This window comes from Monodelphis domestica, chromosome 4, assembly GCF_027887165.1.
Source record: "Monodelphis domestica isolate mMonDom1 chromosome 4, mMonDom1.pri, whole genome shotgun sequence".
NCBI lineage: Eukaryota > Metazoa > Chordata > Mammalia > Didelphimorphia > Didelphidae > Monodelphis > Monodelphis domestica.
In genome coordinates, this window is record NC_077230.1 from 280,159,399 (window position 1) to 280,303,577 (window position 144,179).

The window sequence follows — 144,179 nt, forward strand, 5'->3', positions numbered from 1 at the left end:
TGCTGTATAATTTTCCTTACCTCTCCAGTTTCTTGCTTTCCTTCTAATTTTGGCTGCATTGATTTTGTTTGTGCAAAATCTTTTCAGTTTCAAATTAAGTCGAACTAGTTGAAACTTTTTAAACTTCCCATTTTACTTCCTGTGATCCTCTCTTTTTCTTATTTGGTCATAAATTCTTCTCTTATCCCTAGATCTGATAAGAAATTGCTTCCATGCTCCCCTAATTTGCTTATGGTATCACCCTTTATTGTTTAAATCACTTATCCATTTTAATCGTATTTTGGGGCAGAATGTAAGATATTGGTCTATGCCTAGTTTCGGTCAAATTTCTTTCCAGCTTTCCCAGAAATTTTTTACAAATTCTTATTCTCAAAGCTTGGATCTTTGAGTTTATCAAATATAGATTATTTTGATCATTTACTGCTTTGTATTAAGTACTTAATCTCTTCCATTGATCCACTAATCTATTTCTTAGCCAGTACCAGATTATTATAGTTTGAAATATGGTATTGTGAGTAATGGATGAAGTTTTTTGTTCTTCTGTGGTTGTTTGGAGGGACAAGTGCTGAGTGTTTCTTACTCTGCTATCTTGGCAATCAGAAGTCAACTAATCATAAACTGTATTTGTGGAAGGAATTTCCTTACAATAATGAAATCATGGGTCTTTTGAGTTATTGAAGCATTCCTTAACAAATAATCATTTTATATTCTATGTGGATAGAGTAGTATAGTGGCATTAAGCTCAAATAGAATCTGGAGACCACCAATCCAGAGATAAGGATCCCTGTTGATCACATATTGACTTAGTTTTAAAAAGTACTATGTTTTATTGTATTTTTATTTATTTTGTTAAACACTTCCTGACTATCTTTTAATTAGGTCCAGCTGCATTAAGGAGTTTTATTGGCCATAGACCAGCCTAGGAGATGGATAATTAGGGAGGGGGGTGGGAACAAGTGAGGTTAACTTAAAGAAAAAGTTTTGGGGAATAGTACCAGGCTCCAGATCTTCTTCTCCTGCCACCCAATAGTGAAACCTAGCCATTTCTGACTTGTAAGGGAAAAACCTCATGCTTACATTTACTGGTGTAAAAGAGGTCAAAATGTAAATTAAATGAATATGCATGAAAAGTGCTGCATGTGGAGGAGTCATAATGATGAACACTTTTATAAGAGATTAACATTAGGTACAATTTAGCTATAGAATATCTTGATCATTAGAATCACTTTGACTTCCCAAATATCCCAAATAGCTTGGATATTAATTCAAAGAGAAATTATGTCATGAAAGAAAAAAAAATCCAAGGGTGAATGCTTTGCCAGTTCCCCATGGAGAAGATTGAGAACACAATTTTTTTTTTTGTTTTTTGTGTGTGCTGTATGGACTGTTTGCTGCCTGGTCTGAGGAATAAATTACATGAGCCGGGTAAAATGCTAATGCTGAGTGTATTGATACTATTTAGTTTATTTCTAATATTCTGATTAGTTTTTATATGATATTCTTTACAAGTGAGTTATGGAATCCCACAGTTAGGGAAATAATAAAGGCGAAGAGTCAGGAATATGGAGGTTAAAGCCCTTAGATGTGATTGGATAATGCATGTATATACACCCTACACCAATGACACAGGACAATACCAATAAGAAAGGGGAAAGAGCCAGCCAGACCTTTAAGAGCTAGAGAGAGCTTGTTAGTTACCCTTATATCACTTTCTGGAGTTTGGTAGTGTGCATGGCAGGTGGGATGAGAATTTGCTATCTTTTGGTTCTGACTCTTGAATAGGGCTGAGCAATGATCACAGTGCTGCTCATCTACTACATAAACATCATGAAAATTCCCAAGATTTCTTTTTTATTTGTGGTCACCTCTTATAAGAAAGATGACAAGCATTATCATTGAATATAAGGACTTCCTAGAAATCTCTTGTCAGAAATGGGCATAGCAGCTACTTCTATTATCATGATTATGATGCTCTCCAATGCTATCACTTGGGCCCCAGAAAGGTCTTATGGGAATATATTCAAATAAATATCAAAAGGAGAGTATATTTCATTTTTTATGGTATCTAGTAAGGGATATTCCTTTATTCCACAAAGGGAGACAAATTGTATTCTTTGCAAATGTTTGTTGTTCAGTTATTTCAGGAATGTTCAATTCCTTGTTGACCCCATTTAGGGTTTTCTTGGCAGATACTGGAATGCTTGCCATTTCCTTTTCCAGCTCATTTTGAAGATGAGGAAACAGATGAACAAAGTTAAATGACTTGCCTAGGGTCACATGGTAATTGTCTGAGGCTAAATTTGAACTAGGGTCTTCCTGACTCCAGGCACAGGATTCTATCCACTATGCCACCTAACTGCTCATCTTCACAAATTATCACCATTTTTGTTATTGATTTCAAGCTGAGGTTCAGAGAGGAGAGACCTACACCAAACTGAAGTTGTAGGAAATCTCTAGCCTCTTTAGGATGAGGTGTTAGTGGAAAACATTCTAGACATGAGTTCTAAGATATGTTTTTTGGGTTCACTGATGTGGCTAGGTCTTCTAGGATTCAATTTTAAAAGTGTTTGGTGGTTCTTATTAATTAACATGCTAGTTCATATTTGCATGCAATTTTAATTCTTCCTATTGGTCAAGTGTTCATCCCACAAGGTTCAAAAGAGCTCAATTGACTGTTGCACTAAGTGTACAGATTATTTTTCACCAGAGAGAGATAATCTTAGAATTCAAGAAGGGGACAGGTCCTAATGTACATATGAGCTACATGGGGCTGGGTTCTATAAGCAAGAGTTAGTGACCTATATAACACTCCTTATACACATCAAACTTTTGTCTACAATTCATATGAGATGGCCAAAGGGCAATTGAATTGCTCACACATTTTCTGAGAAAAGGATGAGGATATCTAGGAGCTGGGTTCTCTCCAAACATTAAAAACAATTTTTATTTTTAGCATCCCAAACACATCAGGGGCCACCTTGACTTAGAACTGATCAGAAATAGAAGCTGATTCACCTTTCAACTGCATACAACTCTTACCAATTGATTTCAATGGAAAGGTCATTTATTATACTTTGGTAATCTGGGAGTTGCTTGATTTCATAGCTGCACTGGAGATCTGGCAGCATCTCCTGGAGGTAGCAATATACCTTGTCAAAGTATTAATTCATCAGAAGCTGGTTTACTTGAAAGAGCTGGATTTTTTCAAGTTGTCATGCAACAAATGGACATTGTTATTTTTGTTGTTTTCCACCTCTGGGCAACTCATGTTGTTTGGATGAAATATATTCTCACTGAGGCCAAACCATTGTCACTATAAAATATGATATCTATGGCAAAAAAGACAGAGGTGGTGCTCCAGGTTATGTGTAGTGGGGATTAGTAAGTAGGAAAGTTCTTGGCTACAGTTCTTTTTTGAATAAGTTTTTAATGGAACCAAATTTTAGATAGGAAGTGTTGCAAGGAACGTCATGATGTGACTTTAGCCAAACATGCAGGAAAAGTGAGGACCAATCATTTAATCCAGCTGTGCTACTGGTTCAACATTTTTTTTATTAGTTATTTGGATGACTTCCCATCTCTTGCCATAGAAGTGTTAGAATACAGGTGTAGAGTCATTTATAAACATGCCAATGGGTTGATTTATTTTGCTTCATTATACTCATTGGTAACAAGAAAAGGCTTATTTTTTTGGGGGGGTGTATGTGTTTATGTGGTGGGTATCAGAATTAATGGGTAATGAACACGATGCAAAAAAATAAGAAGAGCATCAATGAAAGGTTAAAAAATACAAAGAAGAAAGCGAGAGTAACAATTTTGTTCCTCTTGGGTTGAATGTAACATATACTTTAATATACACTTTAAAAGATACCTAAGTTAATAATTTCATATATAATCCTCTTTTCTATTGAAATATTTATTTGGATTGATGTTTGTTAATCTTATAATAAAAATATAAATTTAAAAATAATTACTTAGATTCAGTTATAAATAATATGATTATTAAATTTGTACATGACTAAAGCTAGGAGGCATATGTGATCCATTAGATCTGATCCATTAGATGACAGAATTGAGATCCAAAAGGATTTAAACTGACTAGAATGATGACCTTACTTTAAAAAGATGAAATTGAATACAGATAGGCATAAATTAGTCCATGCTCAGCTATACTCAGGTTGATAGTTGAGGAAATTATCTGTTTGAATATATAACTTGCAAGCTAGCATTCATGTTTTTTTTTAACTCTTGCCTTCTACCTTAGAAATCAATACTAAATAAGGATTCCAAGGTAGATGATACACACATATTTTTGCCAGAGCAAATCAGATGACCATGAATTGAAAGCAAGGACATGTAAGTAGAAAAAACAGATAAAAATAGGAATTTGAATTTTGTATTAAACATTCTTAAGCCTATTAATGGGCAACTGCTGCTTCTTCATAGGTTCCCTTAGGAGTTTTCATCTATGTTCTAGTTTACTACTCTGTCTCCCAATTCTGTGTGGAGGAGGTTACATCATCCGTCACTTATCTGCCAAAGCTGCCAAAGAACTCATCACAGCTCTAGGGAATGCTGACATTCTGTAAATGGAAATTGAATGATCCCTGAAATCTATTATAGATCTTGAAGAGGGCTGTTTCTCCCTATGGAAATGACTATGAAAATACATTCTGAGATTCCTTCTAGTTCTAATATTTATTCTTGTAAGGGTTTATTATAATATATCCAGTGGTATAGTGGTCAATATTTAACACTAACAACTGACGGGTAAAAAAAGTACAAATGATACACTAAAGTTTAATCTGCGTTATAAAATTTTCTCTATTATTTTCTTAAGTCTAGACAACCAACAAAACAATAAACCAAGCCCTATTTGTAGCATTTGCTAATTTTTGAAGTATAAATGCTCACACTGAAAATTTAACAATCGGTTTTCACAAGCCAGTTTGAGCTGACTCCAGCACACCCTTGAATATTTCCCATGGACCATGGAGAATACCCTTTGTTCCATTGCTAACTTCTGGGAAGATATCACTCAATACTAATGGATGTATTTTTTTGGGATGACATAGCAAACCTTGGTTGGACTCCTGGTACCCTCTCCTTTTCCCCTACCACCACATAGGTCTCTTTCTGTCTGCCCAGTGAGACCAGAACTCTTCAAGCCTCCCTAGAGGAATGAGGAAGGGCTGGTGCCATCCCCTCTTCCAGCAGAAATGGGAAACTGCCCACATATGGCAGTCAGCACATGCTCTGAATTTATGTGTGGTTCATACTAGATTTTGTTAATTTCTTGAATATAGATAACTGAACCATAATCCTAAAATGGAAATTTATAACCTTGTAACTGAGATGTTGGAAGTTTCTGGGTCCACAGTCATTTTGTTCACTGTACTTCAAGGAGAGTGCCTGACAATGACTAGAGCATTTCTTAGAAAAAATGACCACTGGTAGAAGGATGGACTTAACTCCTGGCCTGACTTGCCAGAAGAATTAGACCTGGATGGAATTACTTATAGAATATGGAGCTGAGATTAGGGTGAAATGTCAATTCAGTAGTCTACCAAATTTCTTAATTTTAATGTTTTAGGCTTCAGCTTCTCTGAATAGTATAATAGTAGTTATTGAGTTATGAAATATGCTGCTTGTTTAAGGTTTCTGCCCAGTTGATTAAGTCTTCTGTATTTTTAGCATTTTTTGAATGGAAATAATAGCTATCCTATGACTGATTTATATAATAATATGTATGTAATATGTAATAATTAATTAATGACAATTAATTAATTAATAACATGTAATATAAAGATCCCAGTCATGAAACCAAGCAGAGTTTTAAGTAATTCTCTCTAGGGCTTCAATGTAGGGATGTGCAAAGTCAAAATTTTTAAGGAAAAAAAAAACCTGAGCCTCTTCTATGGAATTAATTCCCTAGGATTCTTCCCTAGGACTGAAGTTGATTCCAGAGTCATGCATTGAGAATTGACATGGGCTCCTTAGTATTGGGAAATGGGTAGGGAGAGGATAAATGCCCCAGCCTTTCAGGATTCAACAATGGTTCTCATTCTTACACAAACATTTTATGAAAATGAGGATATTTGGCTACATAATCTCTAAACTTTCTTCCAGATTTTATTTGAGCAATCTCAAAAAGGAGTAGCTGATTTTCACAACTAATCTGGCAATCCAGGCTGAAAACAGCACAAGTGATTTTTGATATGTTTAAAAACTGACAGTGTTGTGGTATATCGAGACTATCACTTAAGGACAAGAATAGAAAACTGTGTTAGTGCAAATGGCATTTGATTTGAAGTTGGAAAAACAGGATTTGAATTTCATCTTTGCTTTTTATTGCCTGCAACCTTTGGCTAGTAATTTAACCTTTCTAGGAATCAATTTCTTATCTACAAGATGAAAGGGTTGGATTATATAATTTCCAAGATACCTCCTAGCTCTAACATTTTTTTGAGCCTAAGCTATAGCATATTCCTAGTAATGTAGTCATTTTGCCAGTAGAGGGTGACATGATGCCATGGCTTTGGAACAGGAAAGACATTCCATCCATTGGAGGGCAGCGACAGCCACATGGATCTGGCACAATCCAGGCAAGCTGAAGCTAAATCTTTTCTCCTATTCTTTTTTCAAGGGTACCTCAAATATAAAATGGGCTGAGATGTGAAACTTTGATGACTTGATATTTGTGAAGATATTGAAAACTGAAAAACTCTTCTCGATGTTAGCTCTAGTCCACATTCTCCAGCATTATCAGTTCAATTGACTGCTCTATAAAACTCCCATTGACTTTTAAGAGAATATGGAGGCTGGCTATATATAGAGGCTGATCTACTAACCAAAGCTCCATGACACATACCATTTAAGAGAGATAACTGAGGTTTCTTGAAGAGCTATATTTGCATCCTTAAAGCTGAAATCATCAACATCACCAAGTGGTATTTATTACATATTTACTTAAATCTAAATAAAGAGAAATTGCAAATAAAGTACCAAACACTAGTTTTGTAACTTTACTTACTGTTTTTAAGAAAAGAGGGCACTCAGAATTGAGGCATTATCAGTCATTAAATTCAGTCTTTTTTTTTTAAAGGAGAACAAAATCTTGTGGCTGCACATTAGAATATTTTCTTTAGGGTCAATGATTTGAGACTTTCTTGTGGGTTTTTCCAAACAGTACCACAAAAGCCACTCTACTAGAGCAATATTGGCAATGGTGATAAATAATTGGATGGACACCTTATAGAAATGAATAGCAAAGTAAGAACAATTCAGCCACATCTAGAGAAGTATATGCCTTACCACAATCCCTTCATCCTATCCTCTATTCAATATGCAATTATTTTGGTCAATTAACCCCATTCTATCTTAGTTCCACTTCAGGCTCCCCTTGCTGGCTCCTAAGGAAGTTTAAATGTGCTTTCTAGCTAAAACCTGCTTTTACTATTCCTCCTTTAGGTAAAATGAATATTCTCTCTTCTTCTCTAGGTCCTGGATAAGCTATAGGTGAAGAGCCTCTGGCTCTCTATGATTCTACTGTCAGCTGGCACTCAGTTTCCTCAAAAATCAAACCCTTCCAACTTTAACTATTCTTCCTCTTTCCTGGAAAACTTGGATTTTGATATATTCTTAGATGGGACCCAGAAAAATTTAGTTTTCTAGAGGATACAGAGTTGTACTTCATTTATCAGTTCACAATTTGCCCTTAACAATTAAGCTATCCTCATTTAATGAACCAAGGTTGACAAAAGGCAGCTAGTTGATGCAGTGGATAAAATGTTGGGCCTCCAATCTGAAAGATTTGAATTCAGAGTCTGCCTCAGACATTTAACTATATGACCCTGGATTTAACCTCTCCAAGTCTCAGGTTCTTCATCTGTAAAATGGGGATAATTACACCTATTGCATCATGGTATTCTAAGGATCATTGGAATGCAAAGTACTTTGCAAACTTTAAATTGCTCTATTAATATATTATTATTATCAGTACTGTTATGTAAAATATCGAGCATTGAGGCATCTGTAGCACCGGAGTGGGGGTGATTAGGACAATATTTAATAGAAAACGTGAATCATTCATCGGAAACAATAATGGCTTATAACCTTCAGCTGCTGCTTTCACTTTAAACCTATGCTCAGAAAACAAAGACAACAACAACAAAATGTAAGCACCAGGAGGCTATTTGGGGTTAATACTGCCCAGAACTGAAATGGAAACTCTCTCTTCTTCCAGTTCTCTGGTTCAGAAAAGCAAAAGCCTGTGTTGGTTTCCAGCTCTCTAAACAAAACTGATCTATTAAAGAAAAAATACCAACAAACTTTCAAAATAGAATTTCTGGTTCATACATGAGAATGTTAATGAGGTAATGAAAATGGGGTAATGGGACAAGACCGTTGGGCTAGGATTTTCAGGGTTTCAGAACTCCTCCCTGGGCATTAATTTCTCCCTAGGCAATACTCAATCTCGTGTTGCCTGAGTAAGTGAGTTGATGCTCACATTGGATGCTGTTGGAAAGAATGCTCTATTTGGAGTCAGTGTTTGGGTTTGAATCTCAGGTCTGCCACATACTATGTGACTTTGGAAAAGCCAGTTGGGTCTCACTTTTTTTATCTGTGAAACAAAGGCATGTATTATATAATCTCTAAGCTCTCTTTCAGTTCTAAAACATCTCAAGATAATTATGTCCACTGAAGGTATTAATAAGAATAAAAAAATACCCTCTAGAAATAGGAAAAGCTACCGTCCCAATTTGATCATGGGTGTGTCTCCCCTTCTGCAAAGGCTATGTTCCTGAAAAGACCCATATAAATGGGGTTTGGTTACACAGAAAAGCCAACAAATTCTCTCAGGAGAGTGTTAATTGGTTACTGATGGTGCTGCTATTTACTATTGTTTTTCAGCCTTTATGGAGTACTGTCATTGGGTTGGGCTTGACGTTGGCTGGCATGGCCTTTGGCTGCTTAGTGTTTCCAAGTCTGCATCCAACAAACACATGGTTATTCTTGGGACACAGATATTCCATCATCACCCCCCTCGCATTCTGGATCTAAGAAGCAACTGAGCACTTTCCAAATGTTAAACTGTTAAATTACACAGCCTTCTTTAGGAGTTTTGCCCTGTTTCTGGTTTCAGAAGAGGGTAAACTAACTCCCCAGGAGGCATCCACATTCTCAGTGTGCCAGCACAGCCAGTTGAAAAGTGAAAGATGGAATCAACAAGTTGTTTTGTCTACACAATGAATCTGATTAATTTTTAATTTTTTTTTTCTTAAACTAAGTCGGCTAAATTTGTTATTGTGCTGACTGAGATGACCAGATGTTTTGGCAGCTTAAATAAATTTGACCCAAGAGACTAAATAATTGGTCGGAGTTATAGTGTCAGGATAGAATTGGCCCTAGAATTGACGATCCTCTGCTTTGTGTTGTTTTAACCGGCCATCTAAAAGTGCAAGCCCTCAGGATTGCTGAGATACTCTAAACTTTGTGCTGGCCTTTCACTTAATTGATTTTTAAAGCCTTGGTAAATCTTAGCATCTGTGTATCTTATGAATATATTCTTAGAAATCTATAAAAGGCTTTCCTTAGGCTTCATGAAGTGAGAAAAGGCAATAATTATGTGGAGAGCAGAAGGAATTATCTGGAAGCATAGGCTATGGCAGAATGATTACTAGATTTATAATCATGAAGCCTGGTATTCGAATCCCAGCTCTGTTATTTAGAATCTGAAACTTGGAGCTAGAAGGGGCCTTAAAGATCTTATAGTTTAGCCCCTTCATTTTATAGATGTGGTCAATGAGACCCAAATAGATTAAGTGATCCCCCAAGGTCACACAAGTACTAAGTGGCAGTTAGGATTCAAATCCAAGTTCTTTGATTCCAAATTTAGCACTTTCCACTGTACTAAACTCTGATTAGTCACTTAATGTCCCAGGCTTCAATTTTCTCATTTGAAAATGAGGATCTCTAAAGTACAACTCATCTCTAAAGTCTGAGAATTATTTAAACCAAAAACACATTTGATTTATTTATCTATTTTAAGTGAGAGCGTTTAGGACTTGAGAATTCCTTTGATTATCTGGGACTTTGAGTATATAGAAATAGCCATAATCTCTGTTCATGGTGCAATAACATATATACCAATGTTTATTTTTCTCTGTCACCGATTTAAATGATGCACAGAATTCTCAGAAAGATTAGGACTATATAAGAAACACACTTCAACTGATGGTTTAATATTATACAAGAGAAAGTAGTCTATTCTTTTTCTTTAAAGAAATTCTTATTTTTGTTGGCTACTTTTAACTTCACATTGTATTCATTTGTGAATATATCCTTCCCTATCCTCTACCCAATACGCCTGCTTTTTGAGGTATACCAATGCCAAGATATATAAAAATTGATGTTTCTTTGAAAAAAGCTGCAGTGTGTGTGTGTGTGTGTGTGTGTGTGTGTGTGTGTGTGTGTGTGTGTGTGTGTACCCATGCTTACTTCTAGGATTCTGGGAAAATGACAAAAGAGAAGTGAAGGATGACTACATGCTCCAACTTGAGTAAGAGAAACATGTGGAATGACTTGTTTCCTTCCTAGTACTTTCATTCGTTGAAATGAATTGATTGAGACTTGACGACCACAGAGATGTAGCAGCCAGTGTCAATTCAGTATTAGTGGATTGTATCTATTTGGATAAGATAACCTCTCCCAGAAGCTATTCCTTTTCTCTCCACTTCCCACATTCAAGGCCTTGCTCAGAGGAAGAGACTGATTAACTGCTCTTCTCCAATACCCCAAGCAGGACATCCTCATCCTATTTCCTGAAGTCAGATGAATCTTTGTTGTCCTTTCATTGTGATGATTGGTTCCAGTCCCATCCCACCTTCTCCAATGCGTTTTCTGTTAGCTCCCTCAATTTTTGGGGTTATTTTTCTTCCTCTTATATATATATATATATACATATATATATATATATATATATAACTTCTTTTTGCATACTAGTCTTGGCAATGTGATCATTTAGAGAGTGCTTAAGGTGGTGGTGGTGGGAGGGTAAAGACAGTCTGAAATGAACAGAATAGAATCCCTCAGGCACAGTTTGGGCAACAGCCTCTGGGGCTAATGATTCCAGGGAAAGGATGAATTGCCCCAATTCTGCCCCAGTATCTACCACATTTTAAAGTGGCCCATGATGATAAATGGGAGAGGTAAATAGGGACCAGAGAGAGTATTATAATTTAACCTACATTCACCTCAGATGAAATATGAAGTCAATATTATAAGCAAGAATAAAAAAGAAAAGCAGGAGGGAGATTGCAATGCATAGCTTCCCTGGAGTTCCTCTACTTTTGGCACTTGACCTCCATTTGTTTAAAAGTAGAACACTTTGGCTTCATTACAGCTGTAACAGAGATAAAAAGGTAGTTCAACAAAACTAGCTAACATTTCAACCAGATCTGAAAGTATTTGCAGTATTCAACCCTCATAATCCCTGAGGAAGATGCCCTGCTTGGTCATTATAATTATATAGCATTCAGATTTTATTTATTGTTATTTTCATGTACATTGTTGTTTTCACTGTGAATGCTGGTTTTCCAGTATTGTTGTTTTCACTGTGAATGCTGGTTTTCCAGTTCTACTTATATCATTCTGTATCAACTCATGTGTCTTCCCATGCTTACTCGAATTCTTCATGCTCTTTATTCTTTATGGTGCAGTACTATTCAATTAAAAAGTGATGCAACTTTTTTATATTTCTATACTTTGTCTCCAGTTTTTGTTAGGATGAAAAGTGCTGTTGTGAATATATCAAGGTACATGAGTCTTGTTCTGATTTTGACTTCCTTATTCAGCACTGGGTTGCTGAGTTAATGGACATTGTGGTTATTTTTAAAACCTCCATTTGCTTCATTTTCTTTGTCTGTAAAATGGGGATAATATTAACAACCCTTGCAGGGTTGTTGTGAGTAAATGTACAGTGCTTGGCACGTAGTAGTTGCTTTATAAATAGTAGTTGCTGTTGTTATTGTTTTAGTGCAATTGAGGAGTAGCCAAAAAGGACCCAATCCTTAGCACTGGTAGAGAGGATGTATGCTTCTATCTAATCCAACCACCTGAAAACTTTGGGGAGCCAGTTTCTATATGTGGGTGATTAAGGGGTCTAGTACTTTGCAATGATAAAAAGTCTCCTAAGACGATGGAGCCAGAAGACATAATGATTCAGGGGTTGCTTAAATAGAATTCACTGTGCTGACCTGCCCATTTCTCAGTGTCTTTCTTTTGTATCCATGATAAGACAGGACTACTTTGAGATGGCTAAGAGAGTTGGGATATCAATCATGTCTTCCAGTAGTCCAGTGGTGTGTGACAACATGGCTGCCTCTATTTCTTTGTGATTATTCATTCCTAATATCAGACCAATGTATGTCCTAGGTTGACTTGTCTAGCATCAACCTTGTGAGTTTAGGAGATTCAGGGGTTCCAACAGTAACTAGCATTCCTAGCAGAGCCAATTGGAAGCAGTAGCAGAAGCTACACATTATTGGGATGTAACCGAGCAGCAACCTTGGGATGGACGTGTCCAGGCCTTGTAGACATTGCAGGATGGTGGCTTTTCCTAGTAATATCAGGGCCAAAAAGGAACCAACACATTAGCATGGTGACAATGGAAATCTTACCCACTCTTGGCACCATCGTAGAAGGGAATGAGAAAGAGAAAATACCTCTGGTCAAGGAAAGAAGAGGCCTGGCTCAGCAGCTCAGAAGCAGCCTGGTCTAGTAATGATTGACCAGTATGGCAGAGAGTTACATCTAAGGGGAACTTCACAAAGACTCCAAGAAATGAGAAAAAACTTTTAGAACCATGAGTTAACAGATATCCTTTGGTTATACATGCCTTCTATGGGCTTCACTGCCATTATATTTCAAATTTAAGTCCAATAATTCTAGGAATGTTGAGTGTACAAGGAGAGAATATGCTCCGTATTTGGAAGATATGTTTTGTAACAGCTCTTTAAAAAAAATTTTTTTTTCAGAAAATCCCTTTCCTAAAAAATATGAAACCAATGATTTAATTGATAATGGAGAGCCCAGTGAAGGAGGTTTGAGCTACGTAATATTATAAATGCCAACCCACTCGAAGCCTGAGGGGAGTGATAATAGTCAGATGACATCTTGAGACTTAATCCATTGGTCCCAGTAAGAGTTATGAGGAATCTTATAGTAGTTGTTACCTTAGCATAATTCCAAAGTGCTATTCAGAAGGGTTAGACTGATTCATATCACTACTAAAAGAATAATATAAGGGGACAGGTGGGTGGCTTAGTGGATTGAGAGCCAGGCTTAGAGACGGGAGGTCCTAGGTTCAAATCTAGCCTCAGACACTTCCCAGCTGTGTGACTCTGGGAAAATCACTTGACCCCCATTGCCTAGCCCTTACCACTCTTCTGCCTTGGAGCCAATACCCAATATCAACTCCAAGATGGAAGGTAAAAATAGAGAGGTCAGCAAACCACTGTCCAAGTAGACTGTACAAAAACTGGTGAAAGTCCATATTTGACTTGGAGGTCTTAGTTTGCTGATATCTATCTTTCCATATCCTTTTCAGCATTTATTATCTCCTACTTTTATTATCTTTGAAAATTTGAGTGGTAAAACCTGAGTTATTTTGATTTGTATTTTACTTGGTAGTAATTTGAAGCAAACTTTTCTATGTTGTAAATGGTTTGTTATTTTTAGAACTATTTCTTATAATCTTTTACTCCTTATGTAGTGTAGAATGAATGTTGGTCTTATATATTTATGTTAATTCCTCTTATGCCTCAGGTATCAGATTTATATGAGATCTTTGATACAAAGAACTTCCCCAATCAATGGTTTTCCTTCCTATACTAGCTACATTAATTTCCCTATAAAACTATATATGTATATAGATGTAATTGGTGGGGGCTCAAAAGCTATAATATTACATATATTTGTATAAAGTAAAAATTATATATTTTATCTTTTGTGATCTCTACTCTTTGTTTGGTTGATAAATCTTACCCTAGCCACCTAACCTCATTTCATTCTCCCCTCCCATTTTAAAATAGCTGGACCTTTCTCTACAGATTGGATATACTTTTTGGTCTTATTATGGTAATATGGCAGAGATGGGCAACCTCTTGGAGATGGAGTGCCACACTCTGCCCCTACCCCCAGATCAAGTGCTGTGCCCTTGCTCCCCCCATCACATTATGTGCCCTTTCCCCCCACTGAGTGCTGGGCTCACACTGCTTTCTCCCCCTTACTGGACCCAGGGGAGGGAGGAAGCACTCCCATTGGACTTGTGGGCAGGGGTCAGGTGATACAGTCAGGCTTGGGGAGAGGGAGGGGCAAGGGGCACAAACACTCTACTCTGTTCCCCTTTAGTTATGTGAGGTATGATCCCCTCAAACCTATCTCCTCTCCAAAGTGGAAATTTGAGGGGTCCTTGAAAATTTCAAAGTACACCCTCTTTAGCCACTATTCAAGAAGCCATTTCAAATACAATGCTTTGCTGAGAGAGAAAGAGAGAAAAGGGCGGCCAGGAAAAAAAAAGCAAAAAAAAAAAAAGCCCCAGCTTAAAACCCCTCATTTATAGGAAAATATAACCCTCAGGCTAAATGATATCATCCTTACACATTCACTCCATCACGGTCCAACTTTCCTGAAGTGGGTATCCTCCAAATGAACCTTTTTTAGCAAATGGTGAAGGGTTGAAGTCAGGTTTTAATCATGATGCAGGACTGATTGGAAGATCACTATCTCTGACAAGCCACTATTTTTCCCACAAGCAAGGGACACCTTTTAATGCAAATTGAACAGACTAAAGTGGCCAAGGGTTGCCTAAGAAAGAAACTGAGTAAGGGGACTATACAACAGGGAAGAGGCTATTAGCCTATCCTCAGGTTCATAAAACTTATTCCTAAATGACTAGACTATAGTTTTGAACATTTTAAAAATACAAACTCAAAAGACACATCCCCAAATCCCAAAGGCATTGTATAGTAAAGACATTGGCTGCTTCTGATGGTAGAGACATAAATTGTTTCTGCCTCACTCAGGCCTAAAATAATTAAGAGGCCATTGTCTTCTGAATGGAAAGGGGGCAATTTCATCCTTGAAGAGACAAAGTCTTGAAGAGTCCTGCTTACTGACTCCTACTGGGGAGAGGGGGAGTGTAACAGCCCAGCTGTACCTTCCTCAGGCTTTCTAGTGAGGAACTCTAGCAAACTCTGTGCTGCAGGGATGGGTGCACTGGGTCCTTGGGGCACTGGGTTCTTGGCATACGTGCCCACAGAGAGGTCTATGTGTGCCATCTTTGCCACACATGCCATAGGATTGCCATCCTGGGTGTATGGTATAAAGTGTAAGTCTAAACCTAATTTTCTGACACACTGTTTTTGTTTTCCCAACATATTTTATTAGATAAATAATTTCTTTCCTAGGTAATTTATATTATAGGATTTATTGACTATTGAGCTATTGAGTTTAATTGTTCTGATTTTTTTCTGATCCATTCTGCTCATCTATTCTTCTATTTATTTTTAGCCAATATCAAATAGTTTTTATGATGACTGATTTATAAGATGAGGAAGGAGAGGAATAAACAATTACATAATGCCAACTATGTGCCAGGCACCATGCTAAATGCTTTTATTAATACTATCTCCTTTATCCTCCCAACAACCCTGTGAGATAGGTGCTATTATGACTGTTATTTTATGGCTGAAGAAATTGAGGCAGACAAAGGCTAAGTGACTTGCTCAGAGTCACAAATGTAGTAAATATCTGAGGACAGAGTTGAACTTAGGTCTTCCTGCCTCCAGATCTGACATTCTATATTCTGTGCTATCAGTTGCCAGATTTTAATTTGAGATCTAGAAGTGCTATTACTGATGTCCAAATATCCTTTTTTTAAAAAATGGATTTTATTTATAGCTTTTGTTTTTGCATCATCTGGACTTGTTCCTATATCCTTGATTTTTTCCTTCACAAAGAACTTTGCCTTACAACAAAGAATTTAAAGGAAAAGAGAAAAAAGTTCAGCAAAGCCAATGAAAAAATAAAAAATTTTTGATTCTCTATGCAATGTTTAACAATCACCCAGTCCCAGTCACTGCAAAGGAGTAGGAAAGAGGTGTCTCCTCACATATTTTAGTATCAAACTTTTTTTTTTAACAATTTTACTTCATTCAGTAGTGATTATTTTGTGGTTGTTCTTTCCATTGGGTATATTGTTTTCCTCACTCTGCTGGTTTAATTTTGCTTCAGTTCATTTAGTCTTTAATTGTTTCTGTGTGTCCATCATATTTCCATAAGCGAAGTTATGTTCAATTATAGCCAAATACCACAATTTGTTTTGTCCTTCTTCAAGCCTATTTCTTTTCAGCAAACATATTTGAATTACCTTTTCTGAGTAAATCAAAATATCAAGCACTGTGACATGAGGCTGTATACTCTCATGTGAAGAGATTACTCTTGTCTATATCTAAGACCAAAAGATGGAAATAAGAAAAACTAACATTGATTTGTGACAACTCAGGCAGAATGCCTGAAAGGTAAGCCTCTTTTTTTATTTCTTGAGATGTAGTGACACTTCTTTAGTCCATTTTACAGACAAGGTCTTACAATTGATCTTTTTTTCTTCCCTTTCCCCCCTTTCCTTATTCTTCAATCATTATTGAAAAAAATTTGTATTTCAAATATGTATTAGCTCCTGTTCATGTTTAGGGCAGCTAAATGGTAGAGTGGATAAAGTGCTGGTTGGTCCTGCAGTTAGGAAGATTCATCTTCTTGGGCTCAAATCCAGCTTCAGATACTTGCTATGTGACCCTGGGCAAGTTATTTAACCCTCCTCGCCTCAGTTTCCTCACCTGGAAAATGGTCTAGAGAAGGAATGGCAAAACACTCCAGTATCTTTGTCAAGAAAATACCAAATACCAAATGAAGTCACAAAAATTCAGATACAACTGAAACAACTGAGTAACAACAAACAACAACATGGTCCACACTTTCTTTCTTGCAGAATGCTTATTTGGTGAAGGTTGAACCCATTGCCTTGAAAGGATTATAGATTTAGTCTATCAATCACTCAACTGCTGGTTAATATGAGCATTTATTAAGCATTAACTATGTGCAAGGCACACACACACATGCGTGTGTGTGGAGAGAGAGAGAGAAAGAGAGAGAGAGAGAGAGGTAATCTGAAATGGGAAGGCACCAGCAGCTGGAGATATGGAAGGGGCCTCCTCCAGAAGTTGAGATTTGATCTGAGTCTTGAAGAAAGCCAGAGAAAAGACGAGGAAGAGGTGAGGGACGCAGCATTCCAAGTATGAGGGACAGCTGAGAGAAAGACAGCAAATAGGCTGATGTGGCTAGATTATTTGAACAGGAAGGGAGCTTTCAAGAGAACTACTGTATTTGATAATTATTCTGCTCTATTAACATAGATCTAATAATACCAAGGAATTTCTTCAATCATAGAAAGTTCCTTGTATGAATGGTTTTTCTTTCATGTACTCAATAGGTGAACTAGCTCCACGAGTCTTCCCATGTGCCATCTAAGATAGAGTCTACATTCTTGTCATTGACAGTACCTTGATGTTAATGATCTTTCATTATCTTAAAAAGCTGCCTTACAGCACAACTAACCTAGCCTGTTGCTAGGGAGGACTCTGAAGACAAGTCTCCTAAACTGAGCTTCAAACCAAACTCTGATACTGGACTTGAGAACTCTGGTGGAATGGTTATTATTATTATTAACAATAATAATAATGATAATAATACAAGGGAGATTTTGGGCAACACATAGAAGATACAGATGATCCTATATAAGTATTTTCACCAGCACACATTGTTTACAGCACACATTGGAAAAATTATACACAAAGCAGTTCCCTCTAAGCTAATTTAGGTGCTATGCTAGACATACAGATGTGCTAAGTCTATAGCATTAAGTGGAAATTAGGGATGACCTGAAGACTTTGTCATTTCATAGAATCATAAAATCATAGCATTTTAAAAGTAGGAGGGACCTTAGAGATTTCGTTCAAATCTATTTTACATATGAATGATATGAAAACCAGGGGATTTACCTAGTTAATTAACAGGTTAAAAGGTAACCTTTTAAAGAGATTTTTAATTACAATTAATATATAACTCTAATATATTTAATATATAACAAGTTATCCTTCCTGAATGCTTTGGGCATAATTTTAAACTTAGGACTTCCTGATTCTGGACCCTGTGTTCTATCACTGCAGTACCAGCTGACAAATCATCATATAATTTTGGTCTATAAGTGCTTTTACCTCTGTCCAATTTTTCCTTTTTAAAAAAATTCTCTTTTTCTGAAGAATACCTCATTGATGTTCTAAACCTCCGTAGATTTGTTGGTTTGAAGTATTGAATGTTGAAAAGACTGAATTCCATGTAAGATCACACTTATATAGCAAGAAAGGACATTAGAGGCAATCTAGTCAAGCCATCCTGTCTTATAGCTTAAAAAATTGTAACTCAGTGCAGTGAAATAACATGCCCAGGGTCATACATGTAAGCACATTCAAACCCATCTCCTTTCACTCCAAATATAGCATTCTTTTTTTAACCAATAAACTTCCCCCCTATGGAGCCACATGACTTCGTATGACATTTTTCGAAATACTGTCTTATTTTATAATGGGTCTAACTAATCAAGAGCTACATGTTTTCAAATCTTAAAGCAAAGGATCCCTACTAAAATTTCAGGCCTTTCACCTTGACATGACTAGACCCTGAATTCTTATAAAACAAACAAAAACTTTCTTAGCAGAATGCAGATTCTAGAAAGCAGGAGAGGCTTCACACACCAGCCATCCTGCACTTTCTGACTGTTGCCTGAGACTCAGCGCTGGAAGGTTGGCAGGCAACTTGTTAATTTTCTTTTTGACCAGAGGAACTTGAGAAGGCATGGAGGGAGTTGGCATCTACGTTAGAAATGGGGGTACTTACGTTGAAAAAATTACATGTCTTTCAAATTATTGAAGATGCTGCAAACAACTTTAAAATTCATGCACAACCCTGAAGCTAGTGTTCCCTCTTCTGTTTTGCAACAGAATGAAACTGACTCACCCACCATATGAAATCAGGCAACAACAATGTTACTCTCTATCTCCCCACCCCATATTCACACAATAGCCTGGCTAAGTCGTGAGTTGCCACATTTTATGACCCCAGTTCTACAGGTGGGGAAAGAATGCAGAGCAATTATGTGATTTGAGCTAGAAGCTGATAAGAGAATGCTACAGCTTGAAGATTTAATTTTTTTAAAAATCTGTTTCTCTAGAGGATGCAGAATGTCTAACATATTTGAAAATGTGGGTGATTGAATTGTCATTTATTTAATCCAATGACTGGTGGTGTGAATGAAAACATGATCTTTTTCTCCCATCTTTTCAATTCAGTGCTTTATTCTCTAGGGAGATGCTTTGAGAAAGAATAGAATAAATACCTATCCAAAGATAGGTATCAGTTTAGATCTGGGAAAGAATTTAGAAATCATCTAATAGCCCTCTTTTATAGATGAAACAAAATTCTATAGAACAGAAGTGACTTGCCCCAAAACAAAAAGTCAGAGCCAGGGCTGAAACGCTGGGGCTTTGCTTCCAAATTAGGCATTTTTTATACTTCAACTGGAGGACATAATCAGTGGCTCTCAATTGTGTAAATTGTATTTCTGCCTTCTCAAAAAAACAAAACAAAACAAACAAAAAAACTAAAGTCACCACAGGTTGTGAAAACAGCAGTAATTTTTCTTTTTGTTTGTGTATATAAATACACTTTTTATCACTAAAAATAGGTCAACTTCTCCTCCCCTTTGATCAACTTTTGGTTATAGGTTGTAATAGAAAAACTCAGAAGCTAGAGCAGTTTGGCATGTTCTCTCTTTTCCAAGGACTAATTCCTTGCTAGTCTTTTTACTTTAGTCTGTTAAGGAAAGCAAAAGCAAATGTCTAATGAATGCAAATTAGCAAAAAATATTTTTCTACAACTAGAGATGTACTTCAGTTTTCTTTACTTGTAAGTGGTTGGGTTATTTATTTATTTAACATTTGCACTGACCTTATCCTCTGTAAATACACTTCTAAAAGGATCTGGGTTTATAGATGAACACACAATTTGATGGTTCAATAAAGTATGTTTAAAATAAAAGTCTTTGGGAAGGTTAGATTGACTGAGTTATTTCTATGTCTTATTTCATTTCTCTCTCTATATATATTTAATTTTACATTTACAGTAACTATGCAGGATTCTCTAGCTGGCTTCAGAAGAAGGGAACGGGAATGCAAAGAACTTGTGTTCTTTAGTTTCCACTCTTCAAAATTTCTAGCTCTAGCATTTTGTAAATGTGTCCTTATCCCCTGTTTCCTTCTGTCTGGGCTTTGCCCCCTGCCCCCTGGCCCTGGCAAAAGCAAGTGTCATGTTGGGGAGCTCATCTCCTGATCTCCTTTTGGTGAGAGCTTGACAGAGATCTCACTGTGTCTTTATACGGATGTGCTCTGAAGCACCACCAGGGTACAGTCACCCGGGGCTGAGAAGTGTCTCTGTGGTTCCAACAGCTGTAAAAGGTTTGAGTCCCCTTGGCAGATGTTTGCTGTCGTGGCCACTTCATTAATGCTGGAAACAAAACCCCTGATTATACTCTACCAAAGCTCTCCTTGCATGATTGACAACTAGAGTGTGCTTCATGAGACAGAAACCTTATTACTGCTTAAAAAGAAGGGGAAAGGGATGTTGAAAAAGGAGAGGAGAAAGGTAAGAATAAGCTGTTCTTGCTGAGAAGACAAAAAGAGCTGGAAAAAGAGACACAAAAGCAAATCTAAAAATGAAAACAACTCAGTTCTACTTGGGAAAGGATGGTAATTTGAGCCCCACCTTATGAACTAGTGCCCTACCCCTTGATCAGAAGCCCAGGAACAGAATCAGAATTCTTCAAAGCCCAGCCTCCCTTCCTTGGCTACTTTAAAAGAAAGTTACCATTTTAGATTTTAGATAAAGCAATTTAGGGAATGGAGCAAAAATTGGTAAATATTGTTTTCCTGGGATTGGAGAGAGGTAAGAACAAAGAATAAATCAGGAAGAGTTTGGGGTAAGGTTGGAGAACAGCTTCTTCCTTGCCATATGTATTCTATCTTCTTTCCAACCCCATCTTACTCTCACCTCCCCCAACCCCCATAAAACACAGGCAGCAATCTACAGGGAGAATAAAATTTGAGCTACTGCCATGAAGAAGAAAAAAGGAAGAGAAAGGAGATAGGAGGAAGGAGAAGGGAAGACAATGTAAAGGAAAGAGGAGAAAGAAAAAAGAATGAGAGGATTAAAGAGAGGAGGGAATCAAGAGATGAGACAGGAGGTGGGCAGAGGAAGGAGAAAGGTAGAAAGAAGAGAAAGGAGGGAGAAGGGAGGAATAAAGGGAAGCAAAGAGGAAGGAAGAGGAAGAGAGGGGAGGATGAAGGGAAGAGAAGGAAAAGGAAATGTAAGAAGATAAAAGGGAGAAGAAAGACAAAAGCAAATACGAATAAAGGGGGAAATTGGATGAGAGAAAAGGAAGAGAAGAATCAGAAGAAAAGAGGAGGGAAGAGAAGAAAAAATGTGGAGAAAAGGAGGAAAGAAAAGAAAGAGGAAGACACTATTGAGAAAAAGAAAAGAAGAATGGAAAAAAAGAGATTAGGGCCCAGTGAGGAAATAAATGTGATAATGCTAGACTTCTTGGCAGATACCTCTTAGCTGGACAAAAGGTTGAAACTTTAATTTGTCCTGCCTGACACAATATGTCTAGAGACTAGGTCAGGTACTGGTTTGGACTCAAATTTTCTGTTATGTCCCCATATAGACCAAAGAAAAGACAGCAGAGAAACTTCTGGTCTGGATTTTTCTGAAGGCAAATAAAAACCCGATTGCCCGTGGGGCATACGTACAGTGAAAAGGGCAAAATGCATCTTTTTACCCCCATCCAGTCGTTCGCCTTACAGCTCTAGCCAAACACCGACTCGCTATCTAGGCCAGTGCTGTTTCAGAAATCGTAGTTTAGAACCGCTACTGCTAGCCCCAGGCAAACCTCGCGGTTCTTCACTTTTCTTTTAATTAAGAAACTCTAGTTTCTAGAGAGAGCCAAGTCCCAGGTTCCAAGTAGCAGGTGCCCTCGACCGAGGAACTAGATTAGAACAGTACCTTAAAATGGGAGGAAGGGTCGAGGTGGGGGGCAATTCAAGAAGCCTCACAACCTTTCCAGAAAAGGCAGTATATGAAGCGTTTTGTTTGAGTGTTGGCTCTGCAATGTGGTTGCTTCTACTTTGTGTTATTGAACAGAAGATGGGAAATACTTATTGCAAACACGGTACAAGAACAAAAGGAAGCATCTCACCCATCAAAATCCCACGGAATCAGGAGAGTTCATATTTTAAACGAACTGCTCAGTTTCCCCTTCCTTGTCTATTACTTGCTATTAATGTTTTAACTTTTAAAAAGTTATTGATTTGTCAGCTGTCCCTTTGTCTATCCACATAATGTTAGTTCATTCATTAATCAAACTATATTACTGCATTCATTCATCAGCCTCTTTTAGTGCTTGTCTATTAGTATATTAGTAAGGCTATAATAATGATTTGTCTATTAATTTAGCCGTCAGCCTGCTATTATTAGTCAATCTATACGTTTGTGCCTGCCCTGGTCGGCGATGCTTTGCTGCTACTCGAAGACTAAGAGTGGAAAGTAACTCTAAACTTTCCTCAACTTGGAGTAGGTGAATCGGGTATAGAGACTCTGATTTCTGTTTCCGACCCAGCATACTCGTCCTTGAAGGGGGACTGGGGTGAGAAAGGAAGAGGCGCTCGACCCCACTTTGGGTTAACGACTCCAGGAAGACAATTTAAGCTTCACCCCCCAAGCAAAGGCCACTAGAGATTTAGAGTGTGTATGTGCGTACGTGTGCGCGCGTAATAAAATCATGCAACACACAAGAAACAACCCCAAACAGATAAAACAAAGGGGTTTCAATTCTTAAATTTTTTAAGATAAAGGAAAAATAGACATTTTTTCTTAGCTCCGGAAAAACTTACTTTCACCAAAACAAAAGAAAATCCAATTTAAATAAGGCAATGGAAAAATATGTTCAGTGCAACCGTCTGCAACCGAAGCCTGGAGAAAATCCCCAGAAGCTAATTTGGGATAGTGCATCTCTATTATGATTAATTTTTATAGAGGCGAAAAATACGCTGTAATCTACATTGTTTTTGCTTAAAACAAACAAAACCCCCTTAAGAAATACAGTTTTCGTGTTTTCCATTTTCTACTACTTACGATAAAGGTTCGAGGAAGGGCATTTTCGGGTAGCGGGGAGGTAAGAGAAAAGGGAAACGTTTGAAAATCTTTGTAAGATGTTCCTACCCTATAAAAGCTCAAAAGCTCTCCCGCATGTTCCACGGATATTGCGCAGGGTGGTGACAGGGGAAGAGGGAGAGGAAAAGTTGAACAGTTCTTTGGGAAACTCCTCCCGTCGCACCAAGAGCGGACTGACTATCCAAACCACTCACCTTGAGAGTTCTAAATAGCGACTTCGTAAAATACAAATTTCGCAATCTCTAAGCTTAGCTCTTGGTTACCGGTTTCCCCCTCCCAACAACAAAAAAAAAAAAACTCCCGGAATCTCAAAGGGATACGAGGATTCCTTTTAGTGACTAGTAAAAACAAAGATATCCCTGGCCGCTCGCCTTTGGGGCTGGTTGTTATTGGAGTAGTAAAAATGGTCTTCCGTAGATAGGGGCGAAGTGTTCAGAAGTGCAGTGTTGGAGTTGGGGCATAGACTTGCTTCCTGGAGTTTTTCTTAAAGGTATTCCCCTTAAGGCTACTGAAGCGGGCGGACATAAGTACGGACACACATACAAATACACACGCACGCACGCACACACCCACACACCCCTCTGGAGTTTCTCCCAGGAGGGGGAGGAGAAGAGGAAAAAAAATTGAATATCTTAAAATAGAGAAACACTAGGAGAGGAAGAAAAATTGAGAAAGGCAGAGAAGGGAGGAGAGAAAGGGAGGGCGGAGAGAGACAGTGAGTGGCTCAGGGACGCACAGTCCCAGAGATAGGTGGGGGGTAATTAGCTCGCGTTTGTTAGCTCGCGTTTGTTGGCTGGCCCTCCCCACGCTGCTGCTCCGCGCAGCGACACAATGCAGCGGGGCCAAGCAATGCAGGAAGCGCGCAGTGATTGACAGCTGCGCTGTCCCAAAAAGGCTCCCGAGAAGATGCTTATCGGACGGTGTGTATAGGAGAGAGGGATAGCGCGCGGGCGCTGCACTGTTCCCCGCGGCGCGCACGGAGCCCGAGCGCAGCGGTGCGCTGTCTGTCCCCTTCGGGCCTCCCGAAGGAGGGGGGATTTGGCCCCACAGCCCCCGCCCCTCGCGCCCGGAAGACGCTCCCGCCGCACTCGCGGTACCGCTTGGCGCTTTGGGGAGCGGTGCTTCGGCCGGCTGGCCGCTCGCTCGACCGGGGCTCACCATGCATTGCCACGCCGAGTTGAGGCTGAGCTCTCCCGGCCAGCTCAAAGCAGCCAGGAGGCGCTACAAGACTTTCATGATCGACGAGATCCTCTCCAAGGAGACCTGCGATTACTTTGAGAAACTTTCCCTCTATTCTGTGTGCCCTTCACTCATCGTCCGACCCAAACCTCTGCATTCCTGTACTGGTAAGACCCCCTAGGATCTTTCCTTTTGTCAATCATATATGCTTTCTCTAGCAGAGTTGGACTGAGAGGGATCGGAGGAGAGTCTCTACTCTTCCCCTGCAAGGGGTCTAACTCTCCTATCTTGGTAAATTTGAGTGTAGGACTTGAACGGACTAGGAAATAAACCCAGTAATAAAACTGGTTGGAAATAATTCCAATATGTTACTTACCAGGGAATAGAATAGGTCCCTTTCACTACACCGGACATGAAGCAGAAGGGAACTGTGACTTCCTCACGCTCCGTGGGGGTTCAGACTGAAGACTGAAGACTGAAGACGGCTTCTCAAAGTAAATTCAGCTCCTAACATCACATCTTAGTCCCTGTGCCTCCTCACTGATTAGAATTTGAATTTATTCTCATTTTCATATAATTTGCCTAGCACTTTGCTTTTAATCTTAGGACCCTGTCAAATTGATCCCTGAGCTTGTGTATCCACCAAATCCTGAGTCCGCCGAACTAGTTTCAGAATGATTTTGTTGTGGAGAATTGCCTAAATTAGTTAGCTGATTGTGGAAAAGTCTCTGAGTGTGTTTGGATTTGTTTTTCCCATGACAAGCCGTTTTTAAAAAGTTCATATGTGATTTCCTTTTCCCCCAACAATTAAGACTGTGAGGTGGACTTTATATATATAATATATATATATGCATATGTATATACATATACACACACATGCAAATTTATGTAGTTTAACTTCAAAGAGATTTAAAGAAACCAGGACTAACTGAATTTCTAATAAATAATATTGCCTTGGCACAAAATGTCTTGGTGTGCTTGCAATCCATGCTATCGCTAAATACAGGTATCAAGTAGAAAATGGAATAGAACATACCTTGTTGATAATGCCATTTTTGTCGCTTATAAGCAAGAGATAAAAATCCCAACAATCCTCCAAACACAAGAAGGCATTTAGATGTTCTTTTGAGTCAATCAAAATATGCTACATTGTGAATTACATTGTTTACACAGGAAAAGTGAAGAGTGGAGTATTATTCAATGCATTTGACTCGCAACTCTGATTTTTCAGGCCCCCTGCTTACCTCTTTATATTTATGGCAAATCAGTTGTTAGCTCAATGGGATGATCAATGAAATATCTAATAAAAAGCATTGAACCTGTCAGAAAACAGTATATTACATGAGTTCAGATATAACATGACTACTACAGAATCATATCAGCATGCAACAAATCCATAAAATGGATGTTGGGCCTGTCCCCCATCAATGGAATCATAAGTAGCTGGTAGTATATTAAAATAAGAAAACAAATTACATCTAACTCCAGTTATCCACTAAAATGTATCAACTGTATATCTATCACTAGAGATTGACATTGGATGAGTTACATTTATTAGACTTGAGAGATTAACTCAGATGTCTTCGTTTCTTCCTAATTGGAAAAATTAGAAAGTTATTGAGGAAGGTGATAAATAAGGGTCCAGAAAAAAACCTGAGAAGAGGCTCCTATTTAAGTTAAGCTCTTTGATCAGATGAATTTTATGTTAAGTACAGTTTTGAATACGATTGGCATTTATTATACCAATACAAACTCATTTGGAAGAAAATAGAGGGGGGAAAGTTTCAATAACTACTTTAGAGTATATCAGGATAAGCATGTTTTAGTATATAGTATGTATGTAGAATATGTAGAAGGGGACCTTCCTGGAGAGTTGATAAGCCCCCATGCTCAATTGGACTAAGAAACTTTTCTGGGGATTTTGCTTATTTTGACTTGCTCCTCAATTTCTTCTTTTTTTTTCCCCTCTCTTGGCTTATGAAGGTTCTAGAGTTAAATTGTTTCTAATAATTTACGAGCACAAAAATTGGCAAGATTATAGAATAGCCCAGATGCACTATGTACCCCTGCCACTATGGCGATAAATAGCTTCAGAAAACTGTGATCATCAGTTTTTCAGGGCTAGGAAATTCCATCTCTTATTGAAACTTGTCTGGGATATTCCTTAGGGGAAATAAAATGACTACTGTGTCATTCTGTGAGTATTTGCAATGCATTTTAAGTGTATCTGACTCACATTTTGCTTTATCCTATGTTTTCATTAGTATAGTAACTTTACTTAGGAGAGGGGATTAAAGTTGCCCACAGTCACTGTCTTATTCCATCATTTCAGTCCTCTGGGGCATTAAGTTGTTCTTGGTTAAGGGTTGTGACTTCTCTTAAAAGAGATTTGTTTGATGGAAACTGGGGTCTGCCAAGGGAATTAAATTTATAACAACTGACTACAGTGGTCCACACTTTCAGATCCTAAGCCCTCAGTGGGTTTACAATTACAGTTAAAGCCTTCCCTGCATTAGATCATGGGAATCCAACTAATGACTGCTCAATAGTTTTGTAAATACCACATTTTCAAAGCATTTTTGTTGCCGTTAGCAGTTAGGATGTGCATCACAAATCTTAGGCGGAATGAGTGTAATCCCCTTTGATTGAAAGAGGCCACGATAAAGAACTGACAGCCGCACTGAAAAAATGATTTTGTTTTCCTGGAATATTTTGTAGATAAAGATATTTCACACTTTTGGTGGAACCAATGCACAAAGGAGCTCAGACGGACAACCTTATTGCTTGTCCAAATAAAAATTGAAGAACCATAGCAGCCACATAGGCTGGTAGCTGAAATAAGGAAACTTAAGATAAAACATATTTCTTTCTGGAGGCAATTTTTAAAACTTACTGCAGTAGATCAGTTGGAATGGAGCTGAAAGAGCTATTGTAATTAGGAAGCTCCCTTTAGTCAATCAAGCCAGTCTAGTAATTTCGACTCAGTCTAGTAATTTCGAGTTTCATCATCAAGTTGTGGTGCCACATATCCATAGACAGAAGGGATGCTATTCATGTAAACTAAGAAATGAAAATATGCTCATCAATCAGTTAATCACTGAACTGAATTTCTTAGGTTCTTTAAAATGGTCCTTAAACAGTTCCTTTTAGTTGCAGATGTGGTCTCCTAAATTCTTGGAATTCAGAAATGTTCATCCCTTTAACTTCTCTAGAAAACTGCTCTCAAGTTTGAAGTAGGAAAGCCTTAAATTGATTAAGTTAAACTCAAGAAAAGCAGAACACTGACATTTTCGAATGGGATTATTTCTCCCTCCAAACCTGGGTCACCCCAGAAGGGACAGATCAAACAGACACTTTTTTAAATTGGTGCATTTTCTTTTGCCATATTCATTATTCTGGTGGCTGGTAGAGTGGGACTATTTGAACTGTGATAGAACATTTGAGTTGGTGTTTTCTCATCGATTTCAATTTTGAATGCAGCATTCAGGACTGCTCATGAAGATTACAATATTGACAAGTGACAGGAAACCACAAAGCAAATTGGAATTTATGATGTCAAACGCTGCTTAAATGTAGGGAACTTGTTGACTTTTTTTTGGTTAATGGTAGTAGAGCAGTTAGAGGAAATTGTACCATTTAGGACTGTCTTCCATTCTAAACCTGTTCTCTTTCCTAACCTTTGTTCACTAAGTTCCAGAGGCCTGCAAAGGGGTTTCTTCTTGCTCTCCTCCTCAAATAGGACGTTTCCCTCTTCGATTAAGCATTTATTTTCTTTTCAAGACCTTTTCTGAAACACACTCCCTCCTTCAATTGATCTCATTTTTCTCAAATTTCATATAAGTGTAATAAAATTATTATCATATTATAAACTTGTCTACCATTTTAAGATGTGCAAAACACCTCATAGGTAATAGGTAAAATACATAGGTATTCAATTTGTTTTCTTCTTTGATCATGAGATATCATCAGCAGACTGTTTCTGGACTTTTCCCTTGAATTTATCACATTCAATTTTATATCAGTTACTTTTATATCCCAACCTTGCTGTCAGACACCCTAGTATTTAATAGTAAGCTCCTTAAGATAAAAAAAAAATATATTTTTTGTTATATCTATCTTTGCTTCCTCAACAAGTAGTACAATTATGATGCCTTGACACTTGGTGGGTGATTAATATACTCTTTTAATTGAATGAAATACAATTTCATTGCACTATAATTGTGATCTATTGAATATTATATTTATTGAAATACCTCTCTAGTTGGAATCATCCATAATTACACTTATGTAGTATTTTAACTATATTATCTCATGTTAATCATGCAACAATCCAGTGAGATAGGTACTATCAGTATTCTTAGATCCATTTTACAGTTGAGAAACTGACCCCTAGAGATGTTAGGGATGGTGGCATGGTGTAGTGGATAGAATGCTAGGCCTAGAGTCAGAAAAACTCATTTTCCTGAATTAAAATCTGACCTTAGACACTAGCTGTGTGATTCTGGGAAAGTCATTTAGCCCTGTTTGCCTTAGTTTCCTAATCTACAAAATAAGCTGGAGAAGGATTCAGCAAACCACTTCAATATCGTGCCAAGAAAATACCAAATGGGGTCACAAAAAATTGGACACACCTGGAAAACAAAGGACTGAAAAATAAGTTTATAGTGCAAATTACTTATTTATTCACATAAATTGACCTCCTCCCAAGTGATACTAAGGAAGTCTACATCTCCTCGTCTCTAAAGCTTTAGTTAGGATCTTGGCTAGATCTGGTTGTCAGCACTCTTGGCATCCCTGGCCCTCATTCCCCACCCTGACCCCTAACTCCCTTGTTCCTGGGTTGAGTCTGGGTGATTCTTTTAATGGTAGATAAGTATTATTTATTTTATTTCCCTGTGTGTTCAAAGATTCATCACTTGGGAGACAATGATGATATAGCCTTTTCACCCTACTTCTTCTGTTGTTAGCAGTGAAAACCTTTAGAGAAACTCAAAAGGGCCTTGTGCTTGTTTCAGAGATTTAACAGAGCATTCAGAGAAGTCACAGAAGTTCTGAAGTCAGTGACAATAAGGCTGTATTTCTCTTTTGTTATGGGCCAGGGAAACCTTCATTGCAAGTTCTAGGTCTGGGCAATGGAAAGGAAAAAGAACTTGAATCCTGACTGGCTTCCTCAAAAGGAAATGGGGTAGGGCAGTGAGAAATAGCCTTCCTGGACTGAAAAATCTCAGCTGCTGTAGCCCCTTGTATTGTTGGCACTCCCATACCACAGAAGCCACGATGAGTGACTTGGAACTGGGCAAATTCTCTTTCCACTGATCAGCTTTTGCGGGGGAGTAAAACGGGGGGAAGTTTGCAGTGTATGAGGAGGTGGTATGGTGGTGGGTTGGGGAATGTGCTCCCAGAATACCCCAAATTGGAATTTTAACTATATCTCTCCCCTAAAACATTGCTATCTCTGGTGCTTAGGACTACTTACTCTCCTTCGTGTTGCAGCATTATATCCCAGGCACTCCATGGGTCATACAGGCCTTTGTGGGCTGGCCTAGGGGAAACCTTACCCCATATGTAACACTTGATCCAGGAAAATTCCTTCCTGGTTTCAAACAACCTACTTATAAATCAACTTTGGATTCTCAATCCACTTGTAAGATTGGGAATTCAGATGTGTTCTCAATCCTTCATAAGGCTATTTTTTAAGTATTCCATCTAAAGTGACAAAGTTTATTATGCTCCCACCTCCTCCCCACTCTGCCCCACTTTCAACAACTAGGTTAGTACCTAAACATCTGGGAGAGTTTAGCCAAATATGAATTTTGGGGCAGAAGGGAGGTTAAAGATCATTTCTTCCAACTGTCTCAGACAGAAAACTATTTCTTAAGGTACCAAGGTAGTGCTTTTTTCTGGTGGGGAGGCAAGGTGGGAGGGTGGGAGCAAGTCTGTCATTTATCTTTGTGGAGAAATCCTATTGGGGAAACACCCAATGCTAATGCAGATCCACAACTAATTTCTAACTTAAAGTTTTAGAAAGTTGCTGGAGGCACTAAGAGATTAAGGGATGGTCACAGCTACTGTACAGCAGAGGCAAGAGTCAAACCCGTATCTTCTTGTCCCCAAGTCTGTCTGGCTTTATTGCCACTGAGTCTGTTATGTGGCTTCTCTCAGGGTTGTTTTGAAGATGCAGTGAAATGGTTTATGTACGGAGCTTCGCAAACCTCAAAATATAATACAAATAGGAGGTATTATTGTGGTGGCATTGTGGTGGTTGGTGGTTATAGTGAATTATCTCCTCTTATTTGTTTGCTAAGGGTCAAGGAATCAGAAAGATAGAGCCAACTGAGTTATACTCAAAACTCAGGGGTAATGGCAGGTAGATGGGAGTATAATAAGCCAAACTAAGTTACACCCTGGGGAGAGCCAGCCAACCAATTTAGTGGAGGATTTGAGGAAGGGTTATTTCATGTCATGGTAGTGAGAACATTTTATCCTCCTGTGGATCCAACAGGAATAAGCATGAGGAAAGAGTACATTCCTTAGTTTGGTTCTCGTGTGTATTTCTGTCTAAAAGAATATGCCCCACCTGGAATGTAAAATGAAATGAGATGCAGGAGTGGGTATCATCTTTGAGAGGGAAGGGACCTGTTACGCTCTCAACATGTTAGCTCTAGATTTTCCTGAAACCACAGCTTCTTTTGGATAACCAGGCACCAAACCCCTTCCATTGCCTGGGAACTTGAGAAATGGCCACTGGAATGTTAATGGAGAAATGTAAAACGGGGATTGGAAAATGATCATTATCAACGAGCAGTTGTATTTTGGCCAGGGGCAAATAGGCTTTTATCGTAATTACTCATGATTGCTGTTCCAGTTGCCATCCAAGGGTAAAGAAACACAGGGATAGAGAAGATATGTGTCTGGTCCAGGTCCTCCAAGGCCAAGGAACAAATCACAAAAAGAGTCAGGACTAGTTTTTTAAACTCTTACTTTCTGACAATATCAGTTCTAAGACAGGAGTAGCAAGGGCTAGGCAATTGCGATTTAAGTGACTTACTCAGCATCACACATCTAGGAAGTATCTGAGGTCAGATTTGAACCCAAGTCTGTCTCCAGGCTTGGCACTCTATTCACTGTTCTACCTAGTTGCCCCTGAGTTAGGACTATTGAAGAAGAGCCTATAGCACAGGAAACCTTTCTGTTACCTCATCTGTGGAATCCCTCTGCTTGAGTGACTCTAAAGGATTTTTTCATAGTCTCTTTTGTTTCAGTTCAACTGAGTTTTATTGATTGTCTGTCTTTCTCAGTTCTGATTCCCATCCCCAGCTCCCAAGGTTAAGCGGGAAATATTTCAGTTTACAAGCTTGAAACTACTCTCTAAATATCTAGAAGCCCGAAAGTCACTTGGTTCAATGAAAAGTTTATTCTAGTACATGTCCTATTTGCCAGCACTCATGTTGGCATAGTTTGCCACTTTATCCCAAATCCCTTCTATGTCTCTTTAGCTTATAGGTAGATTAGCTAGGGAAGCAGTGAGAACCTCTACAAGTCTATATTCTACTGGAATCACTGTAAACTCTTCTGTGGTAGTCTCTAGGGTCTACAAAAAGAACTAGGACAAGAAGACACTGATAATTTAATACCTAGTATGTACTATGTGGCATAAGCACTTCAAACTCTATCTCTGGGGTATGTCACCCACCAAGTAATCATGTTAACCTCATTAGTGTGAAATTGTATGTAATGCCCCTGAATGGGTGAATGTCCTTGACGTTTGTACCTCTCCCCTGGTGATTGAATTTCAGACACAGAGTTAAAAATATTTGCTAGGTCTGACAAATCACCCTCTTTTCCCTCTTCCTATCTGGACAGAGACTCAACAAAAAGTCTTGGGTTAATTGAAGGAATTAGTGAAAATAGTATCTGTCCAGAGAAATTAACTTGAAAGATATCAGCAAAAAAGAACAAATTTTCTTTCAAACTGAGGAAGCCTCTGAAATTCAGCCTGAGAGCCAATGCTACTTCAGAGTGGCTCTGGAGCAGCCAGAGTCTCAGCTTCAGAAATGCCTTCAGATGCAAACATGAAAGGCATAGACACAGGAAAGGAAACTTCTTTTTGTTTTACACAGAAACATTGCAGGCTCTTTAAGAGTGGGCTCTGTCCAGTGCCTAACACCCTTCACTCTTCTGGAATAGGATAAAACTTCAGTTAGGAACTTCCAAGAGCAAAGGGCCCATTGCTTCCCTTGAAATTGAAGGTGGAAGTGAAGGAACCCAATAGCAAAGGCCAGAGGCTCCCTTTGTCAAATTCCTCACGTTTTAACAAGCACAAGAGACTGCTTATAATTTCTCTTGTCCCCATTTGGTTCACCAGCCATAACAAATGCTCACCACAGGTGGGCTGCTGCTTCTGCTGTGTGCATCAGTGGGTGGAACTCTGTGGGGCTGGATGAGAAGAACAGAGCTGGCCAATGGTGTTTGGAAGAAATTAAACAGGTTCTAGGTCTTCACACACAACTCTACATTAGGCTGGGTTTTGGTGTAGAGTGGACTGTTGCCACTGCTGCATTTTAGAGTGGATTCATTTCACAGTAGGGTCCCTGAGACACAGTTCCCCTGAGTTACCTAAACTCCCTGGGCATCAGAGCTGGAGAAGGCAGTTTTATTCAGCAGAGGATTAGTGGACAAAGCCAGAGAGCACACAGAGTGCCCCTAAATTATGCTGGTGGAGTGACCAATTTCTCCTGGAAGCAAAATCATGTGGATTGAGAGAGGACTATGGGGGCAGCCAGTTTGGAGACTTTTAAAAGAATCACCGCCAGTTTTCAACCCTGCTTGGGATCTGACTCAATTCCAGTTCTCGGAGAGGTTTTAATGGGTCCTTTCTTCTCAGTATGGAATGCCAGGAAAGAAATCAGAATTTGTATAGCAGGGGAACCTGGTTACAGTTTCTGGTAGCATTCAGCAAGTAGTTCAATGAGTTAATATTAACCCTCTGGTTCCAAACTTACTGGCTATTATATTAAAAGTACCAACCACAGCAAACCCACAGGGTTTTATTTTTACAACTGCCTAATAACATTTAGGGGTGTGTGTGTGATGAAAGTCTTGTAAAATGCTCTAAATAAAAACATAATTAATTTTTCATTATAGAGCCTAATTAATCATCATTAAGGCCTTTTTATATCATAATTTAACTTCATGAAAATGGAAACTTGGCACACATTTAAGGAAGAAAGCAACACACCTAGATAGATATCAGGAACTGGACTAATTACATTTGGGCTGGGATTGAATCTTAAATGATTGTTGTTGTAAAAGAGGCAGAGATGACAGAAGGCCCAACTCTGTAATCACTTTGGAAAGTCTCTAGCTTCTTTTGTGCTGATTGAAATTGGATAAGGGGGTTAATTTTGAGCATTAGAGATGTACAAGTACATTTGAAGTGGGGCCTTGCCAATCAGAAATTGCACCTGGTGACATTGCTGTTTGACTGGTGCAAAGGGACAGCTATATATGCTTCCTGACTTCAGTGGTAGGGTTCATAAAGATGAACACAGCCTTCTTACATGGAAAGGTCAAGATGTGGCTTGAACCAAAGCCAACCTGAGCCTCTGAACACAAGTTTTAAAATGTTTGGAACCTAAGCACAGAAGGTTTTACCATGAACCCTTCCCCAAACTGTGGCTGGTGAGACAGGGAGCTGTAGTGCTGTGTCGTGCCCTGTTGCCCTGTAAGCATTATTTTTGATTCTACTCTGGGTTTATTTTGTGTGTTCACAAACCAGTAGCTCATGTGCGTATATTTTTTGGGGGGAGGGTGGGAGTAGGATAGGGTGTTCTTGTTGGCAATATATGGAGGGTTTGGGAGAAAAGATGCTGTTAGTAAAAAAAAAAGGTTCTCCCATTGTATCTCTAAATTGATTGCAGCCCGGATTAGGGGAACTTTTGGTCATTATAGCATATTAAAAAGAATCTCGGCTGCTTGGTTTAGCTCCTTTCTCTTCTTACTTTATTTTCATCATTCACAGGTCATTTATGACCAGTGGGAAAACACTGGAACACTCTTGTGCCTTTGTAATGCCATGAGGTCACAGGAGTGTTTCCATCTCAGGAAATACCTATTGGAAGTCTGATTGCTAATGTCAATTCACCATCCCTACCTTGCTCCCTACAATCCCTGTGACCATTTCACTTTATGACTGTTGTCTAATATGCCTAGTATAGAGAAAATAACCAAAAAAAGGTGGACAACTTATAGTCTGATTTAGAAACCTAACTTATTAGACACCATCTTATAAGATTGGCTTTACAAAGCTTCACCTCACAAGACAGAAAATTCTAATTTTGTTTCTTTCTCTCTCATCTTGGGGAAATAGCCCTGACCAATGGATGTCTAAGTATTATCTGAAGGTCCTTCACACCTGTTCAAAGGGTCCATAAAGTCAAAATTATTTTTATCATAAAAGTAAAACTTTTAAGTTTCTAATGTGGTAGATGATGTTAGATAGAAACCACAAAAACAAAAGCTCTTTAGGGAGTCCTCAATAACTTTTTTTTAGTTTTTAGTTTTTAAAACATTATTTTATTTGGTCATTTTCATACATTATTCATTGGAAACAAAGATCATTTTCTTTTCCTCCCCCCCTCCCCCTGCCACCCCTCCCCTAGCCGACATGGGATTTCTCTGGGTATCACATGTGTCCTTGCTCGGAACCCATTTCCTTGTTGTTGGTATTTGCATTAGGGTGCTGATTTAGAGTCTCTCCTCCATCATGTCCCCTCAACCTCTGTAGTCAAGAAGTTGCTTTTCCTCCTTGTTTTTACTCCCTCAATTTGTCCTCTGCTTGAGGATAGTTTTTTTTTTTTCCTCATAGATCCCTGCAGATTGTTCAGGGACGATGTAAAGCCATTAATGGAGAAGTCCATTACGTTTGATTGTACCACAATGTATCAGTCTCTGGGTACAACGTTCTCCTGGTTCTGTTCCTCTCACTCTGCATCACTTCCTGGGGGTTGTTCAGTCTTCATGGAATTCCTCTACTTTATTATTCCTTTTAGCACAATAGTATTCCATCACCATCATATACCACAATTTGTTCCACATTTCCCAATTGAAGGGCATCCCCTCATTTTCCAATTTTTGTCCACCACAAAGAGTGCAGCTATGAATATTCTTGTACAAGTCTTTTTCCTTATTATCTCTTTGGGGGTACAAACCCAGCAGTGCTATAACTGGATCAAAGGGCAGACAGTCTTTTATTGCCCTTTGGGCATAGTTCCAAATTGCCCTCCAGAATGGTTGGATCAATTCACAACTCTACCAGCAATGAATTAATGTCCCTACTTTGCCACATCCCCTCCAGCATTCATTACTTTCCTTTGCTGTCATGTTGGCCAATCTGCTAAGTGTGAGGTGATACCTCAGAGTTGTTTTGATTTGCATCTCTCTGATTATAAGAGATTTAGAACACCTTTTCATGTGTTTATTAATAGTTTTGATTTCTTTAACTGAGAATTACCTATTCATGTCCGTTGCCCATTTTTCAATTGGAGAATGGCTTGATTTTTTTGTACAACTGGTTTAGCTCTTTATAAATTTGAGTAATTAGACCTTTGTCAGAGGTTTTTGTTATGAAGATTGTTTCCCAATTTGTTGCTTCCCTTCTAATTCGGTTGCATTGGTTTTGTTTGTACAAAACCTTTTTAATTTGATGTAGTCAAAATTATTTATTTTACATTTTGTGACTCTTTCTAAGCCTTGCTTGGTTCTCAATAACTTTTAAGCGTATAAGGGATTGTGAGTTCAAAAAGTTTGAGAACCACAGCCCCAGAGATGGAGTCTTTTTCCTGTATCATAGTCCTTGATAGGGAAGCATTGACATTTAAGAAATGTTAATAGCACCTTACATCCCCCAACTTATCAAGCAGATAAATTGAGTCATGTTCTGAGGAAAAATAGTAAAAGTCTCTTCTTGAAACAAATCTATGACTTTGATCAGATCAGAGACTCTTTTTAGAGCCTCAATTTAAGGTATTTCAGTACTTCATTAGAGAACTGAGGTAAAATCTAAATACTGAGAGACTCCAGGTGTCAATGAATATCTTCATTTTATGGATGAGTTAATGGTTTTTCTTGGTCCTGCAGAAAACCACTTCTTGGCCCTTCAGTAAAAATCTGTCAACATATATTCTTTTGTTCACTTACAATTTGGGGAATATACACACACATACAGTACATAGAAATATGTTTTCTCATTGACCTCAGTAAAATCTTGGCTCCCTTACTCTGCCAATTCAGTAAATGATCTTTGCTCATCTCTGTGTTGGTTATCTCCTAACTGATGAGTTATAGTGTGTGAATTAATGCCATCTTTGAATTGAAAACCTAGAATAGGATTATTTTCTAGCCAGCTAGTCTTTCCATCAAAATACATAGTAATCCTGCCACTTGAGGACTTCATCTCTTTCTGATCATGTAAAAATTCAGTGAAGGTAAATGCACTCTTTGATTGCTTCATGTTTTAGCAAGTATTTGACAAAATATTGCCATATCCTAGCCTTGTCTTTGGCCCCTTGCCTTCCATCTTAGAATCAATACTGTGTATTGGTTCCAAGGCAGAAGAGGGGTAAGGTCCAGGCAATGGGGGTTAAGTGACTTGCCCAGGGTCACACCACTAAGAAGTGTCTGAGGCCAGATTTGAATTCAGGACCTCCTATCTCTGGGCCTGACTCTGAATCCACTGAGCCACCCAGCTGCCCCTGCTAGGTATTAATTTTTTAAAAAGTTTGTTTTTGTTTGAGAGAGGATTTTGATTAAGAATTGAATGGGGGGGGGGTAAGGATTTAAAGAAAAAATTGAATCAGCTAAAATTTTAATTAATGATTACATTGACATATAAAACTACAAAGTTATGTGTTTCTCCTCTGTTTAATGTTGATTTGATAATTAACTTAAAAACAAGTATAAAGTTAAGATGAAGATCAGCAATTATTAGTGAGAGAAAAGATGAATTGGTTCTTTGAGTCAGTGGCTAAGTTCATTCCTTTGGTGGAATCCTGATCTGTAGGATTTGTGTTCTGGTTTTACCAGTATGAATTGAAATCCATCCATATTGTCCTGTCCTGTGTGATTCTTTTCCTTGTCTTTTCATAAATCTTCCATGGAGGATCTACCCAACATGGTAAAGGTTTCCTTCCCAGTCTTTTAATATTTTGAGATAAAAGTACAAACTCCAGCTATACATGTTATTCCTTGCGTTTACTTCTTGAACAATGCATAGAGCAGGGTAGTTGTTGGTTGTAATAAATAACCTTTTCTAGTGCTTGGAGAACTGAAGGTAACTAGCAATGGATGAGTTCCACTACTCTATAGTGGTTTCACTTGATTGATGATGTGGCCCAAATAATTTTTTTTTCTTTTTCAAAGAAAATAAATCATATATGTTACAGCTGGAAGGGGTCTTACAAATCAAATTGGCACTATAGGTGATTAAAAAAAATCTTATCTTCTGTCTTAGTATCAATCAATATAAGTATTGGTTCTAAGGCAGAAGAGCTTTTAAGGGTTATGCAATTGGGGTTAAGTGATTTGTCTAGGGATATATAGCTAGAAAGTATCTGAGGTTAGATTTGAACTCAGGACTTCTTGTCTCTAGACCTGGCTGTCTATCCTCTCAGCTACCTAACTGTTCTGACAATATAGGTTTAAATATTTTTGGTAAAAGTTAAATATTGGTTTTGTAGAGGACTGCATTTTCTAGGTGAAGGTTTTGTACAAATTAAAATGAATTAAATGTCACTGAAATGTTCACAAAATCATTTTCTTTTGAGAAGAAAAAAATATTGAGCCATCATGTCTGATAATAGTATCCTGATTCATTTGTTCTCATTTCTTTATGTGAAAAGAATCAATACATTTGTTATCTTATTCCTTCGATATCATGGGAGTTGGCCCTCTTTTCCCCTTCCCCCCAGATATCTGGAAAATACAGTAACATTTTTTAACCCTCTCTTTGTCCCAGAGAACTCTGGGTTTTTCTTTCCCTCTTATGAAGTATTTACATGAAAAGAAATTGTATATATTTATTGTATTAAATATAAAATATGTTGATATTATATAATACTATATATTTTATGCATTTATGAGTTTTAAAACTTTTTCTGTGTCATCCTCTGGCCTTTGCATATCATCCATGGCTTCTGCAAAACATTCTCCCAAAATTCCTATTTAATTTCTTATGCTGACCAGAGATATAGTGAAACTTCAATGGGGAAAGCCTCAAGATGGAAGGGATATCTGTACTTGTTACCCTCCCCCCCACTAGAATTTAAGGTCATTGGGATTTCAGATATTCCATTCTTTGTATTTGTATCCCCAGCAGCTAGTATAGTGTTTGGTAGATAGTAAATGCTTAATAAGTGTTGGTTGATTACAGAACTGTCTTCAGAAGTACATAGAACCTTAGGCTTGAAGTCAGAACTGGATTTGATCCCATCTCTGATACTTTATAATAGTGTAACTACAGACAAATCACTTTTGCAGAGCCCATTTCCCTTATCTTTTAAATGTGTATAACAGTTGCACAACCTACCTCATGATACTGTTATGAGAAAAGTGTTTTGCTAACCTTAAAGAAATACAATAGCACCTCATTTTATGTGGATTCAGTATACTTGAGTTCATTCAGGGTATGCAGGATTGGCAATCAGAAAAAAAATCAGAAATATACATGAAATAAAAAATTGTAATTAATGTCCTAAATCTACACTCTTCCCAAGCAGGGGAAAGTCTAGCAGCAGGTGGCCCAATAGTGCTTATTTTTGTTCTGAGAATTGTTAGTGTGGATTGTTACATTGTTTTGCATCAAACATTTGGTCCTGAAAGAGTTTTTGACCTGGGTTCTTGCTTGTATCAAGTCATGTTCCCATCAGAGCAATGCTTCTCTTTGTTTCACTAGCTCTATTTAATTATTAATACTTGCCCCAAAGTAGCTCTGGTATAACTATTGGTGTAACTCTGATAAGCCTAACCAAAAAAGTTGTAAAGTGCCTAGGGATGTTTGTATAAGAAATACTTATCAAATAATGGTATAATGCATGGTTTTTAGCTTACTTGAAGGGTGTTGGAACATATTGGTTGCATAAAGCAAGGTTCTACTGTATACTAATATGAATTATTTTATTTCTTAGTTTTACTAAAACAAACAGTGTTCATAAAGACTATCTTTTCCACCTCCCTTATTTTACAGGTTTGAAAAGAAACTGAGACTCAGATAAGTTAAATTACTTGAGCTAGGTTAACCAGGTAAGAAAGAGCAGAGATCCATTACATCAAAATCAGTGCCTTTCTATTGGTTTTCCCTCAAACCTAGAACATCTCACTTCTGCCTCCTGGCTTTACTGCTTTTTTGAAAAATCAGCAAAATCTCACCTTCTGCCACTTTTCTTCATCCCTTTCATTACTAGTGTCTTTTCTCTGATATCACCTCCCACTTACACTCTGTGTATTTTTCTTTTTTAGTTATTTGAATGTCTCCACCCTTAGAATATGAACTTCTTGAGGGCAGGGACCCAAGGTTGTTGGTTGTTTTTTTTTTTTAACTTTTGTATCCCCAGTGCTTAGCACTTAATCCAGTGCCTGGCCCACAGACAACACTTGTGTTTGGTCATGATGATGACCAAGTTGCCCCCTCAAAAATAACAGAGAGCTCCAGACAATTATAATTAATATCGGGCTCTCTAAAACTAAAATCAAATTTGCCATGACCAAAAAGACTGATGGGTATGATTTAGTGCAACACTGTACTTCTGAGTATCAGGAACTTGCAGAACAGAACTATGGATTTGTCTGGGGCAGGGGGGGGGGGGCACCAAGATCTATGCTAGCTTTCAGCTTCATCTGCTTCTGTTGCACGTGCAGATGCAATCACTTGTCTCTTTATTGTCTCTGTATTACATTCCATTTCATATTATTTACAAATCTGTAACTGGGAACCCTGAAGAAAAAGTAGGTTCTGAAAACAGGTGATACTGATTTCTTCAACATGTGAAATGGATGCGGGAGTTTGATCTTTTCAGGTGGTTTGGTTAAAATTTCAACATTTTCCCTTTGAGAAAGATGGAGCTATATTCCACAAAGGTTTTAGATCTAGGTTCTGTCCTTTTTGTAAATGACCTCACAAAATAAGCAATAAAGTCACACAGAGGAGGTAATTCATTATTATGTTCCTGGGAGAAGCAGGGAGAAAGAGTCACGTAGTAAAGAGGATGGATTAGTATGCCCCCATAGTCTTCAGCTGCACTAACATTCTGCAAACTTTCCACTTTTTAAAAATCAACAACTTTCACATCTAGGTTGGTTTATTTAAAAACATTTTTTTAAACCCTTACCTTCCATCTTAGAATCAATACTGTGTATTGGTTCCAAGGCAGAAGAGTGGTAAGGGCTAGGCAAGGGGGGTTAAGTGACTTGCCCAAGGTCACAGAGCTAGGAAGTGTCTGAGGTCAGATTTGAACCCAGGGTCTCCTATCTCTGAGCTGACTCTCAATCCACTGAGCTACCCAGCTTCCCCCTTTATTTTTGTTTTTAAAGAAAGGAACAAAATCTATCTCATATTCCTGATTGAACTTTTATCCTAGAATACTACTAGGATGCCATTTAATTTCTATCATTATTCTTTACTTTCCCCTTTATTTTGCTAAAATTTTCTTATTACTAAAACTTTTTCCAGGAGCCAAAAGAAATGATCTTATTAATCAGTGGATTAAATTTTTTGCCCTGAAAATCATGGTAATAGTGTAGGCTTTGACTTTTCTTTCCTGTCTTGGAAGTCACTTTGGACTTCCTGCTTAGGGGACTGGAGTATGTTATAAGGAAGGAATATAATCTTGTTTTAGCTGCACAGATATTTACCTTTGACCATGAGGAGTCCTCTTAGAAACACAGCAAGCTTTTATTTTAGGGACCTGAATGGAGAGAACTGGGCATTGAGATCTTTGGAGAAAGAAGTGGAATCATTCTAAAGTCCAAACAAAGGGCAGGAGAAGAGGAGTGGGAATGGGCATGCTTCAAAAGGAGTTGAAAAGAATGCCAAACTGAGTAAATATAAAACCACTAATAGTTCTAGAGGAGGCCTACTAAGGAAGAGTGTTGTATAGGCTTTTCGACACAAGTCATCATATTTGGTGTGTTTGGCATGCTAAAGTTTCTTGGATGAACATTTATATATAATAGTACAGCATGTACAATAGCCATACTCTGGTAAAACCATCTTAGCAGACTGGCCAAACCAGATTGAGAGTAACCAATAGACCTCAAATCTGTTGATGAGTTAGGGGCATGTCTACCCCAGGCATGTGAAGACATCCCCTGGAGGAATGGGTGGATGCTGACAAAGGCCATGAATGCAGCTGAAGCTGGCAGTATGGAACACTTCTAGCTTGGTCATACATTGAAGATGCTGAGGTCATCCTCTGAATCCCAGGCTATTAACAGTCATCACGACTTTGGGTCTTGCTGTTGGACTTTGATGACTGGAAATGAGAGTGGGGCTGCTGATTTGCACGAATCTGCCTTTCTTAAAACCAATTTATGCAAGGATCAAGAGATCATTCCATGATGCCTCATTTGAAAATGAAGGATGAACAACAACTTTATACACACATGCAACATATGTGTGTATATATAATTTGCATGTGTATGTATGTGTATATATGACCAAATGTGGTGACTATGTCTAAGAGTATATACAACATTCTTCCCTAGTAGTCCCCTTTTCCTGTGCTAAGGAGAGGGAGGTAAGTTTCATTATCACTTCTCTGGGACCATTAGTGGTTTTTTATTTACTCAGTTTGGCATTCTTTTGAACTCTTTTTTTAAAGATAAGGGAACTGGTTTTAGGAGATGTGAAATGTGCCATCTGAACTGAGCCCACTCTTCTCCTCCCCTACCCCCGCTCTTGCTTTGGTGGTCCAAATGATTCCAGAAGCATCTTGGGAATCAAAATTTTCTTCTTTGTGTATAGAAAGAAAGAGAAAATGTGTTGTATATGCAAGAGGATGAATGTTGCTCCAAAGGTCTTTGTCTGGCTATCTTTGTCTAAATGAGTCTTTATGAGGTGAGCCCAAATGTTTGATGACCCAACACTAGCTATATTTCAGTTCCTCTGCACTGAAATCTGAGGCTTAGGCTATGTCTCCACAATACTTCATACTTTTGCTTAATAGAAATATAGCATCCAGAGTGAGAGAGGTATTAATATAGTTCACCTGGAGCATTCTGCCCAGTTTTGGGTACAACATTTTAAAGATATCTACAAATTGAAGATTATTCAGAACCACTTGACTAGAATAATAACAATCATTCTGTAGGATTCTTAGTTGAAGGAATTAAAGACTTGGGTTGCATATTGTTTCTGTCTTAAATATTTAGAAGGTTGCCTTTTGGAAGACTGATCAGACCAATTCTGCCTGGTTCAAAGGGGCAAAACTTAAGACCAATAGATGGAAATTATAAGGAGTAGATTTCATCTCAATGAAAGAACTTCCTAACAATTAGAGTTCTCCAAAGGTAGAATGTTGCCACCTGGAAAAAAATTGAACCTGTTGTCATTGTTGATACACAAATAGTGTCTAGATGAATGTTTTTCAGGTGTGGTATAAATGACATTCATACTTTATGTAGGCTTTGGATTAGAGGACCTCTAAGGTCCCTTCCAGTCTTGAGATTCTATGCCTCAAGCATATAATGGAAAATGTTATGGAATTGGATAAAGGACACCTGAGTTCAAATTGCACCTCAGACTTTAGTGGCCACATCACCCATAATGTTATTTAATTTTTTACAACTTCAGTTTCTCTATCCATAAAATGGAGAAAATAACACTGTCTACACTGCCTATCTAACTACTACACTGTTTTACTGTAGTGAAAGTGCTTTATAAACCTTTAAGTGTGAGTTATTGTTATAATAATATTTATTAATATAATAATTATTATTAATCTATTTAGTGAAAGAAATCAGTCAGGCAAGTTATGGAGCACCATATAAATTCTAGAACACTCATACTTGTAGTCCTAATAACTCACATTGACAGAGTACTTTTCAGTTTGCAAAGTCCTTTGAAGAATTATAATTCTGTTTTACAAATGAGGGAATTGAGTCCTAGATTGGTTTAAGTGACATGTCAAACTTTGTACATCTAATTAGTGGTAGAGCTAGGACTGGGACCCATATTTTCTGACTATAAGATGGTGATTTCTCTACTCTTCACCCAAGAGTATTACCAATTTGGGTAATGACATGATGCTATAATATGGATGATGGTGTTTAATAAACTCTTAAGTGAATGACCCAAAGGATTCAATATTATTTCATCATTAAATGTCATTTTTAATTTTATGCTTGCAAGTTTGATTTTGGCCTGATTGCTACCCCTTACTCTTCCAACCCCATCCCATAATGTTTCCTAATACATTGCCCAGTGCTTCAATATCTATTTCTTAGAAGCAATGGAGTTGGATGATAGGAGATTTGGCTGGAATGGAGTAGAGGAAGATGGGATTGGAAGCCAGGATGAGAATTTTTCTTTTTTTTTTTTTGATCATTGAGAGGAAAGAAGAAAATTCAATTGATAGCTCTCTTTCAGAATCAGGCAATGTGGAAATAGGTAACAGAAGAAAAGGCTGCAGTGTACTATGGGGCTTAATCCTTTTCCAAGACCTTGTTCTGTGGAGGAAGAGAGTTATGAAAGAAACCCCATTTAATAAGCTTTAAAATTGCACATCTTGGGACACCTATAATAAGCAGGTGGCAGGTCTGATGGATAACTCTATTTAAAAGGATAATGATGGATGATGGGATGTGAGGAAACGATTGCCTGAACCCAGATCTTTCACGGATTTTACAGTTATATCCAATTAAATACTGATATCTGAAGGAGTTAGTTAAATATACTATTTGTAAGTTTGCCCCATAAGGCGGAGATTTTCTTGCCCTTCAGATGTGCAAGGAATAGCTTACATGCTCAGCAAGAAAGGATAGCTGAAAAATTCTGATTCTCATCTGTTCACATTGCTTACTAATGTGTAATAAGACTTCATAGTTATTCCTATGGTGATCTCTCTCTTTTTTAAAATGTTTTGATGTGCTGGAGTTTTTTTTTTGTTTTTTTTAGTAGTTTTGTCACTTTCCAGTGACTCTTCCTTTGCTACCTAAGGACAGTCTCTTAAAACAAATAGGTACAATTAAACAAAACAAACCAGTACATTGATGATGTCTGAAAATGCGTGCCTTATTCTTTTCCCATCATCCACTACCTTGCTGATGGAAGGTAGAAGTCATGTGGCACCATTAATCCCCTGAAGTCACTAATAGGCATGTTTTGAGCCTTTGAATGTTTTCCTTTAAATTATTTTGGTCAGCATATAAATTAATGTATTGCTTACTTAGCTCTGCATAATTTCATATGCTTTCCTAAAAGATTATCAGAATCTTTTGAATTAGTCATTTCCTACATCCTAGGCATATTTCAGTTACATTCATGTACCAGTTTGTTAGGCAGTGCCACGATTGCTGGATTTATTCTTTTGGTCCAAGTCTTTGCTGCTATAAAAAGGGCTGCTAGATTGAAGTATTCCTTTACATTGTTCTTGTCTAATTAAGCCTTTTCAGCAAGAAGTGAGAAGTGTATAGATAGTAGTCAAGGAAGGAAGAGTAGAAGTGTCAAAACTGCCAGCAAAAAGTATTCTTTACCAGAGCTGGAGTCGAAGACCTCAACTTGATTGTCTGTGGCTCTGGGAGTCAGAAAATCTGAATTAGAGGAGTGGTGGGACAAGAAAAATGAAAAAAAGATATGGTTCCCTTTTAAGCTCACTCAGGAATTCAACCTCCAACCAAGGATACTTGAGAGATAAATGAAGGCTGATACATATATGATGAGAGGGGAAAGGGCGAATGAGCAAGTTACATGAGGAGTTTGGGAGGAAAAGACAATATATAGGTTAGCAAGAGACAGAGAACTTTGGGTGTCAGCACTTTTATTCCCTATTAGCAGAACAGAAGAGTTCTGAAAAACATGAGAATGGGCTATTTCTTTTTAGATATCTGTCCTGTGAGTACGTGCTTATTATCACAGGCATTCCTGGTAAGTGACAGCCACCAATGATGTCTGGTTAGGCAATGGCTTTGCTTAGAATGCATGCAGCTTAATTACCTTATATATTATTGATGCATTAAGAATTTCATCAGGCAGCTTCACAAAGGATCATTATGATTATAGTACAATAACATAATAATAGCAATGAGGCAGTAATTGTCTTTTATATGCTGCTCAGATAATCTTTGTATGGTACATATTGGATGGACTTGATCAATGGAGATAATATGGGGATGGGATGGTGGAGAAAAGGATAAAGGTTAGCAGAAGTTACTGTCTTCCTTTCCTAGTGGACCCTCCACTGACTCACTCTATGACCTTGATTAAGTCATTTTACCTTTTTTGGGATCTACCAGGGGTTTCTAGCATTGATTTATCTCTGGATGTTGGGAAAGGTTGATTGATTAATGAATGTTAATTTAATGGTTTTAAAATATAAAAGCATGAAATAAATGCAAAGTATGAATGGGAGGGCAGCTATGTGGTCCAAAGTGTATTCTACTTGCCTATTACCATGTTTTTGTAAGCAACTGGTTTGGTGGAAGCAGGGCTACTCAATTGCGAAATATAGCATGACTCTAAACCACAAGATATTTCATTCTAGGACACACAGGCTTGCTCCATTATAGTCCAGGGTTTGGTTGTCATCTTGTGACACACCTAAAACTCCTGATCGTGGGAGTCCATGAGGAATTTTCAGGGACTCTCAAAGCAAGAGCAGGTTCATGTTCCTTTTTTCTGAATCAAAGTCCTTTCTAGAAGCCATATGAATTTTTTAGAGTCAAGGGGTTGCAAAAATATGGAGAACTCAATTATTGACATGCCTTTTGGGGAAAGGGTTGTCCCTTTTGATGTTGCGACTTTCCTTCTTCCTTCCCCAGAGGAAGGGTGGGGTGGACAACTAATATAAAGGGGGAAGGCTCCAAATGAATGCCATTTTTCAATTTGGAGTCTGGATGATGGCTTGAGGTGCTCCTTGCTTTACCCTAACTGGTTTGCCCACCCCTAGAAATAAGAGAGTTGTGCAATCACATTGCCCTAGATCAGCCCATGCAGGCTTGTAGAGGTGGATGCAATCTTTCTTTGTTGTAAGGAAACATTCTGCTAGTGGGACATGTGTCCATATGTGACTTTCGAAACCTGCAGCATTCCTTGTCTCTCCAACCCTTGTTAACTAGTCATTCAGCAAAGATTGATGAGGATCTCTGCAGGTCCCCAAATCTCTCTTTATTAGGAAGCTGGGTTCCCAGGAATGTAATACATATTTAACAATCAGTGGAGCCCATTAAACTAGAGGATTTCTAAGGTTCTTTATAGCTCTAAATCTATGATCCTATAGACCTTAGATTCTTAATATGGGTTCATGAACTTGCTTTTTTTTAAACACTAGAAGGAATGGAATTTCAGAAGTACCTTGAAAGACTAAGTACCTCATTAGTTGACAAAGCGCATTTTGAAAAAATTGTAAGTTAAAAAAAAAAATAGAGATGGGGGCAGCTGGGTGGGTAGCTCAGTGGATTGAGAGCTAGACCTAGAGACGGGAGGTCCTAGGTTCAAATCTGGTTCAAATCTGGCACTTCCCAGCTCTGTGACCCTGGGCAAGTCACTTGACCCCCATTGCCTAGCCCTTATCACTCTTCTGCCTTGGAGCCAATACACAGTAATGACTCCAAGATGGCAGGTAAGGGTTAAAAAAAAATAGCGATAGTAGAATGAAAGTCTTTCTCTTAAAGTAAAACTATAATATTTTTACATCAAATGATATGCCTGGTCCTTTTAGTACTAACTATTTTAATAAAATTAATTTTCTTTGTAAAATTCTGCAAATTTTATTTTGCATTCACTTATTATGCATTTAAAACTATGAATCCGAGAAGGATTCCAGAACAAAAACAAAAGGTTAAGAACATTTTATAGACCATTAGGAAATCCTGCAATCTTGTTGATGGAGGATGGAGAGGAAGAGAAAACTTACAACAATTTGAGAGACAACATATAAAATGAATAACTTTTAGTTGTATAAAGAACAAATGCATTCAAAGATATCGCTTCATATATTCTCTGGTGTAATCTCTAGGAATTGATTTAAACTTCCATTTCTCTCCCTACTTGCCATGATAGAATGTGAAAAAGGGATAGAAGAAGATCCTGATTCTTCCACACTCAGCAGATGTTGTCATAAATGTCATATCTCAGTACTGTGCAGTTTTCTTTCGCTTATCTGCCAACCCAGCCAGTATGAGTACAATCAGAAATTGAGATGAGGTGGAGACATTATTATTGTTGTTCAGTTGTTTCAGTCATGTCCAACCCTTTGTGACCCCATTTAGGATTTTCTTGGCACAGATATTGCAGTAGTTTGCAATTTCCTTCTCCAGCTCATTTTATCGATGAGGAACTGAGGCAAAGTGGGCTAAGTGATTTGCCTACAGTCACATAGCTAGTAAGTGTCTGCGGCTAGATTTGAACTCAGGAACATGAGTCTTCCTGATTCCATATAACTGCCTGTAGGGTAAAGTTGTAGATGTATAAAAGAGGCAGTTTCACTAATTTCTTTTAAAATAGTTTAGTGATGTCTTAGTTTAGAGAGGGGGAGAGAGAGAGAAACAGAAAGAGAGAAAGAGACAGAGACAGGAGAGATCAGCAAACTAAACAAGTCTGGTGGTATGTGCAGAGTTCTATACTCTCAGTCTCTTACCTCTAAGAAGTTAAGGAAGGACATTTTCTTTTAAGGGTCAAACTTGGACATTGTAATTACATAGTGTTTGGGTTCATTTTGTTGTTATTCTTTTTGTTTACTTTTAGTTATTGTGCATCTTGTTTTCCTCAATCTATTTACTACATTTTGAATCAGATTGTATGTTGTCTAATGTTTCTTTCTGTTTTTCATATTTATTGTTTCATATGGCAGTATAATAGCTCAATATATTCATATAGGCATCATCATATTGTATAGTGGTTAGAGGGTTGGGACTATTTTCAACTTTACTCTTTCCTTGTTTCCTAGTCACACACATCCAGGAACCTCCCTCCACCCCCCACCATAAAAGTAGGGTAGATTATCCTTTAACTTCCATCTTGTAGAGAATTGGGAAGAATTTTTCTTTTCCCAGGAGAGCACTGGGCTCATCGTAGGGAGCTAGTAAACACTTCGTGATCTGTAAGGATGGATACCTTCCTTATTAGCTATGCAAGCTGTTATTGTCCAACAGATCAGAGCTGTTGCTCATCAATAGAGAGAGAATGGTGTTGGAATAATTTTTTAAAAAAATCTCTCCTTTCCTTCAAACAAGCTCAGGAATTTTTCCATAAGTTCAGCCCCAAGAAAGTCACCGTGCCAAGAACACAAAATGAGTTAATCACAGGAACCCAGATTCCCTCTCATCCAGCTCAGCACTTTTTTGATTAGACCTCACTGTCTTTAGTTCATAAGTGGAGCTTGTTTTAAAATTGATTTAAAATTGATCAAATTGATTTCAATGACTGTTTAAATCATTACTTAAGAAAACTTTTGTAATGTTTTTTCCTCAAATAAAAAGGCCATTGATACATTGATACATTGATACATCTCTTCACCACTTAAAGATACGTTTAAGCAGGCTCTACCTGTTAGGATTTATTTTGATATTTTTCTTGAATAACCCTGTGGCTATATCAGAAAACTGAATGATAGGTAAATTATATTCTAATATGCTAAAAATCTAATAAAATTAGCAATTCCTATTACTTAAAACTGGGTGGAAAAGAGAGAACTATGGTTTTCTTTAAAACAGAAATTAAACTGCCTTCTACAAATGAACATGAAAAACTTTAAAACATTAGAATATGTAGCAATTTCAGTTAGTTTTCATTTTTGTTTATTCATAGGCTGGAAAAAAACACAAGCTTTTATGCTTTTTCAATTTAGAGTAATTGTTGAAAAATTTAAAAATAAATAATCTAGAGGTGCTTCTAGGAATTCCCTTAAATTTCCCCTTCCTTATAGCTTATGGTTTGTTCTGCCCTATATTTGAAATTTTTAAAAATTATTTGTTTGTTTATTATGTTAAAATTGCCAAGTATCTCATCCCCTCCCTCCTCTCCAGCAGCATAGAAGGGATCACCTGACAAAAAACCCTGCCTATTTATTAAATAATCTCTTTGAAGAGGACTAGAATACGTTAAAAAAATTACCATACATAGTGATATCTCTGAAACTTAATGTATCTTAAGTTCGAACTACATTTTTTTTACAAAAAGTATTTTTAACAAAAAGCACCCTCAATTTTTCAAAAGGTGACTTAAAATGAAAATGTTTTCTCTATTCTGTACAGCACAGGGATCTAACTAGTCAGTGGGGGAAAGGGCTGTTAAAAATGTCATTTCCCTGAAGTTATCTGGGTAACATCCAAACTGTGCTGAGCCTAAACCCTTGGCAGTGTGCTCTCTTTGGGAGCCTTTATTTAGTTCACATGGGCTGGTTTCTGGCATTGACAATATTTGCATTGTATTACAACCCAGCTACTGCCAGTGGTGTTAGAAGACAAATTCAGAACTTGAAAGATCCTGCTGTAGTGCCAGCAAAGAATGGCCCAGACACTTCTCCCCCAGCGTCTTGTACACTGCTTGTCCACATCTTGTGGGGACGGGGGAGGGCTTTTCCATCTTAAGAAAACATTAGGAAATTTCAATGAGACCTTTTGAATTGGTTTATATCTGAGGGCAGCAGATTCCCCCATTTAATGAGAGGAAGAATTACTGACTCTGAGAATCTCCTTCTGACCTCTGCTATCACTCCCCTCCAGTGTCATCATCTCCCCATTCCTGAAGTAGCCATGATTAAATATGGAAAGGGTGGGGATTATCAATCTATCCTATCAACCTATCACAGGTACCTGTGAGTTCTTCTTTCCTCTTGTGCATTTCCAAAGGACATGTTTAGAATTTCTTCTTAGGGAGGCTGTTCAAAAGCTTCCAAAGGACTGATACCTATTTCTAGGCAGAAATGTACATACTCCAGTAAGTCCAAATGCTTAAGAAAAGGTATAGTGTAGTTTGGGTGTTGAATAGAATGCCAGTACATGAATATAGAGACATCTTAAAAGTATGAAAAGAGACTTCTTAGACTTTTGAAAGGAGTTGATGCCAGCAAATATTTTTTTTTCCTTTTAAACATTATTTTATTTGGTCATTTTCAAACATTATTCATTGGAAACAAAGATCATTTTCTTTTTCTCTCCCCCCCCCCCCCCCCCGCCACCCCTTCCATAGCCAACACATGATTCCTCTGGGTATCACATGTGTCCTTGATCTGAACCTATTTCCATGTTGTTGGTATTTGCATTGGGGTGTTCATTTAAAGTCTCTCCTCAGTCATTTCCCCTCAGCCCTTGTAGTCAAGCAATTGCCTTTCCTCCTTGTTTTTACTCCCACCATTTGTCCTCTGCTTGTGGATAGTGTTTTTTCTACTGATCCCTGCAGATTGTTCAGGGATATTGCATTGACACTAATGGAGAAATCCATTACGTTTGATTGTACCACAGTGTATCAGTCTCTGTGTACAATGTTCTCCTGGTTCTGCTCCTTTCGCTCTGCATCACTTCCTGGAGGTTATTCCAGTCTCCATGGAATTCCTCCACTTTATTATTTCTTTTTGCACAATAGTATTCCATCACTAACATATACCACCATTTGTTCAGCCATTCCCCAATTGAAGGGCATCCCCTCGTTTTCCAAGTTTTGGCCACCACAAAGAGTGCAGCTATGAATATTCTTGTACAAGTCTTTTTCCTTATTATATCTTTGGGGTACAAACCCAGCAGTGCTATAACTGGATCAAAGGGCAGACAGTCTTTTATCACCCTTTGGGCATAGTTCCAAATTGCCCTCCAGAATGGTTGGATCAATTCACAACTCCACCAGCAATGAGTTAATGTCCCAACTTTGCCACATCCCCTCCAGCATTCATTACTTTCCTTTGCTGTCATGTTAGCCAATCTGCTAGGTGTGAGGTGATACCTCAGAGTTGTTTTGATTTGCATCTCTCTGATTATAAGAGATTTAGAACACTTTTTCATGTGTTTAATAATAGTTTTGATTTCTTTAACTGAAAACTGCCTATTCATGTCCCTAGCCCATTTATCAATTGGAGAATGGCTTGATTTTTTGTACAATTGATTTAGCTCTTTGTAAATTTGAGTAATTAAACCTTTATCAGAGGTTTTTGTTATGAAGATTGTTTCCCAATTTGTTGCTTCCCTTTTGATTTTAGTTAAATTGGTTTTGTTTGTACAAAACCTTTTTAATTTGATGTAATCAAAATTATTTATTTTACATTTTGTGACTCTTTCTAAGTCTTGCTTGGTTTTAAAATCTTTCCCTTCCCAAAGGTCTGACATGTATACTATTCTGTGTTTACCTAATTTACTTATAGTTTCCTTCTTTATGTTCAAGTCATTCACCCATTCTGAGTTTATCTTGGTGTAGGGTGTGAGATGTTGATCCAATCCTAATCTCTCTCACACTGTCTTCCAATTTTCCCAGCAGTTTTTATCAAATACTGGATTTTTGTCCCAAAAACTGGAGTCTTTGGGTTTGTCTTAGACTGGCTTGCTGAGGTCACTTACCCCAAGTCTATTCCACTGAACCTCCTTTCTGTCTCTTAGCCAGTACCAAATTGTTTTGATGATCACTGCTTTATAATATAATTTGAGATCTGGGTCTGCAAGGCCCCCTTCCTTTGTATTTTTTTCATTATTTCCCTGGATATCCTTGATCCTTTGTTCTTCCAAAAGAACTTTGTTATGGTTTTCTCTAATTCAGTAAAAAAGTTTTTTGAAAGTTCAATGGGTATGGCACTAAATAGATAAATAAGTTTGGGTAGGATGTTCATTTTTATTATATTAGCTCGTCCTACCCATGAGCAGTTAATGTTTTTCCAATTGCTCAAGTCTAGTTTTAGTTGTGTGGAGAGTGTTTTGTAGTTGTGTTCACATAGTTCCTGTGTTTGTCTCGGGAGATAGATTCCTAATTATTTTATATTGTCTAAGGTGATTTTGATTTTTTTTCATGTTGGTAGCACCATCCATTTTGTTGTTTCCATGGAGCTGTTTAAAAAAGAGAAGAAAAGAGTTTATTGCTTTGAAAATGAGATAATAACCCTTAGGTACGTTATGACAATGACTGGTATCAAATGGAGATTTCCTTTTGTTTCATTGATTCTTAAAAACCAGATATTTGATACTTATACAGAAATATTTGAGGAAAATCAACTGTGAAAAAAATTTCCATTGAATGACTCATATTTTTCCATCGACTTCCAATAATAATAATAATAACAGCTGAGATTTTTGTATCACCCTACTATGTGCCAGGCATTATGCTAAGCAGTTTACAAAGATCATCTCATTTGGTAGGTAGGTGATATTATTCTCATTTTACAAATGAGGAAGCTGAGGCAGCTAGAGATTAAGTATCTTCCTCCGAGTCACATGATCAATAAGTATTTAAGGCCAGGTTTGGACTTGGATCTTCCTGATTCCAGAGCTAATGCTTTATCCACTGTGATGTGTTTTCACAGGAAAGAAAATAACTTCTTAGTAATCTGGTAATTGCTAGTAGGGTAATTTATAGTTATCTTGTATGTTCTAATTTAAATCTATTGGCTTTCCCATTAGAATGTAAGCTCCTTGAGGGCAGGGTCTATTCCACCACCCCCCTTTTAATCTTTGTATGATGGCTTTAAAAAAGCCATGCGTATTGATTGATTCGTGGCCAGTCTCATAGAGTACTAAACATTGCTGTGCATCTTGGGGATTGTCTCCTTTTCATACTTCCCTCAACTAATTTCCCAAAGCTTTATATTGTAGCATTTTTGTAGGTACAGGATCACTTTCAGCCCTTGCCACATCTCCGAATGATCTTGCACAACTATAGGAAAATTACCCATTATGTATCCATAATGTGTCTCTGGACTGAAATATCTTGTTCTAAGAGTTGATGCTTTTTAGAATGGACTAGATCTGTGATTTCTTCCATGTAGAGTACTCCCATTGGTGAAATTCTCTCGACTAATAAAGACTGGTGTTTCTTCTACAATTTATAGTTTTAAAGAGCTGTCTTGGCATTGCAAGGATGTTTGACTTGCCCAAGTGGAACTTGAAACCAGGTTTTGCTGACTCTTGAGATCATGTCTCTGCAACTACTAGGCTATATGTTTAATATACCATAATCTGAATAGCCTCAAGTTCCAGAGGTTTTTGTAAAGTGAATTAGACTTTATAAATTCATATCAAATTATGGAATGCTGATTTTGCAGTAAACCCCCATCTTTGGCATCTAGCAGCATAACTGGATAGGGATAAGCAATTTCAATAGAGAATATTTTTGAGTTCAAGGAGGCTACTAATAACTAAGGAACCTTGAGCCTTGGAAATGGCCCTATAGACATGATTTGTGGCTCCTAAACCCCAGGGCTTTTCTACTGTTTTGTCCCCAGAAGAAAAAACTGTGAAATTAGCACCATGGCAGTGTTTTATACCCTAGTGTTGACTTGATGTCTTATTGAGAAGAGGAGAAATTACCTTAGATAAAGTCAACTAAAGCCTGGATTTAGACAATCTTAATGCTACATCAAAACCAGAGCTTCCCCCTGCTTGTCCTTACTCCTCTCTCCAATGTCCCTTTGGGTATTTATTGTGGCATTACCTGTAGCGAAATAGTGCTAGGGGATTAAGTACAGATTGAGTAAGGCCACTAACTGTTTATCACATACATTCTACTGAGGCCATGCTTGTAACATTTGAATATTCAATTTGGCCAATGGGAGAATTCCATTGAGGCATTTTCCCTTCCCCCTCCCCTTGATTGGTCAGGGCCTGCAGCTGGTATTTAAATCCACTAAATGAACAACCTTGCTCTAATAGAAAAGAGTAAATTAAACCCTTTAATCAATGAGTAAACCTCAGCTTTGGAAAAGACCAGCTGGTGGTTGCTATGGCCTCCAGAAAAACTGTAAAAACTCAGCTTCACACTGGTCCAGTGAAGCCATTCAGTCATAGTCATCATCAATCAACAGCCTTTGAGATGGAAACTGACCTGAAGATGAGAGCATCTCCAGAGGCAGGTGAGCTGGAGATGGGAAGGTTAAGAGAGAGAGAGCCACTGGCAGCCTGGATACATAATTGAGTGCCCACTTTACCTACTCGATGAGCAGGATCCTCCTAGAAGAGCCATGTAGGACAAGGTGTTCTCACATCCTCCTACACCTGGTTTATTCTCTTACAATGATCCTCCTCTTCACCAGTAGTTTGACTTTTCCATCGCAATGCAGCCTTGGATTAACAGTCTGTGAAATGTTCTTGTTATTCTGTGCTCGATGATGCTTCTGTAACAAGGCAGAATGACTGTAAAGTTTTCAGAACACTAGAGGAGTGACCTATCTTATCAACACTATGACTTCTTGAACATAATAAGCTTTACATAATGATCATGCATAACACACATAAATCCTGATGGAAGAAATGAAATAAATCAATTCACCTTGCCTTGAGACAAGGACAGTATGGTCTTGCAGAGATTTGCAATGGAGGATTTGGTGCTTCTGCAATGCTAATCCATAAATGTTGCAAGTACCCTCACCTGTATTTGTGGTCAGAAGAGACTGACTAGTTAACAGTTAAGGGTTTATATTATTTTTTTATTATTTTATTTATATTATATTATAAATAAAATTTTTCTTGTCATCATTTTTGATCATCCAAGTTATTTTTAGCTAAAAATGGCATTTCTGATGCCATTACAATCTCCAGGAAGATGATCTTGAGCAAGATTGTTCAATTGAAAAGTATTGAACTTAAAAATGGATTTTCAAAATTCCAAGATGCCACAGTAGTAGGAGCATGTCTGGGTACCTTCCAAAAAGCTCAGAATTTCTTCATGGTAAAATGGTTTTGAATTGAACTTTTATAAAAGCTCTTTCTTAATTTTAAAAAAATATGCCAATAACAGATTATTAAAGATCTTGCTTTCCTTCCTGATAGATAAGAAGTTGCTGATTAACAATGGTTATGATTCTTAGAAAAACAGATGTAGTTAAAGTTTTAGATATCAGAGATCAACTAGGTTTTAGAATTTTATCAAATAGTGAATATACTTATAGACCAGATAACCTTATAGATGAAAAGTTAAATTGCAGTTAGATCTAGTGTGAAAAGTGGGCTTCATTTTTGTTTTTAAAATAACTTACTAGAATGCATGAGGAAAAGGTTATTGATTTAATTCAATAAGCATTTATTAATTACCTACTATCCCTAATCCTATATAAAAGATCCCAGGGTTATAAAACAGTAGATAAATTATTGGCTTAGAAGTCAGAAAGTATGGGTTCAAATTCTGCTTTTAATATTTATTATCTATGTAACAGTGGCAAATCACCAGACTCCCCTGGGTCTTAGTTTGATCATCTATATAATGAGGATGTTTGATTAGAAGAATGGGTTCTTAACCTGAGGTCCTTGTACTTTTTAAAAAAATTAAATTTTTATTTTTGTATTACATGTAGAAACAATTTTTGACAGTTTTCTGACATTTTGAGATTTAGATTCTCTCTGTCCTTCCCTTTCTCCCTACCCCCAAGGTGGTAATTAGTCTGATATAGGTTATTCCATTGCTTTCATGCAGTATTTATTTTCATATTCCCTATGTCATGACTGAAAACCTGTGTCACGCATATAGTAAAAAAGTTCATGAATGAAATAAAGTGAAAGATGGCAGGCTTTGATCTGTAGTCAGATTCCAATAGTTCCCTCTTTGACTGTGGATAATATGATTCTCTTGGGTTATCTTGAAACCTTGTTTGGATGATAATAGTTTAGTCCTTCACAGTTGATTATTGCACAATAGTTCTTTTACTGTATATACTGTTCTTCTGATTTTGCTCACTTCTCTTTGTATCAGTTCATAGAAGTACTTTGCTAGTACAAAAAGAGCTGCTAAAAATATTTTTGTACAAGTAGATTCTTTTCTCCTATCTTTGATCTCATTGGGATACAGACCCAGAAGTATGGGGTCTGTATGCTGGGTCAAAAGGTATGCATAGTTTTTTGGCCTTTTGGACATGGTTCTATATTGCCCTACAGAATTAACAGTTCACTGTTCCACCAGTGATGCATTAGTGTCACAATTTTCCCACATCGCCTTCAGCATTTATCATTTTTTATTTTCGGCCATATTAGCCACTTTGGTAGGAATAAAGTGGAGTCTCAGAGTTATTTTAATTTGCATTTATCTACTAATGAATGATTTGGAGCATTTTCGTATAGGACTATAGATAATTTTAATTTCATCTAAGAACTGCCTGTACATATTCTTGGTCCATGTGTACTTTTAATAACTTTTTCAATATAAGTTGTTTCTTTTATAATCCTACATGTTCTATTTTATGCATTTAAATAGACTATTCTGGGACTCATCATGTCAGAGGGGTCCATAATGCCTAAAAGGGTTAAAAAACCCCTGGCCTAAATGGCTTAATGGGTTCTCTTCTAGCTCTTAGAGCTATGAGCTTTGATAATCACTTAATGTTTGTGTAGCATTTTAAGGCTCATAAAACACTTTCCTGTAAGCAAATCTATGAGGTAAACATTAGAAATATTGTTATCCCCATTTTACAGATGAGGAAATAGTCTCAGAAAGAGGTTGTGACTCACCAAAAGTCATGCAACTAGTACATATTGGAGCTGAGATTTCAAAACAGTTGTATCCTGATTCTAAGTCAAGGGTGCCTTTCACAGGCTGCTTGAGGATAGGATAGAGTTCCTAGTCTCATAAAACTTACCATACAGTAAGAGGATGAGACAAGCACATACAGATAAGTAACATTATTTTCTCATTGAACTCAAGGTTAATCAGAAAATACTTTGTTTTACTTTCTGTTGAAAATATCTGTAATGACAACTATAATAGCTACCATTTTCATGACACATTTATTTTGTATTTCATTATTTCATTTGATCCTCAAAATAGTCTAAGTAGCATGTATCCCAAAGAGACCCCCCCAAAAGATAAAAGGATCTATTTGTACAAAAATAGCTATAGCAGCTCTTTTTTTTTTGTGGTAGCAAGAAATTAAAAACCGTAGAGATGTTCATCAATTGAGTAATGGCTGAAAAAGTTATGGTATGTGTTCGTAATGGAATACCATTATGGTATAAGAAATGATGAGCAGGATGGTTTCAGAAAAACATGGGAAGACATATACTGATGAAGAAGGAAGTTAGTAGAACCGAGATTGTTGTACAAAGTAATTACAATATCATATTATTAACAACTTGGTTAAGAGATTTAAAAGCTTAGTTATTTCAGTACTATTACTTTAGAGGATAAGGATATTATCTACCTTGTTTTGCTAGAGTATAGATGAGAAAGGAGCTCCTTGTAACTCCTGGTTGTATGTGTGTTTCTCATTTTGGTGCTCTCTTTATTCCTAGATTCTTTAGGACTCCATTTGGGGTTTTTCTTGGCAAAAAAAATCTGGAGTGGTTTGCTATTTCCTTCTCCAGCTCATTTTACAGAACAGGAAACTGAGACAACAGAGTTAAGTGACTTGCCCAGGGTCACACAGCCAATAGGTGTCTGAGGCTGGATTTGAACTCAGGATTTGCATCCAGGCCAGGCACTCTATTCACTGTACCACCTGGCTGCTCCTCTCATTTTGTTAAGGTGCTTAAGTGACTTGGGTGGGCTGTTTATACTTTTTTCTGTTCTTTTTTTCTCTGTGAAAGAGGGCTGATTATTCTCTGGTAAAGTGTTCTGAATTTCTTGAATGCCTCAGTTATTATGAGACATCTGTCTGAAATATGATCCTGAAAAAGATATTTATGACTTATATGATTAAGCAGATGAGGCAAGCGTGATAGATTTGGAGTTAGATTGACCTGGGTTCAACTTCTATTCATCTACTTAATACCTATGTATATGCTTGGGCAAGTCGATTCCCTAGACTTCAATATCCTATTTGTAAAACATGGGGTGGATTAGTTGATTGCTAAAGTTACTTGCACCACTAAATCTATGATCCTTTGGGGTCCATCACAAAGCATTTTAATCACTATCGAAACACCATTGAAATTATAATATTTCATTTATGTCTTTGCATCTCTGGTACTTAGCAAAGTATCTGTCATGTAGTAGACTTAAAGACAGTCCGTGAGCATTTGCATAGATAATTCTGTGCCTGTACATGGCATCGCTATGTGCCAGCCATCTTTGGGTATCCATGTTGTTTGTAGAGTCTCTCTTGGCATTGGAAATTTAATATGGGTAAAAGAAAAACAATATTTACATTTTGTTTAAAACCCAGTGACCAAAAGCACAACTCAAGCTTGATTTTGATTTTAGTTTGGAAACCCTAAAGAGAACATGGGTGCTCCCAGCTGGCTGCTAGGTTGTCATGGAATGCCTAAGAAGATAAGCTTTCCTACTAGCAATAGAATGCTTTGGAAAATGCCATGCTTTTCTGTGGAGAACTTACAGAGTAGGTGCTAGCCTGCATGCTTGACTGAGTTTTCTCCCTATACCAATGAAATCATAGATCTGATTCAAAATAATAATTCTTTTGTTTTTATTTATATGTGTACCTGTCATCTCTCCCTATAGCACATTAACTTTCTTGGGCTCAGGGACCATTTCGTTTGTGTTTTTGTATAATCTAGCACAGGATTTGGCCCATTGTAACTGTCTAATAAATGTTTGTTGAATTGAAATGTCAATCAAATGAGGTTGATGTGAAGTTCAGAGCAGTTTCATAGAATTCTTTTTTCCTACATTAGCCAATGAACAAGTATCTGGTGGAAGTAGTGTGTATTTAATTCAGTGATGGTCTTCATGAATGGTATCTTTGGAACAACAAAATAATACAAAAACTCAAGTCCTAATTCTACATAGACCCCTTAAACATCTGCCTCATTATTATTTTTACAGAGCTCAGGATGGGAGTGAGAGACCCCAAGTACTACGTAATCCAAGGTCTTATGTTGTACTGGTATTCTTTTCAAGATCTTGTTACAGCAGCTATATACCTGTGAAGAGAAGCTAGCTGTTGTTATGCCCTTACTTAGTTAAAAATTGCACTTTTCCATATCTGAATTCATCCTTGCATGATAAAGGATCAGAAGAGTAGGGGAGAGGAGGTGGAGATGGGAGGAGATAAGCATTCTGTCTATACTCTAATATCGTGCCTCTTTTAGATTGCCATCAAAATAATGTCTCTTAGGCAGAGATCTTTCTGTTATTTTCTGCTTAAAAATCTCTGATTGTTAATTCTTCCCCCTTCACAGTGGTTTTGACCAACCCTTCCTTGTTTGCTCCATTTGTTTGTTTGATTGATGGCAGACTTATTTTTTCATCTAGGAGGCAATGGGTCCTTTCATTATCTTCTATGAGGTAGGCACCTTTGATACTGGCATTCCATTTTTAATGTCTTGTTATTTACACATTGGTGTGTTCATTTTAATATTTGTTTAGGGTTGGGGGCCTCAATCTTCTTTCTTGGGCTCCCTTTTCCCTTATGTAACCTCTTCATAGTGTTTGGTTCAATGGGAGTGTTTTCCATGAGTGGTCATTATGTATGGGTGAAGGAGAAGGAGATCTTTTTTAAATATACACTAATATGCTTGTCTGCCTTCTCCTATCTTCCTTTCTTTTCCTCCTTCCCTCCCTCCCTTCCTTCCTGTCTTCCTTTTCCTCCCTCCCTCCCTCCTTCCTTCCTCCCTTCCTTCCTTCCTTCCTTCCTTCCTTCCTTCCTTCCTTCCTTCCTTCCTTCCTTCCTTCCTTCCTTCCTTCCTCCCTTCCTTCCTTCCTTCCTTCCTTCCTTCCTTCCTTCCTTCCTTCCTTCCTTCCTGTCTTCCTTCCTTCCTTCCTTCCTTCCTTCCTTCCTTCCTTCCTTCCTTCCTTCCTTCCTTCCTTCCTTCCTTCCTTCCTTCTTTCCTTCCTTCCTTCCTTCCTTCCTTCTCTTCAAGCTTGGATGCCCAACTATTAACGTAAATAGACTATGAATACAAATTAGCCAATGACTTGTACTACTTCTACTCAAAATACCATTGGTTGCACTGGCCATAGTGGTTCCTTGGGATTGTTTTAATGGTAACTATAGAGAATCTTGGAAGGTCAAAAGGATTAATGGATATATAGTTTGAATTTTAACAATCAGAGAGACTGGTCCAGTTTTATACCCTCTAGCTCATCGAGTCCCACTAGAAGAAGGGTCTGGAGAATGGGAAAGGAGAGTGTAGACCTAACGAACCTAAAATCTTGCTTAAAAGTGGATTGTGCTCTTCCTGGCAATCATCTAGAAGCTTTCACTGAGCATTTAAATTAACCTGAAAATATGGCAGGGCAGAGAGGGGGAGGAGAGACATGAGAGACTCAGCTTCGTATATGCCCAACATGAAGTCTCTTTTGCTTCCTTGACCTGATTGCTCTTGCCACACCCATTAAAATGTGGTTGTTTTGGGGGTAGGGCATCAGGCATACAATGCACCATTCAGAGGTCACAACAGAACTCTTGTCTCCTGTGCCAAGCCAAATGATGCTAGAAGTAAATGTCATTCCACAGTCCTGCTTCAGGTTTTCAACACCATCTGTAGAGGGACAGGCTATGATATTAGGTAGAGAGGGAGGCAAAGGTGAATTCTTGTATCTTTTCTTTCTGCTCTTAGTGAAAGGAGAGAAAAGGTTCTCAGCATCTTACTCCTTCCCAAATCCACCTTTGAACTTCCCTTAATATCTTGGAGCCCAGAAATGAGGATGATGCCACCTTTTCCATGTTATTATTAATGGATAAGAAACCTGGTAGGAAATACTTTCATACCCAGGAGCCAAGCTACTGTTTCATACTTAACTCCTCGGAAAAATACAAAGCCTTTCCATTTGGTGGGAGCAGTGAAAGGAGGCCTCTAACAGGTGCCATTGTAAGCTCTCTGGGTCCTGTCGAGATTCAGAGGCCATCAGTCCTGTTTTGATCTTGACTCAGATGGAAAGCTTTAGTGGAGAACTCTCGAGGGCTAAGAAGGGGATTCTTTGATCTCTGTTCTGCCCTAATAGGCAGAACACTCTTCTCTGTTTCCTCTAAGGACAAAAATAAACAGAGCGGCTGGGTTTGGGAACAGCTGCATAAACAATACAATTTGGAAAGATGCAAACAATGCATGGGTTATATATGCATCCACACATGTATACGTCTTCATCCAGACTTTTGCATCCTTTGTGAATATCATTTGATCCAAGGAAGACCTTCCTGGGGAGATACAATGTTGTGCCCCAAACTCCAAGGAGGTTGAAGCTTTGGGACACATAGCTTAGAAAATTCTGCTCCTTTGATGATCCCATAATTAAAATGTTTGAAGTCAAACTGGTTTGTGCCTCACCACTCCACTGAAATTGTTCCCTAGTGACTTTTAGTCAGGCTAGTGATGTTCAAATAACCAAATCCATTGGATCTCCTGGATGTTTCTTTGTAGCTTTTGACACAGTTGCGTACACCTACTAAATGCTTCAGAGATGCCTAGTCTCATGGTTTCTCTCCCCATGTCTCTAAATATTCCATCTCTGACACTTTTTCTGCTTCCTCATGCCTTAATACCTTCATGAGGGTGTTCCACAAGGATCTGTGCTTTGCTTTCTTTTCTCCAGTCTCTTCCTTGGCAATTTAATTCATTTATATGATTTCAGCTGTGACTTTCAGGCATATAACGTACAAATCTCTGCTCCGACTTATCTTCTGACCTAGACTTATATCTCCAACTGCTTAAAGGATACGCCTGAATCAGGATATTTCTATGGCACTTCAAACTCAACCTCCTTAAACCTGCTCTTCTTCTTGATAACTATTTCTGTTGGTAGCACCAACATCTACTTTCCCCCTCTGTTGTAAAACTGACATCTTTGATTTTTCTCTTCCCCTTAACATACTCATTCAGTTACCAGACCATATGGATTCTACTTCTGCAACATAGCATGTTCTGTCTCCTCCTCTCTCTATCCACTTAGATGATTATAATATACTCCTAATAGGTCTTCCTGCCGTTACTATCTCCTCACTTCCAATTAGTTTTTAATATATATATATTATATATTAATTTTAATATTGATAGTGGTACAGAGAAAATAGAGTGCTGGATGTAGAGTCAGGAAGACCTGAGTTCAAATTCAGCCATAGATAATTGCTGGCTGTATGACCCTGGATGAGTCACTTAATGTCTATCTGCCTCGGTTTCCTTATTTGTAAAATAGAGATAATAATAATGCCTACTTCCCAGAGTTGTCAGGATCAAATGAGATAATATCTGAAAGACATATAATAGATCCTTAATAAATGCCTAATAAAAAATTGATAATGGATTGATTAATCCTTATGATTATACCATTCACTTGCTCAGAAATCTTCTTTGATTACCTTTTGCTCTCTAAAAAAAGTAAAAACTTCTTTGTTTGGCATTCTTGGCTTTTTACAATCTGGCAACTTTCAACCTTATATCATAAGGGCTCTCTTTTTCTTTATTTCAGCCCTAAGTAAGAATACCCTCTATTTCCCTTGCCACTGCCCCCAGGTTTCCTATATTCTCCATCATTGTTTATGTTCTTTCTTAAGCCCAAGATACCTTCCTTTCTTTACTTTAGCTGTTGAATTCTTACACATCCTTTTAAAGCTCAGTTCAAGTATCATCTCAAGTTAATCCTCTCATTGGTAACAACCTTCTCCTTTCAGCCTTCTTTAGTTTTCTGTTTTGCAATTGTCCATCTATATTTTCATTTTTCCCATTTGCCTTTTAATTTTTTTTCACGTAAGCATTATTTTCTCTCCTTAACACTACTTAAAATAAAAGTTTAAAAAAATCCTTGTAACAAATATGCATATTCAAGTAAAACAAATTCCTACTTTGTCTATGCCCCCAAATATGTGTCATTCCACATCTTGAATCTGTCACCTTTCTTGTCAGAGGATGGATCACACAGATCATCATCATCCTACTATAATCATAGTTGTTTATTACATTGAACAGAGATACTAAGTATTTCAAAGTTGCTTGTTTTTATAGAAATTTAAAAAATAAATTGTTTTATTGGTTCTGTTTACTTCACTTTGCATCAGTTCATAAAAGTTTTCCCAGGCTTCTCTTAACATATTCTTTTTGAATTTCTTATGTAATAATGCTGTTTTTATTACTTTCAGGTAGGGAATGAGTAGGGGAACAAAACTTTATTAAGTACTACCTTCAGTCTTCTAGTTACTGCTTTACAAATATTATCCCAGTTGATTTAGTATACTATAATTTATTTAGCTGTTTCCCATTTGATTGACTTCCTTTTGTCTAATTCATTGCCACTACAAAAAGAATTGACATAAATATTTTTCCTCTTTCTTTTATCTCTTTGGGAGTAGAGGCTTAGGAGTGGTATTACCATTTAGTGACTTTTTTGGCCATGGTTCCAAATTGCTTTTCAGAATGCACAGACCAATTCGTGGCTCTAATTGGTGTACATGTTTTCCTGAAGTCTCTTCAACAATTGCCATTTTCCATTTTTGTCATCTATGCCTATCTGAGAAGAACTCAGAGCTTTTAAAATTTGTATTTCTCTAATTATTCATAATTTGGGTCATTTTATATAATTGTTCATCATTTGGATGTCTTCCTTTGATAACTGCTTTCATGTTCTTTGACCATTTATAAATTGGGGAATAGCTCTTATTGTTATAAATTTGAATCTTAGAAATGAAACCTTTAGCAGAGAAACTTGCTGCAAAGATTTCTTTCCCCTTTTCTCCATTCCCCTTCTAATTGCTTTTGTTTGTGGAAAACTTTTCAATATAAAGAAAATTGTCCATCATATCTTCTGTGATCTTTGTAATTTTTTTATCTTGTAATTATCTGTATTTGTGTCTTTATTTTTGTTCTAGAATATGAGCATCATGAAGGTAGGAAAAATATTTATCTCCAGAGGAGGCAGACTAGGATAGTGAAGGGGAACTGAAAATTTTGTCATTTCTCTCTAGTTCTGATCTCTCTTCCAGGTTCCAGATATTTTTTTTCTCCAAAATGCCTTACAGAACCCATCTTTACTTGCATCTCAAACTCAACACATAACAAAACAAAGCTTATTTTCTTTTCATACTATTATGCTTTATTCTTTTGTCCTACCTCTTCCTCCCTACCACTTTTCTGGAAATATTCCTCTTTGTGATTCAGGAAGTGGCATCAATCAGTATTCACCCAACCTCCTATATTCCTATATTCCTAACCTTAGAGTTATCTTTGACTTCTTTCTACTTTATACCACAAGTTCAATCTATTGTTTCTTCTGCCAAGTATTTCCTTCCTGATTTCCACCTATAAAAGTCTCTCTCCTTTCTCCTTTTGAAGCCAGCCAGCCAGAGCTATCACCTTTTGCATGTGGTCTTATGAACACCAAGACATGCACACATAGCCTCACATCAGACACTTAATATGAAATAGTGTGAATCTTAGTATAAAGCAGCATATTTATGATTTAGATTTTAGTTTTTCTATTCTGTATTGGTAGAGCTTATCAAAATAGAGAGCCAGTGAGTGACATAAATTGTCAGGGATTAAGTGAGAAATAGCAGAGAGGAGGCAGGTTGATAATACTTGATGCTAAATCAGGTGGAAATATGGAAAATATAATTAGTCATCTAGTAGTTTCCACATATCTGGATATTTTTATTGGGTAGACAAAACATCTGATGAACAAATGACCTTTTCACTTTTTATCTTTTTATTCTGATGTAATGGAAGAGAGACAAAATAATTAGAGAAGGTTATTAATTAATTAATTGAGTACCAAAGTACCAAAGTAATGAAAGTAATGAAGGAAGAAAAAAACATGAACAAGAAGATTCAGTGAAGAATAGGGGATTCCATCTGGAAAATGGAAAGGTTTCACTGATCTAACCTTTAAAATGTAGTTTGGAACTTCATAACCTCTTGAATTTTTGGATTGAGTAAGAAACCTTTCATTGGGATCTCCTCTCTGATTTCCCTTACAAGTAATTATCCAGAGTCTCCACAGGCTGGTCTAATGTCCAGGGCACTTATTTTTTAGCATGGAGCTCATTTCCATTATTTGACAACAATAATTAATTTTTTTCTTCATTGAAGTGAAATATGCCTCTCTATAATTTTTATTCATTGATCCTAATTTTGACCTTCTGGAGTCTAGGTGAAAGTCTACTCCAATTTCCACATAGCCCTTAAAATACTTGAAGAGCTCTTTTGTATTCTCCCCACCTCGGTGTTCCTTTTTGTAAAATGCTTAACATAAGGCCTGACACATAGTAAGCACTATATAATATTGGCTGTTATCAGTGATTGCCATTTTTTGGTTTTCTCAACTGTTCCTCATATGACATGTTTTCCAGACTGTTCAGCATGGTTATCCTCATTTGGACCCTCTCAAAATGTGGTGCTCAAAGCTGGACACAATACTCCAGATGAGGTATTACTAGTACAGAATATAGTAAGATGGTTATATCCCCAAAGCTAGATGTATGTTAATTCAGACTGATTACATTAACTTTTAATTGGCCATATTATTGACTAATAATGAGTTGGTGGTCAGCCCAAACCACCAGGTCTTTTGCCCATGAACTGCTAATTGGCCAGGTGCCTTCATTTGTTTTAAGCCCAATTATTAATCCTTGGTTCTTTTATTTAAACATAAATGCAAGACTTTACATTTATTGAAGTTGATTGTAATCTTTTGGAAATGAAAAAAAAAACCCACCCTTACCTTCCAACTTAGAATAAATACTATGTATTGGCTCTGAGGCAGAAGAGTGGTAAAGGCTAGGCAATGATGATTATTAAGTAACTTGCCCAGGGTCACACACAGCAAAGAAGTGTCTGAGGCCAGATTTGAACCCAAGATTTTCCATCATCAAGCTTGGCTCTCTATTCACTAAACCACCTAGCTGCCCCCAGTTTAATGTAATCTTTCTAGCTTTGGCCCAGATTTCCCATTACTGGTACTTAAGGAGAGTTGGGATTAAAGTGATGTGCCCTTCTTGTAATCACTGCAGCTAACACACGGAGCTTTAAGGTTTGCAAAGTACTTTACAAATATTATCTCATTTGATCCTTCCAGCCATGTTGAAGAAGAGGTTCTATTCTTATCCTCCTTTTACAGATGAATACAGATGAATAAATGGAGTCAAATAGGGGTTAAATGACTTGCCCAGTGTATCTAGCAACCTCAGCCTAGTGTCTGAGGCTGTATTTGACCTCAGCTCTTCCTAATTTTAGATCTAGCACTCACTCTATCATCTCTTGCTCCATCTAGTTGCCCTGCGTGTGACAATAGTAATTCAATAAAACAATTATGATATAGTTAAAAGTCAATCTGTAGTCAAGCCCTGGGTTTGAATTGTAGATCTGGTTCTTAGTTCTGATCACCTGGATGATCCCAGACAATTCATTTCACTTCTCCAGCTTTGGGTCTAGTTTCCATATCTAGAATAGGAAGTTTAAGCTTTAAATCTCTGATCCTGTGATACTCTAGAGTTGTTGTGTGGGATCGTGGCACATGATCGTGGCATGATCACATTTTGCCCTGTAGTAGGATGTGTTGGATGAAGTCCCCATTTATCTTACTCTGACCAGACAGCGTGGATATATTTGGAAGGAAGTAATATCAAATGACACAGAGCTTGTGTGTAATGAGGTATGTATCCACCATGAGGGCATCTGGGCAGTGCAGTGGATAGAATCTAGACCTGGAATCAGGAAGACCTGAATTCAAAACCAACCTCAGAGACTTACTAGCAGTGTGACCTTTGGCAAGTCACATAACCCTTTTTGTCACAGTTTCTTCATCAGTAAAATGAACTGGTGGAAGAAATGGCAAACTGCTCTAGGACCTTTGCCAAAAAAAACCCAAATGGGGTCCCAAAGAGTTGGACATAACTGAACAATAAAAACATGCAACATTCTGCCCCATAGCCTCCTTTTTGCTCACCTCTTCACTTAAAGAAAAGTGTCGATGTCGAATTGTTGTATGAAAGTTAATGTGCTGGGCACATAGTAGGGCATGTCTAGCAGATTAAAAAACACTTTTGGCCCCCAAAGTCATTGAAGATACAGGACATATATGTATGAAATTATAACAAATCAAGGAAATGTATTTTAAGTGTCAGATGATTAATTGGGACATGGAATGCTTTATTACTTCAGGAGAGGGAGAACACAAAAGCCCATCATTGGAAGGGACTTGGAATAGTCCATGGAAGAGGTGGAAATTGATCTGGGCATTGAAGAATGGCCAAGAAGTAGGGAGAAAGTATTAGAGAATGGTAAAGGCAGAAATAAAAGTCTCACATTTTTATGGTACTTTTCAGACAATGCTGTGAAAAAAGTTGAAAATGTTGCTCATTGTATAGATGTGGAAATTGGCTCAGAGAGGTTAGATGACTTGCCCAGGGTCACACAACTAACCATCCCAGGCAGGATTCAAACCCAAGTGGCCCAGCTCTAAATTTAGTACTCTTTCCATGATGCCGTCTTGCATAGTAGGGTAGACTGAAATTGTGGATAAGCTTGCTGTAGTGGGTGGTTCATGTTGAGTATTAGTGAAGAAAAGTAATTTGGGTGCAAATGGTGGACTTGAATGGCAAGGTAAGGAGGTTGGGTTTTACCCTGCCTTTTGGTTAGCCCTAAGATGTTTTTGAACTTGACAACAATAGGATAAAAATGGTGCTGTAGTTAAATTAATACGGAGAGAATATAAAGAATAGATTAGAGTAAGGAAGAAACTGGAAGCCAACAAAGCAGTTGGGGATGTGTTACAATAATTTAGGCATTAAGGGTAGCTGGGTGGTTCAGTGGATAGAGAGTCAGGCCTAGAGTTGGGAGGTCCTGGGTTTAAATGTGGCCTCATATACCTCTGTGACTATGGGCCAGTCTCTTAATCACAATTACCCAGTCCATACCACTATTTTGCCTTGGAATTGATACATAGTACTAATTCTAAGAAAGAAAGAAAGAGTTAAAGAATAATCTAGGCATCAAATGTCTGGGCAGTAGTTTTGGAAAGGGTAATGGGAATGGAAAGGAAGAGACAAATGAGGAGACCCAAATTTTACTTGTGCCCCCCCATCAATTTGAATACTTTTATTCTCCTCATCTGTTTGGTCACATCTGATAATCATATAGCACCTTAATCTGAAGAAAAGGTTTTCCTTATAATAGTTTTATAAAAAAGACAGGATAAATATCATCCTTCCAGAATTAGAAGCAAGGGGTGGAAGCTATGAAGATGTGAATTTCAGCATGAAAAAAGAAACAAAACTTGAACCATTTTATTATCCCAAAGGGTGACCAAAGAAACACAAATATCTACATACCAACCTTCTCAATCAGATGTAATTTTAATAAGAATAATAGGGGGCAGCTGGGTAGCTCAGTGGATTGAGAGCCAGGCCTAGAGATGGGAGGTCCTAGGTTCAAATTTGTCTTCAGACACTTCCCAGCTGTGTGACCCTGGGCAAGTCACTTGACCCCCATTGCCTAGCCCTTACCACTCTTCTGCCTTGGAGCCAATACACAGTATTGACGCCAAGACAGAAGGTAAGGGTTTTAAAAAAAAAAGAATAATAATGAGATGGCTCAGTGGATAGAGATCCAGGACTAGAGTTCAAATGTGACCTCATATACTTTCTAGCTATTTGATCCTGGGAAAGTCACTTAACCCCAGCCCTTACAAGCTCTTTAGCCTTGGAACCAATATACAGTATTGAAAATAAGATAAGAGAGGGAAGGTTAGGTTTATTTTTAAGAATAATATACACTTGAAGCAAGGGCTTCCTTGATGGAAGTACCAGAATATAGGGGCTCAGGCAGGTGATATTCCATGGAAGACCATATCTTTATCCTTAAGTAACTGATTAGAGACACTTGGAGATGACTAGATCCTATCTACTTACTGTGTATTGGATTAAACAATTTTTTTTTTGATTCAGAAGAGAAAGTTTAGTAGAGAAAATTTAAAGGTGTTTCTCCCACAAGATGCATAATAAAATCTCATGCATATTTCACATGCATATTTCAAATTTATATTCTTTTGAAAGATGTAGCAACAGAGAAAACCTTGTTTGAACTTCTGATTATTGATATCAAGCAAAGCAAGGAACAGGAAAATATGCATTCATCCAAGTCATTCAGCTTTGGCATAGATGGAATCCAAGGCAAAGTGAAGAGGCAGCATGGCATGTATGTTGGAATAATCAGGGCATCCTGGATTTAATTCCCTCTCATAGGCTATTGGCTGTGTGACCTTGGGCAAGTGATTTAAACTTTATGAATCTCGGTTTCCTCAAATAGAAACTAGAAATAATAATAGCACCTATCTAGCAAGGTTGTTATGAGACTCAAAAGACAATGTATGGTAAACATTTTGCAAACCTCCTAAATGCTCTATAAATTTCAGTTCTTTTCCTTCTCATCTTGGTTTTCCTTATTTTGATTCTTCTCCTTCTTTTCCTCTTCCTTCTCCTCTTCCTTCTTTTCTTCCTTTTCGTCCTTCTCCTTTTACTCCTCTTCCTCCTCTTCCACTGTTCATCCTCTTCCACCTTTTCTTCTAAAACTGTGTGTGCATAATGTAGAATATACACACATATATGTTCATATACACTAGTGCACTGATAGTAGAGCTGTGAATGAGTATAACCATTTGGGAAAACAATTTGGAATTTGCAAATAAAGTGACTAAAATGTCAATGCTTTTTGACCCCCTACGTTTCTACCACTATGCTTATACTCCAAGGAGACCATTTGATAAGAAGACCATCCCTATCTAGACTAAAATGTCAATACTAGCCCTTTTGTGATAGTAAACAATTGGAAGCAAAATAGATGCCCAAAATTTGGGGAATGATTAAACAAATGGTAGGACATGAATGTAATGTAATGCTACTGTGATATAATTAACATATGTGATGAATATAGAAAGTATGAGAAAATTTATGGAATCTAATGCAGAGTGGAGTAAGCAAGACCAAGACAACGATACACACAGTGGTCAAAACAATGTAAATGCCAAAACACCTGTAAGATAGTCAGACGTCAGTGGTTTTGCCTTGGGACCAACACACAGTATTGATACTAGGTGGAAGTTAAGGGTTAAAAAATAAATAAAATACACTTGAAGCAAGGACTTACTTGATGAAGGTACCAGAAGGGAACTGTAAGGGCTCTGGCAGGTGGCATTGCACAGAACATCACACCTTTATCTTTATATAACTGACTACAAAATTACAAAGAACAAGGATGGCTCACTGCTTTGCAAAAGTTGGAAAGTGAATGGATGTGATACATTAAACATATTTTCAGACATTTTTTGATGTACTGATGAATTTTTCTTTCTTTTTTCCTTTAAAAATATCATTTGTTATATGGGATAGTGCTCTGGGAGAGATACTGGGAGAAATTTTGGTGATGTAAAGAAATCCCCAAATAATTTATTTTTAAAAAGTATTATTGAAAAAGACAGACTGCTTAGATGTTAAGAGTACAGCATAGCCAATAAAAGTCTTTTATATTCCTTTGTCACCCTAATCTCATCTAGAGAATACAAAGAGGGTCTTCAGTGTATTGGGTAGATCCTCTTTGGTGAACTTATGAGAGGGTATGGATGAGTTCAGATGTACATCACTAGAGTTTTACCCACATTGATGAAATACAAGAGCAGTTGGAGCAAGGGATAAACTTCCTAATAATTAAAGCTATCCAGAAGTAGGATGGATTAGAGAAACAGCTTTAGAGCAGAAGAAGGCATTAAAGGACATTTAGCCCTACCATCTTCTTTTATGCAGGAGGAGATAGAGAAGAGCACAGCCTAAAGAGGCTAAATGACCTGCCCAAGGTCAGTAAGTAGCAGTTCGGGAATGTACAAACTCAGATTCAAGGTCAACATTCTTTTCTGCTGTAATATGAAATCCCAAAGTTGCCTTCCCAGGAGGTCTTAAGGCAAAGGCTGGATGGCCACTTGCTGCATATGTGGGTGAGGATACTCTTAAATAGAGAATGAACTAGCTGACCTCAGAGATCCTTCCAACATTATAATTCTCTTATCCTTATTTCACAGAGGACAAAAGTGAGATGTACAGAAACTAAATAACTTGTTCATGGTCACATATCTAGAGAGCAACAGAGTTAGAATTTGAACCTAGATTTCAGGGCTTCAAGTCCAACATTCTTTTCACATATCCATCCTCATCAGTCCTGACAATGTGACCTTTTCTAGAATGTCATACTTCAGAGGCTACCAACTTTTGTATGGTTCCCTCTGTTGTTCAATCATGTTCGACTCTTCATGGCCCCATTTGGGGGTATCTTGGCAAAGATATTGGAGTGGTTTGCCATTTCCTTCTCCAGCTCATTTTAGAGATGAGAAAATTGAGGCAAAGAGGGTTAAGTGACTTGCCCAGGGTCACACAGCTAGTAAGTATCTGTGGCCAGATTTGAACTTGGGTCTTCCTCACTCCAGGCCCAGTGCTCTAGCTACTGTGTCACCTACCTGCCCAATTTCTACCATTGTACTGTGCATAACGAGTCATTAAATATATGTTCATTTTAAGTTCCAAATGTAATGGCAATCTGTAGAAACTGTGATGCTTAGGTATCACCAAAGGTATCTTTGGTGACTTATTGTATGGATGCTATGTAATAAGTTTGGTGGTCTATTCTTCAGCCTTTGCACCCTTTCTGTGGACCAAGCAGCAAAATCAACATTTTGTCTTATTCTCTGCTTTTCTTCACCTGCAACTTTTCACTGAGACTTTTCTGCAATTTTATTGGGCATTTTCTGAAGCCTCCTCAAATAATGATAGATAGAGGGTCATCTCTGCCTACGTTGAACATTTTCACTAGCCATCTCCATGTCTGGGCATCTCTATCTTCTCACCTCCAGCTCCTGGCTTCTTTGGATTCTTTTAGGTCTTGGCTAAAATCTCACCTTCTAAAGAAGCCTTTCTCAGCCTTCCTTAATCTCAGAGCCTTCCCTCTGACATCTACTTCTGATTTATCTGGCATGTGTCTTTTTAATGTGTTTTGGTGGCATGTTTTGTCCCCTTTAGTATATGAATGCCTTGTGAGCAAGGGACTCCTTGTCTTTTAGCATGTAGCAGAGTACTTGGCACATAGTAGATGCTTTAATAAATGCTTATTGACAGACATAGTAAGTATTTGATCCAGTGATACCGGTCTCCGTGTTGTTGTATGAACAAAATATTTTACCTCTGGGCTCTGGGCATTTTTTCTGACTGTCCCTCAGGCTTGTAATGTTCTTTCCTTATCTTTGCCTCCGGATTTCCCCAATTTCTTTCAAATATAATTAAAATCCTACCCTCTACAGTAAGATTTTCCCAATCTATTCATTTTAGTGCCTTTCTTTTAATTATTTACTATTTAGCCTATATATAGTTTGTACATGGTTGTTTGCTTGTTGTCTCCTCCATTAAATTGTGAGTTCCTTGGGAACAGGGACTGTCTTCTGCTTTTTTGTATTCATAATCCTTAGTAGAGTGTCAGGCACATAGTAGGTACATAATAAATGGTGGTTAACTTGACTAACAAGATTCCTTGAGAATCAAGATTCTTTGCCCTAAGATTGTTCAGGAGTTTCATCTCAAGAACCATGGATAATCTGCTGAGATCATTAGTGATAATTTTTATGTGAAATGCATTTTCCTTCCCATTCAACAGCCCTCCCCCACTCTGAGATGGACCAGATGCTTGCAAACCAGTTCCCAGATTAGAGAGCATAGGATCCTATAATCTTTTGGCTCCTTTAGATGGCTAAATTGTATCCAAGGAGTGAACTTATCCTTCATCACGTGGGATATGCTTGGGAAGGACATTTATCAAGACTTAGCTGAAAAAATCCACCACCCCCTCTTCTTCCTACCCTTATGTTTAAAAAAGAAAGCCACCCTGCAATTTAAAATAAGTTTGTGAAAGCCAAAGATGTCCCTAGATGTTTCTTAAGTGGGTTGGTGGCTTGGGTCCCAGTAATTTCTCTCCATCTTCCAAATGATGTGGCTCCTTGCAACTCTCTCACATTAGTTTCTGAGGGACTGGCATGGCCTGGGACCGTAGCTCCCCGCAGTCTCAGACAGACTTCTCTCTGACCCCCCACAAAGGTTGGCATGGCTTCAGAGAGCTAATTTTAAAAAATCCTTTTTGATTCTTGACCCTGGCACAAAAGTTTTGGCTAGGTTGGCCACTTAGGATCTGGGCACTTGAAATAGACAGTTAGTGTGTTTGGTTGGCAAATAGTAAGCTTTCACATTCTCAGAGCCATTTTGGGGATGGCCTGGCACTGGAGTGGCAAAAAGGTATTTGCTCTGTTTAAATCTTCACACTCTGATGGTTTTATGTTCTACAGCTTCAGTTTACAAACTGTTTGGGAACCATGTTCTTGGATTTTATAACATTTTACCAGTCAGCAAGTTGGATAAGGATTAATGGTTATTAATAAAAGCATTAGGAAAGGGATTGCAATAGAAATATATAAGGTGGTCATTGGATAAAAATAAGGCTGTTGGACAAGGGATCAAAAAACTTGGACTATAATAGTCTGAGCTTTTTACCTCTATGAGATTAAAGGTAAAATTCACCTTTTGTAAGCCTCAGTTTTCCCATTTGCATTGCCTATCTCAAAGGTATATTAAGAGTATCACATGAAATCACTTTTATTGCAACATTTTATAAACTGAAACTATGTAAATTAAAGTATTATTTTTTTCTTTTGAGGCATGAAAAATAGCAACAGTGGGAGAAATACAATTTGGGTGTGGAGATATTTGGCAAGATGGGATAGCATGTCATTGAAACTCTCTTAGAAACTTCTCAAGAGAAATAGATAATTGATGTTAGTTAATTAGTGAACATTTTTAATTATCATTGGCTGTAATGCCTAATGGCTTCTGAAACAGGACAATTAGAATAATATAGTATTGGCCCGTCAACATTGCTTGGAATTACTTGGTAGAAGCCTCTATTTTAAGGCTTCTGAGCCCTGACTAGGTACTATTGTCAAAATGGAGTATGTATTACCCTACAAAAGTGGCATAACTTTCCTTCCTGGCCTCAATGGTGTCTGCTTATACCATTGATCCTAAAACCATTAACAGCCTGCTTCTACCCCTGTGGATACATGATTTCCACAAAGATTTTGGCTTAGTGAAATTTGGCTGCTGTCTAGACCTATTTTTGGATACTTTCAAAATGTCTAAGGAAGGATTCCCATTTGGTGTCTTTTATTTTTACTCAATAATGACATTACCACACCTTTGACTTCTGAGGTCCCCTGACTTATGTGCAATACAAAACAAAGACAAACAGAAGAGTTATTGTTTGGCTCAGTCATTTTCAGTTATGCCTGACTCTTTTGACCCTATTTGGGGTTTTGTTAACAAAGACACTGGAATGGTTTGCCATTTCCTTCTCCAGCTCATTTTACAGATGAGAAAACTGAAACAAACAGGGCTAAGTGACTTGCCCAGGGTCATATAGCCAGTAAGTGTCTGAGGCCAGATTTAAACTCAGTAAGATAAATCTAATTGACTCCAGGCCTGGCACCACTCTGTGGCACTTCTCTGTGCCACTCAGGACCACCTCGATGCATGTAGAAGAGGGAAACAACACATTATCCAAGCTTGTGCACAAGTTGTATTCCCCAGGACAGATGGGAACATTCACAGTGTCTTCTGGGATTACATTGACAAAAGAAAGGCAGAAACCACGTAGGGATGGATGCTGCAGGTGCTTGTAAAGGAATTCAATTAGTCGGAGACTAAAGTGAAAACCCAAGATCTGGAAAAGACCATCACCCCAGATGGAGGGACATGAAGGCAGAACAGCATCTAAATGCTTCCTGGTTCTTTGTTTCCTGCTCTCAGGTTCCAGAGAACCAATTTTGTCAGGAGCTTCTTTTAAGAGCATAATTAATACAATTTTTGGTCTTAGAGATAAGTGACTACTGGAGTGGACGAAAAGATGTTCCCAGACTATGAAGGTAGAATTAGCTAGAAATGAACACTACTTGGGGCGTGAGGCCCTAACTGCTTCCACTAAAAATAGGAAGGAAAACTGTTCAATCTGAAGCTTTGCCTGTCAGATGCACATAAAGTGGCTCACATTGGTCATTACTCTGAAGCCTTTTCATAACATTGACATTTTCCTATCAAGTTGCAGAAATTTTCTTCTAAAATCTATTTATCTTGAGTTTTGAGTTGACCTTTAGGAACATGATTTGTGGAGTTTTTGTCACCTTTCTTCCTGTCATCTTAGTAAAGATGGAAATTCATTGCAGAACATAAAAAGGGGAATATGGGAATGTGTTGCATGAAAACAATGATAAAACCTTTATCAGACTATTTACCACATCGGGTAGGAAAGGAGGGAGAGAATCCAAATTGCAAAATGTCAGAAAACAGTTGTCAGAAATTGTTTCTACATGTAATTTGAGAACTAAAATTCAATAAAAAAGGAAAAGATTCACAGCAGGGTGTAACACTTTCTTTTTTGGCGGCTGCAGGATTTAGATTTCTATGGGATAGTGGTCCTCTTTTCAAAATCCAATGGAGTTCTCTCTTTGTCAGTATCATCCCCTCTTGTACTGATTAGGGAGATAATGTTAAGGAGAAAAATCCAGCCTAGGAAAAACACAGCCTAGAATAGATTCTCAAGGGATGATGGGTGTAAATGTTGCTAATTTCATCATAATTCTGTTTTAGTCTTCCCAAATGGGGAGAAACAGCTAAGTTGGATCCAGAAAAGGACTTGACACAAGAACATGTGGTTACAGGCTGGAGTTGTTTGCCATCGTGGCTTGCCTCAGTCCTTTGGACTTTGTTAGGAAGTTTGTATTTCTCTACTAAGGGCTGTCAAGGTAGAATACATGTTCTTGTCATGTTAGTTATTTCTCATGTTAAAAAGAATCTGTTTGCCCTTTTCTACATGAACTAACAAAGCTCCTAAATATAGTCATTTTGTCTTTTTCTTTTTAACCATGAAGTCATAGAACTAGAGCTGGAAGGGACATCAGAGACCATCATCTCTAGTCCAGTCCCCTCATTTTATAGACGAGGTGAATGAAGCCCAAATGACTTGTCCAAGCTCATACAGACATCAAAGGAGGGCTCAGAGTCTAGAACCTCTAATTTCATTGCCAAGTGCTCTTTGCACTAGCCTACATTGCCACCCTTGTTAGTTATACTTTGCTGCTTCTGACTTTTGGGATTTAATATGAGAAACTTTTAGCATGTAATGCTAGGAATAAACATGTCCATGAAATAAAGATGATATAGAGTTAAAATATCAACCCTTAAAAAAGCTACAACTAAGGCAGGGTAGTTGGGGTTTTTTCGCTGGACACTGAATTTAGAGGGTACTGAAAGCACTTCTAACCCTTTAGAAACATAGAAACAACAAATATTTGCCCTAGTTGGCAAGAATAATTTGTCACAAATTGAAGATATCATTATACCTCTTTGTCCTTTCTCTTTCCCAGAGGAACTCTTTTCCACTACTTTGTTCTACCCTCCCTTCCTCCTTTTACACTAAATTTAGTTTTACATCTGAGGGCTATTCCCTGCCCTTCCTACAAAAATTGGTAGTTACAGCTTTAGCCACTAGTAGAGCATGGATACAATGCAAGAAATGACAGGTTTTTGTCCATATTCATAGAGATTCTCTAGAAGACTGAATAATTGGAAAGGATGATTCTTGAGATAGTGCGTAGAGTTTGCAAGATTTGCGGATAATTTAGCTCTTATCATTCCTTGGCTAATCCTTCTTAAGACTTTGTCCATTAAATAAACTAACATTATGTTAGAAAATAAAACCAGGATCAGAGTTGTGGGAAAATCAGTATTTTCATGCAGAAACTAGATCTCTCTAATTTGATTTCAACTTGTTTTTCCAAATTTTGTTTCTTCACTAATGTGTTCTTCCACTCCACCCCGTGCAAAAGCCTCTTGATTGGCTATTACTGAATCAGATTAATAATTATGATAATGATATTATTACTAGTTAGCATGGGGTAGCTTTTATTTCCTCCATTTTGTAGATGGGGAAATGGAGTCTGAGAAGGTGAGATTACTTACCTGGTGACATACTGCAAAGTAAATGTCTGAGACTAATCTTATCTTCCAACTTGTCTTCCATTGTCTTCCAACAATCTATCCATTATCTCTAAATATTCTCTAGTTTCCTACCAAGCAAACAATAGGCAGAAGGAAAATAAGCATTTGAGGACAAATAATACAATGCATTTTAGAAACTCTTGCCTAGGGAATTGGCATAAGGTAGTACAGAGAATTACATCTAAAAATCTGCAATTCAGAAGATCTGGGTTCTAATCTAGTTTTTCTTGAGCTCTACCACTAAGTAATTGTGTGCCCATGGACAAGTCATTGACTCTCTTTGGGTCTCCATTTTTTCATCTTTGACATATACTAGTAGAGTTGGGATTTGAACTTGGGTTCATATCCCAAGAAACCTGTAGTTAAAGGATATGAAAAAAATAGTTTTTAGATGAATTGTAAACTCTTAACAACCACATGAAAGAAGGATGCAACCATAAATAATAAGAAAGTAAAAATGAAGATTTCACCTCATGCTTAGCTAATGACAAAAGAGAGGAATAATCAATGTTGAGGGGATTGTGGAAAGGCTAAGCATAATAATGTACCATTGGCAGAGCTGGGATTAGATCCAACCATTCTGGAAAGCAATGTGGACATTTGTAAATAAAAAGACTAAAATATTTATATAGTTGATCCAGAGGTTTCATTGTGACCATATAGTCTATGGAGTTCATTAACAAAAAGAAAGGCTCCAAATACAGCAAAACATTTATAGTAGCACTTTTTGTTTTAGCAAAAAATTGGAAACAAAGTAAATGCCCATTGATTGGAGAATGACTAAACAAATTATGGTTTGTGAATACATTAGAATATTATTCTGCTATAATGGATAAAGAATAGGATAAATACAGAGAAGGATGGAAACATACATGAACTGATAAAATGAAATGAGAAAAGCAAAAAGCAAAAATAAAAATAAACAAAACAATCCCCTATCCAAACTATAAAAATGACACAACAATGTAAGGGAAAAGAACAACTACACAGAACAATCAGAACTGAATATTTTAAATGAAGTGAAAATTTAAAGAATAGCCCCAAAGAAGAGATATATGAAGACACCTCATATAACTCCTTTGCAGAGGCTGGAGTTCACAGAACATTGCTTATAACCATCAGATTTTTGGGGAGATGTGTCATGTTTTGCTGAATTTTATTCCATTCTTCTTTTTAAATTATTATGAGATGATTTTTGGGAGTGGGGAGCATATGTACAGGGGCAAATCAAAGAGATATGAAAACAAGAGACATCAATAAAAATCTTATTTTTCAGAAGAAAATTTTTTCCCTTATGAGGAACTCTACTGATTGCTACTTTCTTGAAATAACTATGCTTTCTTTGTTGTCAATAAAGTACCCTTTGGGTTTTCCTCCTTCCTCTTCAGCCTTTCCCTTCTGTTTCCTTCTCTTATTCTACTTCTTTCATCTATTTGCAAATCTAATTATACCCTCATTCCTTGCAATTAATCCTTTATTTTTCTTGCTACATTCTCCTTTCCTAGGGGAGCTTATCTCATTCTTAGGACCTCAGGACTTCTAAGCCCAAAACTTGCAAATTTTCCTTTTGAGATCTGAACTCTTTCTTAAGGCTTAGTCTATTTTCCTAATGGACTATTGGGTATCATCATTTGAATGTGGCCTCATCTCCAAAGTCCATATATCTGAAGCCAGACTCATAATCTTTCCCTTAGCTTCCCTTCTCTGATCCCACTATATTTCTAGTTGGTTAGGTTTAAAAGCTTAGAGTCACTTGTGTCTCTTCTCAGACTCTCTCTCATGTCCAGTCTCTCATCGCATCTTAACTATTATTCTTTTGAATGATTTCCTGTTTGTCCTGGCCCTACTCCCCTTTCCCAGTGTACGGCTCTCATGATTAAATAAAGATTATTGTAATAGTTTCCTACCCCTTTCAATTCATTTTATGCACTTCTGTCAGATTTATATTCTGTACAAATTGTCCTCACAATCAAAAATCTTAAAAGATTCCCCATTGTGTACAGATGTGAGGTCAACCCAATGTAATGAAAAGAAAATCCAGAATGCCTTTGCAAATCACTTCATTTTTCTGGACCTCTGTTTTCTTATCATTAAAATGAAGTTGTACAAGAAACATCTCAAGGATCCCTTCCAGTCCTATGAAGGTGATTAAACATGACTGTTCTTAAGTGACATTCAGTTTTAGTTTCTGCTTATACATATTTTCTCTACTACCACCATGACCACCACTGCTTCCTCCTCATCTTATTTCTCCTCTTCCTCCTTCTCCTTTTTCTTCTTACCTTTCCTTGATTTAAGTCTAGAGATTCTTGTCTGTGCAGTTTTGCTTCTAGAACAGCAGCTTTTTTGTTGAGTTCTTGGCCACTTCAAAGTTTGTATTTTAAGGGTAATATAGACATGTAATGGGTAAACTTGATTTTTGGGATACTATATTTACCATGCTATATATGCTGGATAAAATTATTTGCACATTTTCTTTTATCTAATATCTAATATTTTATTGCATGTTATTGTGCCACAACACACCCTTTGAGAATTCAAGTTGCTAGAGACTCTGAGGTATGTACAAAAGTGTGTGTGTGTGTATGTGTGTGTGTGTGTGTGTGTGTGTGAGAGAGAGAGAGAGAGAGAGAGACTGTACATATGATGATGTTGGTCAGTGTCATAGATTTAAAGTTGGAATGGACTTTAGCGACCATTTTATTCAACTTTGATTTTTTTATTTGATATTTACAATTACACATAATGACAATTTCTAACATTCATTATTTTTTTCAGTTTCAAATTCTCTCCTTTTCTCCCCCTTCTTTGAGAAGGCAAGCAATTTTATATAGATTATACACTTGTGGGTATGCAAAACATTTCCATAATAGCCATGTTGCCAAAAAAAGAACAAAAAACCCCAACAAAAAATAAAATAAAGAAAAAATGCTCCATTAATGATCTCTCTGGAGGTAGATAGCATATTTCATTAGCGTCTTGTATTATTGTATTGTATAAAGACACTTTTTCAAAAGTGTCTTGTATTATTGTATTGCTAAGAATAGCTTAAGTCATGCACAGTTGACCATCATTACAATATTGTTACTGTGTACAATGTTCTGGGTGTAACTTCATTTTGCATCACTTCATATGTGTTCCCAAGTTTTTCTAATAAAATCATATACCACAACTTGTTTAGCCATTCCCCAATTGATGGGCATTCCCTGAATGTCCAAAGCTCCCCCCCCCCCAATAAAGCTGCTATAAATATTTTTGTACGGAACTGTCCTTGTTCTTTTTCTTTGATCTTTTTAGTAATATTGATGGATCAAAGAATATGCATAGTTTTATATTGGGGCACAGTTCCAAATTGCTTTCCAAAATGTTTGGATTAGTTCACAACTCTTCCAAGAGTGCATTAGTGCTCCAATTTTTCCATATCTTTGTTAGTTTCCTTTTCTATCATATTAGCCAATCTAATAGATGTGAGGTGATACTTCAGTGTTGTTTTCATTTTTCATTTCATTTTCAATAGTGATTTGGAGAATTTTTTCATATATCTGTAGATAGCTTTGATGTCTTCCTCTAAAAATTGCCTGTTCACATTCTTTGACCTTTATTGACTAGAAAATGACTTGTATTCTTATAAGTTTACTCTTTCTAATTGAGAAATGAGGTCATTATCAGAGAAATGTGCTGTAAAATTCCCCCTACCTCCAGTTTTCTGCTTTTCTTCTGATCACCTTTTAAATTTAATATAACAAAAATTATGCATTTTTACACTTTATCATGCTCTTTATCTTTTGTTTTGTCATAAATTCTTCCTTTATTCATAGATCTGACAGGTAAAATATTCTATACTCTCCTAATTTGCTTATGATATCACCCCTAATGTCTAAATTTCATACCCATTTTCATCTTTTCTTGGCATATGGTCTGACATGTTGGTCTGTACCTAATTTCTGACAATTTTGTAATTTTCCCAACAGTTTTTTTTTATTAAATAGTGAGTTCTTGTCTAAAAGCTTGGATCTTTGCATTTATCAAACCAACTCCCTCATTTTATGGATGAAGAAACCACTGCCCACAGAGTTAAAATAACTTTGCCCAGTGTTCCAAAATAGTAGTTGAAAAAAGACTTGAAATTCAAATCCTGATTCTCTGATTCTAATTTCAACATTCTTTCCAGTATGCACAAGTTTAGTAAACATTTAGAATGGCTAGTAAAATACCCATCTCCCATCACTAAGGTTCTCCTCCTATTTGTGCTTCATCATAGAATGGAAGTGACTCTGGGTTTTCAAAGGCTATGATAAGTTCTGTCAGATCTGAACAAGCTATAAAGACTTGGGGTATTAGTCAGGGCCTATGTGGGTATGTGTGAGGACCTGAGCAATTTTCTTTGTGGGTCCCCACTCTCTCTCTCTCTCTCTCTGTCTGTCTGTCTCTCTGTCTCTGTCTCTGTCTGTCTGTCTCTCTCTCTCCTTCTGTCTCTCTCAATAGTTTATTTAAAATGTATCATAAAGTTCAAAAGCCAGTGTGAGATATTTTGATTTATCTGTGAAGACTTAGAAACCTTTTTATAAGAAGTTTTGTGATTTAAACCACTGATATGTGCGGAGCCAAGATAACTTTCTAAAGCTGAATTTCTATTGTAGTCTATACAGTCATTTTTGTTATAATTATGTGTAGCATGTCCAACCATTGATGGTTAAAGAATTAAATTTCCCATATATCCTTGTAGCTATTCACCACACTATTGTTGAGATATTCTGTGAAAATGGCTTACATTGTGATGGTGCACCTCTTACCTACATACAGTCCCTTGAACACGCCATCACTTCATTTCATAGTGTTTTCAATCTCATTTGATAGCTGATATCCAGAACTTAGAATACATTGAACAACTATCACTTCCCAATAATATGCATTCCAAGAAAAATTGAAAATGTTACTCGTTTTTGCAAAAGCATGTGCCAGAGAATAAAATACGGAAGATAGACACCTCTATTTATTTTGGCATGTTTCTAGTGAAAAAAAAAAGGCTCTTAATAGAAGACCCTGATAATGATATTTGTTTTCATGAAATAGATGATTTTAAGGAAATTTTTTGTTACATCTTAAACTCAAATTGTTATTTTAGAAATACCATTTGTTGCATTGTCAGTACAAATAAACTAGACAAAGGAATGGTAATTTTGTCTATATTTCATAATGCCCTATTTCTGAAACCTCAGCTATAACTTTCTGCAGTTAAAATAATTACTTTGTATTCAATATGCAAATACACAAAAATTATAATTTAAGAAAGAGTGAAATTAAGTAGAACTTAAGTTTCAATTCTTAATATAAATTTATAAAAATTTTTCACATTGAAAATTGCACTATATTTTATTTTTTCCCACTGTTATTCACAGCATTTCAAATATACATACAAATACAAAATTAAAAGACTCTGATCTATCCACAAACTTTGTATCTTCTAATGTAATGTTATATAACAGAAGACACTATGTCTTACATAGTGTCTCTATGCAAAAATTCTTTATTGGTATTTCTCAGGAAATATATTTTTCCAAATCCTGAGAAAAATCAGTTGAGAAATCAGGGAACAGTATGAGAATTCTCCTTTGAGAATTAAAGGTTAATAATCAACGTAGAGATGTTACTGTTTCAAAGGAACTCACTGATATCAAGTCAAAAGCAAGAACAGGAAATGCTGACACACAGAGTCAAAGGTTAAGGTTGACATTTCCAGGAACTGGGACAGGAATATGTATGACAGAATGGTCGCAATTTTATCAGTCAGTTCTTGCTTGTAACTGTTGCCATGTTTTAAGAGTATGTTCGTGGCCCTGTCTGCCACTAACACTGAGACATTCTTGCAAACATAATAAATCAATTTATATACATAGTATACTTTATAGAAATCCTATGAATGTTGTAATCTAAGACAGAGCAAATTTTGGAAGCAAAATAATTTCTTAATTTGGCAATTTCAACTAGTAATACTGTGCAGAGCTGTTTAATCTTGCTAGGAGACATGAATGTTATGTTGTTTGAGTCTTACCTAGTAATGTTTGCTAACATTTGTTAGTGTTTGACTGTTTGCTACAGGCTACAGTTCTTTGTAAATGCAACAAAACATTTTTTTACTTATTATATAATCTTATTAGATATCCAAAATAATGAATAAAACATGAAGAATTTTGGGAAGGAACATCATAGGAACAGTAAAGGAGATCTGATAGCTTACTGCCAAAAATGTTTTGTCATAATTAATTGGCTCATAATAAGAATAAACCAGGCATTGTTATTTTTGTTTTTACAGAAAACAAGATAATTTTAGAATAACTCACAAAAAAGAGATTAACTGTTAATTATTATGGTCACTCATTATTTAAAAACACAAAAATGTTATGAAAAATATGGAATAAATCATTACTCTGGCAATTTTGGGGATTTCTCATTCCCAAAGTCCCAAAGTCATCTTGGGAATTTGCAAACTAGTTCTATTGAAAATGATGAGTTAGCGTACTTATGGCAACTGTCACTCTGTCCCTCCTTTAGATGGGTTTAAAAATGTAAGTTTATTACAGTAAAAGTCAAAATTAATTAATTTGATATATTTTAAGAACAAATTTTAAGGAAAAAACTTACTTATGAATTATTAAGAATAGGCAAATCACCAATAATTTTTAAGCAGCCAATGAAGGACACATTAGAAATTATTAAAAACAAATGCAAGAAAATCAAAAGCCATTAACTAAAATGTTCTACTACTATTAATATTTAAAGTTTAATATCATCAAATTTCAATTTTAATATATGCCATCCCATCTCCTTTCTCTTTGTCTTTGCATAAACTCTGCCCTGTGCCTGGAATTTCTTTCTTTTTTTTTTTTTATCACCACGTGTTGTAGCAAGCTAGGTAACCCACTGGCTGGAACACTGCTTCTGGAGGCAGGAAGAGCTGAGTTCAAATCTAACCCCAGACACTATCTGTGTGACCCCAGACAAGTCACCTAATCTCTGTTTGCCTAGATTTCCTTAACTGTAAATTGTGGCTGTTTTATAAATACTCATTCACTTCTCCCTCCTCCTTTGAGCTCTTGGTACCCTTCAGGTTTCATCTTAAGTACCACCTCCTCCAAGAGGACTTTTCTGATTCCCCTAGCAGTTATCCTTACTCCAACTCGAAGAGTATTTACGTTGTGTATATTTGTGAACACATTGCCTCTTCCTAGTAAATTCTAAGCTCTTTGAAGAGAAGAAATACTTCATTTTTGTATTAGTATTTCCAGCACCTGACACATATCAGCCTCTTAATACACACTTAATACACACAACTACTGGTTGGACACAAACATTGCAAAGATAAAGATGCAATTCCTGGCCTCATAGAGCCTGCCAGTGATGGCATGTACACAAAGAACTCTAATGCAGGTTAGGCTATGATGAGTGCAAAGACAAGATACAAAGAGCTCAAGAAAAAATTCAGATGGGAGAGAACTTATCTCTAGGAGAATCAAGGAACAGGATGACCATTGAGATAGGAAGATGAATTTCAAGTCTTGCCTGTGACTCAGATTGTGGGATCCTGTGCAAATTGGAACTTCTTAGTGGTCTAAGTAACCCCCTGAGTCTATAAATTGCAGAGAAGATGGATGTCTGAGGGGGGATTTCCTCACTTGTTAGCTCCCTATATCAATGAACTAAAGAGTTCAGTCCCCATTCTAAAAGTGATTACTATGGTTAATAAAAATATGGGTGTCTTGGGGACAGCTGGGTGACTCAATGGATTGAGAGTTAGGCCTAAAGATGGGAGTTCCTGGGTTCAAATTTGTCCTCAGACACTTCCCAGCTGTGTGACCCTGGGCAAGTCACTTAACCCCCATTGCCTCGCCCTTACCACTCTTCTGCCTTGGAGCCAATGCATAGTATTATTGAGCTAAAATTGTATTCCTTGCAGTTTATATCTGATAGTTCTGGTTCCACATGTCCCTCTCGCTAGTAACAGAAAATAAAAAAAAATCTGCCTCCAAATCCAAATTTACTATTTATGACAGAGGTTTCAAAGAGAGTGATTGAGATCTAGGTTTAATTTGAGAACTAGTCTAGTACTGGACCTGGAATGAAGGAGACCTAAATTCAAATCGTAACGCAGATCCTAAACTGGTTATATGATCCTGGGCAAGTCATTTACCCTTTTCATCTTTAATTTTTTTTTATCTGTAAAATGGGGATACTAATAACACTTTCTTCTCTAGGCAGGGATTATTCTCAGGGATCTAAGTCTGAATCCAAGGGCTCAGAGGTAGTGAGAAGATCTCTTCTCTCCAAAAGGATCTCTTAATTATTTTGTGCCTTTGATAGAGAAGAGTTCTACAAAGTGCAGGACTCCATGAGACAGAACCTCACCTGTGCCAGTCAGTCTAAGGTAGGATAGGCCTAGGGAAGAGTATGTCTATTATCTAAAGATATAATATAATATATTAATTATTAATTTAACCAATAACCAATGAGTAATATATAAATAATGTAATATATTTATTATTAATAATAATTATAATAATAAAATATAATAATAATCAGATTACCTTAGTGTGGAAAGATTCCATGTGGCTACTAGAGTGGCTGCCCATGTGAGGAATTTTATTTTTGGTCTATAGCAATTTGTCAAAATAATCTACAAAATGTAGATGGTTTGTGTTCTACAGCCATGAATATATTATCTGCCCACCATAGATCAGTAAAGAGTGGTAAAGTCCCCAGATATATTTGTGAAGTTGACTTAATTAATCAGGCAGTGCATGCATATTGTAGCTTGGCTTGTGGGTGTTTAAATATTTTAATTATTGTGCTAGTTGAATATGATGAGAAAGAGCTTGTCTCCTTGTTTGAATAGATGTTATGGCATTTCGAATAAGCGATGTAGCCAATTAGGTAGTGCAATTGAAAGAATGCTGGACCTGGAGTCAGGGAGACCTGGGTTTGAATCCAGCCTCTGACAGTCAATTGATGAATATTTATTAAGAGCTTACTATGTACTAGGTACTGTTTGAAGCACTAGGGATATAAAAAGAGGCAAAAGAGAACCTTTTGTGTTGTATGTGTGTGTGGTTTTAAAATATATACATAAAGTTATTTATATATATAAAGTTATTTATATAGGTATTATATATAAAGTTCTTCATACAGATGATTATTTAATGGTTTTTATCATATGACAAAATTAATTAATATTAAATAATATATTAATTATTATATAATATAGTTTATTAAAATTTATTTAATTAATACATATTAATTATATTGGTACTAGATTTATAGAATTACACTGGTATTGTGATAAAGGATGGAAAGGTTTGTAAACCTTTCCATCCTTTATCACAGTATTAGATTTGGATTATATAATATTATCTATATAATTAATTATTAAATTAAAGATTATTAAGATAAATGATATATTTATTCAAAGTAATAATTATAATTATTATATAAATATAATGATATAAATTTTATATATATATAAGCTCTGTGATATTGGGCAAACCATTTAACACATCTCAGCCTTGGTTTCCCCATCTATAAAATGGGAACAATAATGACACTTACTTTAGAATTATTGTCAGGATCAAATGAGATAATATTTGTAAGAGTGCTTTGCAATCCTTAAAGCAGTCTATAAATGCTTGTTACTGTTATTGTGTGAGAGGATAGCATTATGCTATCTTCTCTGCTTTCTTTGGGCTGCCTTGAGCTCCTTTTTCAGACTTTTTGGATTCATCTAAACCCTGAAGAGCTGCTTTGCCACACCTATTTGTACTTCATATGTAAGGCCTGCATGTGCATTTAAACATTTTTATTTGATGGGATAGCTATTCCATCATGGCAATTTCAGGATTTCTATTTCCATGTGGATACTAGGGGAAATTTGTTCCGTATGTTTCTGATTCATTTCCACTTAACTCATCAAAATGTTCTCTTCACTTTATGAGCCAGTCTATAGCCAAGACATCTTGTTGGCCTTTGAGTTGGCCTCTTAAAACATTTTCTATTTTACTTAGACATACAAAACCAAAGTTCATAAAGATTGAGTTTACTCCAACCACTGGTTACAATGAGGTTAAGTGGCCAAGTATGAGCTATTCCCCCCTCTCTTCTTTTTCACTCCCCCTCACTCCTTTCTCTTTCTCACATGATTACTTGAGCCTCCATGAGAAACCTTGTCTCTCTTCTTCCCTATTTCTGGAGTTGACTTCTAGTATAAAATGGCCAGTTTTAACTATCTTATATCCATTTTTTTTCCTCACAGTGGCTTTGACTCTGGATCATGTCCAGTCAATGTCCCTTTATCCCCACCACCACCACCGCTCTAGACTTATGTTACTCAGAGACCTGATCAAGGATCTTCAGACTGTGGCTTTGGATTTTTCTTTTAAATGGTGGTTTGCAAAGATCAAATGACTATTTGTAGAATCATGACCACCCTTCATAAAAGGGGGAAGAGCAAAGTAATCTTGCTGTGGATAACCACCAGCTTTTTCAGCTTTGGAGAAGATGTTATGATTTGACAAGGAAACTGACAGACCCTGGGGCTGTTGAAATTTTGCTTCACATGAGAAAGTGGAGGTGATTCAGAGAGAGATACATACAGGGTTCACTAGTCAATGGGCCTCTTTGTGGGAAAATGCTCCCAATTAGATTTTTTCTGTGCCTCCAGCACCAGGCAACCAAGCTGGAGTTGTGATTTGTAAACTTGTGAGCCTGTATCTATAGGAACAGTTGTGTGTGTGAACATGCTTGCTCATTTGCACACATGAGTGGATCAGCAGGATTGTTTCTATTTATCTTTTCCTCCTAGTGCATTTCGATGCATATTTTCCCCCCTGTGTATCTCTTTATCTGTCTGCACCTGTGTCTTTGTGTGTGTTTATGTCTTACATGTGTTGTTTGGAAGCTTTTTGCAAGGTATATAACACAGGAATTCTCAGCATATAAATCCATCAAGCTAGGAATCTAGAGATACTTATCCATTCAAACCTTTGGCACTTGTCTATCTCTTCCGGAAATGGGAGTATGTTTTTAGGGGTTGGCTTGTTGGAGGAGGGGTGGGAGACAGACTCTCAGGAGACTTGTCAGAGCACATCTACCCTTTGGGAGCCCTGTTCCTCTGTATAGTGTGTTGGGACAGTCACTGCGGGAGGGAAAAGGTCTTGTGCCTTTCCGGGTTAGGAAGGAAGGACATGCTATATTGCTGAGCAGATGACTAAAAAGTTCCATCTCTAACCTTGATATGTGTGTGCCCACATTCTTGTTCAGGTAAATAAGCTTTATGTATAGTTTCAAAAATAGGAGAGCCTGAAAATACTCTGGTCTGTGAAGTGTATATTTGATAACTTGGTAAGAAGGAAAGAATAATTCAACCTAATCCACCAAGCACTTATTAAACCTCTGTTTTGTACAAGGCACGATGTTAGGTTCTGGGCTCAGAAAGAACAAATGGAAAATAGTCCTTGTCCTCAGGAAGCTTACATTCACTTGTAATTAAGAGCTTTGCTTACGCCAGTGCTTGAATATTCTCATTAAAATTGGGGGCAAGACATATAACTTCTCAGAGGCAGAGACTTCCTATCTCTAAAATGGGAATGATAACACCCAATCAAAGGACCATTAGAATTTGAGGTAGAGAAGAGGAAAGCTAGCTATAATCTGACATGTACCCTAGATTTTGGGAGATTGGATTTCAATGAGTTTAGTGAAGGACTAGGTAGCATCTTATGAAATAAAATGCTACAGGGCTAACATAGTATAGGAAGACAGAGAAACTCTCAAGAATGAAATTTGGAAGATATAAAAAATACTATTTCTTTCTGAAAAACAGAAAAAGGAGGAATTATGGGAAGAGATTGATGTAGATAAACTTTTTGATCAGTTTAGATCTTAAAAGACTATAAAAGATGGAATCAAAGATAATACTGAATCTCAATTTCAATTTCTGTACTGAAATGTGACCACAGGTCAAAGTAGATAGGATCTAGATAAAGGATAATGAAGAGAAGATAGAACTAATTATCCATTTTTTTCACTTCATTTATTCTGCCATGGACAATGATCTTTTAATTGTAAAGAACAGAACAATAATGGCTAATGATGAGTTAATATTATCTCACCAATTAACTTGGATAAGAGATCAATTATCTGCCCTTGATACATCAGGCCAGATAAACTATATATATTCCAGAGTTTTGAAAGATTGGTGGGTGTGATTACCAAGTCTTAGTGACTTTGAAAAGATGATGGATAATGGAAGAGGTATAACAAGAAAAGAGAAGAGAAAATATTGTCCTGATTTTCCAAAAAAGAGAAGAGTTTGGAAACGATATTGACAAATTATATGTCAGAAATCTTGACCTTAATTCCTCGATAAATTCTAGAACATTTTTAGGGGGACGGTTAACCATTAATTAATGAACATTAATCATTGTTAATGAGCATCTTGAAAAGGAAGCAGTGATCACAGAGTCACCATGGTTTCATTAAGAACAGATCATATATTTGGTAAATCCTAGAAACTCAACTAAAAAGTTAGTCAAAACTGTCAATAGTCTCAGCAAAGTAGCAGGATATAAAACATATCCACACGAATCATCACCATTTTTATAAATTATTGATAAAATCCTGTGAGAAGAGCAAGAAAGAGATTCTCTACTTAAAATAACCACATATAAAATAAAATACCTGAGAGTATACCTGCCAAAACAAACCCAGGAACTACATTAATTATAAAGATCTTTTTATATTAAAAAGTCAGATCTAAATATTTGGAGAAATATTAATTGTCCATGAATGAACAGAACCAATGTAATTAAAATGACAACCCTACTTAAACTAAGCTACCTATTCAATGCCATCTCTATTAAATTACAAAAAAAAAATTTCGAGTTAGAAAAAAATAACAACAAAATTCATTTGGAAGAATAAAAGACCAAGAATATCAAAGGAATTGATTTTTTTTAAGAGGTAAATAAAGGAAATCTAGCAGCATGAGATTTAAAATTGTATTATAAATCAATAATTATCAAAATTATTTGGTACTGACTAAGAAGTAGAAAGGTAGATCAGTGGAACAGAATATAACAAACAGCAGTAAAAGATTATAATAATTTTGTATTTGACAAAATCATAGATCCAGATTTTGGGAATAAGAAGTCAATATTTGGTAAAAATAGCTGTGACAACTGGAAACTAGTTTGGCGGAAATTAGATTTAGACCAATATTTTATACCATTCACTAAAATAAGATCAAAATGGTTTTATAATCTAGACATAAAAGGGGATACCACAAGTAAATTAGAAGAACAGGAACCATACTGCCTATCAGATTTATGGATAGGAGAGGAATTTATGAGTCAACAATAAATGGAGAGCATTTTGAAATGTAAAATGGATGAATAAATTATCCAATAGAGTTTTCAATTAATTTCATTTGTTTGTTTTGAAATTGTTGTAAGGATTAGCTCCTTGCTACAAAGCCAAAGCAGGGGGTCTTGAAGGGCCAACATTCAAGCATTAGCTCCTTGCTACAGTACAAATAAAATAAATGCCTCCATGATTAGAAGGAAAGCAGAGAATTGGAGATGGGGTAAGGGAATTTTATAGGCAGCCTTTCAGGGTTTTCATATATTTCATAAATATATAGAGGACTTTGTCAAATTTATAAGAATATAAGCCATACACCAGCTGATAAATGGACAAAAGATATGAACAGATAATTTTTGGATGAAGAAATGAAAGCCATTATGCAGCATATGAAAAAATACTCTAAATCGCTACTGATTAGAGAAATGCAAACCAAAACCACTTTGAGATATCACATCATGTCCACCAGACTGGCTAAAATGACAAAAGGGCAAAGTGACAAATGTTGGAAGAGATATGGAAAAATGGAGATGTTAATGTATTGTTGGTGGATTTGTGAACTGACTGAGCAATTTGGAATTATACTTGGAAAGTTATAAAACTGTGTATTGCTTGGTCTGTTTCCCAAGGCGTTCAGGAAAAGAGGAAAAGAACCCATATGTTCCAAAATATTTATAGCAGCTCTCTTTGTGGTGGCAAAGAATTGGAAACTGAAGGGATGCCCATCAACTGGGGAATGGCTGAACAAATTGTGGTATAAGGTTGTGGTGGAATACTATTGCACCATAAAAAACAATAAACAGACTGATTTGTTTTAATTGAAAAAATTTTCATGAGATAATGAACAGTGAAATGAGTAAATTATACACAGCCCCAGAATTAATGCTGGAAGAATGAACTGTGATGTTACCTCCAGAACAGAAAGGTGAAATATGAAAGACGATTTATATGTACATGTTGGCCACCCTGACAACATCTTTTGTGATGCGGGGAGGGTAAAAAGGGGGCAGGACATTTGTGTTATGAAGAAAAATAAGCTAAACATACAAGAGATTTGTGATTTCTCTTGTATATAATCAATCTTCTTTATCTTTGTATATGAAAATGCATTCATTTAGGTTTTGTAAAATTTGGAATAAAAAATTTAAAAAATTGGTTATATCAGACTAGCCTCATTTCCTTTTTTGGAGAAAGTTACTAGAAGGTAGTCTAGGGGAATGCTGTAATTATAATTTACTTAAATTTTAACAGAGCCTTTGAAAGTTTTTCATGCTGTTCTGGTAAATAAGATGATGACATGTGATGATAATGCAATTAGGTGTATTGGTTGAATGAACAGACTCAATCCTCAGTCTTCAGTGGAGTCACCTCAGGGATCTGCACTTGCCTCTCTTAATTTTTTAAAAAAACCCTTATCTTCTGCCTTAATGGCAATTCTGTGACAAAAGAGTGGCAAGGGCTAGGCAATCAGTGTCATACATCTAGGAGATGTCTGAGCTCATATTTGAACCCAGGTCCTCTGAGCTCCAGCCCTGGTACTCTATCCACTATACTACCTACCTGCACTGACCTTTTAATTTTTAACATTTTTTCCAGTGACTTAAAGATTTGTGTAACATTTTTACTTAATTTGCAGATGGCACAAAGGTAGGAGAAGTAACTAAAATGTTGAATAACAGAATCAGAATCTAGATCTCAAAAGACTAGAATGTTTGAACAAATATAATAATATGAAATGGGATGGGGATAAATTTAAAATCAGGAGTGTAAAGACACACTTCTTAACAATTAAAGGTTCTCTAATGGGTCAGTCAGGGAGTACAGTGAATAGAGTGCTTGGCCTGGAGTCCGGAAGAACCATTTCCCCAAGATCAAATCAGGCTTTAGACAGTTACTAGCTGGTAACTATTGTGTTCCTAGGCAAGTCACTTAATTTTTATTTTTTATTTTTTTTTTGCTTCAGGTTCCCTATCTGTAAAATGAGCTGGAAAAGGCTATGGTAAACTACTCCAGTATCTTTGCCAAGAAAACACTAAAAGGGGGTCAAGAAGAGTTGGACATGACTGAAATGACTGAGCAACTAAAGATTGGAAGGGATTACCTTAGGAATTTCTCTGATATGGAATAAAGGCTGAAGAATCACTTGCTGGGTAGATTATATAGCAAGTTTTTATTTAGGTAGGGACCAGATTAGAATGATTGCTGAGATCTCTTCTAATTCTGAGGTTTTGTGATTCTGTGAAAACAATGATTAGAAAATCCATTCATTCTAGTTCATTTCTATGTTTATTCTTCTTTTGGCAACTAAAGGCATGTGTTCATTTAAAGTGAGGCACCCAAAGTTTATCATAATGATTACTGTTTTTCAGGAAGAGATGGAGTATTAAAATTTCACAAATATATGAGAATGATGCAAAGTCACAGAGTCCAAGTCAGTATTTTCACAGTGACGGTCTTTGGGTATGGAGTCTTTGTCATTCAGTTTTTTTGGTTGTGTCTGACTCTTCATGACCCCACAGACCATAGAACTCCAGACCCTTCTGACCCGAAGGGCTCATCCTCCTTCCAATGTGATACCTTCTGGAGTGGTTTGCCATTTCCTTCTCCACTGGATCACGTTTTGTCAGAACTCTCCACTATGACTTGTCTAGCTTGGGTAACCTTGCATGGGATAGCTCATAGTTTCATTGAGCTATTCAAGCCCTTCCACCATGATAAAACAGTGATTCAGGAGGGGTTTTATTTGAGCTAACTAATCAGTATCTTTCATAATATAAGCAGAACCCTAATGAAGATCCTTGCTAATAGTTGCATAATGTTCATGGGCCTCAGAACACATATTTCTGAATAGTTCTAACTCAACGTCTATGAGAAATCTAATTATATAGGGGGGAAATAAAATTAGAAAAGAAACTGCAGAACCCAAAGAACATCTTTACCAAGTACCAGTTCTAAGATGGAAGAGTGGTAGGACAGGCAGTTGGGATTAAGTGACTTACTTAAGGTCACACAGATAGTACTCTTTCATTATTTCCAAAATTCATGGATTTTTGTTCCTCTAGAAAGATTTTATCTTGTTTTTATTTATTTATTTAAAATATTTTCCCATCTTTACATGATTCATTTTCTTTCTCTCCCCTCTTCAGTCCCCCTTCCTGGAGCTGACAAGCAATTCCACTGGGTTATCAAATATTATGATACCTATTTCCATATTATTCATTTTTGCAGTAAAGCAATATGTCTTTAAAAAAATAAAATAATGTTTTGGCATGCACTAATCAGCTGAAACTTTTATCTGTCTTTATTTAAAGAGTATTTTGTAGCTGTGTTTATATAATTCCTATGTATGTGAACCATCAAGATCTTATACATAGTTATTTTGAATGGCATTTATATTTAGGTATATTTTCAATAAAACCTAGCAGAAAGATAGAGGTAAATTATTTTTTTACATTTATTTTATATTCTGCTACATTACTGAAATTGTTTCAATTAACTTTCTTTTACTTGAATCTTTAAAGTTCTCTTAAGTAAGCCATCATGGTATCTGTGGAGAAGAATTTTCTTTCTTCTTTGCTTACACTTATTCTTTCAGTTTCTTTATCTTTTCTTACTGATGATTTCTAGAACTACATCAAATGATAGTGAAAATGGACATCCTTTTGGATTTCTCCACTGTAGATAAAAGAAAAAATCATCATTATGTCTAATATTTTTGATATATTTGTTGTACTTGTTAAAAACTTTTTCTGTATCTAATTATATTATTTTTATAATTTTCATTATTAATCTGATCCATGTTTATAGTTTTAAAAATTTTGAACCAAACTAAATTCATTCTATTCATAGTCTACCCAGTTTCTAGTTATAGGGAGAACCGTCTTTCCCCATCCTTATGATCCTTTTGGTGACCTTCCCTCTGCCTTTCCATTTTGTCTCTTAGGCACCCCCTCTCTTCGGGCATACCCCCTTCTCTCTGTGATCACCCGACAGCCTCCTGTTATCTCCCACCTGGTCCCTGCCACCCCTCGAATTGCCCAGGCATTGTCATGTCGCCCAGTTACAGAGGCTACCTCTGATGCCCCAGCCAGTGAGGCCCCAGCCAGCAGTGAATCTGAGACCGAACAGCCAGCTCCCAGGTTGAAAAAGCCCCGTCGGAGCCGAACTATCTTCACAGAGCTGCAGCTCATGGGATTAGAGAAAAAGTTTCAGAAGCAAAAATACCTATCCACACCAGACAGGTAAGCTCATGGGAGAGGAAGAAGGCAGCTCTACAGATTTGAGGCAGGAGGAATGAAGGGAGGAAGAGTTTCTCAGAAATCTGACAGCTTCTGACACCCTCAGGGAAGTAGCTCCTGGGCTGTACTAAGGATTCATGGGACAATTCTGCCCTTTGCTAAAAGATGGGATTGGACTAGATGATTTCCAAAACTCCTTCCAGCTCTTTTGTGAGTCTCTGGGCCAGTGGTAGGATTATATTCTCAATGAGATGATCACTGAGTGCCAAGGGGACTGTTATTAAAGTCTGTATTTGCCATACCCTCAGCACTGCCCCCTCAGCTGTTTCCCGGAATAGGTGGGTGCCTCAGTAGAACAACTACTTATCCAGGATGCTGTTAGGCTAATGGTTTCCATAGTATCCTTCTCTGTGCCCTTATTTGGGGGTCATTCAGGGAACAGAGTGAATTGGAAGGCTAGAAACACTTAGAAGATGGCAGTTGTCTTAGTGAAATGGGTGAGGTTACTGGTTGGAGTCTGAGCAGGTCCTGGAATTGGTGACCAGGGTCCCTCATGCCATCTTATGGATGTCGATGTTGGCTTGGGAAAAGCACATCCATTTTCTGTACTTAGATGTCCTGCCTTTTAAATGAAGTTTAATTGTCTAGAGAGCAAGAGGAGGTTATAAAGAAGGTTCCTGAGAAAATATGTCAATTTTTTTGGGAAAATCTCAAAGTCATTGTTTCTTTTTTCTTTCTTTTTTTTAATACTAGTTTTGTGTCAGTTTCACCATGGAATTAGCAGGGTCTAGAGACAAGGTTCTTAATCTGTGGGTCAGTGAACTTGTTTTACTTAATATTTTCTTATCTGTATTTCAGAAGAATTCTTTGCTTTGTACTCTTAGGTAATTTGTCTTATGCATTTATAAACATTATTCTGAGAGAGGACCCACAGACTTCACCCATCTGCCAAGGTGATAAAGAACCCCTGGTCTATCTAGAGGGATCATTGGAATTTTAGAATTAAAAGGAATCTTTCTCATCATTCAGTTGAACGCCTTCATTTCACAAATGAGAAAACGGGACCATGGGACATTAAGCAATTGGTCAGTCCCCCAGGTGGTAAGAAGCAGGGGTAGGATTTGACACAGGTTTCCTGAATCCAAATCCAGTGCACTTTTCATTCTGTCACAGAGAAAGACAGTAAAAACAAAATACATCTATTAAGCTCTCTGGTAGCTGTTTAAGTCAGAGTTTTAGTAAAGAAAAAGATTAAAATCATTGACTAAAAGGAAGTTGGGGATTATCTATAGATCTTCATTATTTCTTCCTGTGACCCCAATCCTTGATATGGCAATAAGAGCCAAGTCCTTTGCAGGTGAGTGAAATGGGCAATATTATTTAATTGTAGGATGTTGTCTAAAGGACTTTGAGATGAATAGGTAAAACCAACCACTAATTTCAGGCCAATTAGAAAAAGTCAGAGAAGCTTTTCCATAGCTCCTAAAAGCCCTTCCTGGGGCCTCAGATACCTGCCCAGGCATCTCTCAAGTGCTCCAGGAGACCTGCACAGGATTGGCTCTTTTGCCTGGGGAGGTGGACACCATCTGGCAGGCACTCGAAGTTGCTGCCTTAATCTGCCATTATGGATGTTCCTCACCTTTGTACGTGACTGAGGCTATGAGCAATCACTCCTCCCTGGGCTTTTTCGCTCTTCCTCTCTGTTTGTTTCCCTGGTTTCCTAGGCAATCTTATTTAGGTAAATGCGTAGGGAAGAGAGAAGTTGTAACGGTGGCAAGTAGAGAGAAAGAGAGAAGCATGTTTCTGTAGACAGCAGTGAGTCAAAGATGCATATTTCCTAAGTGAACTAATGCAGTTTGGTAACTAGTGGAAGGGCTATGAACTGAAGCTTAATGCACCTACTGACCTCAAGTGGACTGAGTCACAGAGAAAACTGAAGGAGGCTGTGGGCAGGACTGACTTCAGAAAGACTAAAGAGGGATTAGTGTACTCGGGCCCAGAATCTTTGGTGAATTGATGTTAAGGACACAATTCTCCTAAGTAGGAGGAAAGAGCTAAGTGTTTTGACATCAGGTGTTTGTTAGGCTTCTGTTTTTTGATCATTTTCAGTAAAACTTTTCTCCTTTTAGCAGTTCTACCATGGGAATTGGAGAATTAGATTGGAGACTTAAGATTGATTGACTCTAGGTCTTAAAGAATGAATAGAATTTATATAAGGACTTTGTAGCCTTATATTTATTCCTAGTTTGGTTGTTCAATCAGAGCTTTCACCTTAAAATATCAGAGGTGAAATAGATATCAGGAGGAGACCTTTATAATGAAGGGAGGGATGGACATGGTTCTCCAACATAATTCCAATCTTGATAGTAAAATTTCTGAGGTAGAGGAGTTCCCCTCATTAGCTTGGGGATGATTATCTCTTCATATCCTCTAGGACTTTCTCAAGAATAAGTTTTAGAGGGTCCATGAACTTCGTTAGGAAAAGATCACATCTCAATTTCCATTAACTTTTGTTGTCCTTTGTAATTGTCTGCATTTTACTTTATGTATAAGAACATTATTGTGAGGAGTCTGTAGGTGTCACCAGACTGCCAAAGGGGGATCCATGACATAAGCAAAATTAAGAACTTTTGATCTAGGGATTCTCATCCATAGGAAGTTTTTCTGGAAGAGTTGGTATTGGCTTATGTGGGATAAAAGTGCTGGATTGAACCCTGGAGGACCCCATTACTGCCTGCTCTCCTATTTCCAGTGTGGCCTTTTCCCTTGTCTCATTATGCCTTTGTGTCCTTTGTCTTCTAGGTTGGACCTTGCTCAGTCTCTGGGACTCACTCAACTCCAAGTAAAGACTTGGTATCAAAATCGCAGGATGAAATGGAAGAAAATGGTAACAGAGCAGAGCATTTAAATGTCTTTTAAAATGTTTTTTTTTTTTAAGTTGGAGATTTTTTTAGTGGTTGAAATTATAATTTAGCTTTGTGATGTTGGGGCAGTAATTTTTACCTCTGGTTTAATTTCATCAGCTATGAAATGAGAGTCTCGTGTACAGAATGAATCTGTAGGGTTCACTGAAACTCTAAAATTGGAATTCTCTGAAAACTGGTTGGATAGGACTTCTGGATGTCTTGCCTCTGGAGATTGTTATGGTCATATAATTTGTAGATGGATGGAACTGTAGAGATCATGTAGTCTAACTTTTTCGTTGTGCATATGAAGAAATTGAGGACCAGCCTCTGGTCTATATTATAAAGAGATTTGCCTGAGGACATATAGTTAGCTGGGTGTTAAATCCAAGTTTTTTTTTTTTAAATGATTATTTGTTTATTTATTTTTAAGGAATGTTTCTACTTTTTCTATTGCATGCAAAAACAATTTTAACATTCATTTTTTAATATTTTTAGTTCCAAATTCCCTCCCTTTTCTCCCCCCTCCTTGAGAAGGCAAGGCACACTGATATAGATTTTACATGTACAGTCATGCAAAACACATTTTTGTATTAGCCATGTTTCAAAAGAAAACACAGACCAAAAAAAGTGGAAAAATGCAAGAAAAATAAAGTTTAAAAAGTATGCTTTGATCTATGTTCAGATTCAATCAGTTGTTTCTCTGAAAGTGGATAGCATTTTCATCATAAATCCTTCAGAAGTATCTTGTATCACTCAGAATAGCTAAGGTGCTCACAAAAAAAAAAAGAAAGAAAACCTCACCTTCCATCTTAGAATCAAGCCTGAGTATTGGTTCCAAGGCCAAAGAGTGGTGAGGGCTAGCAGACAATGGGTGTTAAGTGACTTGCCCAGGGTTACACAGCTAAGAAATGTCAGAGGTCTGATTTGCACTCAGGATCTCCCATCTCTAACCCTCTCTAGCCCTCCCATCTCAATCCATCTAGCTGCCCCTAGTCATTCACAATTGATTATCATTATGATATAATATAAAATTGATTATCAATATAATATCAATACAATGTTCTTCTGGCTCTACTCACTTTATTTTGCTTTAGTTCCTATAAATCCTCCCAAGTTTTTCAGAAACTAGTCTGCCCATCATTTCCTACAGCACAATAGTTTTTCATCACAATTGCATTCCACATCTTGTTCAGCCATTTCCCAATTGATGGGAATTCCTTCAGTTTCTAATTCTTTGCCACCACAAAAGAGATGCTATAACTATTTTTGTACTTATAGTCCCTTTTCCTTTTTCTCTGATCTCTTAAGGATAGAGACCTAGTAGTCATAGTATTTCTGGGTCAAAGGATTTGCACATATTTATAGCCCTTTGGGGACAGTTCTAAATTACTCTCCAAAATGGTTAGATCAGTTCACACTCCACTGAGTGTATTAGTGTTCTAATTTTTCCACATCCCCTACAACATTTGTTATTTTCCTTTCCTATCATATTATAGGTTTGAGGTGGTACTTCAGAGTTGTTTTAATTTGCATTTCTCTAGTCAATAATGATTTAGAGCATTTTCCCCCCATAGGACAATAAATGGCTTTGATTTCTTCTTCTGAAAACTTCCCATATATATCTTTGAACACTTATCAGGTGGGGAATGATTTCTATTATAAATTTGAATCAATTCTATATATATATATTTGAGAAATGAGGACTTTCTTAGAAAATCTTGCTATAAATTTTCACTCAGTTTTCTGCTTTCCTTCTAATTTTGGCTGCATGGGTTTTGTTTGTACGAAGACTTTTAAATTTTATGTCATTAAAGTTATCCATTTTATACTTAATGGGTTTTTTTGTCCCAGATTCTTACCTTTTTCATAAATTTAAGAGGTAAACTATTCCATGCTCCTCTGATTTTCTTATATCACCCTTTATTTCTAGATTAAGTATCCATTCTGACCTTATCTCAGAACACAGTATGAGATGTTTACTATACCTCATTTTTGCAAAACTGCTTTCTAGTTTTCCCAACAGTTTTTGTCAAATAGTGAATTCTTTCCCCAAAATCTTGGATCTTAGTTTTTAATCAAACACTAGATTATTATGATCATTTACTACTAGGTATTTGGTAAGTCAGTACTAGATTGTTTTGATGATTACCACTTTGTATTACAAGTTCAAGATCTGATAGTACTAAGCCATCTTCTTTCACATTTAGAAGAATCAATTCCCTTGATATTGACCTTTTATTCTTCTGGATGGATTTTGAAATTATTTTTTCTATAAAATAATTTTTGTTAGTTTAAGCACTGAATAAGTAAATTAATTTGGAAGGAATTAGAATTTTAATATATTGATTCAGCCTTTGTTTTTGGTCATTCATTCAGTTGTATCTGACTCTTTGTTACTGGATGGACCAAAACATGGCAAAATACTGGAGGAGTTTGCTCTTCCTTCTTCAGTGGACTAAGACAAACAGAGGTTAAGTGACTGCCTAGGGTCACATAGCTAGTGTCAGAGTCAATTTAAACTCAAGTCTTCCTGATTCTAAGTCCCGCTCTATATCTACTGAGCCACCTAGTTGCCTTGGTCTACCCATGCACAATTGATATTTCTCCAATTGTTTAGATCTGATTTTATTTGTGTAAAAAGTTTTTTTTAATTGTCTTCATATAGTTCCTAGTTTTTGCAAGTAGACTTTCAAGTATTTTATTATTGTCTACAGCTATTTTAAATTTCTCTTTCTATCCTTTTCTTGCTGGATTTTGTTGATATTATATAGAAATGTTGATGATTTGTGTGAATTTATTTTATATACTGTAACTGTGCTGAAATTGTTAGTTATTTTGACTAGTTTTTTTTGTTGTTGTTGATTTTTGAGGATTCTCTAAGTATACTATTATCTTTCAGCAAAAGATTATAGTTTAAATTCCGTATTACCTCTTCTAATACCTACATTCTTTTTCTTCTCTTATTGCTATAGCTAGCATTTCTAGTGCAATGTTGAATGAGAGTAGTGATAATAAACATCCTCACTTCACCCCTGATCTTATTGGGAAAGCTTCTAGATTATCCCGATTACAGATAATGCTTACTGATGGATTTAGAAAGATACTTCTTATTTGTTTTAAGGAAAACTCTGTTTATTCCTTTGCTTTCTAGAGTTTTTAATAGGAATGAGGATTGTATTTTATCAAAATCTTTTTTTGCATCTGTTGAAAAAAATCATATGGTTTTTGTTGTTTTTGTTATTAACATGGTCAAAATGCTGATAGTTTTTTTTTTAAATATCAAACAAATCTTCCATCCCTGGTACAAATCTCATTTGGTCAAAGTGTATGATTTTTGTGACATATTGCTGCAATCTTCTTACTAGCATTTTATTAAAATTTTTGCATCAATATTCATTAAAGATTTTGGCCTATGTTTTTCTTTTTGTTTTTATTCTTCTTGGGATAGGTATCTACACCATATTTGTGTCAGAAAAAGATTCCTTCTTTTCATATTTTTCCAAATAGTTTGTATAGTATTAGAATTAATGATTTTTTAAATGTTTGGTAGAATTCTCTTGTGAGTCCATCTGGTCCTGAGCATTTTTTCATAGGGAGCTCATTTATGGCTTGTTAAATTTCTTTTTCAAATGTAGGATTATTTAATTACTCTATTTCTTCGGTTAATCTGGACAATTTAGATTTTTGAAAACATTATTTAGTTTAAGTTGTTGTATTAATTGGCATATAATTGGAGGAAATAGCTTCTAATAATTGCTTTAATTTCATCTTCATTTGTGGTGAATTATTCTTTTTATTGTTTGCTTTGGTAATTTGATTTTCTTTTTAAAATCAAATTAACCAGTAATTTTTTTTCCTTAAAACCAATTCCTATTTTTATTAGTCAATGGTTTTCTTACTTTCAGATTTATTACTCTTGATTTTCAAGATTTTCGGTATGGTGTTTAGTTAGGGATTCTTAATTTGTTCTTTTTCTAGTTATTCTATTGGTGTACTCTTTCTCTATTTTATTGAGGTAGCATTGAGAGTAAAATTTCCACTAAGTACTTTTTTTGCTGCATCCCATTAATTTTGGGATGTTGTCTCCTTATCATTCTCTTTACTGAAATTATTGTTTCCATAGTTTGTTGTTTCACCCACTGATTCTTTAGGGTTAGATTCGTTTCCAATTTGTTTTTAACCTGACTACATGGATCTTTATTGAATGTAATTTTTATTAATTATGATCTGAAAAGGAAACATTTAATATTTTTGCTTTTCTGCATTTGTTGTGAGGTTTTCATGCCTTGTAAAGGTATCATGTACTGCTGAGAAAAAGGTGTATTCTCTTTTATTCCCATTTGGTTTTCTTTGGAGATCTATCATATCTAACTTTTCTAAAAATCTATTCATCTCATTCTTTCTTGTTAGTTTTTAAGTTTGATTTATCTAGTTCTGAGAGGAGAGAGTTGAAGACCCATTATAGTGTAATTTTACTCTCTAATTCATTCTATAACTCATTTAACTTTTCCTTTAAGAATTTGAATGCTATATCATTTGGTACATATATACATATTTAATATTGATTCATTGTTTATAGTATCAAATCAAATTTTTTAAATTTCAAATCTAATATTCTTTCCTAATGCATTGTCTCTGCTGCTAATGTTATTTAATATAAGGGTGTCATTGTGCATAGAGAAAGATAGAGTCCCACTTCTTTCTTCTATTAACAACACTATCTGCACACTATCAGGAGGATTAACAAGAATAGGGAGCATTTCAGGCTGTAGTGGCTGGGAAGGTAGAACCTTTATAGAACCTCTTCAATCACATTGTCCTCAAAGGCAGGCTTTCTCTGTGGATGGGTGGGGAGTAGAGTTAGGAACAGGATTTAGATGGAATTAAAATCACCCTAACTGCCCTCTACCCTTCTTCCCCAGAAAGGGCAGAATTTCTCTTTAGGCCACTGTAAAAATAGTTGGAAACTCTTTGGAGCAATTGGAACTTGAGAATGATTTTTAAAAGATGGATTATTACTGTGAAGATTCTGTCTGATAAAGCAAGGACAAAACAAGATACAGATACAAATGCAAACATATGTCCTTTTAATAAATCTATCAACAAGTATTTATTGAGCACTTATTCTGTTCTATAATCCCTGTGCCAAATGAGTATTATAATAACTCACATTTACATAATACTTTAAGAAGCACTAGAGTAGAGTAAATAGTGGGAAAGATCCAGGAAGATCTGAGAATCAAGCAGATCTGGGTTCAAGTCTTCTCTTTGTCACCCTGGGAAAATGACTTAATCCTTCTGCCATCCCAGGCATCTCTCAGAATCATAGATCTTTAGCTGTTTTACATTGGTGGGGGAGGGTTCTCTCCATCATAGTTCCTTGTTCTGGTGAAATCAGGTCAAAATATATCTGAAGCCATTTAATTTTAGACAGGGTTTCTGTCTTGGAACTTTCAGTCTAATTGGAGAGAAAAGCCACAGGAAGGGATTAGTGCAAAATAATGTAAAATTAAATGTTAAGTTGTGTTGCAGAGAAGGGAGAGACCCAAGTGGGCTGGAGGAGTCAAGGAATACTTCTTGAAGGAGTAATGTCATCTGGCTTAGAAGGATGGGTAGGATGTGGATAAGCTAAGGGGAGAGAGAGAGGTGGAAATGGGAGGCTGCCATGTACATTCCCAAGGATGAGCTTGTGTAGGACACAGGGACAGGGAGGAGACCAGTGTGACTAATGGTTACTTCTTTTAAGATCAACAGAGTGTGGGAGGTCTGGTATGGCTGTCTTCAGGGGCCCCTGGGTTTGTGTATGGGTAGTAGGACAGGGTTGTTCCTGAAGTGAGGATCTGTCATGACTCTTGGCTGTCCTTGGCCATCTGGGGAGCCAGCAGGTCTGGGCTCTCTTCAGGGACAGTACTAGGGCAGCTGGGGCAGGAAATGATTGGTACTAACACCACCCCCTTCCCCTTACTTCTTAACTATGTTCTCCTCCAATCTAATTCTCTCATTTTACAAATGATAACAATGGGTTCCCCCAAACCCAGTGGATTTTCCAGGGGCACACACAGCAAATGAGTGACAGAAGCAATATTGTCCTTTGCCCATAGGTCTGTCTGCCAGACTCATATCATTGATTTCTCCTTCTTTTCATTCTTACATTCTCTCAGTCTTTGGTTCTTTAATATTTTCTACAGATCTTGAAACCAAATAAATCTGGGATGAAGATTTGTTTTGTTTTAAATCTAAATCCTTACCTTTTGTGTTCATATCAATTCTGACAAAGAGCAGCAAGGGCTAGACAAATTGGGGTTTAGTGACTTCCTCAGGGACACACAGCTAAGAAGTGTCTGGGGTCAGATATGTAGTTGTGTTCATATCATTCCTGTATTTGTCTTGGCAGATAAATTCCTAAATATTTTATATTGTCTAGCATGATTTTATTTATTTTTTAAGCTTTGGAAAATATTAATTAAGACAAATTTTCCATGGTTACAAGATTCATGTTCTTTCCCTGCCCTCCCCTAACCCTGTTCCTATAGCTGACATGCACAATTCCTCTGGGTTTTACATGTGCCATTGATCAAAACCTATTTCCGTATTATTGACATTTGCACTAGGATGATCATTTAGAGTCTACATCCCCCATTGACCCATGTGATCAAGCAGTTGTTTTTCTTCTGTGTTTCTACTTCGTTTTTTCTCATAAGTCCCTCAGAATTGTCCTGGATCATTGCATTGCTGTCTAGAGTGATGTTAAATGGAGTTTCTCTTTCTAACTCTTGCTGCTGAGTTTTGTTGGAAATATATAGAAATGCTGATGATTTGTGGGGATTTATCTTGTATCCTGCCATTTTGCTAAAGTTGTTAATTATTTCCACTAGCCTTTTAGTTCATTTTTTAGGATTCTTGAAGTAGACCATCGTATCATCTGCAAAGAGGGATAGTTTAACTGAGGTCAAATTTGAACCCAGGTTCTCCCAAATCCAGGACTGGCTTTCTATCTACTGAACTACCTACTTGTCCCAGTTTAATTTCTTTTCTTTTTTAACCCTCACCTTCTTAGAATCAATAATGATTATTGGTTCTAAGTCTGAAGAGCAGCGAGATCTGGGCAGTTAGAGTTAAGCCACTTGACCAGGGTCACATAGCTAGGAAGTATCTAAGGTCAGATTTGAAGACAGATCTTTTCAGTTGCATGTGTGGAACTTTATCAACTGAGCTACTTGGTGTCCCTAGAGTTAAGGTTCACTCTAGGTGTTGCATTGGAAAGAGATTGCTGGGTTTGGAGTCAAGGAGACCCGAATTCAAATTTGACCTCAGATACTTATTAGTTTTGTGATCTTGGGCAAGTCATCTATATTTACTGTGAGTACAGAGGGATATAACATTTGCAAACCTTCAAGCCACTATATAAATGTTAGCTAATAATACTAATTATAATAATATCTGACAATATGTACCAAGCACTGTTCTGATCATTTTATAATTATCTCATTTGGTTTACACATCAACATTGTGGGGTGTAGGTATGGTTGGTTATTAACCCCATTTTACAGATGAGGAAACTAAGGCAACAAGAGAGTGAGTGATTTGTACAGGACACACAGCTGGTCCAGTTCTGAGGCTGAATTTAAATGGGGGTCTCCTCAACTCTGGGCTCAGTGCTTTATCTACTGCGCCCCCTAGCTGTCTCAGATTATGTTGTTCCATTTCAGTATTGACAATTATGAAACCTGGAGTGAAGTCATCTTCTGAGCTCATTGTTTTCACTCAAAGAGGGCTTCCTCTGGCTTTCTCTATTTGATCAGGTTTTTGCTCCTCAGATCGTCTTTTTTTTTTTTTGACAGTGATTTAGCAATCTGGGAAATTCATTCATGAGGCAGAGTCCCAAGTAGAACAAGAAATCATTAAGTAAACTGAATTACCACATAGGGATAATTTTCATAATAGAGTGTTAGCCCTGGAGTCGGGAAGACCTGAATTCAGATCTACCCTTACACACGCACTAGCGACTCTGGGCAAATTAACCTCCCTTTGCTCAGTTTCCTCATATGTACCAATGCCAGTCTCCTTAGGTTGTGAGTATTAGAGGAAATAATCATTGTAAAGCACTCAGAAGAATGCCTGTTATAAAGCTGTATAATAAATAATAGCTATTATAATATTATTATTAATAGCTATATTATTATATTAATTTTTATAGAACTTGCAAACCTTAGCTATGGAAATGTTCATTATTATTACTAGGAAAAAATGAGAGTGAACCTGAGGAAGGTTTATCCCTCAGGTTCTTTCCAGAAGCACATAGTAGTAGGTGCTTTAATAAATCCTTCTTTATCTCCTTCATTCTTTCAGAGAATCTGGGACTCTTGCCTTCTTTCTAAAATTCCTAACTAGGCGACTTTTTTTGTTTTTATTTATTTATTTTTTAAACCCTTACTTTCCATCTTGGAATCAATAAACCAATACTATGTATTGGTTCCAAGGCAGAAGAGTGGTAAGGGCGAGGCAATGGGGGTTAAGTGACTTGCCCAGGGTCACACAGCTGGGAAGTGTCTGAGGCCAGATTTGAAACCAGGACCTCCCATCTCTAGGCCTGGCTCTCAATCCACTGAGCAACCCAGCTGCCCCCCTAGGTGACCTTTTTTAACTTCTTCCTTCTCTTTCCTGGAATGCCTGAAATTCCCTGTGAAAGATATTTCAAGAGCTGAGATGAACATATTGAAGTCACAGTCACAAATAGAGAATTTTGGGTCACTTTCAGTATAAATTCTTGAAAACATCAGCAACACCTTCTATAATCCCATTAGTGTAAAACTTAGCTACTGGTCAGGAAAGGGGGAAAACAAAAGATAATTGGGTAATAAAGATGTCTCAGAGGCTAGTGCCCTAATTGGAACTGGAAAAAGATTAGTATTCGGATCTTGGGTACTCATAATACTGCCCAGGGCTGAGTTGCCTCTTTGCCAAAACCAAGATAGCATCTCTAACTAGTTTTTACTGGTCACCATTGGTAAACCATAGTGGTTGAATAAATTTCACCTTGTATATTAGATGCTAGATTCAGCCTTGAATCCATTGCTCTTGCATTTTGCTCCAGAAGTACTCACAGAGTGTTGCAATAGATTGCAAGTGCCTCATTGTTTAGAAGATCCAGATACTGTCAGCACCTTGTAATTCACTAAATAGAATGGCAAGAACATTTAGAAAACAGTTTTACAATTTCTGACAAGTGACCTATTCTTCCAGGGCCCAGAAATTCTGGCTCTAGAACATCCAGTTGGAATCTAAGAATCCAGGAGAGACCTAAATTGTTTTTAGAGAATCTAAATGGAAAATTACTTCTGTGTCCTCCACAAAAGGTGACCTCTAGGAAGAAAAATTTCTTGAGCTTTTAGAGGCCCTCAGAGAAAAGTCAAAGCTTACTTCTTCAGATTTCCAGGAACCCTGCTTTCTCTTGGACTAAGAACTCTTATGGGATAATGAATGACTGCCACCAACCCACGGGCCTCATTTATTTGCATTTTCAGCCATGTTTATGACCTTATAGGGAATTTTAGCTTCAGCAAAAAATATCTCTATTCTTGGGGAAGAGAGAGGAGAGATAAAGGGAGAGCGAATATGAATCACAAAATGTCAGAAAACAATAAAAAATGTTTCTACATATAACTGAAAAAAACCCATTTCTGTTGCCATCATTTCTTGGCTGAGGGAGAAGAGTCACTGACTCTAGAGTTTGAATTTGTTCTCTGGCTTTGAAGAATCAGGCAACAATTACAGAACATTCACCCAGTGAAGCAGAACCTTTTTAGGGCAATACTGAAATGAGAGCAGAAAAAGGGACCCCTTGTCTTTGATCTTTCAGCTTTGGAGGTCAAAGGGGGAGGAAGGAGCTAGAAAGAGATACCATTGATGCTTCTGAACAACAAAAAAAAAATTCCATAAATCATATATCTAACAATGGGGAGGAAGGTGATTTATCTAGTCCAGTCCCTGGTCCCTTTGGAAGAGTCACAAAAAACCATGTTCCTTGTATACAGAGACAGTAGTTTGACTTCAATCTGGCATTAGGACAGGAATGTCTAATGGAAGAAGGAGATGTGCTTGCCAGGTGTTTTTCCTGAGAGGCTGGGAGAGGTGTGTGACCCAGCCCACATTGAGTGGGGAGGCCACTCCTGACCCTGGGGGGTTAAATTGGCACAAGAAGTGATTGTTGGCCATCGGGAGTGGGGGTGGGGGGGGGACACTGCCTGAGCATCAACAAAGATTCATTTGAATATGCAGTACAGGGTGTGGGGTGGTGGGGGTGAGATAATTGCAGTTTCAGGTGTGCAGAGAGGCAGGGGGCCAGAGGTCCAGTGCCTGAAGCTGCTGCGAGGGTAGTTATCTCCTAATTATTACGGCCCAGGAATGTTTGATTCCATTTAGAAAATAGTTTGATTGTTGCTGTGTTTTTCCCCCCCTCCGCGTAGGAAAAAGGCCAGCTCAGGTCGATCCAAGCTGTGTGGGTGGCGCTCACTAATTGCCTGGGCTGGACTTTCTTTTGCCAATTAGATCGCTTCCTTAGACCTGCCCTCTTATAACTTGATTGTTATACAGGGCAACTTAATTTTGTATAACCCCTTTCATAGTAAGTGGAGCTGCTTTCAACACAGACTCCACCTTGGCACCGTATCCTCCCCAGGCGGGTGCTTTCGAAAGAAAGCCCGAAATCGGGATCAGATATTGACTTTGGGGGAAATGAGTATATAGACGTCTTCCCCCTAAAGGGAGATCCTGTCAGTGCAAATACCTTATTAAAGATCGGCTTCGCATTGGCTATGGGCTGGAATCTGGAAAAGGGACTCATGCAAGCAAGACATGTTCTGTCTGTTTGTTGTTTCAGTTCAGCAGCCCGAGGATTCCATGCTCCTTCTAGGGTGGAGATTTCGAAAACCTTTGGGGGAGGAGAGAGGACAGGAGGGGTCAGATTTATCAATGGAGGCAACTTCCTCTCAGCACTTATCAAGAGCAACAACTTGTCTATGTCTTCAGTTTCAGGAGCTCCTGCTAGCTCGGACATTTCTGTGCGTCTTGGAGGTTATTTAGTCCAGCCTCCGTACTTGGCAAGTAAAGAACCTAAGAAGCTTAGGATGGAAATGGGAATCGGGTTCTGCCTCATAGAATCATTCCTAGTTGCAGAGAATCTCCAGGGCATTATCATACAGCCATGTGACCAAGATCCCAATGGCCATTGTTATCATGGCATGATTTGACCTAATCAAGTCGATCAATGGCCATTTTAAAGGCCAGCTATGTATCAGACACGGTGCTGGATGCTAGGGATACAAAGGTAAAAAGTAAACCGGACTCTATCCCCAAGGAGTTTATATCCTATTAGGAAGACACAAGTATATATATCTTCCTCCTCCCCTGCTTCCTCTTAATCATCACCACCACCACCATTACATCTAACATATATATAACACCTACTGTGTGCCAAGGGCTTTATCATTATCATCTCATTTTATCCCCACTACAATCCTGGAAGAGAGGTGCTTTTATTATCCCTATCTTATTTATTGTTTAAATTATGTTAAATTATGTTTAAATTATAAATTTTGCCAATTGCATGCAATAACAAATTTCCACATAAGTTTTCCAAAGTTATATGATCCAGATTGTCTCCCTCCCATCCTTCCCTCCCATCACCAGGAACTGGCAAGCAATTCGATCTGATCTGGGATGGATATATATATATATATATATATATATATATATATATGTATATATATATATATATATATAATCATACAAAACATTTCCATATTGGCCATTTTTGTAAGACAATAATCATATAGATTGGGGAAGTAGACTCTAAATGATCACCCTAGTGCAAATATTAATAATATGGAAATATAGGTTTTGATCAATGACACATGTAAAACCCAGTGGGATTGATTGTTGGCTACAGGAGAGGAGTGGGAGGAGGGGAGGGAAAGAGCCATAGAAAAATATTCTAAATCAGTTAAATAAAAATTTTCACATTAAAAAAAAGAATAATCATATAAAGCCAAAACCTGAAAACAAAAACTAGACTGAAGTTGAAAATTACTATTATTCCCATTTTACAAATGAGGAAACTGAGACACACAAGTGAAGTGAACTTATCCAGGGTTACACAGTAAGAGTCTCAGATTAGATTTTAGTACTTCCTGACTATAAGCCCAGCACTCTATACACTGTACCTCTTAGCTGTTTACATATCTATATCTATACACATTTTATATATACATTGTGTGTGACACAAAATCACTAAAACCTAAAGAGGGGGAGGGTGCTTTTAAAAAAAGGAGTCTTTTCAGCATATTTTTTTTTTGTCATAAAAGGTATAATCTAGTTTGCATGGTAGTAGGTATTCTGAGGTTTGGTGATAGAAATTTATTCTTTTCATTGGAACATTTTCCCCCTTGAGACCTCATAGTGAGATATTTTTTGTTGTTCTGTGCCTTTGGTTTAAATTATTATGAATTTTTCCAAGTGTTCTTAAATAATGGTGTGAAATAAAGGATGGAAATAAGAGTTGTCTTACTCCAAAAAAAAAATGGGAGATGGTATTAGGAAAAGCATAATGTAAAATAGATAATATTAAAATTTTTTTATCTTAAGCTTGGTTTTGAAGGAAAATAGTTATTCCAGGAGGTGGTGGTGATGAGAAAAGACATTTCAGATGGACATTTCAGCTATAGGAGACAGTCTGTGCAAAGAAAGATGGGAAATGCAGTGTCGGAAATAAGGAATAGCAAGAAGATCATTCCATCTGGACTGTAAATTACATGAAGTAGAGTTCTGAGTGAGAAATCTGAGAATAGAAGTTGAGTTTAGGTTATAAAGGTCTTTAAATGTCAAAGGAGTTTAAATTTGACCCTAGAAGAAATAGACACCTTTGGAGTTCATTGAACAAGAGAGTTGAATAGGAAGATCTTTACTTTAGGAAAATCACTGTGGCAGCTGTGTGGAGGATAAATTGGAAAGGTGAAAACCAAGAGACACAGTGACCAATTAGGAAGCTACTGCAAAAGGCCAGGGCAGAGATGATGAAAGCTCAAAGTGGTGGCTGTGTGAGTAGAGAGAAGGGGACAGATGGGAGAGATGTTGAGGAGATAAAAATAACAAGACTTTCCAGGTCATAGGACATGTGAAATGAGAGAAAGGGAGGCATCAAGCATAATTCTGAAACCTAGGTGACAGAAAGGATGGAGGTCCCCCCTGAAAGATGTAGAAAAGTTTCTGAAGTAAGGTGGATTTAGAGGAAAAGAAAATTAACCCTATTGTTTGACATGTTGAATTTGAGATTCCTATCAGTTATACATTTGACATTGCTAACAGGCTGATGAAACCTAATTGAGTTTCTTCTAGCAAATGTAAACTTTAGAGTTTTCTGAAGAATTTTTAAATTTTATATTTCCATAAGGAATTTAATGCCCCTGAAAAGGTATGGTTTGAATAGCTTTAGGAAACCAAGTCTGATTTTTATGTGAAAAAGCCAACCTCCATCTATACTGTTAAGAGATTCTTTCACATCAGTTCCCCCCCAAATTCATCTGCTCTTGATCTATGGGATAGATTCATAAGTGTTTGGTTAGGCAGATTTTGGCCCAAAGCAATCTTTTTATAGATTAAATAGTTGGATGAGGCCTCAGGGATCCTCAGGGATCATTTAATCTCATTTAATTAATGGAGACACAGACATTGAAGAGAGGAGAAATAACTTGGCCAAGGTGTTCCAGCATTGTTTAGTTAATAAGTATTTGAACCTTGAGAATGCATGATTAGGAAGCCAAAGATTAAGCATGGCATGGAATGCATTCACTAGGGAATACAGGTAGGACCCAAATATGGAAACAACGGAAGTAGTAATCCATTTAGTTATCCTTGGTTTCTTCTCATTCATAGTTGGAAGGGATCTCATAGATCACTGGTCAGACTGAAATCTGAAAAAAGACCCTCTTCCATAGTATCCCTACCAAGATGACCTCCAGCAAAAGAGAGTATACATGACTTTCTGAAGTAGACCTTTCCACTTTTTGATAGCCCTATTTGTTAGAGACTTCTTCCCTCTTAAGTTAACACCTCTTTGCATCTTCTCCCCATTGTACCTAATTGTATTCTTGGAGGGCCAGAAAGAACTTATTCTCTCTTCTACATTTGAATTTTTGAATTCTTTTTGATAGTTGTCATATTAAATACCACTCTCTAATCTTCTCTTCCACTTGGACTCAAAAAAAGAAAATAATCCTCTTTTTCTTTTATTCTTTGTATTTAAAAATGTTCATTTTTGATATTTACATTCAAAACATTTTTTAAAGCTTAAAAAGAAATTCTTATAGAAAGGGAAATTAAGACATTCATCTTTTTTTAGTTCAAATCTGGCCTCAGACACTTACTGGCTCATTTCCTCATCCAGTCCCTTCAGTCTCTAAACTGTCACTCACAAACTTCCTAGATCTATATTCTTAAATTACAGATCTGACTGTTATTCCTCTAGTTGTAAGCTTACAATAACTTTCTGTGGTTTCACCAGTATGAAACTCCTCTTTTTGTCATGTAAAGCCCTCTGAACATAAGGAGGGAGACAATTTGTATTATATAATTTCAGAAAATTTATGTGGAAATTTATTACATGTAATTGGTTAAAAAAATCTTAGAACCCTTTGGGATAGGATTCCTATCTCGCTTTCTAGCTTGAATTCATGTTACTTCCTCTCAAAAACTCTTCTTTCTGGTCAAACTGACCTATTTTCTGTTTCCTGTTCATAACATTGCCATCTCCCAACTTTTTGCCTTTGCATAGGCTGTTCCTCACTCCCAGAATGTTCTCCTTGGAATCTAGGTTTTTTCATGACGGCTTGTGTTGCTTCATGCTTTGGACCTGTCTTCCAAGTTATTAGTTCTCTCCCTCACCCTCAAAATTACTTAGTATTTATGTTGTATATTCATTTCTGTGTGTGTGTGTGTGTGTGTGTGTGTGTGTGTGTGTGTGTGTGTGTGTGTGTGTGTGTTCGTTCCCCTTTCCTTCAATAGACTGTAAGCTCCTCAAAGGCTTCTGCCTTTGGTTCCTTGCTCTCTTTGTATTGTCCTCAGTGCTCAGTATAACACCTGGCACAAAGTAGGTGATTGGAGAGCCAGAGGAAACTTAGAGGTAGAATGTATACTCCTTGAAGGCAGGAACCATCTTTGAACTGTTTTTGTATCCCCAGCATTTAGCATAATGCCTGACACTTAGTGAACTCTTATTGAATATTTATCAATTGGTAGTCTACTCTTTGCAGGCTGTCTCAAAAGTCTTAGTGTGGTTTTATTTAGTTAGTTATTTTTATAAATATTTAATTAATTAATTTAGAATATTTTTCTATGGTTACAAGATTCATGTTCTTTCCCTCCCCTCCCCCTAATCCCCTCCCATAGCCGACGTGCAATTCCACTGGGTTTTACATGTGTCATTGAACAAGACCCATTTCCATATTATTGATAATAATTGCACTAGGGTGATTGTTTAGAGTCTTAGTGTGGTTTTAAGATTTGATGGTTTACCTATGGGGAGACTATGAGGAAACTGAGGTTCATAAAGTCACAAATCTTGTAAGTGGCAGAGCCAGAATGCAAGTTCAGGTCTCATAATTCCAAGTTCATTACTCTTTCTCCTGTGCTATATCCTGGTCAATAAATAATTATTGGCCTGAATTCCTGACCTTGTTACTCCCCTACTTTAAAATATTCAGAGCTTCCTTGTGGCTTCTAAGATAAAAATACAAATGCCTTGATCTGACATTGCTTCATTTGATGTTGTTCAACTTTATTCATTCATTCACTTCACATTCCTTTCAAAGTAGACTACTCTTTTCTAGACTTGGCAGCCCATCTCCCCATCTCTCTGTCTCTACACAGAGTGGTCCCCCATGCTTTAGTATATCCCTTCCCCTCCCTTTCTTTAGTATCTTTATCTTTCTTCTTTTTTTAAATTAAATTTTATTATATTTCCCCCAATTACATATTAAAAAGTTTTCAACTTTTTTCAAAGAATATTGAGTCTTGAATTCTCTCCTTCCCTCTCTCTCCCTATCTCATACTTCCACTTCCATTGAGATGGTAAGCAGTCTCATACAGATTTTACAAGTGTAATATGTAAAATATATTTTTTCATATTAATCCTTTTGTGGAAGGAAATCCAAATAGAAAAAAATTTAAGAAAAGATAGCAAAAGAAAATTGTTTTGTTCTGTATTCAGACTCTGTTTCTTTTCTTTTTTTCTGGAAGCATATGGCATTTTTTATCCTGAGTCCTTTGGGATAGTTTTGGTTCATTGTATTGTTGAGAAGAGCTGAGAATAGTTATTCTCATCCATATTTGTGGAAGTTATTCATTGGGGATTTCTATCAGAATGTGATAGGTGGATTCTTTCATATTTTATCCTTTGGTTCTAGAATATCAGGGCAGTTTTCCTTGATAATTTCTTGAAATATATGTCTAAGCCCTTTTTTGATCATGTCTTTCAGGTAGTTCAATAATTCTTAGATGATCTCTCCTGGATTTATTTTTCAGGTCAGTTGTTTTTCCAGTGAGATAGTTCACATTTTTTTCTATTTTTTTCATCCTTTCACTTTATTTTATTGTTTCTTGATATTTCGTGGAGTCATTAACTTATATCTGTCTAATTCTAGTTTTTTAGGGAAGATTTTTTTGAGTTAGCTTTTGTGTACCTCCTTTTCCATTTGGTCATTTCTTCTTTGTGAAGTGTTCTTTTCTTCAGTGAATTTTTGTACCTCTTATTTCATAGAGCCAATTCTACCTTTCAGGGAGTTCTTCAGTGCATTTTTATATATCTTCTCCCATGTGACCAATTCTGCTTTTTAGGAAGTTCCTTTTTTCATTCAATTTTTGTGCCTCTTTTGCAATTGACCTGTTCTTTTTTTTGAAAGAGATATTTATTTCATTGGCATTTTTTTGTTTTGCCTTTACTTTTGACTCTTTTTTTCCATGATTTTCCTGTATCAATCTCATCTTTTCTCAATTTTCTTTTACCTGTCTAATTTTATTTTTAAAATCCTTTTTGACCTCCTCCATCAATTCTTTTTTGGACTTCAGAGCAATTAATATTTTTCTTGAAGGTTTTGGATGCAACAGTATTGACTTTGTTGTCTTCTTTTGAGTTTGCATTTTGAGCTTCCCTATCACTAAAGTAACTTTCAGTGTTGAGTGTCTTTTTAAAATTGTTTGCTCATTTTCCTGCCTTTTTCTTTTTTTTTTTAATTAAAAAAAACTGTTTAAGTTGAACTCTGTAACTTTCACAAAGGGAGCACTGTTCCAAGCTTCCAGTTCTTTGTATAGCGGCCTTCAGCTCTGGTGCTGGGGATCTGTCTGCTTTCAGTTCTTCCAAGATAGTATGATACAAGGAGAGGTATGTTTAGTACTGTGTTCTGGTCTGTGAAAATTCTTTTCCCCCTTGGAACTGTTACCAGGGTCCTCTGGTGCTACAAGCACTAGTGTCTTCTAGTGCTCTTATTCATCCTGAGATCATGCTCCCTGGACTACCTGTGTATGAGCAATGAGTCAGGAGTTTGGTGTTTTGCCCCAGAACCAGCAGAGAGATCTCTATTATAATCTTCTGAACAGTTGAGAGCTTGACTCCCCTTTACCTTCTGCCACTAGGAGCTCAGGAAGCCTTTCCTGTTGCTTCAGATGTGCCCAAGGCCTATTGCCATCATGGGACTTACCTTGGTGAGCTGTGTTCCAACTCCACCCCAGGGCATTAGATCCCTTGTGCTGGTCTTACAAGTTGTTTTGGTCTGAAAAATTACTTTACCTTGCCTTTTTGTTGGTTATACTGCTACAGATTTTGTTTTGAGGTATTATGTCATATTTTTGGAGGGTAATTTGGTAGGGGTCATGTAGGTCCATATACCTTCTCTGCCATCTTCCCTTATATTTCTTCAAGGCTCAACTATCATCACCTATATGAAATCCTCCCTGACCTTTTGCCTAGAATAATTTATGTTTTCTTCCTCTTTAGATTTACCTTTAAAAAAACTGATTTATTTACTTAATATGTTCCCTTTTCACCCACCAGGAGAGTGTAAACTCTTTGAGAGCAATGACTATTCCATTTTTATCATTGAGCCCTTTATCAGTAGTATAATTCTTAGGACATAGTAGTTTCTTGTTGATTTGAACTTTTAGCACCTTAGTGACTGGTCCATGTGAGAGCTCATTAACTCGATTACAACATCTTAATGACTGTACTGTTTATCATTAATAATCTTAAGTTGTGGGCAGTTGTTGGCTTATGATAGTAATTAATTAAGATAATCCTATTAACAGCACCCTAATAGGATCCTTCAGAAGGAGAGTAGTATGGATAGAGATTGGGAGTGAGACTAACAGAGAGCTGCCAAAGATAATGCTTTTGTCATAGGGCAAGATGTTGTTCCCACAAGTCTCTAGTGAGCACTCAGTTCAAATCAGTTTAATTCCAAATTAGTTTAATTCAACACAACTATCAACTGAGTACTCATTAGATTCAATAAACATTTATTAAGCATCTACTGTGTACGAGGCAACATGCAAGGGGCTGGGGATATGAAGACAAAAAAATGACAATCTCAGCTCTCTAGGAGTTAAATTCTGTTATTGAGTGCAATAACTTTACTGGGGACATTTGGAGATTTCCCCATTTTGAGAAGAATATCCTTATTAGAAGCCTCATCCCCTTCTCATTTCCTTATATTTTATGCGTCCTGTAATAAAGGTCTTTAACAGTGTGCTCCCATCTACTTTTTAGCCTTTTTTCATGTTATTCCCCTTCATGAACTCTACATAATAGCCAAATTAGATTTATACTTATTCTTCAAACTTATTTGTCTATCTCCTGTCTTAAAGTATTTAAACAAACCATTCCCCATGTGCAAAATGGACTCCTTCTTCATCTCTGCTTTTCAGAATCTGCTTCTCTTCCTATAAGGCTCAACTCAGGCATTGCCTTCTCCTTGGAACTGTCTCTGATTTCTCCTCCTGCCTGATTCCCTCTCATAGTGCTCTTGTCTTTTGTCTATGATTTCTAGAATGTCCTTACCCTGTATTTGTATGTGAATTATAGATAATGAACAGAATGCATCTAGCTTTGGAGGCAAGATTCCACCTGGGTCTTTATCTACTATACTACGTTGCCTCTCACTTTGCATATATGATTTAAAATGTGAACTGAATTTGTCTAGTGTCTTTTAAGTACTTGTTTCCCTTATATTATCACTTCCTTTCTTCCTTTTCCCCAGGTTCTTAAAGGTGGGCAGGAAGCTCCTACTAAACCCAAAGGGCGTCCCAAGAAGAACTCCATCCCCACCTCAGAAGAGATTGAGGCTGAAGAGAAAATGAACAGTCAAGCTCAGAAGGAGGATGTCCTGGAGCCCACTGAAGAACATGAGAAGCTGAGACCGCCAGAGGAACCTAAGGCATCCGATCTCCCCGTAGAGGCCCTTGAGTCCCCCAGTAGTCAATCCCAAGAGCTGCCACTGTCCTCTTCTGAAACCGCATCATCAAGCTAAAATTTACCTTTCTTGGGAGGGGAGGGAGTGACTGAGGGTAAGAGAGAGGAGGCAGGGGGAAGTAGGGAGAAAAAACTCACCAAAGAACTCATACCTGATGTGCCTGGGGAGGAGAGATAGCAGGCAAATCCCTCCCTTCCTCCCAGAATGTTCTCACGTTGTGGTCAGCATGCATGCACTTGAATGAAGACTCGTTTGTTTTAGGCCTTGCTCCTGTTGAAAGGGTGTGCTAGCCATAGGGCTACCCAACTTGCCTAAGGAAGAGAGCTCCCTGGGGATCTCTCACTGACACCAGGGAGATGGTTGTGGTTCTCTGGTTGGGTACAGGATACCGCTCTATGGTGTAGGCTGCATCCTGGAACAAGGAGGGAGGACACCCATAGCTCTTTTCTCTATCAGCCCCTGGGCAACCACCAATCAAACAGAGAGATATGGAGGACCTGGGGCAGCTTCCCAGGATCCTTGGTGACCTAGCACTTATTTCTTATAGATTTTAAAGAAAGCATTTACAATTTTTTTGAGGGGAAGGGGAAGGGCTGGGTGGGTCAGGGAATAAGGGAGTTCTGAATTATTAGAGTTGTTTCTGAAGAACGTTTCCGTTTGTTTGACGTGTGCCTTTGTACCAATTAAAGGGTGATAAGGTGACCCAAGAACATTTTTTTCCTATAGCCTTGCTCTGGGGGATGCCATTCCCAATGGCTCCAGTGCAGATGTGTTAAGATAACTTTTATTTTTTAATTAAAAAATAAATAATTGAATAGTAGGATTGTGTGTTCATTGTCTTGGGGATAGGGTGGGGGAGGGGGCTTGAAAAGGATGAATGAAAATTTTAGTCCTAAGAAGCAATTGTTTGAGGATAAATGCATGTACTATAAATTTGTTCAGAATTGGGCCTATTGTCCAGTGATCTTCATATCCTAAGTGTCTCGTACTGTGGTTGCCTCATAGTAGGTGCTAAATAGATGTAGGTTTCAAATGTGGTGAGACCACTTCTTAGCTAAGTGACCCTGGGCAAGTCACTTAATCCCAAATACCTAGCCCTTATTGCTCTTCTGCCTTGGAACCAATACTTAAAATTGATTCTAAGACAGAACATAGGATTTAAAGAAATTATAGTGAGCCATGGATTTGGTAGGAGTCTGGAGACATAGAATCTGATTTTTGAAACCTGAATGTTTATTCCCATGCTCTGTAGAGGATCATTTACATTGGCAGTAGTTCTTCAGCCCATGATCTAATGGGAAGCCACACCATGATCCAGATGTGCGATGGAGGCACATGGCTGTGAGAAGTCACTTTAGCTCCTGAGACAGTCCCTCACTGTACTCAGCCCACTCTGGAAAGATCTTTATCCACCTATGGTGTATCAACTTATTTTTGTTCTCTGCATCCTTGTATCTGATACCAGGCACTCAACATTTGTCTCCTTTGGGGTAGCTGGTAAGGATGACTTTCCCACCAGGGGAAAGGACCTGCCTGAGGTCCATAATCCTATGCATGGCTTAAGGCACCTAATAGCCGACATTCTGTTTCTCGTTGTTGGCCTCCAGTCCTTGGAATTAAAGCATCTTAAAATCATTTCAAGTTAGGCTCTCAGAAATCTTCACTCATATTTTACAAGTCTTTTGCTTGGGGGTTCCCTCCCCTTCCACTGAGTGACCTGGCCTGCCTAGTCACTGTCTTGGTCCAACCCTGCCTCACTTTGTCAAGTAGTAGAAAAGAAAGCACAGGATATAAAATAAAGCTTAAGTAATCCTTTGGCAGGCTACGAACATGAAGAGTTGTTACTCTTGATGTGTGATCTTTGTCTAATGGCCAAGTCAATACACTGATGATAATAACTAAAGCTTTATACTCCTGGAGGAAGTGAACTCCAGCTCAGTTTAATTCAAGCCAACAAATATTTACTAAACACCTGTGTGCAAAATTAGATGCAGATACACAGGTAAAACTATATCATTAAGATCCAGGACAATTCTGAGGGACTTAAGAGAAAGAACACTATCCACATCCAGAGAAAGAACTGTGGGAGCAGAAACATAGAAGAAAAACATGATTGATCACATGGTTCAATGGGGGTATGATTGGGGATGTAGACTCTAAACAATCATCCTAGTGCAAATATCAATAATTTGGAAATAGGTCTTGAACAATGATACATGTAAAACCCAATGGAATTGCTCATTGGCTCTGGGAGCGGGAAGGGAAGAGGGGAGAGAAAGAACATGAATCATGTAACCATGGAAAAATATTCTTAATTAAATAAATGAATAAATTAAAAAATACATCATTAAGATATTAAGAGTTCCAGAAGTAAGCCTCTGTCTAAATGAATAGCTCTTATGGAGTGATATGGATTGACATGGATGAGAATTTCACAGATTGAAAAGAATTTGAGGTTTTTGAATTTGCATTGATGGAAGGAATACACATGTTAGTGAACTTCAAGGCCCTCAAATTATCAATCAACCAATCAATAAACATTCATTAAGTTCCTACTGTATGTCAGGCAGGGGCAGCCAGATGTCATAATGGACAGATGACATAATGTCAGATCTGAAGTCAGAAAGGCTCATTTTCTTGAGTTCACACTTTTAACCTTGTTTACCTCAGTTTCCTCATCTGTAAAAATGAGCAGGAGAAGGAAATGGCAAATCAATCCAGTGTCTTTGTTAAGAAAACCCAGTATGGGGTCATGAAGAATCAGCAAAAATGCCAGGCACTGTAAGTCTTAGGAACAAAAAAACAAAAAAGTGGTCAAAAGACAGTCCTTGTACTCAAGAAGTTCACAATCAAATGGGGGAGACAACATGTAAACAAATATATACATAGCAAGCTATATACCAGATCAACGGAGGAAAATTAACAGAGTGAAGGAACTAATATTTATGTGCTGACTGGAGAGACCTAGACTCCCTTAGGAGGTATATGTAGGGATTTGGAAACTTGGTGTATTTCCCTAACTTTTAATTAATAGGTATGTAAACACATAGATAATTCATTAAACACTTACCATGTGCCAGGCACTGTTCTAAGTGCTGGTAACATACATATATATAAATCAAGCAAGACAGTTCCTGCTCTTAAGGAGCTTACATCCTAAAGGGTGACGGCATTATGAAGGTAAACTCTAAAGGGAAGCTGCATGGTATGGAGATGACAGAGAAGCAGCTTAATATCTATTGTTTCAAGCAAGATAAGGCAAGGAAAAGTTCTACAAAGAATCCATAGTACTAGAGTTGAATCTAGAATAGAATTAATTGGTATTAAAAGTATGCATGGCTTAATTCCTCTCTTCTTGCATTGTTTTGTTGCAAGAGATGGCTCTCATAGACATGGAGCTGGATGGGACCTTAGAGATTATTGAATCCTACCTCCCATTTTGTGTTATAGATGACAAAACTGTGGTTTAGAGAAGACACTTGCCATTCCATTAATAAATGGCCAAGTCAAGAGTTAAACCCATGGCCTTTGACTCCAAACCTTCTCTGCTTTCAAGGCCCATTCTGGGGAAGAAAATATGATGAGAAAGAATGGTAGCTCACTTTTATATAGCACTCTATGCCTTACAAAATATTTTATTTGCATTGAGTGGGTTCTGAATGACACAAAGAATTTTGCTTGTGAGATAGGTAGTGTGAATATGACTTCTGTTTTGTAGATTAAGGAAACTGAGGCTGAGAAGAATTATTTGCCCAAGGTCACACTATATGGTAGAGACAGGATTCAAATTTGTCTCTGTAGACTCCCAGGCCACCAGCCTTTGAAGAGACACAACTTCTTTCCACTCATTTCAATTCTCCCTTCTCCTTTCCCCAAGTTTCCCTTATCCCAAGATAGAAATCCTGGACCCTTATTTTTTTTTAAATAACCCTTACCTTCTGTCTTAGAATCAATACTGGGTATTGCTTCAAAGGCCGAAGAGTGGTAAGGGCTTGGCAATGGGGGTTAAGTGACTTGCCCAGGGTCACACAGCTGAGAATTATCTGAAGTCAGATTTGAACCCAGGACCTCCCACCTCTGGGCCTGACTATCAATCCACTGTCACCCAGCTGCCCCCTGGACCCTTATTCTATTTTCCTTAGAATTACTGAGTACCAGAATATACAAAACAAAAAGCACTCACTGTCCTCAGTCTCCTAGAAGGGGTCACTTCAGAAATTCATCCAGTGTTTTCCTTTGGACCTGGTAAAGGACTACTTCATTTTTTTCCAAAGAGGAATAGAAAACAATAGTGAGCTTTTCTGCCCAGTATACCATACCAAGAAGCCTGGCTATGAAGGTTGTATTGCTCAGCTTAATGGAAGCTTTCTGATCCTTGCAGACTCACAGAATTTCAGAGTCAGAAGAGAATTCAGAGGTCACCTGGTTAGGAATTTTCTCAACATCCCCTCATGGCACAGTATTTCTAATAATCTCAAAGCACTTCTAAATCAGACATCTGGCATTCTTTCTCTTGTCCCCTCCCTACAATGCAAAGAAAGCCCATTTTACAAAAGGCAAATTTTGGGAGAGAGGAGCTAAATGCTTCTGATTGATTCACCTAACATAACATAAGTACTGAACCCAGAGGCTAATTCTCAGCAGAGTCCCACTCTTGGGCACCCAGTAGGTGGCTGAGCTCCTTGCTCAAGTTTTAGTGAGTTTGCTACTTTTTGGCCACTCCCATATCAGCTTCCACCCTCACCCTAGGATTTGAAAGAGGTCTTCACTGCGCTGTGGGTAATGAGTCAGCAGACAGGAGCAGTCCTGACAGGCTTCCTGTTCCTCTTGCTACTCCTCTGCAGCCTTGGATTACAGGGTGCAAGGTGATGTGTGACTTCTTAGCCCCTACCTGACACATTAGTAAGCAAGGAAATTCTAGGATATACCATAAACTCTGGAAGCTTTCTAGCTGAGTTAGTTGACAGTGATTCAGATACTCTGGGTCATGGTGCCCTTGGCCTTGTTTATGGATGATCTGTGTAAAGATTCGTGGAGTTACAAGGAGAGGAATAATTGAGAGGTCCAGCTTGATTCAAACCATAACTAGAAAGCCAAATTGTGAGACTCTTTAGAACTCCAAATTTGACCCAAGACCCCGGAAACTAGATTAGTATCTCATCTCTTTCTTTCATGGGCAGCCCTAAAGTTTGCCTGACCTCCTTATGACTCCTCATGTTTAACCTCAGCCTAACTTTGACCCATAGTCTCGATTTGGGTTGGGCTAAAACTGGACTGGTCTTCCAGACAATGGGAGACTGTTACCCTCAAAGAGTTCAGTGATTTATTGGCTCATGTTTGAGGCTGCCTATACATAACAGAAAGTGAGTCAGAGAACTAGTAACTGTCTATTTAATTTTATCCACATTGCTAAGTTAGATCTGATAAACTGGGACCCAGAGCAGTTTCGGATACAAAGAAGGATACTCATCCTAAATTCTCAATCTATGAGGCAGAGTCAAGATGGCATCATATAAGCAGCAAAAGTTCAGACCTCTGAATACCCTTCCTTACCAATTACAAACTAAATGCTCCTAGGGGACTGAAAATCAAACCTAACAACAAGACAGGGCCAAGGAACCCTCCTGATGGACTCAATCCAAAAGGTGTGCACCCCTCCCCAAGCTGGAATTTAAGAACATTTGGGTTTAAGGGGAAGGTAGAAGGAAGGTCCCAGGATCCCTCTCTCCTACCTAGAGTGCTAACCCTCCAGCAGCAGTAGGAACCTTAAGGTGGGCAAAGGCACTTGTCTGGAGGGTGTACCTTGAGGGCAGGGCTGTGCTAGGCTCAGAGTGTCAAACACAGGCAGCAGGGAAGGAGCTGGAGAGGGAGTGCAGAGCAGGCAGCCTGGTCACAGAGGCAGAGACACTTCACATTGCTTCCGCCTTCCAGGAGGTTTTGGCCTCAGAATATATCCAGCCCAACCCAGCTGAACTTAATCCCTTCAAATGTCTTCAGAGGTCAGGGAATCCCAAGCTCCAACACCCCTCCCCCACAGACTGCTGGACTTTAATCCAATCAAAAGTCTCCAGAGGACAGGGAAGCTCAAACTCCAACACCCCTCCCCCACAGACTGCACAGAGAGATCTTCTGTCAAAACTTCAAGAGAGGAGACTGACAGAAAACCCCAAAAGCAAAAAAATGAGAGGAGCAAGAGCACAGACAAATATGGGGCATAAAGAAGGGATAAATATGAGCAAACAACAGAAAAAGAAGAAAGAAATTACAATAGACAGATTCTATACAGGCAACGAACAAAGAGCAAATGGAACAGAGGAGGAGGGATCATCAAACAATAAATCAGAAATCCCAGAGAATTGTATACAGACTTTGGAAGAACTCAAAATGCAATTCAAAACACAATTAAGCGAGGCTGAAGACAATTGGGAAAAGAACTTAAAAACAGATAAGTCATCTGGAAACAGAAAATAGTGTCTTGAAAGCCAAAATCAACCAGCTTGAAAATAAGGCAAAGAAGATGAAAGATGAGGCAATGAGGATGAAAGATGACTTCCAAAGAAAATCAGACCAGAAGGAGAAGGATGACCAAAAAGCCAGGGATGAAATCCAGCCTTTAAGAAACAGAATACAACAACTAGAATTAAGTGACCTCACAAGGCAGCAGGACACAATAAAATAAAGCCAAAAGAATGAAAAAATTGAGGAAAATATGAAACATCTCATTCACAAAACAGAGGATTTAGAAAATCGTTCGAGGAGAGACAATTTAAGAATCATTGGTCTACCAGAAGACCATGACAAAAGAAAAAGCCTGGACATAATACTACAGGAAATTATTCAGGAAAATTGCCCCAATATTCTATAACAAGAGGGAAAAGTGGAGATTGAAAGAATCCACAGATCACCTCCTGTACTTAATCCCCAACTGACAACACTTAGGAATGTGATAGCCAAATTCAAGAACTATCAGACCAAAGAAAAAATATTATAAGCTACTAAGAAGAAGTCATTCAGATACCATAGAACCTCAGTGAGGATAACACAGGATCTGGCTGCATCTACACTGAAGGACTGAAAGGCATGGAGTATGATATTCCAGAAAGCAAGGGTACTAGGTCTACAACCAAGAATCAACTACCCAGCAAAACTGACTATATTCTTACAGGGGGAAGTATGGTCATTCAACGAAATAGAAGAATTCCAAGAATTTGTAAAGACCAGACCTGAACAGAAAATTAGATGTCCAAGCACAGAACTCAAGAGAATTATCAAAAGGTAATTAAAAAAGAGTGAAAAAAGAAAAATAAAACAACAACAACAACAACAACAAAAACTAAATTCCCAATCTATATGGATCAATCCACTGAATGATTGCCATGTTTTGGTATTGCTTGGTGCTATCTAGATGTATTCCAAATCCCAACCTAATCAGTTTGGAAGAAATCCTTTCAAAGGGTTGGAAGTATGGAAATTTAGAGATTCCAAAATAGGCACTGCACCAAATGTATCCTCTGAGCTTTCTATGGACTTTGTAGACCTTTGTATTCATTAACACTGCTTATAACCCTCAAAGGTCTCTCTAAAATTGCCAGAGCCAAATATATAATTTCCAAACAGTCTGAGAAACTCTATGCCCGTTGAGTCAACCTGACTTCTCTGTCTTCATTGTCTTCTGAACCTAGAACACACTATTTATTCCAGTCCCACTGGCCTTTCTGCCCTTTCTTCTTGATCTCCACCCTACCCCTTCCACTCTGGTCTTTAAAGCTCTGTCCCATACTATCTATATACATTGAGAGGGGAGTTAGGGTTTTAGTGCAATCCAGAGAGCATGGTAGATATTTATAGGAGATTCCGTTTCTGTAGTTTTGTGACATCACAAATTGAGGTGCAGTAGAAAGTATTCAGTGATTAGAGTCCAAGGCCTTGGATTCAAATTTCAGCGATGTTATTTAGCACCTATGTGATTGTGGCTAAACTAAGTTTTCTGGACTTTGGTTTCTTCCCTTTTTCTGTAAAATGAGAGGGTTGAACTAGATCACTTCTGAGGTTCCTTCTAGCACTAGATATTGGATACTCTGAATCAATGTCCTATTTCCTACCAAACCCCTGAAACCCTTTCCTCACCTCTGTTAAAGTCACCTCCTCCAGGAAGACTTACCAGGTTATCCACCTACTCTCTAAGCTGCTAACAAAATCACTGACTTTACTCAGTCCTTTGGACATTGTCATAATGGCCCATAAGTGCTTCCTGTGATGATCTGCACTGTCCCTCTCCTCCTTTAAACTATAACTTTCCTCCAGGAACAAAACTTCCTTGTCTAATTTCTTCTCTTGCTTGAGAATCTAACTATTGGCTAGACTGCACCCATTTCTGAGGTTCAATAGATTAGTGAGGAAAAGAGTGGTTTTGAATCAGGTGGTTGCAAACATTCATAAACCTTGAAACCCTTTAGAAATGTGACCTCATTTGCAGTTATTGTTATTCTCCCAAGCAACTTGGGGGATTCCAGGAAAAAAACCTTTTGACTTTTCTTTGCTTTCGATGTTTTATTTATACAATGGGTATAATGATAGCTCATTAGGAAAGAGGCTTGAGATCTTCCAATTTGAGAACCACAGTAAGTAAGTACCTCTTTAGTCCATGATAACTAAAGCCACACTCCCTGTAGGCAGACCTCAAGTCCAGGAAGGGAAACTGAAGCAACCCAAATTCTCAATCTGCCTCAACATACCCATTAGCCATCAGAAACAACGAACTTCTGTTTTCCTTAGAAAACTCAGGGAGAAATGACTATGGGAAGGACCCACTGCTGGTCCCCCATTGTAGAAGGTTGCTTAGCTTACTACTTTGCCCCACACTTTGAGGAGTAACAAAGAGGGTTTAAGATGAAGCAGCCAGAAGGGCTTTCTTGTAAGGGCAGTGGCTGCTTTGGGTTTGGTTAGCATCTGATAGGAGGAGCAAAAAAAAAATTCTCTCTATCCAGATATTTGCCATGACACCAAAGAGAAAGGCTCTCTAGAGCAGAAAGATTTTGGGCGTCTTGGGATCAGTGATGTTGGGACCACTTAGTTAGGACTTAAAGGGACCTCAGAGGTCATCTAGTCCAACCCCCTCCTTTTACATATTAGTGAGATCCAGAGAAATGAGGTGATTTATCCCAAGTCATATGGGTAATAAATAGTAGAGCCTTAAATCGAATCCATATCTTCTAAATTCCAAATCCAATGGTTTTCATTGTAACACATTACTTTAGGTCAAAAGGTAGGGTGAAGGGATAAGAATCATTTGACATATTCTTTAACACTGAGTAATTTATTTTTATTTTTATTTTATTTTAGTTATTATTTCTTTTATTATTTGGTATTTGGAACTGTTTTTTCTTTTTATTTAATTTGAAATTTTTTCTTTAATTAATTAATTTAGGATATTTTCCCATGGTTGCATGATTCATGTTTCTTTCCCTCCCTTCATCCCAACCCCCTCTCATAGCCAACATGCAATTCCTCTGGGTTTTACATGTAACAGAGAGACCATAGAATAAAGAGGGAGAAGTTGATAATTTTTTAAATAAACCCTCACCTTCTGTCTTAGAATCAATACAGCATATTGGTTCCAGAGAAGCTGTTCCCAGAGAAGATGATAATTAAGGGCTGACCATTGTATTGAAAGCTCAGGAGTCCTCGGGACAATGCCCTGATGAGGGAGAGCAGTGGCCAATGACCGGGGGACAATTGTTCCATTTTGCAAAGAGGGAAATCAAGAACGAGAAGGCCTTCATCACATAGACTTCTAGGACCAGACTGTTGAGGGGTGGGCCATTAGCCTATTTAGAAAAATCAATATATATTTTAAAGTTTTCTGGTGTAATAAATTGCTCCCATCTTGGGAACATGCTCAGATATCCTCTGTCTGCCCCCCCCCTCCCCTAAATCGTTAGCACATGTATATACATCCTGTTTCAGCTTATGCACAACTTATCTCTGGGTTGAATTCTACTAAATGGTTGCTGAGTTGGAAAAGCCAGTGAAATTGCCACCCCTGAATAAAAGTGTGTGTGTGTGTGTGTGTGTGTGTGTGTGTGTGTGTGTGTGTGTGTGTGTGTGTGTAAGTCAGTTTTTGCTTGGCAGGTCTCTTAGAGTCAACTCCCAGAAGAAGAAAAGATGTGATGCCAGTCAGGGGAAGAGAAAGGGTCCTCCCTTGCCCTGATAGAATGGCAGAGTCAGAATTCTCTGGCTCCTGCTACTCATGTTGAGAATGAAACCAATTAGCTAGAATTGTACTGGGTATCTTGTACTCCACTGCCTAGGTTTCCTTCCCTCCAGCAAAGACCTTTTTTTAATTCTCAAAATGTCCTAGGAGGCCTGCAAACACTATAGACAAAGGCAGAATTTACTGGAGCAACAGTTTGTAACAGCCAAAACAGAAGCAGACTTTCAACAAGGAAAATATTGATGTTAGGAGGGGAGGGTCAGGGAAGGGCAATTTGGCTTCGTGATTGACTAGGCAATGCCACTGTAGAGGTGATAGGTAAAAGAGCTAATTAAAAGCCTCGTACTCTATTCCAGTGAGGCTTATGTATTAGCCTTCACCTGTCTGTGTTAGGAGTGATGTTCCTCTGATCTAACCATTACATGATTCTTTATTGCTTGGAATCCCTTTTCTTTTTGGTAATAAACTAGTTGTTCAATATCAATTCTTGTTTGTGTTTTGGTATCTTTTTTTCTTTTCCTCTTTATTGGACAGAAGTCTAGATTTCTAGGTTACGACCAATTCTGTAGTTACTGTGAATAGTGAATCCCACAAAGAACCAAATTATTTGAATTCAGACTATTCAAATTTATAATATGTGTAAAATATGGCCAGGACAGCTAGGAATCCCAGTGATTAGAATGCCAGGCTTTAAGTCAGGATGATTATCGTCTTGAGTTCAAATCTGGACCCAGACACTTATGTATTAGCTATATAACACTGGATAAGTCATTTAACCCTGTTGGCCTCAGTTTCCTCATCTGCAAAATGTACTAGAGAAAGAAATGGCAAATAATTCCTGTTTCTTTGCCAAGAAAACCCCAAATGAGGTCACAAAGAGACAGACAGGATTGAAATAATTTAATGACAACAAGAGCAATAACAAACTATGGTCACTGGAAATACACAGTGTGCAACCACTTTATGGGATTCATTATTGAACCTAATTGGGTTCTTGCTGTAATTATCAACTCTATAAGTGGAACAATTTTTGGGAATCCTAGATGGTGGTGGAATGAAAACCATTGAGCCCGATTCTTCCAATGAGAACTCGGGCAAGCCCAGAACAACTTGGAATATAAACAATGAACAAAGTATGCAACCTGGCATGGTTGAGTATAGAACTCAGGACCTAACCTTTGTGAATAGGAGTGATTGCCTCCAGCCTCTGCCCTAGAATGGATCTTCCTAATCTCTTGCAGAGCTGAGCAAAACTCAAATGAACAAGAGAGCTCCCCACGTGTGCCCAGCACTGTACTAGGTGTGTGCCTTTGGAACACTGTGTGCCTTTGGAAGTGAGGGGGGAACAGAACAAATAGAAAAGTTCTGGTCCTCAAGTAGGTGTAGTTGCAATTATAGTTGGAATTGGGGTAGGAAGGTGGGAGGATGATTACTATTTATCCTCAATCTCCAATGAGATGGGGTCAGATCCATTTCTTGATTCAGTAAGCATTTTATAAATTCTCACTATAGGTCAGGCACAGGTCTAGCACTGGACAATTCCTGACCTCTTAATTTTTATTGAAGCCTTGAAGCTGGACAACTGAGCTCACCTGAGCTTTTCCCTGTCTAGGTCCCTAGGAAAGGGTTAATGTTCCATCCTAGGCTCCTAGAACACCTGGAATAGTGATTAACACTGGAACAAAAGGTGTTTGCTACATTCCCCTGGATCTACTAGCTAATCCCAGATTGTCACCCAAATCCTGGGTGGAGGGTGGTGTGGGACAGGTACTAATAAGCCTTTAATATAGTTTGTAATCTGGGTGTGGAACTGGAAGGAAAGGTGGCTTGGCAATTAGTCCATTTCTGCCTCATTGACTTCCAGGGGCAGACCCTATTCATCGCTCTGAAATTGTCATCAGATGGAGTGACAGTCCTCATTCTCCTGCATGCTGCTTCCTTTCTAAGTCATGTGTTACTTCTTGGGACCTACTTCCAATCCTTGTTTTGCTAAATGATATTGCTGGCAATGCGCTGAACTGGCTGCGTTCTACTAGGGACAGTGCTGTGCAGAAAGAAGGAGGCTTTACTTGACGTCAGAAGACCTGGGTTTGAATACCAGATATGTCATTAACTACATGTGTGAACTTAAGTAAATCACTTGCCCTTGTAGGTCCTCATCTTTCCTATTATTTTTATTTTATACATTATATATAATATTAATTGTATATGATATATAATTATTATAAGTTAATATGATATATAATTATATATAAGAATATAAATATTCTATAATGCATGATATATTATATAAAATAAATGTTCTATTTCCATTATCGTTTCCTATTATTATTATTGTAAAACAAGGGAGTTAGACTAGCTACTCTCTTAAGATCTTTTTTTGGTGACAGGAGCAGTGTGACCCTGGACAAGTCACCTTAACCCTGTTTGTCTCAGTTTCCTCATCTTTAAAGCGAGCAGGAGATGGAAATGGCAAACCACTATAGTATCTTTGCCAAGAAAATGCCAGGGCAGCTAGATGGCTCATTGGATAGAGAGACAGTATGGCTGGAGATGTCAGAGGAATAAGTCTCCTAAAGTAAGTACTAGGAAAATCATAAATGGCTGACTAGGGGGACAGCTAGATGGCTCAGTGGACTGAGAGCCAGGTCTGGACATTGGGTTCAAATCTGGCCTCAGATACTTCCTGGCTGTATGACCCTGGGCAAGTCACTTATCCCCTACTGCATAGCCCTTTACCCCCCTTCTGGTTTGGAACCAATACTTAGTAAGGGTTAAAAAAAATCCCAAACAAACCCAAATGGGGTCATGAAGATTCAGACACTCCTGAAAAGATTTTAGCTCCAAACCCGAGATCTCTGATCCTATGTTCCCACTCACCTCTTTGTTCTCTCCCTATGAATATGTCCCAGTAATGGCTCTAAGGGCCAAGGGTGAGGGATAACTCTAGGAATTTGGGGGGGGGGAGTGGACAGAAAAGGACCATGAAGGAAAGTTGGGTCTCTCACAATTTCCCTTCTCACCTATGAACCAGGACCATCTCCCTGGCGTGCCCTCTGAACTTTCTCCTCCCTCAGTTGCTCTTTGCTCTTTCCCACTGTTTATTTATGTTTCGGATTTATTAGGAACACAGTTAAGAGCCCATTTAGAAAGTTGAACTGTCATCACTGGCTGCTTTATGAATAGGATCATTCACTGACAAAACCCTTTAAACACTTTTAAAAAGCAGGGGAAAGAGGCGGGGTGGCAGGGAGAGAGGAGGAGGAAATAGGGCCCCAGGTCAGCGCTGAGGCCAAAAACAACCGAAACCCAAGCGCCGGCCTCTCCTGTGGTGGAGGAATGCACCAGGGCCCTTGGAGTTCCCTCTAATTTACTCCTGTTCATCAAACTGCTTGTCATTTCTTCTGCAGGATTCTGGGGTCTAGAGTTCATTCTTTTGTCTCAGCTGCCTGAGAGCATAGCATTTAGGGACAGCCTAGGTTAGGCGGCTAGCCACCTGCTGGTAAAGGCTGCCAAGAACCTCCAGGCAAGTCAGCTTGAGCACTTCCTCTGCGCCTTGGGTTCTTGGACCAACTTCCTTGCGCTGCCTCCTTCCCCCTCCTCTCCTTCTTCCCCCCATGGCTCTCCTCCTTCAGGTGTCCTTTCTTCCCAAGCACCTGGCTGCTGCTGACACTGAATTCCTTGGTTGAGGATCCAGCCTCCTGGAGAGTCTATCTAGATAATCAAGAAATATTTATAAAATGCCTACTATGTGTTGGCTACCCTGCTAAGCACTGAGAATGCAAAAGACAGTCCTAGTCCTCAAGGAGCTTACAATCCAATGGCGGAGAAACAGGCAAATAACTATGTACAAAGCAGTAATCTTGGCAGTGTTTCCAAACCATGGCTCAATGTGTTCTTTTGAAGATTGAATTGTCTTGGAGTGACTAAACAATAGAAAACAAACTTCTCTGACACTCCATGGCATCTCCTGTTGCTTATTCCTCTTTCCCCCACTCTTATGAAGGTTATTAGACCTCTCATGAGTTCTTCCCTTTCAGGAAAGCATCAAATAAAAGAATCCAAACTAAAGTGCAAATAATTGCTATGGCTCAATAGATGAGCTTTTCTGGAAATATTTACTTTTTAGAAACTACTTAGAAGTTAGAAAAATGATTCAAGCTTTAGTCTACCAGATCAATTATATCTTAAGGATCATTTCAATATTCTTTATGGAAAAATTAGCCCAGCTTTTGTGGTGTAGGACTTGAGGATACTATTGAGGATATTGTTTGGACAATTCTCCAAAGGAACTTTTCCAGTTGGTTTTTAAGGTAACCCTTCACTCTCAAGATCCCAAAACTTAATTACCTCCAATACAACGCAGCATCTGTATTATTTCTGGATTTGGTTTGAATAGGGCAACAATTCTAGGGCCAGGAGCACATCACATATTTAGTAAATTCCTAGTAATTGACTTACTGGAGTCCGGGTTATTGGGAACTCTTCAAAAGAGAGAAAATTAAAACAATGCCAAAGGAGAAAATGGAGAATTTTAAAGGTAAGCAAAATTGAAATGGGCTTAGAATGAAGAAGGGAATAAAAAATCTGATTAAGAAAAGGAGATGGACAAAATGAGAAAGAGAAGGTGTTCAAAAGAAGGAAGGAGAGGCAGGATGATGACATTGGGGAAGGGGCACTGAAATAGAAGTCAAGACATTTGAATTTTAGTCCCCAAGTTGCTATCAATTAGAAATATGACTGGGGCAATTTATGTGATTTCTTTGGGTTTTCATTTAAACCAAATGGATTGGATTAAGGCAATTGCTAAGATCTCTTCCAATTTAAAAACTCTGACATTCCATGAGGACTGAGACCATGACCTAAGAAGTATTGCAGACCTTCAGAATTGCTATGGAAAGTAAAGGAGATTGAGGCATTGGAAGAAAGAAGGAGGTGGTATGGTTGGAACTGAGAGGGGGTGAAGATAGTATTTGAAAGGTGGCAGTGCTTAGGATTCAGACATCCCTCAAGGAGACTAAAGCTAATAGACTTACTAGTGTGTGCCAGATCCAATTTGAACACTTTTAAGCTGTTAAATTTTAGCTAAGCATTTAAACCTTGGAAATCAGAAAAAAGCTACAAAGCAGGGATTGATATATTGGGTTTTTTATTGTCTACACTTAAGAAAGTGATGGTGAAAATGTCAATAATGTAGTAAATTTTAAAAGTGTGTCATAGGCATACATTCTGTCCATTCCTCCCCACCCCATGCTGGTTGTTAAACATTTACCAGCACACCATTGATTTAGATCCATAAAGGAGGAACCTTTAGAGATTATCTAGTTCAATCCTCTTATTTTGGAGAGAAGCAATAAGAGTTCTAAACAGGTTGAGTGCCTCACTCAAGGTCACAGCTAATAAACCATAGAGCCAAGGTGTGAAACTGAATCCTTTGACTTCAAATCTGGCACTCTTTCTATTTTATCTTGCCATATAGTAAGTAATGGACTCCTCAAAGATCTAAACCCTCAAAGGTCTAAACCTGTGATTCTTTCAATAGGATAATTCCATTTGAAGGAGGACACATGACTAGACGGTAATCTCTCTGAAAAATACCGGAGGCTTTTGGTGGATTGTAAATTCCAGAAGCATCTATAAGAAAATTCATTATAGCAGGTAAGAAATCTATTTTGGTGATCATAGTCTGTTTTTAGAGAAGCATGATGTCCATGAGCAGGGAAGGGATGGTCTTTCTACCATCTGTCTTGGTCAGAATGCTCCTGCAGTATTATGTTTAGTCTTGGTTTCATATTTTAAATCAGAGGATGACGATCAGAATGGAGAGGTGCCCTAAGCTCATGCCCTGTGAGAAGAAAAGAAGAGGAGATGGGAGGACAGATAGTTCATGGCACCATGGTTGAACTGGGATATTTATTCTCAGGACTTGACCAGTAAGAGAACAGGAGAAAGAGGGTGGCTGAAAAGAGTAAAATACTTGATTTTGCTAGTTTTAAAGACAGTCAAAGGAGGCTACTCCTATCCAGTGTGGAAGAGGACACAGTAGTCACCCTGTTACACAGATTGGTCATGCTCAAACCAGCACCATTTATTTATACATTTTGTTATGCTTCCTAGCGTCATTAAAATACCAGACAAGCCTGGGTTACACAAGTAATTTCTGGGAAAAGAGATATTTCTAATTCTTAGGTTCTATGTGTTAGGGGGGGTCTCTCTCCGAAGAAATAACACATTCTCACAGTGTTCTGGACCAGGGAAACCCTCTCTTTGGGGAGGATCCCTACACTGATCTTCCCAGGAGGCCATGTGTCCAGGAATGTGGAATAGTACTGTCATAGAGGGAGGAGGGTTTGAAAAATGTGCTCCAAAAACTATTGGGGGGGGACTCAAATTTGTAATTGAGTTTGGGGCATCAGAACAATAAACTGAATAGAGATGATCCTCTGGGTACAATTACCAGGAGTCACAGAAGGGAAACATTACAAATGATTTTGCAAGCTTATCAAGGGATGTTTTATTAGCTTTTTCTCCAGTGAAAAGCTTTCTTTTCCACTTACACAGCCATAAGTCTAGCTTTAGAACAGAATATAAATGGAAATCCAGTGGTGTAATAGAGCTGATAAAAAATGAGAATCCATAGCATTATTTTAAAATGATTCTATATTGCCATTATAAGCCCATTTTTCTTGAACTAATCTCTCCAGACCAGCAAATGTGTTTGTATGATGGACATCTTCATGTGTAAGCTAATGGGCAATGTGAATGGACCCTTATGATTCCTTTTGGCCTGGAGGTTTTCTATAAACCTTGGAAATCTAATCTTCTTGGGTTCAGCCTTACGCCCCAAAAGGACTTTTAAACCTGCCATCTTTTCATTGCACTGAGTTAAATCAGAGCCTTCTCTTTTTTGCTTTTTTTTTTTGGTACCTCTTGCATTCAACATTGAGTCAAGAACATAGCTGGCATTTAATAAATGCTAGCTAATATTTAACTAACACTAATGACTTGACCACTATGCTTTTATAACTAGCCAAATGAACTTTTAGGCTTTATAATGGAATTCTTCTTCTTTATAATGGAATACTTTCACCTTATGAAGGTGTAGGTTTGCAAGGCTTGCACATTTGGGGCTCATTTTAGTTCTTTCCAGATATTATAATTTAGATAGGCTGTTCTTCTCAGTCTGGTGCTACAGTGCCTTTCTGAGGGCAGGTAGATGGTGTGGATAGAGTGTCTGGCATGAAGTAAGGAGCACTCATTTTCATGAATTCAAATCTGGCCTTGCACTTACCTGGGCATGACCCTAGGCATTACTTAACCAGGTTTGTCTTAGTTTCTTCATCTCTCAAATGAGCTGGAGAAGGAAATGGCAAACTACTCCAGTAACTTTGCCAAGAAAACCCCAAATGAGTTCACAAAGAGGCACATATAACTGAAAAAAAGACAAAACAACAATAAAAAAAAAACAGTTTTTCTCAGCCTTGTGCTACTCTACCTTTTCAGCTTTATTTCTTAACATATCCCCTTTCTGAATACTCTGTATTCTTACAGACAAACTAGACTTATTGCTTATCCTCTCTTTTTTAGATTGCATTTTCTTGATTTGCCTGTAATGCCCTCTTCATCCCTCATGAATTCTTTATTCTAATTTATATTATTTTTGGGTTGAATATGAATTCTTTTTTAAATTTGATTTTTTAATGAAAAAATTCATTTTCTCTTCAGTTTCTCCTCCCCATAAAAAAGGAAAACTAAACTTGTGTAACAACTATGTATAGGAAAAAAAACAAATCCCCACTTTTACCATATCTAAAAACATATTCTTCATTCTGCACCCTGAATCCATCCCCTTGGATGAAAGTGGCAGGGAGCATCCTATCTAGTCTTTAAAATACAATTCAAATGCCAAATCTTTCATGCATTGTCTCCCAACTTTCCCAGCTAGCAATCACCATTTTCTTCTCAGATATTATGAAAACACTCTTCTTGCACCATTTTGGATGGTCTTGGCAGTGGATTATTTTGTATTAGTTATTTATTTGTAAATTGCTTCATTGGCCTATGAGTTACAAGGATGAAGCCATTGAGTCTTATTCAAAACTGTGCATCTTGTTCAGGGCTAAATATAAGTGCTCTGCTCAGAATATATGTTTCATAAATGTTTGTTGAACCAACTTAATTGTATTGAAATGGCAACAGATAGATGATAATTCCTGCATCTTATGATTAAGGTAGGCAACTGTAAACCTTAAAATTTCTTAGACTTATAAATGTTGGAAATTTCACCATTGGAAAATTTCCTATTGATAGTGGGAACTCTATTGGAATGTGAACCCCATTGGCATGGGAGGTTCCTCCTCCTCCCTTCTTTTTTTTTTATTAATATATTTTATTTGATCATTTCCAAGCATTATTCGTTAAAGACATAGATCATTTTCTTTTCCTCCCCCCCACCCCCCCATAGCCGACGCGTAAGTCCACTGGGCATTAGATGTTTTCTTGATTTGAACCCATTGCTTTGTTGATAGTATTTGCATTAGAGTGTTCATTTAGAGTCTATCCTCTGTCATGTCCCCTCAACCTCTGTATTCCGGCAGTTGCTTTTTCTCGGTGTTTCCACTCCCATAGTTTATCCTTTGCTTATGAATGGTGTTTTTTTCTCCTGGATCCCTGCAAGTTGTTCAGGGACATTACACCGCCACTAATGGAGAAGTCCATTACATTCGATTATACCACAGTGTATTAGTCTCTGTGTACAATGTTCTCCTGGTTCTGCTCCTCTCGCTCTGCATCACTTCCTGGAGGTTGTTCCAGTCTCCATGGAACTCCTCCACTTTATTAGTCCTTTTAGCACAATAGTATTCCATCACCAACATATACCACAGTTTGTTCAGCCATTCCCCAATTGATGGGCATCCCCTCGTTTTCCAGTTTTGGGCCACCACAAAGAGCGCAGCCATGAATATTTTTGTACAAGTCTTTGTGTCCATTATCTCTTTGGGGTACAGACCCAGCAGTGCTATGGCTGGGTCAAAGGGTAGATATTCTTTTGTCGCCCTTTGGGCATAGTTCCAAATTGCCCTCCAGAATGGTTGGATCAGTTCACAGCTCCACCAGCAATGAATTAATGTCCCTACTTTGCCACATCCCCTCCAGCATTCATTACTTTCCTTTGCTGTTATGTTAGCCAATCTGCTAGGTGTGAGGTGATACCTCAGAGTTGTTTTGATTTGCATCTCTCTGATTATAAGAGATTTAGAACACTTCTTCATGTGCTTGTTAATAGTTTTGATTTCTTTATCTGAGAACTGCCTATCCATTTCCCTTGCCCATTTATCAATTGGAGAATGGCTTGATTTTTTGTACAATTGATTTAGCTCATTATAAATATGAGTAATTAAACCTTTGTCAGAGGTTTCTATGAAGATTTTTTCCCAATTTGTTGTTTCCCTTCTGATTTTAGTTATATTGGTTTTGTTTGTACAAAAGCTTTTTAGTTTGATGTAGTCGAAATCTCCTCCTCCCTTCTTAAGATTACTTTAGGACAGAAACCTTTTGCTGAACAATGGAAAGGGCTTTGACCTATGCTTAAGCATAGAACAGGAATTTCTTTGAGTCATGATTGATTTTAGAATTGATACAATAGAGATACTTGGAATGACAGAACCAGGTCTTGGAAAATACAATTTCCACCCCACTCAGTCCTAACAGGATTTAGGAAGGGCTGCAGCAAAGGATCAAGATTTAATTATTTGAGAATATGACCTTCAACAGACATGTGCAAAGCGACAGACCTCTGGGAGGTCCTGGGTTAAGCTAGAGCCACCATTGGCACAGGGAAGACATGGACAGTGATTGGTAGATGTGAGAACTGAGGGGAGGGAACTTGGATGGTTTCCTTAAAGAGAGAGGGGTCTGAGGACTGAGGGGGGGTTGGAGAGGTTTTTGGTCTGAGAGGTGGTGCTTTGAGAGTTGGCTCTGAAGGAAGCTGGAGGTGGAGGCCCCTGAGACTGTTTCTCCATTTTGGTCACGTGAGTAATAGGGACTGATCTCCTTTCTTTGCCTCAGCTATCTAAGGGCTTGGGCCTTTTGGCCCAACCTAAACAGAAGGGGTATTTAAGCCCTATTCCCTTCTCTCCCCTTTCTTTCTCCCTCTCTCTCTCTATCTCTAATTCCTTTCTTCCTCCTGTTTGTAATTAAACTCTATAAAAGGTTGACTGCTGACTTGAGTTTTCATTTAGGAATTACATAGCTGAATTCCTTGGCGACCTTAAATTAATATATATCAGTCTTTTAAAGTGATTTCCTTGTCACACAACCTTCCCATGAGTCTGGTCATCTAGAACCAGAGATTAGCATTCATTTAAGATTTTTTTCCTAACAAAAATATGTCAATACTCTGATGATCTATTAGTATCTTGATGATATGGATATTTCCTCCAGCTATGCAGATTGTAAGCAATTTGTGCATTTTCATCTTGGGTGACTCCTGCCTATGCCTTTTCATAAATATGCAACTGAGTAACCAACTAATGTGCTATTTGATAAACTCCAATGGTTTCCTATCATCTCCAGGATCAAAATATAATACTCTTGTCATTTAAAGCCCTTTCTTCCTTGTCTCCTTGTCTCCTTCCTACTTTTTCAGTCTTCTTATACTTTTCTCAGTCCTATGAACTCTGTAATGCAATGATATTGGCCTGCTTGCTTTTCCTCACATAAGACATTCTAAGTTCCAGTTTCATGCGTTTTCTCTCCTCTGTGTCTGGAATTCTCTCCCTTTTTATCTCTGTCTCCTGACTTCTTTCAGATCCTAGCTGAAATTTAATCTTCTGCAAGCAGCCTTCTCTGAGTATTCTTAATGCTAGTGCCTTCTCTCTGTTGATTATCTTCAATTTATTAGACATATTATATGTACAGGTCTCCCAAATTGCAACTTTTCCTATTGTGTTTTCAATATATCATGGATTGGCACAGGAAATTAAATGGGAATATTTGGGGAATTTTGTAGAAGTTACAAATTACACCCAAAGGCCAGCAGATACATGATAAAAGTTTAGAAACTCAGAAATGCATAAAATATATGTATAGTATTGAATAACATCGACACATTTTATTTTTGAATATCATCAATATATACAATTTTTTTAAACTGTAAAAACTCCATAAAGAAAAAGAAAAATTATATTTTTTCTCTGGTACAGGAGGGACAAAATTTTTTATATGGATTTTCCAGATTATGGGTGCTTAGCATCCCTACCCCCTGTGATCTGCAAGGGATACCCATACAACATTAATGTAAAATTTAATGTATGTATTATTTACATATTTCTATTTCCATGTTGTTTTCCTCGGACTCTGTGCTCCTTGAGAGCTGGGACTGTCTTTTGCTTTTCTGTACATAGTAGGTGCTTAATAAACACTTGCTGACTAGATTTAAATTCTTTTGATATTTAAAGGACAACAATAGAGCATACTGACTCTCTAAAGGTTATCCTTTGCTCTTGCCAAGGGATCAGCCTATTGATTTTTAAAAAAACGTTTAACTTGCATCTTAGAATTAATATTGCGTATTGGTTCCAAGGCAGTAAGACAATTGGGGTTACGTGACTTGCCCAGGTCACATAGTTAGGAAGTGTCTGAGGTCAAAATGAACCCAGGACCTCCTATCTCTAGAACTGGTTCTCAATCCACTGAGCCACCTAGATGCCTCTCAGCCTGCTGATTTTTTATCATACGTTTCTTTCATTATGTCTTTTTTGTCCTTCTCCTTTGTAATTCCTTTGTGATTTTTCCACTTCCTCACAACTACTATGAGCTTCTTCATTGTCTTTTAGGTGATATTGAATTTCAGTTTTTCAGAGATGGTAGTGTTGCATGACTCACAGCTGTGCAACAACCTGGGAAAAAAACCATTGGTATTGGAAGATCAGCCTTGAAATTCTGACAATAAAAACAGCCTTGAAAAATATGTGTTGAGAGATAGTTTGGTCTGACAGTTAAACACGTTTTTACATATCATGTCCATTCTGGAATAATGCCTTTGGAAGGAGGATATGCTAGCTGAGCTGAAGGATTCACACCTGAGCCCACCTACCCCAAGATTGACATTAATGCTAGGAAGTAGGTGAAGATTCCCCTGCTAGAATGGTTGGAGTAGCCAATGGCCATTGAATGAATTGCTGGGGCAGAAGTATTAGAGTGTTCAGTGGAGGGATGAAATGTAGAGAAGATCTTATTTGTTGTGCTCCTAAGTGCTCCCATGCTATAAGACTAGAAAATTCTATTACAGTAAAAAGGGTGTTTATTCCTTTGGTACTATTGACATTAATTTTCATGGAATTATTTTCATGTTTTTGGTATCTCTTGTTCCAAATTGTTCATTCTCTTTCCATATCTTTCTTCCATCACTCTGAATTCTTTTTCTCATCTTTTCCTCTACCATTTTAGTTTGGTTTTTAAAAAAACTAATTTTTAGTTCTTTTTTAAACTCCTCCTTTATTTATGCTAGGAATTCTGATTGCATTTGTATCCTATCATTATTTTTCTTTGAGGCTTTGCTTTTAGGTGTTTTAGAATCATTATCCTGAGTTTGTGTCGTGAGTTTCCCTTTCACCAATTGACTTTTTAGGATGGGATTTTTTTTTCATTTGTTCATTCTTTCAGTCTAATACTTAATGTTGGATTTTTAGTTCTGGGCTCTGTGCACTTCTCAGGGGAATGTCTGGGCTGGGATTCTGTTCTCTTATGATTTTCTGTTATTATTAAGTTATGTATTAAATGATATGTTGTGTTATTCCAGGATTTCAGGGACAGATCAGGATGGGGCTCTGAATTCTTTCATTGTTCCCAAAGTGATATGATTCAGGTGAAATCTGCTTATTGACCTATTGGTCTGAGCTCTTCAAATTCCTGACCCAGGTTTAGGTCTGAACAAGACACCTCTTGGCTTTTCTCTGGCTGTTAATTTTAGTACATTACTGTTGGACTCAGCCACTGGGAAGTACTGTAGGTTCAGAGTAGCAAAACTTCAGGCTTCCCTTTGGTCTGATAATTCTGTTCTGCTTATTCTACTGTGGGCTTTTCCCTGGGCTGGAGACTAGAATTCAGCCTCTGCTATTTTCCTAGAACTAAAAGCATTGCTATAATTTCTTTCTGAGTGTGTTCTTTGCTCAGTATATATATATATATATATATATATATATATATATATAGTGTGTGTGTGTGTGTGTGTGTGTGTGTTTTGGATTTCCCAGTCAGAATTTGGTTAGGTGCAACACAGAGGTAGGGGACCTAGGCTATACTTCCTCCTGCATTTCAGCAAACTTGAGTCTATACTATTTATCTATTTGAATTGAGAAGACTAATTAGTTGTCTACTTCACTGACTCTCCCATTCACTTCAGTAAATGCACAAGTGATATGATAGCTAAAAAGATTAGCAACTTTAACAGGCATCTTTTCAAAAATTAACAAATTTAACAATTAACAAAATTAACAAATTTAATATATTATTAAGTATAAAGACATATTAAATGTTCAAGACAAAGTAAAAAAAAATTGGTTAAGAAACTATATTTTTAGAACCTCACAATTGAGAATAGTATTCAGTTCTGTAAGGGTTAAAATAGGGGTTTTGACAAAATAAGAGAGCACATTTTAGTAATTAAAGTTTTAATGAGAATATAGTAGAGTTGTAAATTAATATTATCCCTTTAAGCCAGAGAAAAGAAAACTTCTAGCAGCTTTTAATAATTAACAATTTAGTTTACTACCTAAAACTGCCTATATCTACCTATAACTGCCATTCGAGAAAGTTCAGCTGATCACCTTTCAGCTCAGCTCACCAGGTAGAATACCTATATCTATATCTAATCTAATCTAATCTATATCTATATCTATATCTATCTATCTATCTGTCTATCTATCTATCTATCTATCTATCTATCTATCTATCTATATCTCCCAACCACCAACTAATCACCAACTCACACCACCAGTAACCAACCACCAACTACCAACCCATGCCTAGCTGCCAATTTCCCCGCAACTCCTAGTTCTGTCAGCAACTGAGAGCCCTGACCAATTGCCACTGGCCCAGCAGGGGGCTCCCCAGTTCCTACTTCCTGTCACTGTGGGCTGGTTAATCCGTATACATCTCTATGGTAAGAGGACCTCCTGGTCCCCCTTTAAGTGAAAAAAAAAAAAAGAATAAAGAATTCCTTTTTTACAATCCTACCCCCCTGTGATTCTTTGGGAGGCTAGTCTCCCCAGTGGATCAGTTAAGCATAACTAACTTATGCTTCTAAATATATTCTACTTAAATATGCCCATAATATTACACTAACTAATTTAAAATGAAAATAATAATAAGGAAAAGAGAAATAAAATAAAAAGAAAGCAAAACCAATGGTAGGTAGGCACATTGACAAAAAGCCAATTCGGGGACAATCCCCTTTGGCATTAGAAATTTGCATTCATTAAATGAATTCAACCCCCTTCAGTTCAACCAATACTTCCCACAGTTCACTTTAGATCTTCTGATGTAGTGTAGTTTTCTTTATGGTGTCTTCTTAAAACAGTTCACTTTTCTTGATTCAGGGAGTTAACAAATTCTAAAATTACTCTCAAAAGATTTCAAATCTTGGATTTTACAAAATCCAATTCCAAATCACAAATAATTACAAATTACAATTACAATCAATACAATCCTAAATCTTAGAATTTATGAAAATTATACTCTATGGAAAAATAGAACCTGGAAATATAAATTTAAGTCTAACAGATACTATATAAAAAACTATAGAATCGAACAGATAATACACAAAAATATATATAATCAATCCCCCCACTGAGGTGGGTATTGACCAACATTTGTAACAATTATTGTTTACTTATTTAACTTTTCTCTATATTCATATAAAAGTATAATAATAATAACCATTTCTAAACAGAACATATGCCAGCACACATATTTAAAAAAATGCAAATTCCATAATATAATATAAATTATATACTTGCCCATTGGCTAATGAATGTCTAAATTTATTCTATTGCAAAATTTAAAAAAAATTATGAATACTGGTATCATGTGCTTCAAGTATAAGGAAAAAACCAAATATCCTATTTAAAAAATAAAAATTCTAGAGTTCAGTGTCAGTGAAAATAGTGTCCAGTTGTCTATATAGTTTTATCTTCAATGCATGTGACAGGATGCAGTCAATCAGTTTTGATGGTAGGTACTCATTTTACATGGGACCAATAGTATCCATGAGATCTTTTCTCTAATTCCTATAGCTGTTGGAGTGGTTAATAGTACTTGAGTTGGACCTTACAGACCAGCTGAGTTAGCCCTGTGAGCTGGAAGTTCTTTATATATATATATATATATATATATATATATATATATATATATATACGTTGTCTCCTGAGTTCAGATCATGAAGGGAAAAGTCTACAGGTCCTGCTTGTACTACAGCTCCAAATTCTTGAAGCGAACTTAATTTTATTTGTAAATTCCATATATAGGAAGCAGTAGAGGAATCTCCTTATAGTGATGATGTGTATGCAGGGGAAAAGGATTAAAAAGTTAAAATTAAACCAGGCCCTTCTAAGGCAGTGAGTTTTGTGGCAGTATATGGAAGCTTCAGTGTTTTAGAGGCAATCATAATAAGTATTTCCAACTTTCAGGGTGACATGTGGTTCATTATTAGGTAGAGGAGAATGGACTGGGATAACTGGTGTTAAGATATCAGTGTTTGGGAAATCAAAGGTTTCACTCTCTGATTCCAAAGTCCGTTCTCCCCTCTCTAATCTTCATAAAAGGTCCTTAGCCATTTTTTCTGAGGGGGATTTCCACCCTAAATATTGTATGGACAAGCCCCATTTTGGATATATTGTTGTAAATTATCATTTGCCTCATTTGGATTAGCATTTCTAAATGTGTTTCTATTGTGGTTATTATTTCTATAATTGCTATTA

General features: G+C 37.4%; 1 protein-coding gene across 2 annotated transcripts; it reads left to right on the forward strand.

The window, feature by feature from the left end:
- Positions 1 to 24,062: 24,062 nt before the first annotated feature.
- Positions 24,063 to 118,806, forward strand: BARX2 (BARX homeobox 2). 2 transcript variants are annotated; one of them, XM_001373346.4, is made up of 4 exons: positions 24,063 to 24,746; positions 95,272 to 95,569; positions 98,369 to 98,453; positions 117,774 to 118,806. In XM_001373346.4, the coding sequence occupies exons 1-4, from the start codon at positions 24,560 to 24,562 to the stop codon at positions 118,041 to 118,043; spliced, it is 840 nt and encodes a 279-aa protein (XP_001373383.1). In that variant the 5' UTR covers positions 24,063 to 24,559; the 3' UTR covers positions 118,044 to 118,806. The 2 variants fall into 2 exon arrangements, with proteins under 2 accessions (XP_001373383.1, XP_007495185.1); XM_007495123.3 differs by lacking the exon at positions 24,063 to 24,746 and adding an exon at positions 53,897 to 54,830.
- Positions 118,807 to 144,179: the final 25,373 nt, after the last annotated feature.

Coding starts and splice junctions, on each gene's coding strand:
- BARX2 (XM_001373346.4), top strand. CDS start 24,560: ATGCATTGCCACGCCGAGTTGAGGCTGAGCTCTCCCGGCCAGCTCAAA. Junction 24,747..95,271: donor ACCTCTGCATTCCTGTACTG/GTAAGACCCCCT, acceptor TTTGTCTCTTAG/GCACCCCCTCTCTTCGGGCA. Junction 95,570..98,368: donor TACCTATCCACACCAGACAG/GTAAGCTCATGG, acceptor TTTGTCTTCTAG/GTTGGACCTTGCTCAGTCTC.